This window comes from Haliotis asinina, chromosome 10, assembly GCF_037392515.1.
Source record: "Haliotis asinina isolate JCU_RB_2024 chromosome 10, JCU_Hal_asi_v2, whole genome shotgun sequence".
Taxonomy (NCBI): Eukaryota; Metazoa; Mollusca; class Gastropoda; order Lepetellida; family Haliotidae; genus Haliotis; species Haliotis asinina.
The window spans coordinates 9,467,781-9,611,959 of record NC_090289.1 but is presented as its reverse complement, the minus strand read 5'-3'; the positions used below and the strand labels follow the sequence as shown (position 1 = coordinate 9,611,959).

General features: G+C 39.0%; 1 protein-coding gene across 2 annotated transcripts; it reads left to right on the top strand.

Moving 5' to 3' along the window:
• Window positions 1-41,467: 41,467 nt before the first annotated feature.
• Window positions 41,468-109,862, top strand: LOC137298899 (allatotropin-like). Of its 2 annotated transcripts, XM_067831262.1 has the most exons (5): window positions 41,468-41,706; window positions 63,579-63,672; window positions 100,193-100,384; window positions 107,580-107,671; window positions 108,673-109,862. In XM_067831262.1, exons 3-5 carry the CDS (start codon window positions 100,203-100,205, stop codon window positions 108,720-108,722), a joined length of 324 nt encoding a protein of 107 aa, XP_067687363.1. In that variant the 5' UTR covers window positions 41,468-41,706; window positions 63,579-63,672; window positions 100,193-100,202; the 3' UTR covers window positions 108,723-109,862. The 2 variants fall into 2 exon arrangements, with proteins under 2 accessions (XP_067687363.1, XP_067687364.1); XM_067831263.1 differs by lacking the exons at window positions 41,468-41,706; window positions 63,579-63,672 and adding an exon at window positions 74,978-75,152.
• Window positions 109,863-144,179: the final 34,317 nt, after the last annotated feature.

Sequence of the window (144,179 nt, the reverse complement as noted above, 5' to 3'; positions counted from 1 at the left end):
ATTTTCAGTAGTGTTTCAGCATCATATCAAAGACCGATAGGGACCTGCTCCACCTTCCTGCCAAAGTGAGAGTAAGTGAGTTTAGATTTACGTTTATTTTCAATGTCCCAGCAATATCACGGCGAGGGACCCCAGGCTTCACACAATGTACCTATGTGGGGAATCGAACCCGGATCTTCAACGTTACCCGCGAACGCTTTAACCACTGATCTACCCCATATTAAAGGAGCCTGATTGATACATGTTATTAAAAAGAAGAACGTTTTCCATCTTGTAGGGATAATATTTTGAAACCAATGTGTTTGATTGAATGTGGATTGGGCAAATGGCTATTCCATTCAGAACAGAACATGAAAACGTACAATATACGATTTTCCTGAAAGCGGTTTTCATGATGTGAACATAGTCAAGGAAAATCTCGAAATTTAAAGTGAAATGTGTCAGTGCTGTAGCTATACATTTCAGTGATAAAAAACCAAACTGAACGTTGTTTCTTTGTGACACGTCAGGAACGACTCTGTGCAACTACCATGTAGCAAGTTGGAACAGGACAGGGCATTGTGGCTCGAGCTCTCAACGTACCACAGTCGCCATTTCAAAGAATTTACACCAGTTAGCAGATTACAATGGCGATACAATAATACAACTATATTACACTCGAGCCTATATACATAGTATATTGGGGTTTAGCAGGAGAATATTTTGAGTAATGCTGGGTAAGGTATAACTGGACAGGTTAATTAGTATATGGATTTATTGATGCAAGGTAATATTACACAATTCGCGAGTTTGCGAAATACACTTTTTATTGGCAGATGTATAATGGAGCAGGTTTACAGATGAAACATAGAGGGAACATCTACCCACAGGTCCTCAGGAAGGCCCCCAGGAACCAGTGAGCAGCGTAAATATCTTAACGAAACGAACATCTCAATGTTAATTTTGAACTGTTTGAAGCATTTGTATCGGATCGTGTACATCAGACAACCGGCGTGATTCAAACGAGTCGAATCCTGCATCTTGCTGGTTTTCCAAAGGTATTATCTTAGTAGCGTGTAATTAGTATTCTCAGTGACTACATTTGAAGGTTTGGTCAAAATGTGTTCATTGGGATGCGAAGCAAATGCTTTTGGAGTCATCGCTAGATTTAGCAGTCGACACAAGAAAAGCAGATTTAGAGTTATCTCCCTTCTATCGATTTGCATTCGCAAAACATTGGAAGTTTCCTTGCATCACTCGTGATTCAGTGATATTCGAGATAAAGAAGTACTACCACGAAGTACCGAATGAGTTTCCAGTCAGCATGTACATTGCAATGTAAGCGGGGTACATTGAAAACAAAAGAAGAGCGCTTAGCCACTCAGAAAGTGTCATTTATGTGTGAGGTAAGATAAATGTATATCCACCAATGGGCCCCGAGGGATCTCACGGAACACCTTAACCCCATTAGTAGCCACAGGGATATGTATGTCCTTCCTTCTCAACCCTCACTTTGGAGTCCGATGCAATTTTGAATATATCACGCACATATTAATTACATGACGCACACCAACACACTTAATAGTTTTGAATTCTACATTTCTAAATGTCGCCATTTTGGACACAAGACGAAATCGCGATTCACAGTGTTATTTGCTGCATCGTTTTGTAATAGGAAAATTTGATAGTCATTTGAGTACTGGATTTATTAATGATCTCTAATATCAAGTTTTCATGTAACCGCTCATGAAAACCCTAAAACGTTGCCGATGAACCGTCAGTCAGTTGCGATGTTTTCGAAAATATACTTAAACGAACGCCGAGGTGAGCTTTCAGCCATATTGGATAGCGCTTACAAAATCACGTTTCACGAAGCCCAGTATTGAGACGCCAATTATATCACGTATTTTTCAAAGTCAGCTGCCACACATTCATCACTGAATTCCCCATACATTTTAGAATAAGATTACAAATGGCCTTCGTCACCAATAGCAACTGTCTCGGTAAAACGAAACGAAAGATTTGGGGTGTGAAAACGAACGATGTGCTCGAAAGATTGCGCTTGTTTGAAATGTAAACAAACAAACATTCCATTTACACTACGTAGCATTTTCGGAATTTTCCCGACATCCACTCGTTTAATCATTGCTTACTATGGCCCAATACGTTTAGAATATGCAGGAGAACAGTATTATAGCAAGAAACAGCAAATTACAGTGAATTACCATGCAATGATTTGATAATTCAAAAGAAGTTTGACGTCATGACTGACGAAAAAAATATCACGCTAAACGACAACGGTAATTACCAACATTTCTTTCCTCTTCTCCCATTTACAATAAAAACGATAAAAACATATAACAAAACACAGATAGTAAGAATCATTTTGATTACTCACATAGTATATTTATGTACAAACGATCCCTGAATCAAGGGAAGAGTCCTGGCAAAGCCCTGTGTACCCTGGTCAGCGAAGATGCCATTTTGTAAGAAATCGGTCATCGGTAGTGGTGTCATACGTCATCATCTTTGAGGTGAACAAGGATTAACACAATCGCCCTATTCATCCGTTAACACTTTCACTATTATGATGTATATTGTGTATCATCTGTTTGATTGGCATTTCAGAAGTTGATGGATAATAGAAAAGTGTAATACTATAAGGATAACAACTTCGTTTTTCAGTGACAGAACTGCATATTGTAATAGTATGAAAAGAAACATAGTATCCGTGACTATGCAACCTAATTTTGAGATTGTTGTTATCAGAATCATAACATATTTGTTTTTGAACTTACAATGTAGAAAATAGCATTGACATGCATAATTAGTGTCACTCACTGTCAAACACTCAAGGTCCCAACATATCGCAATACGTATAGCAATACGGGTACCTACATCGCAATATATTGCAATACAATTTTGTTACGAATGCACATCTCTAGTCATGGTGACAACGCAAGAGCTCACATATCCACATCACCATGGCCAGCAGTCAAACTGAGATAACTTTCTCATTTCGCTGTCCACTAGTCATGTCCCTTCCCCCATCATCCTCAGTGACCATGGAGCTGCCCTGCAGATGGAATGGAATAGAATAAACCATACTGACACTTCACTTCTGATGAGGAAAATGCCGGGATTGGCTTGAGAATAGAAGGGGATTTACGCGATATTATCGAGTTTGAGTTTTCATGCTAAATGACGTGATGGACAGTAGGGAACTTTGGCCAATCATCTGACAAATCAGTGGTCATCTGACGGTCAATATCTTAACATTTTTACAGAGACTATCCTGTCAATTTCTCGAGCAAATGTAGTTCGATGGTCTCAGTTTTGTGGCGAGTTGTTTCTACACGCCGTTCAATATCCGCTGGTCAACGTGCCTAGAATCTCTAACTATGGCTTTTGTCCGTCAGAACCATATGCTGAAAAAGCGCGTGAAGACAGTTTCTTAAAATATGTTGCAAACTAACGAAGGCGCTTTTAACGAAACGGTATGTAGTTTTGTCGAAATGCGTATAACGAACTACGCTAAAGACGAACTACAAACAGTTCGAAATAGTCGTACTTGGCACTGTGTATTGTATTGTGTGTTAATTGTGTTCTGTCATTGAATAGGAAGGATTAATTTTGCTTTTTGTGATAGCATTTCTTGTACAATTTGCAATAGCATGGATTTCACTAAAACCCATTTGTCGTAAAATGCTTGTTAACACATGTGTACAACCGATTGTGACATGGAATCAGTGTAAATAGTGATTGTGACCTCACTGACACTGACTATTATGTGCCAGCATCTGGGGATGTTCTGGATGAGGCTCCTGGTTGTCCCCCATCAACATCCGCAGCAGCTCCACTTTACAAAGCTGTAATTGGTTGATCCCGATTGAGCCTCTACAGATCTTTGGCCAGCATCGTTAGGCCGCTGCAACAACACTCATAATGTCCAGTTCTTTAAACATCCATTGAAAAACAGGCCAGTCTCTGTATAATCGCGAAGAAATTCCGATTCGGCAATGAACGTTCTGGACGAAGTCACCTCACTCCTTGACGCTTCCTCGTCTCCGTTTCAGCGAAGCAGACATGTCGATGCCAATCACTGGGCGACAACTTGTTAATCCTGCTGCTTCCATCTCATTGCTCTCGGTTCGATCATTTAATCGCCCACGGGCGATAGCCCTAAATGCAGCGTTTATGATTGCTGATGATCTGAAATTATCCCTTAACGCTAGATTTGAGAGAAGGTTTTCACGGTCTGTCGTCTTGTACCTCTACCAAGACAAGCCCGAATGTTTCACCATTTCAATACCATGCCCTTACCTTGAAACTGTGACTTGCTGTCACACGATGATGGCTACTAACGCCTCAACGGTTTCACTACGTATCTGAGACCTTAATCTCCCTTCCGAACACAATCTTACGTCGAATACCTTCACTTTCTAGATGATTTCTTTGAACTGGACAACTATGTGAACCATTTGAGTTCATTCTTCACCGATGGATCACAATATTCAACGATCTCACAAACGGAAGGAAGGTCAAGGGCGAGGACGTTGCCGCCGCTTTGAAAAACCGGTTTCAGTTTAGTAAACGGCGCGCCTGTCTGATCTGAGAGGAAACTCAAAGTCTTATGTCTTTATTAATTTGGTGATACTGATTGCCAAGTACGTGCCGCTCATTTATATTATGATATGTGTGTTGAATGCATGTTGATGTCTAGTCACATTATATATCTGTTTGCTTTCCAAAGTCATTCAGAGGTGGTATGGAGAGATAACAGAACAGTATTTTCTAAGGTAATTGAAACATAATCATGTTTGACCCATTAACATGCCACTAAACACGTGCTTGAGGGTTTCTTTTCTTTCAATGTGCCTTTTACTGTTTTAAATATATTTTGGTTTCATGATGAATGTTGGACCACCATCGTCATAATCGCATGCATATTATCGTCACCATAACCACCACGCCACCATTACCTTTACGTTCACCTTCACATCACCATCAGCATCACATTACATCACCACCATCACCTCACATACATCACCATCAGCATCACCTTCACCATCAACAGCACCACTACATCACCATGATGGACCCAAACACCATCGCCACAAAATCACCATCATCACCATCAAAATCACCATTATATTAGCATCATCATATCATCATCACCACCATCATATCACCATCACCACAAACACCATCATCATCATCACCATTAAGATCACACCCCCATCCCCACACACATGTACAAGCACACATCACAACGTTGCGCATCATCACGCAATCAGGAAACAAAGACAGTCCTCTATACTACCCCTTACAACGTACATGTGTGTTACACGTCTAAAATTCATACACCCGCACTGGCGATTTTGAAGAAATACGTATTATTGGTTCATATTTTACACGATTGCATGTACCGATGTCATCATTCACAGAGGAACTGAAGTTGTGTTGGACGCTCTGGAAATATAGTTCAGTGTTAACATATGATCAGCTGAAACACTGACAAACAACTAGCAATCGATTCAAGTGACAGTTCCCACCGTCCCAGTAACCCTTGCGTCACCCATCACAGATAAAGAATTACTTTTATCAACAAAAAACCTGTTCAAAATACATCCACGTTTCTCGTAAACTGGTGACAAATGCTCTTCAATCAGACACGGAAATCAGCAGACAAGGTTTTTTTTATGTCACGTGGCCCGGCCCAGTGCTTTAAGTACATTTGTTGAACATGTTTGGATTAAGTCCCCCTTGAACAGGTGATATTAAAAAAGGTCACGGCTTAACAGCTTGACGAGTGAGGAGGACCTCAACTGATGGTTACCATGTAGTGAACATCACGTGTGTACAGATGGGGTTCAAACCCATGCTAATAGGGAACAGAGGAAACATACTGGTGGACCCCTGCTGTGGACTGCTATATTTTTACTTTGTCAGATTGAGACAGAATATTACAGAAAGGTTTTGAAAGGACGAGGATGACCCTGTTCCGGAATCATGAGCCACAGTATAGAATCTTCCATCAAAAAGGCGACAAGTGACGATATACCATCACCACCCACCACTCATATAATGTGTTTAAAGGAACAGTTCGAGTTAATAGCAGATTATCGCTTGAATATATATGCATAACTATGATAGTAACAAATAAAACTATTTTAACTGTTAATACCTACAGTGAGACTTGAGATTCAGTACCCGAGGAAATCTAGACTTGTTTCATTATTGCGTTAGTATGGCAAGGAGAGCAAGGCAGCAGGCAAAGTAATGTGGATCTGGGACTGGGCGAGAGGTTTGTAGTCACATAGCATGAGATGATGTCGGTACACCCTCAACGTGTTCTCTGAAATATATGTTGGTTTATGATCATCTCATTAATATTTGCTTCACGTGCCAGGAACATGTTTAATAAGGCGTTTGTAATCATGATGAGTGTCATATAAAACATGGGAGGTTCATTCTGAATCAGTCTGACGACTAATTATTTCATTTCTGTAAATGTCACGTATGCCCTGTGTTATTTGTTGTAAACAGAAACGTGTTTTAAAAAATCATCAAACTGGTTTGGTTTTCCGGAGCTCATCTCATGATGTGCTTAGAAAATGATACCGCTTCTGCATCTACATACACAGCTTTTAATCCGAGAAAAGGGTAGTGGAACCAGTTGTTTTCCGAACAAGCACGGTTATTTTCTTTTATATATAGCGTCAACTAACTCGTCCAGTCAGTTTCATGATGTTTTGCAGCAAACTCGTGACAATAGGCGACTCACCAAAGCATACGACGACCACATTACATCGCTGAAACAATTCATTTGTGAATTATGACTCAACTTACTAACACGTGTGGGAAGCAATAAACTGAAAGGTAGAAAGACGTCGTCAGCAAAATATTTGCCCTGAATGTCCTCAAATTGTACGGCAAGCTCAAAAAGTAAACCCATATACCATTGTATGTTTGGGGTTGTACTGTGAGCTCAACTCTGATCCAGTCATATGATAAGTGATGTGATTAATCGAGTCTGGACAAGACAGTCCAGGGGTAGCCATTATGAGCATCGATCCATATAATCGATGATACAATTACGTACATCGAAAACGTCAACGATCTTGACCATCCGATCCCGTTAGGTGACCTGAACGTCAATCTTGGGTAGGGTAGGTTCTAGCTCTGAATCACGTGACTCGGCTTGTTACTACTGGAATAAAGTCTGAACGTGAACAAAGTTCTTTGACACTGTAATGTCTAATAAGCAGGGACTATGGTCCTCAGAATTGCATTCTGATGACCACAAGGGAATGAGAAACTATTTCAAAAGGTTATTGTGAATTAATATGTCGCGGATGCCAGCATGATGTTAGTAAATATATTATCGGCCCTGAATACCTTTACAAATGAAACCCCATTGCATGACTTCATCCCGGGGCTTCGATATTTGACAAAGATTTACAATCTGACACTCACAGAGAAGACAATGCAGAAACAAGGCACAAATCACAGAAGAAACACCAATGAATCAGCTAGTGTGATGTTGCCTGTATATGTACGATTAGGTTGGCATTCAACAAATTTTGGCGAGGGATTTCACATATACTGTCAAGTGTAATCACACAACACTCTTGCTATGGTGTAGTTTTGGGTATTTAACACAAAAATACAATTATATCTGCATTATGCTCACATTATCTGAAATCGTAAGAATTTATTTTTAACAATTTAAGTAACAACATATTGCCTGTGTTCTACGAACATGCGAACATTATGTCTTATGGATTTAAGTAAGTACATGCTGACCAAACAAATCAGTGTCCGATGACATGATAAACTATCCAGATAACGATCCACTTGCCACATTACTAGAAGGTCAGGTCGACAACGAATAATGCATTGACTGGGGGTTTTGCCTTGCTCTGGAGGGTATTTATTTATTCATTTTTTAATTTTTATTTTATTTGTTTGTGTAGGTCTTAAATTGTAACTTTTAATATATATTCTATGACTGTTTTGAGAAAAAAGACACAGTTGTACAAGGTGGTTAATTGTGTGACCAGTTATCAACCAGAGACAAACGTCCGAGTGTAGAGAACGTGAACCTGTGTTTCTTTATCTCATAGTTTTTCAAGAAAGGTGTCAGGAATGTTCAAAATGTGCATACTTTTTGTGTGTACCATGGCTAGAATATTACAGACTGGATTGCTTTGAATTTGGAGCATTTCACAGATGCTAGATAGATTTTCAGATTTTCAAACATACCACTGAGTTTGTCATGCTTGCCAAAATTAAGAAGGAGACAGCTTGTTCAGATTGTCATACCTTCTCATGGTTCCAATATCAGAACACAGACAGATAGTTCAGATTCTAATACGTATTCTGTTTGGGCTGATTACCAGTATCAGAACGGAGACAGATTGTTCAGATTGCCAAAGATACCCTTGTGTTTGCCATGGTTAACAATATGAGAACGGAGTCGGATTGTTCAGATTGTCAAGCATACCCTTGTGTTTGCCATGGTTACCAATATCAGAGCAGAGACAAATTGTTCAGATTGACAAACATGTCATGATGTTATGGTTAATAAATTGCCTTGACAAAACGTATAAGAAATCCGCTTTGAACTAGCAAAATATAAGACAGACACGTCTTTGCCCTTAATGTGTCTAATCACAAGTTTTCACCTTTGCAAAATCAAACTCCACCTCTGATTCCTGTTCTTCATTTTATGGACAAAAGTCAAGGGATTGCAATTGGTAAACACTTCAGTTGGCAAGGTAGTGGTACTTAGGTACACCTCAAAATGTTGTAAACCTAGGAAAGGCTTAATGTCTCTTCCTCAATTGTAGAATAATTTCTTTGATGTTTGTCGAACCTCTTGAAAAGAATTACATGCAATAAAAAACTGGGCTTTCAGTCACTGATCTTGAATCAGGACAGCACCTGCACCTACATTACTTTCATCTGTTTATAACTTAAATGCCTTCTCACACGTTGGTGCCCGCAATAGCAATACTGGGGAATTCATGCGTATGGCTTTGACTTTTTCAAATTCAGTCTCACAACTGTTCTCCCATTGGAATTTTACCTTGTTTTGTCCAAAAGGGTGGTAAGTGGTGATACAACATCCGAGAAATTTTGGCAAAACTTTATATAATAGCCTGCCATAACCATGAATCTCATGAGTTCTCTCTTAGACTGAAGTACTGGAAAATGCACAATTGCTTCAACCTTAGCATCAACAGGCTGAACCTGACTGTGTCCTACAACATGTCCCGAAAATTCAACTATTGCCTTCCCAAATTGACACTTGGTGAGATTCAGACTCAATTTTGCTTCGGCTAGCCTTTTGAAGAAACATGAGTTCCTTTCAGATAGTCTTCCCATTCCATGTCGTAACTGATGACATCATCCATGTAATGTGGAGGAATGTGAGTGGAATTTCAGTTGTCTATCCTACTTATGTATCTAACTTGACCAATGGAATCTTGACCAATGCACAACATCACCTACATCTATATCATGGTTAATAACATCAGTTCCACCATGCACAGGAAATACGTGTGAGAGAACTCGTGGATCAAATCTGACATTTGAACTTTCTGCTCAGGGGATAAATGTGATAGTTTCTCATCAAGGTTAGGTAACACATCACAACTTCTCACCTTTGGTGAAACATTACCACTAAGGTCATCAAACTTCACATCAATGGTGTCAACATGTTCATCATCGTCTTTAGTACAATCAGTAACTGGGGAGAGTGTGGCAATACACTTGACCTGTTTGGTTTCTGACCTCTCATGATATTTCTTAATCATGTTTACATGACTCAGCCTCTATTGTTTATGACGACCAGGCGTCAGGACAACATAATCTGGGTCACTAACCTTTAAATTCAACAACATGTGGACCTTGATATCTAGTTCTCAGTGGTTGACCGGGAATGGGAAGTAAAACTAACACTTTCTCACCACAAATGAAATGCCTCTCTTTTGCCTTTCTGTCATTGTGTTTCATGTTTGATTATGAAACTTTCAAGTTTTGTCTGGCCTCAAAAGAAAAGCCTTACTAGCCGATTTCTTCACTTCAACATCCTCACTCTACGAGCTATTAGCTGCTCTCTGGAAAGAGTGTGATCACCACCTGACAAACTATCCCATTTATCAAGAAGACCTGAAAAGTTACTACTCTTTGAATATAAGTAATCAGTCTCTACCTCACAGAAAGAATGATCCTTGGAAATACATGGCAAATCATAAATGGAAGCCGTCGGCAAAGAACTTTGAAGTTCAAGTTTGAAGGAGTCACCATACAAGAAGGAAAAATACCCGGAAATACATTCTCCAACTTTTCTGTATTAACTGAAGTATAAGAAGTTGGATAAGCACCAACTTTGGCCCCATAAGACAGGGAGGAACATGAAACTGGGAGAGAGTCAAGAACACCAACTTCCACCGCACCTGAGATCAGATCTGAAGTCAAATTCTCAAAAAGAAGAGGAACACAAGAATTCCCTCCAATACCCTGAAACAAAACATCTGAGTTCGCTGATGACTCATCAGAAAAAAGGCGAAATCCCCTACACAATCAGTGATTGAAGAGCTCCAGCATCCATCAAGATAATAATGGGCTGTGGGTAGAATTATCTCTCACAAGTGACACAGAACCCTCAGATACAAAAGGCAAAAACTCCTTCTGAACTGCTGAATCTGGGACTTACTCTCACATATATTACTCTCCTCAGAACCACCTGGAAAGAAAGGCTTAGGTGCGATAGATGTTCATCCAAAAAAGTCTTACGATCAGCATGAACACTCATGCATAAAATCTTCCATCAAAACTAACTGTCTCAAACCATCAAAATCTGTGACTTACTAAGATGCACTCCACCTATCAAACAAAATATAACAAGAAGTAATGTCAAAAGTCAATCACTCATTTGTCAATTGATATTCATAAAATTTACAGCATTTGGGATTGACATTAGAAATGCACTGAAGTTTAAATGAAGTAGGTGTGATCAGCAAATTTGCAGTTTGTTATGAGACTTATTGGAGCTTGTTGAAATGATAAGATCAGATCAGAGGAGTCATTATCATACACAATTCAACGTCAGTAACTTGTATGTCCTCCATATGCATCGATGCATGCTTGAACACGACTTCTAACAGAGTTAATCAATCTTCGAATAACGTTGTTTCCGATGGCTTGCCACTCCACTTTCAATGCATTTACAAGTCTTGACGATTTGCAGGTTGTGAGTTACGTGAACGAAATTGTCTGTCTAGGTGATCCCATAAGTATTCAATCGGCGAGAGGTCTGGGAATCGAACTGGCCATGGAAGAACATTCTGGAGAAAGTCATGTACAGTCTTGGCGGTATGGGGCCTGGCGTTATCGTGCTGAAACATGACACACCGAGGTTGCTGTAAGACTGGCAGCACAACCGGACGCAAAACGTGGTCAGTGTAACGCTGAGCTGTTAAGTTTGCATCGAAAACTAGCAGCTGTCTCACAAAAAGTCTGCATATTCCGCCCCAGACCATAGCACTCCCTCCACCAAAGGAAATCGTCTCGTGAATGCAGCGGGGTGCTGTTCCCTCACCTCTACGACGTTAGACTCGAACCCGACCATCTGCACGGAATAACTGATAACGGCTTTCATAAGTAAACAGAATTCATTGCCAGTTCCGGTTCTGCCAATGCTGCACAGTGCGGGCCCACCTCAATCTCAGTCGAATACCACAAATACCATAATGCCTCAGTCGTCTGGTAAATGTTCTTTGACTGACCATACGATGTTGCTGCTGATGACGTCACAGTGATGACGCGAGTACGAAGATGCAATATACGCAGGTACCTATCTTCATTGTCGGTGCTAACTCGAGGTCTGGCGCTTCTTGGCCTGTCAGTAGTGCTACCTGTTTGCCTCAATCTTGTCTACAGATTTGTTATTGTTGTTCGAGTGCAGCCAACATGATTCACGTCGATTGTTCCTCACACACAATGTAGCCGCCTAGATACAAAATGCGTGCAACCCAATTCACTAACATGTGAGTGATATAAGAGTGATTTCACCTATTCATGAACAGTAAAAGCCATCGTCCAATTCTTACCAACGAATGCGGATTTATCCTCTACGAACTATACATCTTGTACAACTAAAACATCAGGTGAATTTGTCACGATACACCCTGTTCCAGTATGTCTCTCTAAAAATGTTTTGCCATATTGCCTAGGCTAAGTTCAGTAACAATACCAACCAATAAATGCACAATGTAGGTAATCCCTGTGTATGATGGAATGACATTTCCACCATAGCTTTCATCAAGCCTTGTTGTAAGCACAATGTCAGTATTGAATGTAACAATTGTAACATTATACTAATTATTGATAAAAAAATGATCATCAAATACTAAACAAATGCATTCAAACTTTTAAAAATTGTTTGTATTTCCTACGCCGTGTAAATATCAGTATCTTTGATACACAATTCATTAATCCACTTTTGTGTAATATTGATCGTAATGATTACAACATATCGTTTCACCCTGAATGTCATAACGATCTCCGTAATCCAAGAATAACATTAATCATTCCTTCGGTTTGAACCTGGAGATGCATGACATAATACCCTCATCAGCCCCTTTATATTGTAGCAACGCATCGTAAACAAGGCTGATCCAGATACGGCTAATATTGCATACTTCAGAGTATGCAAGATTCAAATTGTACATTAATTTCCTGATATGCCTATGATGGTGATGATGTGCTGCATATGCAGATGCTCGGGCAATATCCGGGATGTAATGTACCAAGCTTATGTTAACGTGTGTGGCTGCAGTTTCCCATTGTCGGTACGTTTCCCCATAATTACACTGTTTCCACTACGTTCAAATGTAACCAACAGTTTACGAATGCTGGCTGTCAGTTCCGCCAGGAAGAAAAGAATCTTATTAATATTCTTTGAATAGACGTGCTAGCGTACTTTTGGTGCAGAACATTATTAACATTGGAATAGCTATTGGATTATGAACGTTGTTAAAGCAGTTATTGGATTAAATCTGTAGGATTAAAGGAATTATCGTTCCATGATGATAAGTGGTAACAAAACTCACTGCCACTATCTTAAGCTATACATGTAAGCATCAGAATTGCACCAGCAACGATTAATAAATAGTACTCTTTACAAGCCAGAGATACTCTTACAAAACGCAATATGGTCATTTCATCCCTGTTTGGCACTAACTGAGGTATTAAATCAGTAACATGTTCATCACAATGCGAAGTGTTCTTCCTAATTTACAACTAACCCTGTTTTTCCAAGTTCATTCCGGATCTTCATGCAAAATTTGCAATGACCATTCTATGAACGGCAACAACCGTGATTGCAACATGATTATTTCACTGAAAAAATATATGGCATCATCTCCATTTAAAACGATGGTTTAGATGCAAATAAGTAACTTTCATTGTTACAAACCAAAAGAATAAACTAGAATGTCGGTGATAACCGGCAATGAAAATAGTCAGTTTACCAATATCTTTGTATGTATTTAGTTTACTCTCCATGTGACGTCCAAAATAATATTTGGAGGTATGAAATATGATAAACTGATGCTGCCTCATGAAGCTATAGTCATAATCGGAGAACTGTATATATACATAGATGGAATATTGAACTACAAGCTGGATGAGTGCACATACTTGTTTAACTTAACGTAACATTCTATGGGTACGACCTATACCTTATACAGATTCATATTTACCTGTAAAGAGGTCCAAAGTGGGTAGAAGCCGGATAATCATACATTTGTGACACATTCTCAGACTGGGAATATTGCAATGATAGTGAGCAGGAAGTGTGTATAAAACAAGAAGACGCCCATACCACCCACAGATGACTACATGAAGAAATATCTATGACGTAAGACCGGTTTCTGGATATACCATTGTTATATACATCATCGGCCCACAGCACATAACAAAATAGAATCAGTTATTTTGCAATAAGGTCTCTGGGGCATTCTATAAGCGTGGTGCATGGGTCACTCTGAAATGCCTTAGCTTGAAGTCAATACCAATTAAGAGACTTGGACTTGGACTCCTCTGCCAGAAAATACAGACGCATGTGATATATTGTTTCAAATATATCTAAACAGGTTAGTAAATGTAGATATCGGTACACGGAAAGGTATGATCATACGTTAGATTTTATTTGCTTTACACCACATACGTATACACAGTAAGAGGGAAGGTTCTTCACGGTATTCATAATTTCGGATTAAAATGAAAGTAATAACTGTGAAAATTAACACATTGTGATATATGTTTCTATGTATCTATGGTACATTGCAGGTTTGGCAGAACATACTGATACATTAACATTTGTGATTGTAGGCATGGATTCATTACGTGATCTAGAGATGCCGTGAGTGTAAAAAGTGTATATCCTAAGAGAAAGATACAGAAGTAAAAAAATAATAAAAAATATGAATACAACGCGGGCATATTCTCTGTACTACTACGTTCAAATGACACGTTCTGTGGCATGACATGTCCATATTGTCATTTTCAAGTGTCTTCTCTGGCAGGGCACATTCTAGTTTCTCTATTACATTAGAATATAATGATATATTTCAAGCAAAGGATCACAATCCCTTTACACATTTTTAGAAACCTCCATTGTACGATTAGAATGAGCATGAACTTACAGCACCATCCAACAATGTTACAGTAAAGGTATTCTTTACGGTATATGCCAACAGCGATAGACCAACCCGTTTCCATTGGGCAAATCATCCTTAGTGCCGCGCTACCAAAGGGATCTCTGCACAGTGACACAGTTGCAACAGTCGGTGACATCGATCGGTTACATCTCCGACTATTGTGACAGTGCTGTATGCCTAACTGTCAAAATGAAGAGTATTTGAATCATTGATTAGATTTTAGGACCAGAACCAAATCAATATGCTTGAGGTTGGAATATTCACAGCCACCTGCAACCACTGAACGTCTCCCGCAGTAGCTTTGTGCTGCTACACATGATTGAAGACATCCAAATGGCAATCAACACTGGTTTCGTAGCTTCGCTGGGAGTCATGGTAAGGGACGACCTTCAACAGTCTCTGCTGTTGTTATACACTCTACATATATTTGGCGGAAAGAGATAGACGCAAGGGAACCATTTTCCAGCAAACAACTGGGTAATAGTTCCGGTGATTGAGTAGCTTACTCTCTGGTCTGAGCGTTTGTACTTTGTTTCCTTTTTGAATTCGTTATCGTATGGTACTGAAAACAAGATAAAGAAGACACATGGGATGCTACGTGTTACAATATCCTTGGCGGATTCACTACAGTCATATTCTTTAACTTCTCCCGAGCAGCATATTGTTTGAGGTCATGATGATTGTTCTGTCCGGCGCCTATGTATATGGACATACTCACTGTTTTGCATATAGATCCTTGAAACCAATAACGTCACTGATTGTAACTTTTCAATATCAACATTCAATAGGGTAATGGCTAGACACATTATTCACTAATATTTCCCAAGGGACTCGGCGTAAGTACACATCCGCAGTATCTACTGCGTCTCGTGTACAGGCAACTGAAGAAACGGTCGGACGGCCACTTCTTTGGCTGGTCATCCTGAAGCGTTTTCTTGCTGTTACCTTAGTACTCTGGTGATATCTACTGATGATTTGCTTGAACCGTGAGACCGTTTCATGGCCGCCTAAAATTCAGTGTGTCAAAACCAAGGCTGTTTGAAAAGAAAGAGGAATGGGTTCAACCTCCTTATAGTCAGCGTCCCTTTTATGTCGAGCTACAGTCCAACAGCATCCATTCGTTTGTGTATACATTTTATAATTTTTGAGGTACAATTGAGGTGCAAACGTTTTCATTAATACTGTTGCTCCGAATGTTTCCCATAGCGATTTCAACATTCGGTGCCTCATTAAAGCTTTCAAAAAGTTTTATAGTGGAAATCTGGAGGACATTTCCATATTTAAAAAATCTTATGTCAGGTGCAATAATTTTTCCATATAATATCTTGTACCATATGTTCCCATATGTTTTAAAATGGACGTCTACCCTTTGCACTTACTTATGACTGATGCCGCCGGTAGGACAGTGTGTGCTCGTCACTTTTCGATAGTGATATTATAATAAATTTTGAGCATATCGCATTTTGAACCAGCATTTAGATTTTGTCAGTATACAATCCACCCTTGTTGGAGTGTCACTTCAGGACCCACCTTTGTTTGGGTATCACTTTCCAATCATCTGGGTTTCTTTAGTATTATTTTACAATCCACCCATGTTGGAGGATTACTCTACAATCCACATTTGTGTGGCGTGTCACTTTACAATCCACCCTTGTTTAAGTGTCACTTTGCAACCGATCCTTGTTGGATTGTTTACTTACTTTACAATCCACCCTTGTTTGAGTACAACTTACGATCCATGCTTGTTTGAGTGTCACTTTACAATACACCTTTATTTAGTGTCACTTTACAATCCACCATCATTTGGATAATCCACATTGGGTTGTCTTCAAATCATAATTCATATTAGTCTGACTGTCACTTAACCACACGGTAATTAGTGTTTCTGTAATGAAGTTCCTGAACATTAATGTACTACAAACAAAATTATGGGAACTCTCTAAAATTTGATAGGAATATATCAAATATCGCTCGGTGGGCGAGCTGGCTAAGGCGCCAGGCTAGTGATCCAAGAAGGTTGTGGTGTCAGGATCGAGCCCAAATGTGACCGTGTGTAAAAAACATTGGAGTCAACTTTGTGTGCAGACTCGTTCAGTGTTGTCACAACCCCTAGTGTACAGTACACAACCCAGTGCTGTGAATGGGTACCTCGTTAGGATGAGAGAGCCTCAATAAACTCGGTGCGCCAAGTGGCACCAAGAGTTGCATACTCCCCAGGGAGTTGAGACTGAAATACGATGTGATGTTCAGATTGACATCCAGTGATCGAGGGGAAAATGTCAGGGCCTTGAGCATGCACTAGTTCGTGGATATGTGCGCTATATAAATCTCCTATATCAATTATATCAAACTAGACACGGTGAGGCCCTTTAAACTCTGAGGTAAGTGAAACTTTTGTGTGCTTAATGGGTACTTTAAACTACATGTTGGACAATTGTGAATAAACGACATGTTGGACAGTTGTGAATAAACGACATATTAGACAGTTGTGAATAAACGACATGTTGGACAGTTGTGAATAAACAACATGTTAGACAGTTGTGAATAAACGACATGTTGGACAGTTGTGAATAAACGACATGTTGGACAGTTGTGAATAAACGACATGTTGGACAGTTGTGAATAAACGACATGTTGGACAGTTGTGAATAAACGACATGTTGGACAGTTGTGAATAAACGACATGTTGGACAGTTGTGAATCACTTGATTTACTGCATGTTCTAACATCTCGTTTAAAGCACACAAAAAGTTTAGTCATTAACCGTGGAGTAAAAATGTCTTCATCATTTTAAGTTCATACATGACTGTCAAATTTTAGGGTGTTCCCATACTTTACGTTTATAGTATACATCCTGTGTAAAAGAAGGCAGCTGGAGTTCCATGATGTCTGTCGTTATACGTGTAATGTTTTGTATTTTGAGTTAGACATTTACATTATAAGTTGCTTACTGGTCACGAAGGGCTAGAGGAAGATAAAGAAACATCGATGGTACAGCGACCCATGGTCGCCGAGGGACCAGCGAACTACGTATTTATCTTACCGAACACCCCAAGGTTAATTTTGAACTGTTTGAAGCATGGGTATAGGATCGTACACTTCAGCATCTTGCATCTTGTGCCTTTTTTCCCTGCAGGTATTGTCTGTGTAAAGTTTCTGAGATGTAGTTACCCTTCTTAATATTCACAGGGACTATTTTTCAACGTTTTGTCAAAATTTATTTATTGGAAAGAGCGTCAAATGTTTTCGTAGCCATCGCTAGATGACGACAAAAGAAAATCCCTTCCATCGATTTCCATTCGCAAAACATCAGTAATTTCCGTGCATCATACGTCTTTTAATGTTATTCGAAATAAAAAGAAATAAAGTAGAATTCAAATAATGTTTGTTTGTTTTACTCTCGGAGTATTAAAGATATATGCCGAGTCTGGACAAGACAATCCAGTGATCAACATCATGGGAATCGATCTACGCAAATGGAATACGAACACAAAGCATCGTCAGCGAGACTGACCACCCGGCGTCTTTAGTCACCTATTACAGCAAGCACTGGGTGATGCAGACTCATTTTAACCCGTGTCTTCAACGGTTTCAAGGGTAAGAAATAAAAACACAAAAGCTGCTGTTGTAATGGCGTTCATTCATCACATCCTGCCTATCATCCATTCTCTTCGGTAGAGTTCATTGCTACCTGATTCATTTGTCCAAACATCTTTCAAAATCTGTTGAAACAAATGGAATGATGCGGACCAAGTCTTTTGATAAACTCAATCCACAACCATGAAGTCTATTACCAACCTCAAAGGGGTTTTGCTCTTTGAAGATGTAAATACTAATGTACATGTACTGTAAAACTGGGTTATGGAACAGTTAAACTGCAACCTAGAACCTGCAAACATACAGCCGTTACGAGTTTCTAAAGGGTGCCTCTGACTGAGATTAAACAATTTCATTACTATCCTGATTAGACAACGGAATTACTTTCTTTGAAGGTTGCAATCAGCTTCGGAAATCAGACATACGCACAACGACTGACAGAGGGAAACCCACCTTATTGACAATTACAATGCTTCAAGTACATACTGGAAGGCGCAGATTTGGGTAGGTTGGCCGAAGGTTGAACTGCAGCGCGGTATGCAAAAGCTGATGTACGTTCCGGTTTTTTTGGGGTTTTTTTTTTTAAAAAAAAAAACATCTTCCCAAAATGTGTGTGATGTGATGGTTATTTTGTGATCCATTAATTTAGGTATCATTTTTCAGATAAAATGGAATCTGTTTCGACAGATACTCCAGACTGATTAGTCTCTGGTATTGGAGTGTTATGTCTAATATTTTATATCAATAAATATTTAGTAGTCGACATGAACTTTACACTGTGAACGGCCAGTGTGTTTCAAACTGAAATTGTGTTTTGTCTGGTTAGATGCTTTGCTTTGTTAGGGTTGTTAATGTGCTTGGAACCTTATTCTCAGAGTTCCATCATATGAAGCGATAAAATAGTATAAAGCAGATACTATATATACTGTTCATTTGTGTATGTGTGTGTGTGTGCATGTGTGTGTGTGTGTGTGTGTGTGTGTGTGTGTGTGTTATTGATGTGAGTGTGTGTATTACATATGTGAAATCAATAATTCACAAATAGATATTTGAAATGCAACGGGAAATCGCATTTGCTGAAGTAAAACGTTAAATGACAAAATCCGATATTGGGCCCCATCTCAAAACTGATTAGTGTTCTCCTGATCATTAATGACGAGTGATAGTAGTGTTTGTTATCTTTTAACGAGTCGCTAGCTAGTTTAAATCATTGTGTGATAATTTCCTACTTCTACTGTCGTTCGTTGACAGCATTTTATTACATTATATGTATTACACGTTACAATTCAATTCTGTAATTGCAAAAGTCATAGGCGAGAATGTTTAATTTCGAACAGACATTATGTTTTGGAGGTTGTAAATGAATGAATGTATGTTTATAAGTGTTACGGTTAAAAATTTGCAGTGACAAACAACGTAAGAAATCTCCTGTGAACCAGCAAAACAGAACAAAGACAAGTTTAAATTAATCAGATACTGTATTAAGGCAATGAGAGTAAGTTCTACAAAGTCACAAGTCAATATCACAATACAGATTTCAAATACAATACAACTGCGACAAAATCTAAGGCAATGGGTCACAAAATATAATATAGCAAACTCACCAAAGTACGAGGGAGAAACAGTTATGTAGAATGCAAACACAGCGAGCGGTCTGACAGCAGGTATGAAGCTTTGGCACTGATTGATGATATACTCCAGTCATGTGAATGTGTGAATCTTTATCGCTCACAACACAGCAGCAAGCCTTTATATATACCAGCAGTCGTTTCCCGAAAGCACGAACACTTACTGCCATCGCCAATACTGTAAAATACCCTCGAAACAGTCTCCCGGAAGTAAACAAACAGGAAGTCGAGGGCAGATAATTTCCGGACAAGCCTGCTGCAAAAATCCTAAAAATGCGGATTATCTATTATACGAAATGTGACCCATTATAACCATTATTCAAAACACTAAACATTGTGACCCAATAATAATTATTACTTAATTAACAACAAAATATACAGAAAATACACACTCGTAAGAATAAGTATCGTGACACAGATTTAAAAAAAATTTGACTTGAAAATCTCGCCCATGGGCTAAAGACATATTCTGATTTTTATAAGACTTAGTCAATATATGGCAGAAATAATGGCGATGTTACTTTAGATTTTAATTCACTCACTTAAAGAATAATGAAAATATTTAGTGTTAAAAGAATCAATAGTTTGAGTTTGGGACGTACATTGTGCACACTGGGGGTTTCGGAAATAGTACATCACGCCCACTCCCTGACACAACGCAGATGTGTTGTATCTGTCGTTAATGTACTTTTAACTCAAAATACATTATTGAGGGGTTGTTTTCCTAGTGCACTGGCGGCTGCGGTGGTGTGTGGTGTGTGTGACCTCTGTACAAATGATATCGGGCGCTCGTTTTCTGTCAAAGCAATTCCACAGCCTTTACTTAGCATGAGAATTTTGCCGGAAAGGCTTAGCCACCTAGCTCCTTCCTAAGATCTGCACAGAGTTATCCACCAACGTGTATGTTAGATTTATATATCGCAAGAATGAGATGTACTCACCGTTTAATAGGCTTGTCGGATAAGGCATCGTTCAGAAGAACGACGAGGACCAGTACTAAAGCAGATATGATCATTTTGATGCAACATTTTCCATTCATATCAAAGCTCAGGCAATATCATGCATTACTAAACTATAAAAAATGAAATTGTTAATGCCTTATGAAATTTCATCAGTTAAAAGGATAATAGCATATCGTTTACCCTTAAATGATCCCGGAATAAACTGAGTGACTACTATGACCGAAATCTGTGGCCCACGAAGGAACATATACCCAACATCTGATGTAGTACCAACATGTATAGATAAACGTATAGACTTTACTCTGGCGTTACGCTCTTTCGAACTACTTCCCGTGGACTACAGGCATTTTATTATTTCATTTGAACTACATTGTCAAGCAACATAAATTTGTATGGATGGCATTTCAGAATAAAATGAAACATGGCATGTATTTCTTCCAAACATAGTGGTATCATCTGTGTGTTGAAATGCATACATCTGTCAACAACCATAATCCGAAACAAAGACGATTCAGCGTCTCTATCAATAAGATAGTTATAACTACCATACCTATCAGTAACATTAAGCTATGGTCATTTTACAGGTTTTAGACATAAAATCATTGCAGTTATGACATACAAATTGTTCCCGGATATGCTCGTTGTATGAAGCACTATATTTTGTGACAGTATAGGATCTTTCAGCTTTCAAAGAATTGGCTAGCAAAACACATCGCTATTATTACACCTATCTGGGGGTAAATACCAATAACCTGTTATGAAAGGATAGTGTCTCAATGATTTGAACTGTGTATAAAAGAATATTGTTCTAGATTTAATCACAATTAAATAGTCAGGTTAGTAATAGAAATATGAGTTAGATGTATAATCTCATTGATGACTTGAACCCTGTTGATTAGAAAGCGGGTCTCTCCTAACAATCCAATCAAACGTTATCGCAGTGATTTGCAGAGGAACCAACGACCAATTTCAGTTATCTAGCTATATAGATTGTATCAACTTACTGTCACTGATGGAAATACCTAACGTGGCACAGCAGAATAAGTGCTCAAATGTTTTATGACCCAACCCTACACAATGACGACATAAAGTAGTTACCTTGTGATATTGATGCAATTCTCCAATACAACATTTCTATCTTTGTGGTAAACACATCACTGTCCCATACACTTCGGCTTCTCTACGGAGATCATCAAAGACGTATCACCGAAACAATCTTGCTCATGGAGGTTTACTACCAGAGTTGCTCGTAATTCCCAACTCAATTTCACCATTGTCTGTTTTAAGAGGGCCCAGGCTCGTGACGGTCCCGTCATCCAACTTTATCCTGATCTGGGGATTAGCCAGGCCACTGTTGGGGTGAAGTCTCACGCCTTTCTGGGGACAGATCAGAGGCTAACTCAGTGTTATTGGTTAGAATACAGCATGAGGCCGCATCATAATATGTATCCTGTGGGTAGCTTTATGTACACTGTTGAAAGGTAAGGTAAGGTTACCCAAAGTCAAATTGCTCTGATCAGAGGTGTGTCGTTCAGTAAACGCATATGATGTGTTTCATAAAGCAAGTATGTTCTTAAACCGCATTTAGCAGTATTCCAATGATATTCCAGGTATGAGCTTCACACGGTGGAATTTAACCTGTCCTACAGACCCACGCGAATCATAAAAATGTGGTAAGTTTAGATTTCCACAGCAAACGTCCGAGGACTCCTTTTCATTACATTTTATTAATTTAATATGAACTTTCGTCTGTAAAATTCTCATTTCAGAAACTAGTTGGTAAAATTAGTCTAATGGTAATTCTAACCCGGCGCAAGGGCGTGATGGTCGAACGCTTTAACAACAAGGATGATCTACAATAGAATCAGTTTTAGACAACTGCACAAATCTTGACAAATGACCTTCAAAAGAAGTGAAACACTTTCGACTGACAAAACATACACACCATTTGATAAAATGAATATTCTTATAGTGTATATCAGATAGAGTTGCTTTCATGTTCGTGTGCGTGCGTGCGAGTGTGTGTATGTGTGAAGGAGCAATTGGTTTAGGAACACATTGTTTTGATCTGAGAAAACATGGCACTGAAAGATTCAAACTACATTGCATTTTGATTCTTATCTTCCAAATAACAAAACGTTCTTTGATTGAATCACATACATATGTTCCATCAGGGTATTTTGGTAAAGTGCAAAGACCTAGTCTGACAGTATGCTTTTTCTCTTACCGGTGATCACACAGTCCACATATAACAGTGTAACTGTTTTTCCTGTCACATTTACTTATGTTCTATAGCATCGCGAAGTGACAACAGTGAGGCGAGCCCGGTCAAGTGAGGACTTTGATCTTTCAGATACAGGGCCAATGGTTCTGATATGGCTTCATCGCCCTTGCTGCACGACAGAGAATAGTATAACTTCAACAACTCGCAACTAACATCTCTCGGGGGAACCCGGGGGACGAGTATTAAGACTGGTATGGCCGAATTGCCTTTAGGGCTACAGACAAAGGTTAATTCTAGTGATAAATATCTAATACATTACCAAGCCCGAGTACGTGCTCGGTTATTTGATGTTATTACTGTTATTTGATACCATATTTGTTCCTGTTAGAACGGAGTGTGTTGTGTACAACTCCAAAACAAACTTCTAAGATAAAGCCAAATAAAGCTCGCGGTGAAATACAAAACATTATTGTTTCCATCTTACTTATTGATACCACTTTCAATTAAGTAAAACAACGTTTACGCATGTTTCATAAACACATTTGTATGTCTGTCATAACTACATATCTCCACTGTAGGATTCCAACTGAATTACCAGTATTCTGCTTATGGATCACGATTAAGTAGTAAGGATACCTAGCCTTCGCAATCTACATCTAACTCCACCAGCAGCACAAAAACATGCACATTCAAGTCAATTGTTCAATTGAAAACATGCGAGCTTACATTTTTAGTAAAATAGGAAACTGAAATGATGTCTTCTACTTGTACCGGAACTTGTGTGACGTAAACACTAAGTTTCTGGAATATTCTCAACACATGCAGGCCAAAGGACAAGTACTCCATGTTCACGATGAAGCCATGAAGCCACCACTGAAAGACAGACGAGTGATGTGTTGATCATTTGATATATGGCGGTGAAAACTTTCAGTTGTGGTGATGGCGGGCCAGGGGCCTGCAGTGTGAAATATCTTCATTGTCATCGCCGTTGCTTTAGCTAACTCTCTTGTACATATTTTTTTCCGAAAGTAAAGTGAGACTGTAAAGTGAGATTCGTACGATTCGTTTATGTAGGCATTGTACCTTGCCACCAGTGACATTTTACTGTCGTTCCAATATCCTTAACTTCAAAAACGCTGACACTTGTCACTACAATAATGTATTCCTGGACCATTGCGTTGCTTAAAACAACAAATATTTGACACTTCTACAAGAACAAGTTTACTTGTTGAATTAATTTGGTTACAAAACAATAAATATTTGACACCATTTGCTACACAGTCGTTCTCATGGAACATCAGCTCATGCAGAACATTAAAATGGAAGGGTTTTGGCATCTGTTTATTTTTTATGTTTTTTTCCGAAATCACAAAACCGAACACGTAACATTGTTATTGTAGTAGTGGGCCTGCTTCCCCTGAACGTCAAAACAGTCAATCGTTTACTAGGACGTATTTTCGCCCTCCAAGTAATAACGCCTAATACAAATATCTCAAATAATCAGATAAATTTACCATAAAGAACTAAAACATGGCATGATTGTCTTTCACCATTGATTTTTCTTCCTTCATAGAGACAACATCATTTATCAGCATTTTCCCAAGACATGTTTTGGACATAGTTAATGTCCCTAGTTGGTTCATCGCATCCTCAGTTCTTCCCCTAATGCAGTCTTAACTGCCCTAGGGGAGGACATTTGCCAAAGGGAATTTTTCTTGAATTCCGTATGAGCAGTACTATTACACATCCTCAGAGAAGGACGATATTTCCCGTTGAAAGGAATCTGCAAGTTGCTGACAGGCCAGAACAACGCGTCAAATGTGTTCCTTTTTAAAAAAATGGAGGTGGAGCGATTAGAATCTTCCCGTGGAAGGAAACGCTCCTGTCATTACCGCAACGATAATTAACATTTATTTGATGTCCTGAATAGAACGTAGAAATCTAACTCATCAATGTTTGCCTCGTAGCCCTTTTCTGCCGTATGTGATTCACAGCTCTTCCTTAATAAAGATTTTTTTCGCATGATGCATTATGATATGTGTTTCTGTACCTTTAGTTATTTAATCACACGAACAGGAATTCGAGAGTCTGCCGCGTGAAGAAAATCAATGCCTCATGTCAGCGCATATCAACTGCCTCTTTAGTTGGGTTCAATTTTATAGCTGCATTTCCTGAATAAATACATTGAAATCTCTCCCAAAGAGATGTCTTCATTGACAATACATTTCATAAAAGGAGTTTCTCTTTGTGGTACAATCTGAAAAAAGGGGTACCAACCTTCTGGTAGACACACATTTTCCATGTTCGTCACTAGTCAGACAAATTACGGATGATACTTGACGGATGGTGGTGACATGTCTCACGGGTCCAATGTGTTCGTAGACTGAGGAATCCTACGTATGATATTTAGCCCAACGTCTTGCTCTTCACTTGATAGCCAGAGATGTATTTAAGTGTTGATGTGGACAGAAGCTGTAACTCTTGGCATTCATTAGACTAGGCTTCTGGAGATTAATGGGTGATAGTCATACGATATGTGTGCTAAAAGCTGAGTTCAATGCACGATTCCGACTCTGCCGAAACCGTGTGATCTTTTAATTGCTATGAAATGATGATTATACCAGATGGTAGCTAAAATGTAATCACACGTTACTCTGTCAGTGCCACCCATCAAAAACACATGCAAAGGTAAGTCAATTATTACAGCCGCACATCTGTTCACATTTTTAAAGTGGTTGATGTGCATATGATCCAAGTTACGATTTTCGTACTGATGATTACTTACACCATTATTTAGGTTAAGGTTGTAGTATGTAGTGAGGAAGATAGTGTTTAAATCTGGACGTTAATGCACTATTTGGAGATCGTGAGAATCTGGTATAATGTTTCAGAATGTTATTGGGATTTTTGTTTCGTAGTTCTACGTTCGTAGCTGAATGTTTCCTTTCCCGTTCCAGGCTTACCTTCGTTGTTAGATTAGCGTTATAAATAGCGTGTCTTCGACAGAAGTTAGATGTTATGTGTAATAAGGTAAATTATCTTACATCACACATAAATGTTGCTGTCTGATTGGCTGAGCGCTCTTCTCTTATTTTCAAGCCATCCTGTGTACGGGCGACGTGCATTGCAATACACGCAATAGCAACTCATTCGGTACTTCGTGGTAGTTATTTTTTTATCTCGAATAACATTACATGACGCATGTTGCACGGATATTAACGATGTTTTGCGAATGGAAATCGATGGAAGGGAGATAGCTCTGTATGTTTCGTTTTGTTTTGTTTTGTTGTGTTGTGTTTTTTTGGTGTTTTTTGTTTTTTTGTTTTTTGTTTTGCTTTTTTTTTGCTTTGTTTGTTTTTTTGTTTGTCTTTTTTTTTTTTGGGGGGGGGGGGGGAGGTTGTGTGAATCATCCGCAAAATCTAGGGATGGCTACGAAAGCATTTGACTCGCTTCCAAAAAATTAATTTTGACAAAGCCTTCAAATGTAGTTCCTGTGAATATTAAGAAGGGAATTAACATCGCAGCGACTTAACGAAAACATACTTGGGGGAGGAACAGTAAGATGCAAGATTCGAATCGTTTGATTCACACAGGTACACAGCTGTACGATCCGATACCCATACCCCAAACAGTTAGAAATTGACATTGAGGTCTTCGGTAAGATATATACGTTGTTCACTGGTCCATTGGGCCCATAGGTTGAGGTACCCTCGATGTTTGTCTGTGTTCCCTGTTTATGATATATAGTGCATTTCATAACACGGGGTGCTATTTCGAATAGGTAAACAAATAACTAACTAACTAAATAAATAAATAAACAATAAATAAACTCACAAGTCCACCGTAACATTTCCAGTGTAGTCGGTATGAGCAGAAACTAACATGGTCCTGGAAATCTCGGAATCGTCGGTCAACATTGATTTTATGTGTAAGTGTTCTCGCAGACATGGAGAATATAAAACGCCGGGAAAATAACTACTCTCGATTTTCTATTTAACTGATAAAACAAAAAGAAAAAGGTATAACTGAATGAATGAATCACGTCAGGGATTCGCGAAGGGGTAAAAATATCTTTCCACACACCAGCAGAACCATCCATGGTCTTGATTGGGAGAAAAACGAAAGACTTAGTGTTCCTTGCCAGACACTGTTAAACATGGAATGGTACGACAGCGCATTCAGTGATATTACTGCAGCACTGCTGAGGAATGCTGCTGCTAACAAATAGATTTAACGTTATTCATATTATCACAACAATCCTGGTCAACCAACTTGACTTAGAAGTCAGGATTTGAGGAGGTGTTTACGTTGCTTTTAGCAATGGTCAAGCAATATCACAGCGGGGAGGGCGAGGGGGTTGAGGGAGTGCCCCAGAAACAGACTTCACACATTGTACCCATGAGTGGAACCGACCCCAGGTCTTCAGCACGACGAGCGAACGCTTTAACCATTAAGCTAGCCCGTCGGCCCTTCGTTTAAAAGGCAAATAACGGTAAATATCTTTTGGGTGATAATCCTTTTCGTTTACACTAACTGTTGACAACAGTAGTTGACAAAGAGGAGTACAGGTAGTCATGGAAAATACAGCTGTTCAGTAATTTAGAATGCAGAGGAAGAAGTTCAAAGATTCTGTCGTGTCACCATTGTTTAACAGACGATTGTGAGAAAAACAAGCAATATGCATATATTTGCATTCGTTTGAGATATTTGAATACATGTTTACTGTTTATAGGTTTTATCAAATGTATTTCATACATGCTTTGCTATATGCAAGAAACCTTCGTGGCAACGTCCGATATTGTAACTGGATGTATTTCCTTGATTCAAACACACGGCTGGCCTTGTTAACATTCACACTATAATGCTAAAACAACATAATCATCTGTCTTTATGTGCTGATGAAGTAATCCGAAGAAATTCACTCACTGCTGTAATCTAGAAAGTTCACCATTGTGATCCAAGTCCATAGACATCAAACTAAAGAAAGCAGACTGATTTAATCTAGAGTGTTCATCACTGTAATCCAAGTTCATATACATCAAACTAGAGAAAGCTAAGTGCTTCTTAGGGCAATAAATAAATAGTGTAGATTGATTTGATATCAAATGATATTTCAATATATTTGCATAAGTGGTGAAAGGTTACAGTTGAGTGTTTTCAGAAAAAAAACATAAACTCAAGTGTCAGTTTCGCAATATCGGTTCAGTACCACTGACATTTAAAACACTTGTGCATCAGAAAGGAATTTTTAATCTTTTCTGAATTTAAAAGAACACAACTCCTATATTCAGGTTAATGCCACGAAGGTATTTGTATCATATTTCACTCATTTCTCTTATAATACCAGCTGTTGTAAAATGTTTACATTCACGAGGTTTATTTTCAAAGACATACCAAAGGATAAGCTATTCTATGAACATATTCTTTAAAACCCGGGTTAAATCTAGTACTGACCTTCACTAACCCTTGCTTGTCGTTGAGGCGACTAACGGTATCGGATGGTCAGGCTCACTGACTTGTTTGACACGTCAACGTATCCCAACTGCATAGATCGATGTTCATGCTGTTGATCACTGGATTGCGTGGTTCAGACTCGATTATTTACATACCATAGCTGGAATATTAGTTAGTGTCGCGTAAAACTAAACTCAACCATTCTCCCTATATGCATTGTTTATCAGAGCTATTATTCTATTTGAATGATGAACCACACATTATAAAGACTGTTTAATGTACAATGCCTTTTACAAGGTGGCCAAATGTAACGTGTGTAATATTTGGGATTCCACTTGCTCAGTAAAGAACAGATTATAGCTCTTTTCTGGACTGCATTATGTAATCATAGTTTCAGCCATGGAAGCCATGCCAATTAAACTTGCCAGATGTGAACACAAAAGTACGTAGCCTTGTCAGTCACCATTGCTGGGGACGGTGGGGTAACCTCTTGATTAAGAATTGGCCGAATAACCGGGTTCGATTCCTCACATAAGTACACTGTGTGAATCCCATTTCTGATGTCCTCCTGTCTGATATTGCTGGAATATTGCTTTCACATTCACATTCCATTCTTGTGGATTCTATCGCCGCAAGAGTGTGGTTTCAATCCCGTATGTTACTCCATCCCAATAAGAGCTAAAATACATAAACCGAGTATAGATACAAGAACATCAAACGCTAAAGCATTTGCACATCACGCCAAATACCCGATTGGGATTTCCCACATGGGTATCAATTTTGATGTCCCCCGTCGGTATAATGCTGGAATATTGCTAAAACCAGAGTAAAACTAAACTCACTCACTCAGCATACGTGTGTTCTGATTTCGAACTATGTCCAGATGCTGTGTCAAACTTGCATTTTGACGAAAAGTGTAAAATCTGTCACATTTACGCTTTGCGCGCAGCCTAAATTGCACATACACTTGTTTTGTCTCCAGATATAGTAATCTGCTGTGTCCAGATTTAATAAACTGTTCTATTTGTCGAAAGAATACTCGTTATATTCCTCGCAGGCTTCATGAAACGTCTATCCATTAATAAACGTTTACCATTACATAAATGAGTACTAGGGCAGTTTATGTATTAGACCAAAATACATCACGTGTAATAAAGGTCGCTGACATGTGATGATGTCAGCCATAATGATCACAAGAACATTCGCTTCCCTACAAGCCAAGTGTAGACGGTAAAATGGTTAGAATCTCCCATAAGCTCATAACAGAATCCCCTCAAACGAAAAGTAACAATCTCGTTACCAATATCAATTTTCAAGCAGCCGGAAGTCATATATGCAGATTGCATGCTGGGAGTTGGCCCGAAGCTGTCAAGATGGCGGCCATGTTCAGAAAGAATAGAAAGGTCAATAGGGTGTCTGGTTACACATTCAATTAATGGGGTCTATTGAGACCAACAGAACGGATTGCCCTCGGCGTAACACAAAGGGTTTGACCATTGCTTGTGTTTCTGCACCCCTTTAATACCCACTGGTCATTTCTGATCTATTTCTGCTTCATTAAGCCCAATCCTATAAAATAACGTCACCTTGTGCAAGCGTATAGCAAACGTATGATATTATCACTGCATGCGACGTGCAGTACATCATTTAGCTTTCGGGGCTTACGCTATTCAGAACAAATGTATCCGACTCGTAAATATTGATAAATATGCTCCGTACCGGCAGCTGCGTTAATTCACTGCTGGCGGTAACGAGCTCAGACATGTTGCCAACTCGTATTGTTGTAAATCTGTCTTACTCTGCCTCACGGCAGTCAAGGCAATTACGCGAGTACTGTAAGTAGTGTTTTAATAATTTCCTTTCTGCTTTTATAACATTACGTTTAATGGATGTCCGGATTAGATTGTACCATTGTTCGATGCTACGGATACAGAAAGATGCATACATGGATGCATGGATGGATGGATGGATTTGACAGTGGTACATATACGAACTGTATTTAAGTCAATGAGATGCATATAGACGTGTAGGTAACACATTAACTGACGGTTATCAAATATTTCTTATATAAAAACACTAAACGTCATTGTAACGATGTTAAACGTGAAGAATGAGGACAAATTGTGTGAACATATAAGTTCTTTATTCTGTATGGGCGACATTTCGATTCTAACGTCGTTGTCAAGCTCAAAATGTCTTCTAGAATTCGTATCATAGAAGATGTGAAATATGATGTTTAGTCATCCGACTACGTATTTAGTAAATCAGCTGTGAAGAAGCTGTATGATGGTTTGGTAGGTCGCTTAACGCCACACTCGGCAATATTCAAGCTACATAGCTGAGAAAGCTACATGTGCCATCAAAAGAGGCATACATATCTTATTCCTTCTAGTCTTTCTTCATGTTATTTTATGTTATTGCGCAGATCGATGCTGTTGATCACTGGATTGTCTGGTCCAGACTCGATTAATTACAGACAGCCGTCACACAGATGGAATATTGCTGAGTGCGTCGTAAAACAAAATTCACTCACTGACTCATGTTATTGTCGATTAACAGGAATTTAAATATGGAATTTCGACGTCAGAATCTTATTGGTCACTGTTCAGCCAATGAATCTACTAAATTTTCATTTTCTAAACATATCAAAACATTATCAAAGAAATCCAAGTCTACCTTTTTTTCCCTCCCTCCCTTCACCCAACCATATGTACACCCACTCACCTGCTATCCAAATCGTACAAACACTCCTAATCACCTACCTACTAACTTACCTACCTACCTAATTTATCTTTTCTGTCCGCCCTGTGAAAATATGAATATGTGATTATTGCATTTCTCATGAGGATAAGTGTATGAAAAGCATTACCAAATGTGATCGACTCTATCATCAGTACGTTTGTTTGTCATTTCCGTCCATGTAGGCTGTGTCTGGTGTGTTACTCGAACCATCAATACCTGCAGGTCAGTGGTTTTCACACCTTAGACCACCAGCAGCTAGTGCTGCGCTTTGATTAGTTTCACACTTTACTTCTGTACGGGGAATAAAACCTCACTTCGTGTAGCTGTGACAATCTAACCCATCCCACTGGGCGTCTCATGAGACAATGAAGTGTATGGGCGGTTTGGAGTGCTGGACAGTGATCAATATTTCGTACCGACGACACCTGCAGAGCAAATGAACGCCGGAAGGTCTTCATGCGTATATTCTCTGCAAATAGGTGTTTTCCCCGTATGTAGAATCTGATATGATGAAGAGGATATTTGTTTAAGGATTGTCAACATCTGGAGTGCAATATATTGAACGTTCGGTGACACCAACTGCTTGATAACGGTGTTGGCATCTACACCGAAACGTGGCATTTATTTCAACAAAAAAAGTAGTCTATCCATAAACAAAGTGTTTTAAAAAGACAGGTTTGACGTACATAACGCAGTTCTTGATACTGTTTGACCGCAAAATAATAGCGCCAAGAAACCATTGTCCACATTGTACGATTCCGGCGGTAGAAGGGAGATTTTCTTATGAATATCATATCAAAGTGTGATTAAACCAGGAATCAAATAAACGGTGAACTTATCTTGTTAAAAACACGATAATTGTCAGAAAACCCATGCAACGGCTACTCAAGATCGACGGAAAAGCACGTAAACAATATGTTGGTGTATCGGACATCATGTTCTCACTGCATTGCCAGTGGGGCAACCCAATGGTCAAATGGTCTACTCCTAACGCTGAAGACCTGGTATCAATGTTTGAAGCCAATTCTTGGTGTCCCTCGCCCTGATATTCCTGGGATATTGCTAAACTCATGCTCACTGACTCACTCACTCGCACTGATCCGTCACATTTGGAACCGTCCTCCTCATATTTATCATAAAACCAAGCTTAGGCCATAAGTATTCGTATGACGCTCTTTAAAATCCTGTTAGTGAACATCAAATGGTATTGGCATTACATTTAGACAAATTGTCCTCAACCCACGAAATAATAACTATTACTAGCTTCCAAAGTATAAACAGATATTCCGTCCCTAGTTTCCAAGGGAATATATATTTCAATGCAGTATCACATTCACGCACCATTACCATTGATATTTCGAAGGCCAGCAAACGTGTGTCCTTTTACCCTTGGCTTTTGTCGCAAAGCGCGTTGTGTAAAATAGTCTCCTCAAATCGTCTTATTATATTTTCTGGTTAATATCAAGGAATAAACGCTCAGACAAACTATTCTGGAACTGTCGTCGATGATACTTTATATACTAAATCACAACTCCTTTGAGACCTGGTTATGTTGAAGATGCTGTAGATCGTGGTTATGGTGTAGAAAGCCGGATCACATAGGAGAAATATTTACAGGGTCGATCAGCTTTAACATCTTTGGCAACCTCTGGCAATATTTGGCCAGAACCATCACGGAAAGTAGAACAGTACTTCTTCTAAACGATACCACGTCAGATACTTCTCTGTACACACAAATCAGGATAGGGAAAGGTGATATTGAGATATATTTACAATACACCAAACCGGTTCCCTTGCAGACATCAGAGGTAAGCCTACACTTACATTAAACTAAACCACTGTAAACCAAACCATTGTAAACCAAACCACTGTAACCACTGTAAACCAAACCACTGTAACTAAACAATCCGTGGTCAGATTTGATTGTGTCAGATATGAGTCTAGGCCGCTTTAAACAATAGACATGGGGTTCATACATTGTACCCATGCAGGAAATCGAACCCTAACCTTTGACGTGACGATCAAAGAACTAAGGCTGGAGGCGAAGTTGACGTCATGCAAGAGCCTAAGGCACAGGGAATCCGAACATGTTTTCGAGGATTGTGAAAGCTGAACTGACACGTAGGTTCATCTGAAAGCTCGTTGACATAATGGTGGCACCTGTATAATTCATTGGCAGTATTGTCAAAAGCTTTAAACCAGTTATAATCTCAACTCCGGTATAGGCAAATGTTTCCTCGGGAGTGTTGCCGTTCTGTATTCTCATGTGTTTTGTTTTACTTCTAGAAGATGGTAAGTAACAGGTTGGAAGAATACTCATTCTGTTATGACTGCGATAACGTTGTCTTTAGTGTTTATAATTTCTTTTTCAAATTTCACACAACAAGATTATCACTAAAATGTCTAGGTGTGTTAAACAGACGATTTGTTTAGTACCATGCCAAGTCAGTATCTTCGTTTGCCGATATCGATCTATGTAAAATCAGGCAAGACATATACTTACAGATGCAGAGGATATATTCTTTGTATCTTGGCAAAACTACTTTGACGAAACAAATCACTGATTGATAGAAATCAATGTTAATTGTGACAATTTGGTACGATTGATCATCTTGCTAAATATATTTTCAGGACCTATCGCTGTGTATCAGACATTACGTTTCATACTCCAGGTTCGCTCTCGACAATGATTCCATTGTGTACCTGATGACTTGGCGTCATAGCCATGCATTTTCGCATATCACTGAAAGATCACATCAATCCCACACGTATTGACAGAAACTGTCCCTACTTGAGATGGGATAACCCACATTTTCCAAATATTTCACGAAGTCGAGAAAGCATATTATCACTGTATCTGGTCACAATCTCACAATTAAGATCCGTTCCTTCGATATGATGCAGCCATGCATCTATGGAGGTCGAGCTGCGTGCCTCTGAGCGTAGTTTTACCAGCTTTACTTCACTTTCACGCAAATCAGATGCTAGTTCTTTAATTGCCTCCTGTGTCAGACCGACAGAACTGTTTTTGCTTAACATGTTCACACTTTAGATATGAATCTCCAAGTTAAATTAAACCGTATCTTGGTTTTTAGAGCTCAGTACTATTCGAGCTGTATGACATCGGGCTGCAAAACTAATCGTGACAGGACCAGACAATCCAGTGATCAACAACATGAGCATCGATTTACGCAGTTAGATACGGGATACGGTGACATGTGTCAGCAAAGTCGGCGAATCCCGGTAGTCGTTTCTTTCGAAGAACATGGGCTGCTGAAGACCAACTATAACCCGTACTTAAAATGACTCATGTCATTTATCATTACGTTTCGAGATTCACACTTCAGAAATGGAAAGGGATTTTGTAATTTGTATAAATTTGCTGCTATGGAACTAACCGTCTGATTAAAGACTACCTGCACGTGAAACTACTCATGATTCGTATGCATCACACGAGGACCTATACATACATACCTATTAATGAGAATTCGCCGTGTTATATCAGTCATATGAAACACTTGGAGGCAAGAAGCTATTACACTGTCTGGCTTTCGATTTGACATTTTCGGGCATAATGCACTGCTCACATACTGCAACAATTGAAAAAAGAGTGTTATTACGTCTGGTGTCAGATGCAATTGTAATAATGATGATCCAAGTTAAGCCATGTATGATCACATGGCCTATTACATGTTATGGGTGAAACGAATAATCTCAATGCGAGAAGCTGTTAAAACTCAAATGAGCTGAAGATAAAGACATGCTGAAGTTATTTAGTATCAGGGTCTTAACAGAATCACAATTACATTTACAATTATATTTCATGTTATACATTATACCAGTATTATCGATACGTTATTATTAATATCATAGACATTAGAAAAAGATGCTTTACCTTTCAGAATACCTTCTCATAATAAGCTCCATCTCATTAATATCGACATGTTATGATATTAATGGCGACGAAATACAGTTTCTGATAACATTACATGCTTGTTAATGGTATTGTTTAGTGTACGATACCATCATAAGTGTGGGCGGTAGGGTAGCCATGTTGATCGTCATGTTGAAGACTCGGATTTAATTTCCTCACGTGGGTACATTGTGTGAAGCCCATTTCTGGAGACACCGTAACCGTGATATTGCTGGAATATTGATAAGAGCCACGTAAAACCCAACTTACTAGCATAAATTTCTTAATGCTTATCACACATGTATTATATTCGCGAAACGTGAATGTATAGTTGGTATCTAACCCTTGGTACTCATTTAAAACACACACAAATTTAATACATCGTGACATTATTTAATTGCTCATTTGAATTTGCGTCGCAGTTAGTGTCCACTTATACTTACGTTAAAGTTAACGCATTCATTAATTTCTCAAACTCTTTTAGCTGTCACCTTTGTAATAGTAAAAGTCCGCTTATATGGCGTGTAAATCCAGGCCCATTACCTGCTTACTGTGCTGAGTACATTACTACCCGTTCATAGGATACTAGGGTACTTACCGACACTTTTTCAACTCCTTGGTACATACAGCCATGCTGTCTGATAGGCGCAATCAACTAAACACTCAAAATGCCAACACATCCTCACGGGTACCCATTTTACAGCTGGGTGAAATGAGACAATGTGGTTCTAAGAATACTGACCAAGGACACTACACAAATGTGTCCAACTCGGAACCCGAACCTTGGTGCCTCCATCGGGGATCGACTTCGGGCCTTCAGCTTGATAGGAGGACGTTTTATATCGCCCAACAAAAGCATTAGAGGATTTGGAATCAACTAATTCACGAAAACACGCAAGCCAAGGGCGACAATACTTCTCTACAGAGACATTCAATAATGATAATGAACATTACGACATCGGAGATGGAAATATAAGAGAGTATTGTAAGTTTAAAATGATGTGTGTGTTTTGTTTTGTTTTTTTTCCTTTTCGGAAGCGTTCACGTTGTCGTTTGATTTTGGATTGTAGATTAAAAGAAACTCCTTTTTCTATTCCAGTCCTCTAAGGTCATATCGAAATCTTGGAAATAGAATGTTCTTTACTAACCAGTTTTACTTTAAAGTTATTAAGTTTTAATTTAGATGCTGTTTTGACATTTCCTATGTAGTTTTACGTATGCTACATTGGCGTTGAAATGTTGCATCAAAACGTGGAATGCAAACTCGCAGACAGAACTCAGTTTCGCGTAACAAGATCACAAAATGTTCAAACAAACTGGACCCGAATGGAAATAAATTGCTTAACAAAGGCCTTTTTTGTATTTACAAATTTCGGTGATCAAAACTGTGATCAGGGGTATTTCTAGAATAAGATTCCAAAGTGCGAAGACGTACCTTTCCGATATTGTTTAGTCTATGTTATTCTTTCAAAGTTTGGAAATAAAGTTACCTGTTACAAAGCTGTTACAAAAACATGTCCGTATACCTGCGCCCGAGTACTCATGATTGTCACTACCTACAAACGGCCATTGCTAATAGTTTTCAGTGACCACGTCGTATTTTCATTTCGGTTTAATCATTTTCGTCGGGTTTTTTTGTCCGATGAGGGGCTCCTGACTGTCGACTGCCAGGTAGGATGTTGACGATGTTGACTGATGAAAATTCTATCCAGGAGACAGCACCTGTAACTATATGATCTTTAAACGTATTGACCAGGCTAGGTTAGAACCAAGACCTTGAAATGATTGGTTGGTTGGTTAGTCGTTGAACGCCGTACTCCATATTCCAGCTATATGGGAATGAACAAAACTGTAATGCCCAATAGTTTAATCATTTCTTGCATCATAGCGTTTCAGCATCATATCGTTTCAGAACAGCAATCGGTAATAAGTGACAACGCCGATTCACGTTAAGGACATAAAGACAACTAATACCGGTAGACAAGCGAGTCAGCATTGTTTAAGGTAATTCCTATCCAGATAGATTTGCAGGAAACTCGTGAAGGTCACTACGGACCAGAGACTGGCACAGCCGGGAAACACTGGTTACTACACTGATGTTGCTATTACTTTGCCGTGTCATATGGAATTCCATACCACGGGTAATTAGACCATTATGGTGTCTGTGGGTACATCAGGAAGGTTCTTGGTTTTCCATCTTAACACGTACGGTCGATAGAGAGAATTACTGTGGCATTGAGATGAGGATGGACAGGAGTAGGAGGCGATGGTTGTGAACGAGTGTCATCACAGATCACTTTATTGACATTATTTAGAAAACAGATAATAAATAAAACTGACACAAATCAGATCCCATACACATGAAATCTTTATAGTCGATTGCACGATTCTGACATTACCATGACCCGGTGTCTATGAATCACCATGAAAATAATAGTGATGAGACCAGGTGCACGCAACCCGTGAAGATACGGGTGGGAGTAAGTCTGCAGTAACCCTCATTTGTCAGAAGAGGCGACAAACGGATCGCTCGCTTCATTGATACATGTTGTTGTATCCCAGTTGCGTAGATCAATATTCGTTCAATTTGTTTCTGGGGTGTCTGGTCCAGACGCGATGATTTATTGACCGCAGTCATATGTCTGAAATAATGGTCAATCTGGCGTAAAACGTACATACAAACAAGATATGTACATTCTGCCACACCGAACGTACCCGTTGATTGTCAAGCTGTAATGAGGATTGATTAAAGATAGTATCATTACACAAAACTCATTTGACTAGTTGGATAGTTGTTTGCTCAAATTATGTTTTAGCCATAACAACGGACAGAACAATTGAAGAATATTGAAAGGCCAGTCACATCACTGCCAGAAACAAATACAAGAGTACATTACTCCAGCATTAAATGAAAATGACAAATCGCTGCCATAATCTGCTCTCTGCATAATTATAGAAGGTTGAATTTAGGTGAGGGTGAGATGATGGTGGCCTGTTTTATGTGGGGATGATATAAGGAATAGCAGTTCAAATATGAGCTTGTTTTTATTGTGTACATTGTTGGTGTCAATTTTGGAGATCTAGAGTACCTAAAGAGACAATGCGAAAGAGCCCCAAAATCAGGAGACACCATTCATCCACGAACCATGGAAGTCATCGGCAAGCACTTAGAATTGATTAATTTACCATCTATTACATTAATCACCCATCTGCTACATGTATACAATACCTGAATGGCTTGACAGTTAAACGTTTGTGTCTCGTGGAGATTGGTCCTGTTCATAAAAGCGTATTAACATGAATACGTTAATAATGACTGTGACAGCATGCGATTACAGCAGGTGACCCATCGTAAAAGCAGGTCCCAAGTGACCTTTTGTTGTCATGCCTGTGGCATAAGTTGTCACGCTTGGCTGATCGCGTTTTATCGTACTGCAGGTGATGAATCCCTGCAAATAATTCATACCATTTGACAGTCATGTCATATAGCTGGAAGAATAAGCGCAACAAAACCATCAAACAATCCAACAAACAGCGAGCTGAAATCCTGAACGGACATCTTTCTTCAAGCATCGTAGTATGAAGCACAAGGCCAGTTGCCCTCTGTTTAGTGCAAAGAGTGATTTATTTTCCAATTATTCTAATTCCGAAAGTCTATCGATACTCGTTTTTCCTCATTTAAAAGTGACTGACTGTGTAGCCATCTTTGATATGTTCGTAAACACAGTTGAATTACGTGTTGTTATTGCTCTTAACGGACGAAAACATTGGCTCAGTACTTCGCACGAAAGACACGACTGTATTGGATGTATTTGAGAACTAATTGTCTTCGCACGCTTTACTTTACGTTAGTGAAATACAGGAGGGGAAACGTTGTTGACATAGTGAATCAGTATTAAAAATTAGGGAAAACAGCATGTAGAGTCATCGGGTAATACCTGGTACATATGTAACAGGCAACGGAACGTTTCTCTTCCTCTAAGTATCAACTGTACTTTCATTTAGGCACTAGATTTGATATCACTCTCATCGAACCTTGTGACGGCAATATGAGAGCCTGAAGGTTTGAATCAGATACACTGAGGCTTGTCTTGTCCTCAGTACACTACATGAATTATCGGAGTATTTATCTGTCATGGTTGTTCCTGTACGTCCTACGCCTATCGTTTGGTCCTTAAAAGGCATGAGTGTGGAATATATTAGTTCACATTTCACTATAATGTAGGTGTAAAATCCAATAGGTTCCACGTCTTTGTGGAACCCACGGTAACGGGTATGTGTTGATCAAATACAACATATTATCAGAGGAAATTTGGGCATGGAACCAACGACAATGGCTCTCTGTCACGAGATGGTGAAATGCACTTCCTTTCACATCTAGACCAGACGTACTCGGTACACTGAACCATTTTCCCCTCTTTTGAAATGCAATAGGTATAGAATGAATACTTGTGTCAGAATATCTTCACCCATACCGTGAATTGCAAACGAAAACGTTTAACACCAGCGATGCTTAAATGAACGTGCGATCCTAGATGTGCGTTAACACCTCACATGCATTACCATTGTCTCTGGGATGGGAATCTGTTAAACACTATAGTAGGCGTGCTTTACCAGCACGTGGGCCACTATCTGTAAACTGAAGAGTACGTGTGTTCACAAATAGATCGACGATTGACTGACGTCATGAGTTAAGTGGTTGTGTAATACACTGACGGATGGTCGCAAGGAAATCATCACCATCAGTTTCACGATCACATTACTCACCTTACTAGCATAAACGTATTTGCCAGTGTTAATGAATCTTCTTCTAATCTTCTATACCACTTTGGTAACGGAGAGCTAATTTGAAAGTGTGAGTATTGTATGACGTTTTGTTACCGTCATAACCGTTCTCATTGTTTACTTGCGTAACACATACCTCACTTCTGATTTACTACCCACGTGTAACAACCAAAGGCTGTTATCATGATGTCAAAGCGGTGCCAAACAATATTCTTTCAGTCTGTACAAAACAACTGTGGACAAGGTGATAGTCCTTGAAACAATGCACCCATCGTAATACCTAAAGTTCTTTCGCAAACATCGTTACCATCACTATTTGATAACTGAATGCAGTCGTAATTTCACAATAGACTCTGCTTTCATCTGAGATTTCACTGCCTGGTTGATCATGGAAACCCCTGCCTCTGTTTTGAGTGTTTGCGAAATTCTTAAAGTTGTAGATCCTGAACTTGATAGCTAAGGCACTGATTATAGAATCTAAAAAGAATTCTACTTGTGACCTGTGAGGAGAAATTGCAAAGGTGATAGCATCAAAATGCACAACGTTTCATGTAAAACCGTGGGGAACGGCACTTATATTTTTACTACTAATGTTCCCGAAAGGATAATAAATTGGTTGTATCTTAATGTTGTAAATGCTGAGAAATTTTCAAGCAGATGAATATAGACAGTTTCATTTCCATCAAGTTTCTACAGGGGTTTAATATTTTGGGAACTTACAAGACATGTACACGTGCCACGGAGGATGGGAGGCTTCATGGTAAAAACCTGGTCGACAAACAGACAACGATAATTCCCGGAGCGGTGGCACGAACTGTTTGCTGTCTGAGTTGAGCGTCAGCTTCATAAAAATCGATGGCTGCAGCATGGTTTTTGGAGACTGCCCTCAACATATGTTGATGTTAAGAAGAACATCATTTAATCACGTTGCTAACGTTGGTAATGCCTTTTTAATGTTAGTAAAATGCGATTTAGCTTTTAAATCCAAGTAAATTTACTTCAGTGTTAGATGATGGTACGGACGTTGGAAGCTTGAATTTGCATCCCTATTACTCGCCTGAAGACCTTGCTTCCTTCGGGGTAAAAACTTCAGTCTACAGTACAGCCATCCGTGTTTCTTGACCATGATGGTAACAGGTAGAAGCATAGTGAAATGTCCACGTCGGTTGCTGACGGTATTTTATCCCAATCAATGAAATTCACGCTCACTCAAACAGTCAATACCGAAGGTTTCCTCGATAGTAAGTTACAACGGAATTTCATGGGTGCCACGTAAACGTCAGGGGGATGGCTAAGAGGGGGAGGGATTGGAGAGGGAGGGGGTCCGTAAACTGAATACTCCCACACCAAACCTGACGCGTATTACGTTCAATAACTTGATTGGCTAGGCGGTATTAAAAGACCACGCCCCACTAGAGTTGGAATTAGCCTGAATGTCATGCGAATTGATTGATCCAAGTGGGAAACGCTACTTGCTAGGAGGTCAAAGGTTGTACCATGAATGGGAAGGACTTGTCGGTGGTAGACTTGTGGGCGAGTTGTTAGAACTAAGGCTGAACTGGGATGGTAGGTAGGAACACAAGGCATCAACAATTCGTGGGATAATACACACGTTCTAGGCTCGCAGCGATTTTACTCTACTAGTTTCTTCCCTCTCCAAAGACCGCCGTTGCCTTTACAGACTAACGTAAGTTGCACTCTCTTGTTGCTTAAGATTCATTTTCTCAAATCCTTTTTCTGATTTTGATATTTAAGTTGTCTTATGCTGTGTTGAGAGTGAGGATTTTGTATGTTAGGCATACCATTGTGACTTGTTTGTGATTTGATGATTCAGTCGGACGATGATAGCCTTAAGGTAATGTGAAAACAATTTTGGTATTGTTTTAGCTTTGGAGCAATGCATACCGTCTAAATGTTAACATTCTTTCTTGAAAATATTCATTGTCGGTGAGATCCAAGAATATTCTGTTATTGTGAAACGTTAAACAAATGAAACATGAAATATTTAAGAAAGAAAACAAAGAGTTTTGCAATTATGAATTCTTTTAGAAAATTCAGGCATGTTCAGCTTGTTTATGGTGTTAAGTATTCGTTTTGTTCTAGTCTGTTTAAGCATTTATACGACAGAAAACGATTAAGCTGTCTCAGATGGTAGTGGAGACAGGGTAGTGGAATTTAAAAGTGCTGTACACGCGATGCTCATATATTTTTCCGTGGGACCTTTCGATCGTGGTCAGTAGTTTTTATTAGTTAGTGAAAGCGAGTAAGTGAGTGAGTATTGTTTTACACCGCTTTGTTCTTTCGCCATGAACACAATCACAGCTTTAAGCCTTCCCCAGACTCCAGTATGTTAAACAGCCGAGGAAAATACTGTTGTTCCGTTGTGGAACTTATGGATGACAGGATTTTTATGTAACACGCAGAGAAATGAACACTGATTCAATGCTTGTTGAATGTACCACAAAAAGGCAAAAACAACGACATCACCTACAGCCATACGCACTGGCTAGTTCCTCTTTATGTGGAGACTTTTTTTAATTATATGCATTAGATTCGCCAACCGCCCATTACACGTTCCTTAGCAACGGTGTCAAACAAATCACTGCCAATTCTTACACACATGTAAACACAAAGGCAGAGCGTCCATTTCCTTCTGCCATGCTTCCAGTATAGCAACACGCAACATTAAGTGTCTTTGCTGTGTTTGTGATTTACCTTTTGATGATTTGCACAGTGATACATTGTCACGCATGTAGCTCAGTAAGTCCAAAAGAAACTCTTTAATGAGACAGTGGAACTTCCATTGATCTGTCACTGACGCAGTAGCAAGCAACAACAGTGTAAGTAGTGTCGTCTTTTAAAAACCGATACGATCTTTTTCCTTAATCTTGAAATGAGAAAATAGTCGCTTCAAATCTCAGTGGGTGAGTTCTTGTTGACTTAAGCTGGATGACCTTCCGGCTGTATGCAGTTTTGTTGGTTTTACTGTTGCCATTAAGAAAATAGTGTTTTTTTTCATTTACTAAAAGTACGGTAGACTGATGATTAACATCACACGAGTTTGTCTGTTTGGTTGAACTAATACCCAGTTTCGGACAGTTATCGTCGCGTTACGACTGCAGTACCACCTATACTGTAACACAGTTTACGATTGTCACAGCTCTACGATAGCGTTGTGAAACGGTCCCATTACGCTGAGCAGCTGTGGCGCAAAGACTACCCGTTAACTCGTATCTTGTAACATGGACTTAGGATTTTACTAGTTCAGGGGTGCTACCGACATCGGATGGCATCATCCATTGTTGAAGGAAGGCTGTGAATTACTGGTAAATGTCTTTTTTTCCCTACGTCACATACATCTAAGGTATAAGGCAAGGAGTGGTCGGTATCCAGTTACCTTAAAACAATGTGTTTAGCTCAAACAAAGAGCAATCAGGTTAACATTTATTCCATGCATTATCACAGGCATGAACGTACTGAACAGTCCTCAAGCGTCTCGATTCGCTGGGCTGGGCCATGTCCCTTAGTCGTACCAGGATGTGGTGATCCCTTTGTCCACCCTGATTATAAATCCATATGCTGTCCTGCTTTCTGGTTCCATCAGGGTGATACATATCTGACACATTATCCGTTTGCGGTTTTTTCCCTCATCCGTACCGAAGTCTGAACGAAATACAACTCTGTCATTAACTCATTCAAATTACCATTAGATGATTGAGGAGCACCTACGAGGAGGCGTTTGGTACCTTGGTAACCCGACACTGTCAATGTGAGCTATCAATCAACTGCCTTTTGCATTCATTGAGATGTATTCAGTTACCTGTCACCCTGTATGTCTAGACATATTGCAAGGATGTTTAAGGCGTAAAAGTCGTTCTTATATAGATATAGATTAGAAGCGGTGCTTTGAAAGAAAAGACAATTCCGATTGATGAGTTGTGGAGACAGGAAACAATGGACGCTGAGAGAGAAAAAACAAATTGTACATTTTCTTCGCAGTGTAATATATCACATAATTATTACATGGTTTTACCGATATCCTCCTGAAGTAAATCCACATTCACTCAATATATGTCTGCCTTAGAGCATATGAAATCAGTAGATGCTTCATCACATTGGAGCTTATGTTCTACATAGAATGTCACAAAGGATTATTATTATTGAAACCTCTGCGCGCTGGGAAGTGATAACGCGTATCTTAGCGATAGCGGTGAAAGGCTTTAATCTTTGTTGCATTCAGTTACATTACCGCTAGATCAGCGGTCTGTGATAAAGAGGTCTCAACCAGCAAAGCGCTATCGTAAGCCATGTCCACTCTGACGGGTACCATGACACACAATGAACTAATAGGTCGGGTCTGACAAGTCACTTGGAACCGATTCTCCTCCGAAATCTAAAAGCGAAGAATTGAAACTACGAGCGGAACGAAGTCATAGAGAACTGCATTATCAATCATTTTAGTCTAACAATGACACCATGTGCTTGAATATTTAGTTTCCGCTTTATTCTATTCTTTAAAGAAACCGACGTGAGTGTCATTTTGAATTTTCATTTACAGACAGAATCGATTCTGTTTACTCTATCGATATTCTTTAATGTTGTGAGAATGAAACATTTGCAAGAACACTAAATGTGTCAACCTATAATTGATTGGACAAAGTGAACATTACGTTTCTTTCGTTATGTCGTAATTTTCTGTACTCCTTCCCAAAACGAAGTTATAACGTAAGCGTTCGTCTTTATTCTAAGTTGCAGGATTTCTGTTCTTGTATGCAACGGGCGTAATTCATAATTTACACACAGTTTTAAAGTCTTAACAAAATTAGTAAACACGTCGAGTTATGGAGAGTCTGGTCCACTGTCATTTGAATGTCTGGCCATGGCTTGAGTGTTTGCAGACCGCCTCCGTATTGGGAGTGTATGTCTGTCCGGCGTTCGAGAAAAAACATTTATCATGCAAATTTGGTCCTGCTTCAATAAACAGAGTCATACTTATCCTTTCAGAAGAACACCTGTGTCAACACTGATTTTCAGATATCCACTGAATGTTTAGCCTTCTACCCCCTGTGGAATGTACTTCGCCAGTAAAGGGAGACAGTGTGGTCTGTGGTGTGAAATTGTGTCACTGTGTCATATTGTCTGGACTTCTCAAAACAGTGTGGTCGCATATTAACCTAAACCATTATATATGTGCAACACATATCTTACTTGGGATTACACTTGCTCAGTAAACTGCATTCCTAGAGTAAGGCACTCAGATGCATCCCCGGACCCAAAGAATGTGGTCCTGGGTGAGATTCAGGGAACTAAAAGAACAAAATCATCCGTATTCATATTACACGTATCCAAAGACGCTCTCGTGGCTTACGTATTGCTAGACGTTCAAAAAACGAACATTTACTCTTCCGTTTTTGCTAGTCCTCACGAACACCTGGTGTCACCACTGATGTTCTGTAGTTCAGTTCAACTGAGAGGTTACCCTTTACTGGAATATATTTGAACAGATAATAGGAAATGCTTACAGTCTGGCGTCGACATTAGTATTGGGTGTGTGGATAAAATAACAAAATCGGGAAACCATAGCTCGAGTTCCCTTAATAAATCGAATTATGAGCAATTATGACATCGATTGAGGTAAATGTCGATCGTACCTTTTGAGCATATAGGTCTTTGTATTCGCCAGCAACAGCCAACTTCAATGGCAGACTGACGTACCATTCCGTTTGGTGGCTTCATTCAGTGAAGATGAATACGTCTGTGCTTAATTGAAAGTGAAACGAAACCATGTGCTTCACTGGTTAATAAGCCGGTGGATTAATTCTTACAACTACAGCGCTTGATTGTCTAATGGCGCCGTGGGCTCTGCTCCGTGGTAATATCTAGATCGTGAGCAAACTGGTTTGGTCAGTGTACATCGCTTTCATTTCGACATGTTAAAAACGTCAGACAAAAGCTGAAACAAAAGTTAATAAAAGCGTCTACTGGTACCAGATTGGCTTTGTATTAGTACCGTTGTCTTTGACTTTGGTAAATCTCTTTGACATTGTAAATTGAAATGGGTCTCTTTAAACCAAACTGCTGGTTTGCTTCCCAGGCATTAAACGTGTGAAGGACATCTTCAAATCGCTTCAGATCTGACACCTCAGACCTTCTACAGGATAGATTTGAGACGGCTAATATTTGCTTTGGGAAGGAATGGTTTTATTCAATTCATATGGGTGCATATTTCAGCTTATGTTCTTGTAAGTGGTCTCCGTGATTATGTCAGAAGCAAAGAAACTTCCTACTTTACAGTCATCCTGCCGGGTTTACAAGTCACTTCAAACAAACTCTTTGACGATGATCACGTATGATGAGTTCACAACGTTCCCGAAGTTGAAGTGATCGAGAAAGTGTGCAACTCCATCTCAAGCAAACTGGATATTGATTTAAAGTTTTTAGTTGTTTTCTTACGTAGGATCGATTTGTGCGTTTTAGTTGGACTTTATCATTATTTTGACGCATTTAGAATGCAGGGGGGTATCCCGGATTCGCGATAAGCAGAGGTCATATATTCACAAGGAACTGTACATGGCAGTAAAAGCTTTGGTATCTTACCAGTTGATGTTAACCACTTGTCTTGTCCATAACATCATTGTATAATCTATGTTGATACATGAACATTTAGGTCAAGCATTTTCGGAATGTGACCACTTTTCCGCACCAACAACGCATAACATCTTCCCAAACTCTACTGTTTTACTACGTGTGTGTATGAAGTAGAGCATAGATACATAAATATGCGTTAGATTTAATTATTATAGTGTTCCATGTCATTAATTCATTTATCAAGGTATCGATTTGAAATGCTATCCATGTATCAATTGCAGTTATACCACGGCAGTTAACATGATTACGTGCAAGACCATAGTGAGTAAAATGGGTGTTTGGTTAATCCTATTTCAAGTAGATCATATACTCTTAAAAAAAGTAGGGGAACTTCATTCTTTTTAAATTTACGATTACTAATATTTAGGTGATTCATCGGTGTCAATCAATTTTGATATGATATTTTTGAATGTTTTGTGAGTGCATCGCCATTTGCACTTCCTTAGAACCATAGTTATTTGGAATGAAGTCACTTTTCAAAGATGATTGGTGTATGGCATGTAATTTGCATGTATACGATTTTCATTTTACAACAGTTGACTAGAAACAAACACTAACAAATGCATGACGCAAGGTGGCTGTCAAAAGCAATGTCAAAAACAGTGATTTCTCGACCTCAAGAATCAATCAATCAAGATTCAATCAATCAATCAAGAATCAATCAAGAATGGGACCATGTGCATGTGTATGGGGCTACTGCGTTGTGCACGTGTGTGAAACCACTGTGAGTGGTTGTTTGTTTCAAAGTGTTAGTAAGGAAAAAGAAGTTTCTCAAAGCATTGATCCAATACATGGGATGAAACACTGTATTTCCTCTATGGTCTGACCATCGATAACCAAGGTTATCAGTTTGAATTGCTTTTATGGTACGGTTAACATGTAAATGGGTGATACAGCGCTTCCATCTCTAGTTATATATTGTGGTACGTTTAGTGTATTATGCTATGATTAACATGTAAATGTGTGATACAGCGTTTTCATCTCTAGTTATATATTGTGGTACGTTTAGTGTGTTATGGTATGGTTAACATGTAAATGTGTGATACAGCGTTTTCATGTCTAGTTATATATTGTGGTACGTTTAGTGTGTTATGGTATGGTTAACATGTAAATGTGTGATACAGCGTTTTCATCTCTAGTTATATATTGTGGTACGTTTAGTGTGTTATGGTATGGTTACCATGTAAATGTGTGATACAGCGTTTTCATGTCTAGTTATATATTGTTGTACGTTTAGTGTGTTATGGTATGGTTTCCATGTAAATGGGTGATACAGCGTTTTCATGTCTAGTTATATATTGTTGTACGTTTAGTGTGTTATGGTATGGTTAACATGTAAATGTGTGATACAACGTTTTCATGTCTAGTTATATATTGTTGTACGTTTAGTGTGTTATGGTATGGTTACCATGTAAATGGGTGATACAGCGTTTTCATCTCTAGTTATATATTGTTGTACGTTTAGTGTGTTATGGTATGGTTACCATGTAAATGTGTGATACAGCGTTTTCATCTCTACTTATATATTGTTGTACGTTTAGTGTGTTAGATACATGATGCGAGCACGCGTTTTCCTACATCTGTTTTTTCTTTGTTTGATATTTTGTTACTTGACATCACACTCAGTCACATTACAGGTATATGGAGTCAGCCTGTAGATAATAAAATCTAAACCACACAAACCGGGGAGTGACATCACGAGCATGAATCTGTGCAACTTGGATACATCCGCAAGCATTATCCGAGGTAGCGACGCTGAAATTCAACCCATTGGTCAATCGTTTGCTGACAACCAAAGTCATCCTATTTCCACAAACATTCTAAAAGAGAGACCCGTTTCAAAAGACTCTCGTTGCGCTACGACAATCGTAAGTCAATGTTTCAGTTAAAGAAATACGAATGCTGAGAGAAAAGTTACGAGAGATTTGTGAAACGAAGCCCAGGGCTGATAACCTTGCCTAAGATCTCGTAACTTTTCTCGTATCAATCGTACCTCTTATATTGTAGCATAGGAGATGCGAATGCTGCCAAAAAAGTTACTAGATATTAGGCATACGAGAGTTTCATGACCCTGGTCACTTTTACTTCAGTAAGCGTTTCATGCTGCAAATGTCAAGATAGTTCAGTGGCAATTAAAGCTTGTTAAAATATCCCAATGAATCATAAAGAAGCAGAACCGAAAAACTTAATGTTATGAATGGCTTCCTCTAATCATCGGGACTCGCATTAGTGTCACGTTTCCAGTGTAGTACATGCAGATCGTTAAACATATAGTAATTATTTAACGTAGGGACGCGTGTAGAATTAAAAGTGGCAGCGACTTCAGTGAGTGAATGAGTGGGTGAAATGGCCGCGTTGAACAGAATCGCAGTTGCCCAAAGAGATGCTGTTCTGAGGCGTTTGGCTCTTTAGTAAAACCTATGAGCACGGCTATGGTCCAGACAGACCTAGAAATAATCTACACACATTCGAAATCACGATCACAGGTTACTGGTTTAACCAAGGGAGGCAACTCTACAGTGGCAGCGACTAAAACGACTGCTCAAACAATGGCTTTAGCAACTGCCTTGTGTTGTTTTGTGTGTGTGTGTGTGTGTGTGTGTGTGTGTGTGTGTGTGTGTGTGTGTGTGTGTGTGTGTGTGTGTGTGTGTGTGTGTGTGTGCGTGAAGGGCGGAGTGGAGGGCGGTGGTGTAGCCTAGTGGTTAAAGCGTCCGGGTTCGATTCCCAACATCGGCACCATGTTTGAAGCCCATTTTTGGTGATCATGTCTGTGATATTGCTGGAATATTGCTGAAAACATGAAACTAATTACATTCACTCATTCAAGTAATAGAATTCATCAGCGAATGTGTCCACACGATCCACATTAGTTGTATCATATGCAGACGAGACCATCAAAGTATCCTCGCGGATTGAGTCGGTGTTGATTGAAGCCTCCACACATATACTACTTACGACCCATTAATAGTTTACAATCACTAGTGTATAAGTAGCCACAGTTCTAAACTAGATTTGGCAAAATATTCAGACCTGTTAAAAGGTACTGTTTACTCATGAACTGGTGTGTTGTAAACCAAGTCTATAATGTTTAAAATATTGTCATGAGTTCGAAAAATTATTGAACTCAGTGAAAATGGTCCAGTTCTTAACAAACCTTTACACCAAAATGCAGATGTTCACGTACACGGTATTTTCAGCAATGAAGTTTGCAGGTGGTTCCCCCAAGGTAGTGGAGAATTTCGTCGTCGATGTAACAAAAGATATAAGCATAACATAATGACTACTCTAAGAGAGGCTAAGCTTTTGATAGGTATGTTGTATGTTGTGACTTAATCTGCCTGGTCCGCTGTTGTCTAGTCTACCAATGCGCAGTTGGTACATATTCCGGAACAGAAACTACCCAGTCGAAAATGAGTTCCAGGGAGTGTCAGTGATACTGCGTAATCTTTACACAAACTTTAACTTGTAGATAATGCCAAAATGGAACATATTTAGACACAGAAACTAACCAGCTGAATGTGAGTTCCAGAAGGTTCCAACCAAGCCACTTAAGCTAATACAAGCTCTGATGGCATGAATTGAACGCCGTTGGGGAACAATAACATCCAATCAGCCAGATCACACATTGTAACAACCTGTCCCTCATTAGTAGCTGTCATAAGCACAGCTCCTATAGACCAGTTTGACCCGGAATCTCGGGGGCATTTGGTGAGTGAACGTGCATGTATATATAATATATAGATGTAATAACAAACATATATCACGTTCTCAACAAGGAAGCTCCAAAGTGCAATGAAGGGGTTTTGTTAGATAGTGTGGATTAGAGTTTATTGTTTTGTCTTGCCACCGCAATCAGGCTTGATTCAGAAACCCAAGGATATCATTAATAGCCGTGAACATCCGTATGGCCATTTCTCGTCTAACTAAATCAAACGTTTTATGTCCGGAAGCTATGGCGGAAAATTGGACTAGCCGATTTAACATTATAGGATGACGTCATACGATAGTCAAATAACCATGATTAGTCAAGGTCGGCGTGGGACAGAGCTAGAATTTGAAATAGTTGTGAATTTACTGGACGTCGTACAGAAACATACGTAAAGTCATTTGTCTGCGAGAGAGAGAGAGAGAGAGAGAGAGAGAGAGAGAGAGAGAGAGAGAGAGAGAGAGAGAGAGAGAGAGAGAGAGAGAGAGAGAGAGAGAGACTTTTTATAAACCTGCAAGGATACTTTGTCCTTGGGTTAATCTTTACATTTTGATTTGGTGAGACATTATATGTAACAAAACCCACCAAATGTACCAATGCTAATTCTCCATATCGCCAGTGTCCATGGTGGTATATTAACTTCTTTCGAAACGAACTAAGCTGGCTTTTTAAATATATGGTCGCTTAAACACGGTTGAGTCATGAACCTGGCTTGAAGAAAAAGTAAAAACTGTAATTTGTTCAGTCTCGTAATAAATCTACACGTTGTTCTTGACATATGTAGCACATTGATTGCAGTTGTGATTCCATACGTTTGAACACTGCAACATGGGCTTGTCTTCCGAAGCGACTAAAGCGCTCCATTGATTTCTCCACGGCAACAAGCGCTGTAAACAGAATCAGTAGATCATCTGGTCCGGATTGGATTATTTATTAATCGCTGACAGTTAAAGTGTCTCGTCAAACAACAAACAAAACTTGCCATGATAATTCTGTTTCCCTGCATCCATCTGTTTACTATACTGTGGAATGTACACATTAAGAAAGTACTGAATCAAATAGGAAAAGCAATATTATCAACGCCTTTGTTATATGAGACTCAAGGGTGGCGTGGAAACCTCGTAATTAAAGCGTTTGCTCGCCACCCCGAAGGTCCGGGTTCGATTGCCCGCCTGGATACAGCGTGTGAAGCCCATTACTGGTGTCCTTCCTTGTGGCACTAGAGAAACAGCGGCGTAAAACCATACTCACGCACTCACTTCAGCAGGGGCATAGCCTGGTAGGTGAACTGTTCTTTGGTGACACTAAATGCCTGTTTTCCATCCTCAAATAGGTTGCATGTGTGAAGCCCATTTCTGGGTGACATTTGGTCAATATAGCTAGAATTCCAAATGTTTCATAAAACCGAACAATTTTTCTGATACCGAGCAATACTTCGTAAAACATACAGATGTAGTGTCCAGTATTGTACCAATAATGATATTTTAACATAGTTGTCTTATTCCAAACATGCATAAATCTTACATACCGTGGATATTTGCCGTTACATGTAAATGCTGAAATTTGCGCTAAGATCGATTCCAATAATCTATGTCTGATAATGGAAGCGCCTGATAGCCTTTCCATTAATGTAACAGAGAAAACAGAATAGTAATTACAGGAAAACATCTGGAGTAATGCCTCCGAGCTACAGACGAAAAATCAACAAAATACTAGAAACAAATAAAGAACTTTTTTGATGACGATTACCACATTGCATCCCGATATCAATATTCATCCACCAGACTGTTACTTAAGTTTTCAAAAGACGAACACAGACTAATTTGTAAGTAGTATCTTGAATTAATATTAGATAATGGAAATTCAATGTTTTATGTTGTGACGTTATTAAAGTCGACCCAGAATTTACGTCTGACATTTGGCATTGCAGCTGTTTAGTGTTGGTTTTACAGAGAATGGGTCATATTTAATGCAGGAACACGCACGCATGATTGTTATGACTGTTTGCTTGTTGTTGAACGTCTGTGAATAGCCAAGTCTGAGCTATACAACCCAGTGATAAAAAGTATGAGCATCAATCTACACAACTGGAATACTAAGACATGTTGACAACACTAAACTGTTAGTCGCCTCTTAAGACATGCACCAATTCTGGATCTGTGAGAGTACGTGAGTGAGTCAGTGAATGGGTGTGGTTTAACGGCGCTTTTAACAACGTTCCAGCAATATCACGACAATGACACACCACAAATTGGCTTCGATGTGTGGAATCGAACCCGGGTCTTCGGCGTGACAAGCGAACGCTTTAACCGTAAGGCTACCCCACCGGCCCCTTTTTGGATGAATGCGATGGAACATATATTCACATTGATCTGAATACCTATCACAATTCCTGCCGTTTCCCTCACGTGAGCTGCTTTGACCAATACTGACCAATGTGTGCCATTTATGGTGCATGGCATTAAGCTTCATTATCCTGTAATCCCTGCCGATGATGAAATGTCAACGTCCATTCCAGGATTATAGAGTTATCTGGACAAGCGGCCATTGCTGACAGAAGATTAGTTACGTGTAATGTCCAATAGCACCGCGATGAAGGCATAGTCTAAAGCAGACTGTGCCATCTGATATTCAGAATCAAGTATTGGCCTTGACTGCATTACAAACCAATAACAAGCCAATAACCCGGCACATACGTATGTGTGTGTGTGTGTGTGTGTGTGTGTGTGTGTGTGTGTGTGTGTGTGTGTGTGTGTGTTAGAGAGAGAGGGGGCAGGGAGAGAGAGAGAGGTGAGGGCAGGAATTGAGAGAAAGAGAGAGAGAAGTGCATTACCTTTCGATAAGCTTTCAAGGATGTTTTGTCCTTACCTTCAGATTTGAATTTCGTAACCACAAACTCATCCAGATGAGAAACACACTTAGTCTTTCCAGATAACATTTTCACTTGAAAATTAATCAGAATCCGGGGCAATGCCAACAAAAGACCTGTTCCCACATGTTATAAGCTGTTCACTGGTCATGAGGTGTTTGTTTATATTCCCTGTCCTCGACGGGCGAGTTGAACATAAACACACATCGAGGGTACCTCAACCCATGGTCGCCGAGGGACCAGTGAACAACGTGTTTCTCTTACCAAACACTTCAAGGTTAATTTTGAACTGTTTGAAGCATGGTTATCGGATCGTATACTTCAGCCAACGCGTGAATCAGATGATTCGAATCTTGCATTTTGCTGGTTTTTCCGTAGGTAATATCATAGTAAAGTCGCTGCGATGTTATTCCCCGTCTTAATATCCACAGGGACTACATTTGAACGTTTTGTCAAAATTTATTTATGGGAAAGAGAGTCAAACGTTTTCGTAGCCATCGCTAGATTTTGCGGACGACACAAGAAAAACATATTTAGAGTTATTTCCCTTCCACCGATTTCCATTCGCAAAACATCGGTAATATCCGTGCACCATGCGTCATGTTATTCGAGATAATCGAAGTATCGAATGAGTTGCTATTGGCAGCGAGATGTATTGCCATGCACGGAGTACATTAAAATATGATAGAAGAACACTCAGCCAATCAGTGACATTTATGTTTGAGGTAAGATAAATAACAATATAACGACACCGTCTGTAACTAGAGATAGAGAGTTATCCGTATTAACACGGACGTATTTGAAACTATATCACAACGTTATTAGACTGAATTCCGCCGCTCACCAAACATGGGTGTTAGTTTTAACAGCGAGGGATATTGCTTTTGTGCAATTTGCTCGAAACAGTTGTGAGTTATAAAGAACGTTAAACCCCCTAACTAACAGGAGCCTTCCTTGCTTGATTTGTTGTTTCGAGATACCAGTATTCGGATTCTGATGAAATGTGTTCATGCAAACTGGATTCTTTCACACTGTCACCGCTTTTGGGTCGTAGTGTACAATCACACAAACATAGTCATTATCGTACTGCGTCGCTTAGTGATTACAGCATCCGCGAAGGTTCGATTCCTGTTTGCTCTTATGATGGTTGTGCGAGCCAGTACTACTTCCGTGTTCAGCCCGTGACGACCCGGGTTATAATTCAGCAACCCATCGTGTTCTCGTCTTATTCACTCATTTATTTTTTAAGCACATATTATCTCTTTTATGTTTTTAGTAGTTTCATATTTTATGCTGTTACTCATTTAGGTTTTCAAAGGCTCTGTGATACAAAACGAATTAGGAATTCGCTTGACGTATGACGTCAAAATGGTTCGAAGTTGTAACGTCACAAAGCCGTCGCAATTTCACTAGACCTTGCTTGACTCGTGGAAGTCTGAGAGTCCTCACACCATAGGCAATTTCGCCGCAGTTTCTGTCAGTTAATGTTGGCGAGTAATAAACAGAATACTAAACTCGCTTCCATGAAATACCATTTTAAAAAAACTCGTTAAAGATTAACATTTTTAACTGGTTTAACAAAAATGGTATTACACGGAAGGTCTTTTAGTATGTCTATGTGTATATGTAGTATATATGTCTGTGTAGTATGAAGCGGGTTTGGGTGGTCAGTTTGACTGATTTGGTCGAAATAATGTCATCGCGTCCCAGATACAACGACCAATGGTCATGACGTCAATCACTGAGTTGTCTGGTCCAGACCGATGTCATACTTCTGAATTATACAGAGTGATGCGATAAACAAACAACTAGATTGGTCTTTAGCAACCTATCTGGCAGAAAGAGGCGAGTAATGTATTCGTGTGGTCAGTCGGACTGATTTGGTTAAAATAATGTAATCGTGTCCCAGATACAACGGCCTATAGTCATGACGTCAATCCTTGGGTTGTCGTGTCCAGACCGACGTCATACAGCAGGATATTGCAGGATAAGGCGTTAAACAAACAACTTCCGTGTTCGTGCATCTTGCCATAGTTCTAAACGTCTATGGCTTCTGTTCCTTTGAGGTCTCCTCTCATCACATTGCTGCCTGCCCGTATTATAATTGAAATACTGTTCAAAGTAGCTCTAAACCCATCTAACCTACCCCGCAGACATGGTAATCAGGATCCCAGAGCAAAGTAGAAAGCGCATTATCTTCCTTTTTCACCAGCGGTATTTCTTTCGTCTTTAATCCAAAGGAGGCAAGCTTGGTATTCCCTGTCATTGTCTGACGCTATGAAGAGTTATCTTCCCTTGAGTACCAAACTGCAAAAAATACAAGAGAATTGGTTGGGACGGAAATGTGGAACTTCTTCTTGGTCTAAAGTTCGGCCCGAACACATGAAATACAAGTTCAGGTGGCATGTGTCTTTGTGGATTGTGTTGCTCAAATATATATTTTTCGAATGGTCAGAAAGGAAAACAGAAGGTTGATTTAATATCTTTTGTTACTGGATGTTCATTTTCATCAAGAAAGTGATTTGAAGGGAATCTGAAGCAATTACTACATGAGAGACTGTCAAATGTAACGAAGTGAATATTGTAGAAGGAAATGTGTATTGATATATGCCAGTCCCTTTTAATGGACTGGACTTTTAATCATCTTTTCCATGACATATTGAATGAATGCAACACTTGCCCAAATTTACACAAATTTATCATCCACAAATGGTTTCCAGAGGAGATATAGCTTGTAAAGAATCAAGTGGTACTATATCTAGGTAAGTTTATAGCTAACTGCTGATTGGTCCACTACTTTCGGACTAATTTCATCTCCCTTTGCTATAAACAAAGATGGCCACACCAATCAAGGTATTGCCTATTCGTGATTTGTGCTAACGACATAAATGTTTACTTAAAATGCCACAAAGAAATTGTGAAATATATGTATTGCAGAATTCAAAGTAGTATATATCAGCGCTATTTTGTGTTTGTTTGTATGGCGTAATGGTGCCACTCGTTCCCCCTTCCATCATTCTTGGATATTTTCATCCGCAAGTCTTCACATGAACGTGTTACGGGTGATGTTGCGGTTTTTTATTTCTCTTGAACAACAAGTCTCGGAGTTGTCGCACTTTTATGAACTCATGGTGATGTAGTTGATATCAAAAGACACTCTGATGAGATTCTGTCTGTGCAGCACTACGGTGCTTGTGTTCCTTCCAATGCAAATCCGATTCCGAATGCAACATACTTTTTCCACAGTTATAAAGGTTATATGTGATAAAGGCAGAGCACTTTATACGATTCCCACTCCAACACAAGCATGTGTTTATGAATCGTCATCAATAGTGAGTGAGTTTAGTTTAACTCCGCACTCACCTATATTCCACGTATATGTTGGCGGTCTGTAAATAATCGAGTCTGGACTAGACAATCCAGTGATGAACAGCATGATCATCGATCAACGCTGTTGGGATACGATGGCATGTGTCATGGCATGCGAGTCTGACCACCTAATCCTGTTAGACCTCAGCAATAAGTGACGACACCAAGTGCTCACGAAAAGAGAATAAATGATATAGAGACACTGGCTCCCCAAAACCTCACATTATTTTCAACCGTTGGGGTTATAATAATATAACAATAATTGAAAAGTTAGGTCCCAGTGTACATGTTAGTGAGTGACTTTAGTTTAAGATCATATTTAGCAATTCTCCGATAGATCACGGAGGGGGGCGCCAGAAATGAGCTTCACACATTCTACCCATGTTTGCACTTATCAAGGCAAACCTATACCTAACCCATCATTGTATTCCACCAGTATACATCACGATCTTTCGATGTGCAGGAATCGCACTGCCTTCAACTAACAAGGGGAAACCTTATGGGTGGCGTGAAACGGAAGATAACACGTACCTAATCCTGTGTTAGAGAACATTAATTGATGCTGACAGTCTTTTGTTGGACTAAATGCTATATGACTGCCCATGGCTTAGATGCACAGCTGATAATGAAACGGATAGAACCATTTCCTGAGCGTCCGCTTGTGGCAATAATATTAATAATTTTAGTTAGGTTTATGTGAGACTATACGATTTCAAAGAGTATGTGAAGAAATCTATCCATTACTGGCTAAGGTATGGGCGATGCTGTTATAATTTGTTCTCTGGTCACGACGGGAGCATGATGATGTACCCTCGTGGATACATCAACCCATTGAACCGAGGGACCAGCAAACAACGCATTTATCTTACAAAACACCTCAATTTTAATTATGAATTGTTTGAAGCAGTGGTACAAAAGCTTTTGTAGCCATCGCTAGATTTTGCAGACAAGAAGACCAGATTTATAATTATCTCCCTTCCATCAATTTGCATTCGCAAAACATTGGTAATTTCCGTACATCATGAGTGATTCAATGTTATCCGAGATAAAGAATCACTACCACGAAGTACAAAATGAATCAGGCATTCCCAGGGTGTTACGTAGAACTGTTACTGAAAATAATAGAAAAGCACTCAGCCAATCAGAAAGGGACATGTATGTGTCATTTAAGATAAAATCCATTGTCTCCCGTGACCTTTGTTCATCTGAAATATGTGTTACTGAAAGTAATTTTCATGTTCCGAACATCACACACTAAATATAGAGCAGTAGAAAAAATATATGATGAAGTCAACATCGGCTTCTTAGCGTCGACAAAAATGAATGAACATGATTAACCATGGATATTTCAATATTAAATCCCGTCGTGTTACAAACATCGGAAAACATTTTGTACAGCTTGCATTGGACTGGAACCTATCCTTCAACTATTTCCACCGCGGCCATTTGCCATGTAAATGAAATATTCTCCAGTACCAAATTGCCATGCATGTAATATAACATCTGAAATCATATTTATTTCCCAAATCGAAACTATTCCGAAAATCTGACGAGAAATCATACTCGTTCACTTCAAATGTTCTTGTTGTGAATCACCGCTCTAGTCCTATAAGCTCGGCAGTGTTTGCTGAAGCCTACATGTTGTGACCAAATTGGCCAGTGACATGCTCCCAGGGCAATCAGTATGAGAAAATTGCCTATCCATTAAGCGAAAATATTTTGCTTTCTTCTCTCTAATGCCATTTTGATATTGCATATTATCTCCACGAAGGCCTGTTGTCAGATCAAACTAAAAAGGCTTATAAGTAAGCAGGGTCGTTTGATCGAGCATTCATAGACCTCCTGTACATGTGCTATATGTTATGCTTCCTGAGCGCCTATTTCCTTGAACCCAAAAGCTTGAATAGCGACTGAATTCCGTTGACAATTATGCACCAATGACAAACTCACTTTGCATTAAGGTCACTTTCGTTGCATTTTCCATTCCTTAGTTTCATTAAACCGTTCTTTAACTTAATCCCTGAACAAGGTTTTGCTAAATATATTTGCGATAATTCTACCGATACAGAAGTTGCTATTTTGGTATCACTTGTCGGGCACTGACAGCATATTGATTACAAATGAATTCCTTTATGGTATCTGATTGCAATTATAGGTACAACCAAACCAAGAATACCTGTATCGGTGGATGTTCAAAATGTCACATACAGTGTTAATTCGCACGTCCACTTTCAACTTGTTTTAATTAAAACAGTACATGCTGCATATGTCAAGAACAAAGTGTAGATTTATTTTGAGACTGAACAAATTACAATTTTAATTATTCTTCAATCCAGGTCCATGACTCAACTGTTTCAGCGACCATATGTTATAAAAAGTCAGCTTAGATCGTTACGAAAGTCATGGACTAACACTGGCGATACTGAGTATAAGCGTTGGTACATTTCGAAGGTTTTGTTACAAATAATGTCTCACAAAATCCAAATGTAAAGATTAACCCAAGTATCCTTGCAGATTTATGAAAAGGCATCTCTCTCTCTCTCTCTCTCTCTCTCTCTCTCTCTCTCTCTCTCTCTCTCTCTCTCTCTCTCTCTCTCTCTCTCTCTCTCTCTCTCTCTCTCTCTCTCTGAAACCAACCACCAACCACGTATCAAGATAATTTGTATGATTGTATGAGGGGGCATTTACACAGTCTTGCCATTTCCTCTTCCTAGTATTACTGAAACAAATTCCTACAATAAAATATGCGTTTTAATGTCAGCATATAAACATGATTTAAAGGCTAGCATTTATGAATATCGCCAATGGTTAATATAAAGAATGCTGCTTCGTCAACTTGATGAACTGCCTCATTGGTTCTTTTACAAGCCTTTAAGCCAAGCATCTTAGATTTCCTCTCTGTAGAGAACCTTGCTATTAGAGAGGTTAAACTTCCGATCATTTATGGATCTGAAACTAGAATTACACTGAGTTTCAATTTTTCTTTATTTTCCATGAGCATGTAATGATTACAGCATATTTCCAAAATGAAATGCTAGTAATTACCCTCAAACAACCTGAGGCAATTGTCAATGTGGAAATATCGAACTGCACATTTGATTACGCGTGTGCTTGAATATCCTATTCACAGTCATACAAACTATCGAAAACCATTCAGTTATCTTGTAACAAATCACATGTTAATCACAGGCATTGTAAAGCATTTGCACAAATTCTCACTGGCAGTGTGATATTTCCTCGAACAAGAGTTTGTTCTGGCAATGACTATAAGATAACTGTATGCCACTGGAAAATTCGTCGTTCCATTGGAGTTGAAAATGAAATCTACAACAGAAATGCACAATCAGGGCCATGTATATGCATCTGTCATCGAACGTTTTTGGAACATTCTGTGCGTTTTAAAGTACAATCTTGCACTACTCTTTTCAGTAGTCTATTGACATGATGAATATTTTTATCGCACAAATGCCTTCCTCATAAAAGAGTCGACAGAAATCGGCCGCCTATTCCTCGATGAATATGTTTAGGGCATATGACAAAAGAAAGGCATGCATTGCAGGAACCTTATGATGATCAACAATTTCTGTTCCATTGCATCCGAGTATGGCATTTGTGTTTTGTTTGCATATCAAGCCAAGTTGTTCTCTGGCACTGCTTAACGTGTTATTGTGCAAACCTTGACTCAAAATCGCGAACGCATTGTCAAGCTTGTATAGAGTTCTTACTTTGAAGGTGTGAAAAACAAATCGAAGCCCATGTGCTCGCTTCGTTGCCGATATGTTTTCATCTCACGTATAAGGTACTTCCAGTTCCCATTGATCTGTGACGCCTAAGAATAGGTGAAATCTTTGAATTTTCCGGATCAGAAGTTATGCCAAGTTTAGATACACTGACGGGGGTATGGATTATGTTTCCGGAAAGTGTTTCTTTCCACGGATCCTTGCTTCCTGGGTCTATAATCGAAGAACTTGGAGAACCTAAAGCGTCAAACAGTTCTTAAGAATGTAAATGCCAACCCTTTGAGTGTTTCTTATTTTGCTTTCTCTTGTTGTAATAATTGAACAGTACTCTAAATCTTTGCAAACAAAATATTCAAAGCCGTGGCTGGTGTCGGAAGCTCGCTTGTGTTGTTCCTTTGTTCTCGTTGTTATGACAATATCGAGATTGTCTTGAAACAGTTGTGTGTTAAGAGATGAGAGACTCACGATTCAATAAGTTACTTCCATAATATTATTATCGACTTAGAGAATGTCCACATGTCACAGATTCTGTTCTAAATCGAATGTCTATTGGGGGACCTTCGTGTTCGGGATTTTCACCCATGTTTTTCTAGTAACTTTCTGATGACGTTGGTTCCACATGAAGTTAAAGGCAAGAACATTCAAAAGCATGGTTCAAATAAACCACCTCTCAGCACCGGAAATTCGACAAAACTTTAACATTTGTTTAGCTCAACTTAAATAATCAAGCATTACTAGTTTGTCGATGGATCCCCCGGGCGATTGACGGAATGGTAAATTAGGATAAAATATTGGCAGATAAATGCCAAGTAAATAGCCAACAGGACGGAAATCTAAAAAAAACTTCATTTAGATGATATATTTTCATCGATTTCTAAAGAACAGTAAACCCCCTCTGTGCTTAGAAGCAGGATCAAACTACAACAAAATAGGATTACCACCCTCTACAATTGGCAACGTGTTAGTGGAAAGCTTATCATAGGAATACTGTTAGAGTGTCTTGGGGATAAGGTGAATATGCCCCCAACTGGCACGACTCTCCATCCCTCCATGGCCACAGAACAGAGATCAGCAAGGAATGGCAATTTGTATCACTAGTTTCACTGAGCCACAGAGGCGAAAGGTCTCAAAGGAAACCATCAATCAACCGTATCAACAATATTTCATGCTCAATTGTTTGCGAAACTCTCCAAAATATGAATTAAATGTCTGTGCGGACCAAGCGTGCCTCACCACTGAGGACCCAGAGGTTTCGGGAATAAATCTCTCTGACCAATTGATACAGATTAATGCATTGGGCTTGTTATTTAAGACCCCGCGCTTGTCTGTAGTAATGGCCTGTGGTTCAGAACCCTGTCAAAGATGAACAATAGAGAAATTAGCGTGAGAAAAATGTATACAAACCAGCTCTCGCATGGGGAGTTGGGGCGAGGGTTCGTATATCGTTAATTTCGACCGTTGGACATTTTCCAGGATTAAAGCAGATCAGACATATGATACAGGCTTTGGCGCCAAGATGACACCATGATGTATTGTGGATTGAAAAGGGGATGTCATGATGTCGTTCATGTCGTAAACATTGTATACAGTTTGTGTACACGCTCAGCACTTGAAATAAAAATGAATGTTAACATGGATTCTTTTGAGATTGCATAGAAGTACAGAGCCAAACTTTATGTTGTTGATATAGTTGATTACGGGCAAGCAATCGTGTATAAATGTACTTTTCAACATTTAAGATTCATGAAGTCTATGGGAAAGCAATAAATATTGATAAAGGGCGATGATGTTCAGTAGGCTTTCTGAAGGATGGTTACGGTTACCATAGAGACCTGTGGTCGCATGACCACCTTGAAAGCGTTTTAAAAGTTTGATGGTCTTTAAGCTAAAATCGATTTGTGAAACCCATGTCAGCAACAGTTACAAAATTGTGTTAAAAATATATTGTAACCTGCATTACGGTTACCAGAACCGAACTTTTATCGATAATCGCCTAGAACGATTTTCTTTAAACGATTTTCTTCATGTCGGGCAGAAAGAGGAATATAAGAAAAAGACACATGTCCATTTACTTGCATCTATGTGTATGAGTTGCTGTCGTATCTTCATAGTTTGCGGGATCAAAGATGGAGGTATTTGAGAAGACCTTACTTCTGCAATATATAAAACAAATTAATTCTGGGTTTGCATGAGTATGTAATCAGGCCAACGACACTGCACATTTTAAGATCAACAATCTTGAATGGCATCAGGCAACATCAGTTCGGGTTCCCCTTGATTAATTGTTGATATATGAAGAAAAATCAAAAGACGACGAATCAAAAGATGCATCTTTTCAATAGCATCCAAATAACACGGAGTTATGTGTCAGTATCTAACTGGATATCATAAATGTTATATAATCAGTATTTGTAATTATTGTTGAAAACTGATATCAATGTAATCCACACAAACAGTAATTACCCACCTTCATGTATATTTCTCATTCTTTCTTTAGCAATACGTCTATTAACGATTTGACTGAAGCATATACTTTTAGGACAGGCAGACTGTTTAGTTAGATAATACATTGTCATCTTCCCTATTAGCGAGGATTTTTATCGCCAAGGTTTTCTGTTGCCTAAGGATGACCAAAGCGCTTGATCAACGCTTCCAAGATAGCGTTACGAGCTATCATAACTATATAATGTAGGATTGACTTACGAAGACCGTTGCGATACAACGCAATTAACATGTCTTCGACGATGTTGTACTGAAAATGCTTAAATATTTCTAGAACAAACTGAAGGACTTAGTTCACTCATGTCAACGTATCCCAGGTGCATCGATTGATGTTCACGCTGTTAGTCACTGGACTGACCGGTGTCCAGTCACCGCTTTAGCCACGTCGAAGCTAAGCAGTGGATGCAACAAGAAACGGCGACCGCCAATCCTTTATGGGGGTGGAATGTAATATCCTGTACAACCATTCACTATTTACCAGTTCATAGTTACTTCACCCGCAATTGCTTCACTTCACGTTTGTTAAAACGGCCGGAAATCCTGTTAAACCAATTCTCAAACAACCGCTCTTTGCTGGAGATTGCAGATGGATGTTAAGCTCTGTTAATTCACGCTTTTTTGATAACAAAGCAAAGTATAAAAATGTCACTGCATATCACTTTTGCATCACCATTGATTCTAGTTTGAGATGGAGTTAAATATTAATGCTTTTGTTTAAATTTCAGGAGCCTGCTGAGCCGTAAAACAAACAGAACGACGCACGAGGGAACACAAACGAGATATTACCAGTGACATCCGTCAAGTATTATTATACATACGGTGAGTTGGCTGTTTCTTAATCCCACGTTATAGGATCCTACAGCCGATTACAAAGGACATCACAGCGAAAAGAGTGGATATCAAGGGGAAAATAAATACACCAAACCCACAAAAGTAAAGCATATTTTACTGACATTACACGTAATCTGTCAAACAAAACTAATTCCGGTTTACACATGCTGCGCTCAATGATTCTCAATAAAGAATGGACATACTGGACAAGTCTGTGGGGATTCTAGTAAGTCAGCTGCTAAAGGAATGAAACAGTGTCTTCTCCGATCACCGTTACGGGTTCATGATAGGTAAGCTCAGACAAAGAACAGTATAGAATTACAAATTTTGAAACGATGCATTAAGGAGGATCTGCGATTGTAACAAACGTTCTCGCTGATCAAGCCAAGGACATTGTACTGACTAAATGTGCACAATGTGACTTAGCCTTCCTTTGGGGTGTAGCATCATTGCTAAACTCTCCGAAACGAAATGGACTCTCCATTTACCAAAAGTTGGGTAATATCTTGAACGGTTCTGGTTGTGATAGTTAATCATAACACATGGGAATCGTACAATGGACTCTCAGCCAAGAATGATCATGATTATGAGAAGTGTTTTGTGATCATATTTATATTTAGCATCAATACGTCATTAAAATCATTTTAAAGTAGGGGATAATTCGCGTGCATACCACTGGATGATGCCAATGGATATGAGAAACAGTAATATACATCCATATATACGAAACATTTCCACAGGAATGAAATGAATTGTCACATTTTCCCTTAATTTCTCTTCATCATCATCACCCTTGACTTCATCATTTGCATCCAGTGTCCCCTACCTTTCTTGAAAGGTACCTCTGTACCGTGTGGCGGAGACATCTATTGTCCAACACACACCTTGCATTCGTTTAACGTCTTTTGATTCTATGGCCTTTTCTGATAATCGTTGGTGGAACACACAGTTCTCATACAAAAGTGTACATTGAAACATACGACAATAGCAGGACGGCCTAAAACTGCTTCCATGGTGACAACCGTTATTGATTTGGAAGGTCCTGACCCGTCAATACTTATCACAACCTAGTGTTGCGTTAAAACGACAAAGGGTATTCTTAGACAAGATCTGAGACTCATCCCGAGGATCTCTCCCAAGAGGCTTTTGCGTGTCAGAAGAGGCTCACCAAAAATCGAGCTTCTATGAATGATATTCATTTATAGAAAGTGAATTAAGAGAGAAGTGACTTTTATCTTTATGAATTGAAAGCACCCACGCGAAATGCACGAAACCATGAAATACACGTGTTTCACAAAGCTGTAATGTGATAAAATGCTTAAATGCTTGTCGGGATTTGAACGTGAGTATGTATGATTTTACGCTACTTTTAATCGGTTAGTTCATAAACGCTCCAGTCAGCAAAGTAAATCGAGGCTGGTCAGACAATCCAGTGATCAAAATCATGAGTACCGATTTACACAACTGGGATTCGATGACATGAATGAACCAAGGATGCGATTCTGACCACTCGATCCCAATACGGTATGAAGTGGCGTGGTGGAGTATCACCATGCTGACTCGCTTGTGTTGAGGTTGTCATATTTCACACTGGTGGGGTATGTGCGTGTCATTATTTTTATATGTTTTTTTCTGTAATGTTAAAATAGTCTCACTCATAGACCTCTGCTCACGCAATTATGTACCTGATATTCCTAATGCCTTCACTCCTAGCGACGAGTGAACCTCACCGAAGTCTCAGTGCGAGAGAGAAACAGTCATGCAGAAGGTAACACAGCGAATGGTCTGACAGCAGTTTCAGGCGTTGACGGATATGTTGACAATGATGTAAACTCCAGTAATGAGAATGTATGTCCGAGTCAACATGGCATCTAGCCTTTATGAAATATATATTCAGTCATTTTCAGAAAGTTCGGGCACATACGACCATCGCCAACACTGTAGAATGCTCTAGCAGACTCCCGGGGTAACATATAGAAAACCAAGGGCAGATAATTTCCTGGAAACCTGCTGCCAGAATTCTAAAAGTGTTGACCATCTATTATACGAAAATGTGCCCATCATAATTATTATTCAAAACACTAAACGTTGTGACCCAATAATAATTATTACTTAATAAAGTTATTTGTTCCTGAATAAGTGCTGCTTCAGTCTATGCTTGTGGTGGGGTTCGACTCATCTGATCATGTAAGTGGTTAAACTAAGTTCATTACGTTTTACCCGTGAAGATACTGTTTAGAACTGGTCTTCAGGATCCGATGCTTATCGTATAGGATAAATAGTGGGGTCGGGGTGAAAGGCTCGCTGATTAGACTGACGTCATTATACATCCATGATCATGCTGTTGGTCACGTGAGTACTAAAAGACAGCTGAACCCATTAAACAAACACCTCCATATAGCTGAGATATTGCTGAGTGCTTAAACAACACATGAACAAGTGAACGCATCACTGCTTGCCATCTTAAAGCGACAACATGGAACGTTGCCCATGACATAAACCACTTTCGATCGCGTGAATCGCTGTACGTATAGGCCAAGAACTTCACACGTTTTGTCTTTCAGCCACTACCTCCCCTTCGACGTCTCATTTTTCTGATGTCGATACAGTTGCTTTCTATGAGTGTGGACATTCTAGTTCTTCAAGAATGTTATGTGTTTTTGTCAAGTATCCTTGGTGTATTTCAAGTAAACAATGCTCTGGTGTCATTTTCTCAGGGATGAAATTAATCTCAAAACCATAAACTGGATACAAGCGAGATTAAACCATCATTTTTACTTTTTTAAGCAAACAAGGACATCGTCATTTGAGCCGAAATATTTAAAATTCTGTCTAGACATTATTCCCCATTTGCAATGAAAAACATTTTGTTTGTGTGAGTCATAATGATTGTTGTCGATATAAGATCAACTTTAAGTATTTCACCTTATTTGTAGACATAATGTCATCACATCAGGTGACAACTTGCGCGTTATGCTACATCGAGCTAATTCCAAATGACTTTTTTCTCGATTTGATAGATTCCGAATTAGTTTTACAAATATCAACGTTATTCCCAGACTGGATTAAAATAACCCAGTGCAATAATGTAATTTTGAATTATTTTTGCTAGCTTCTCAACCGGTTGGCTGCATATCATTTGAAGGGTTCGATGTGCAAAATACAATATCATTAATACAATGCACAGATTGTTTCATCAGCGATTGTTGTCTTGGTTTGTGAGTTGATGCAGCTGTATTCAAAACCGGGTTTAATAGATCACAGGTTTCCTGGTCGCTAAAGTGTCAAGTTGGTGTCAGCTCCCTTGGGTACGCAAGAAATTTGTTTGAGATTCCAAACCCGATTGGCTATGACTAAACTTCTACGTTTGCTCATGTTTTTTTTATGTAAACCCACAACAAGCTAACTTGCAGTGACAGTCTAAGTAAACTTATCCTCAGTACTTTTCGTTACACTCCACTACTGAATCTAACAAAACCTTATAGGAGATCACGTCAGGTAACCTTTGAGATTGACCAGTCAGAACACAGCTTACCAAATCGCGAAAGTGGACATACCTTTTGAACTTTGTATCTCGAAAATGTTCGTACCCGAACGATTCCGAAAGCTATTTAGCGTACGCTCGCTTCCGGGTGATGCACACGGCGTACGTACAACCATGACAACGGTGAGTAAACAGTCGCTGAAAATAGTGTTTTTGGCAATATTCAAGGATGTTATCTTGCGGAAATATTAGCGTAACCTAGTGGTTAAAGCGTTCGCTCGCTACGCCGAAGACCTGGGTTCGATTTTCGACATGGGTATAATGTGTGAAGCTCATTTCTGGTGTCCCCCGCCGTGAAATTGTTGGAACATTGATAAAATTGGCGTAAAACTAAACTCACTCGTTCACTCACTCACTAAATGATATATAACTCCCCTGTGTGATCACTATCGGGTTTGATATGATCACTAGTAGGTTTGATATGATCACAAGTGACTTTGAATTCTATCTGCAGGTCCCTCCGCTCTGGTTTGTGACATCTGCGAAACTCCGAATTTTGGTGCTCCAATTTTTTTCAGATTTGACACCGTGAAAGAGGTCACCATCTAAGACCCTCCTGCATATCACGTTGACAAGAGAAATATTACTCACACCGGTGCTCCTAAAAAATGCTTTAATCACTCCCCTGAGCCATTCAGTTTACATCAGGGAGGTGGCATGGACTTGTGGTTAGAGCGTTCACTCGTGGTGCGAGGTTCGATTCCCTACATGGATATAATGTGTGACGCTCCTTTCTCATATTGCTGCAGTGTTGCTAACACGGCGAAAAAATACACCAGCTCACTAGCTTAAAAAGTATCAAGGAATATGTAAATCGGAAGCAGTGATAACCGAAATTGCCTTACGCCATTAAGAGTGGTATCAACTGGCGACTCATCATAATTATATAAGCGTACCACGAGGGCGCGAATCTTTGCTCATTAAGTGACACAGAGTCGAGTCCGGTCTTGAGTCAGTTATCTTTCAGGCTGCCTTAATATTGCTGGAATACTGTTGAGACGGCCAAATAACCTTCACTCACCAGAGATAAAGAAGAATGACGCTGAAAGCTGGCATCCTGCTATACAATAATGAACGCGTTTTTAACGCAAGAAAGGCAATGATGGAAGTTTATCATACATTTGTCCATAGGTACGTGTGAATTTAAATGCATGCTGACGCTAAACACTTCTTGTCTAGTGATTATTTGTGACATATGCTCCAACGAAACTGGAACAAATAAATATACGTTAAAACATTTCGTAATATTAATCTACTTATAGATATGTTTTCATGTAAAGCAGTCTTGATATAGTTTTCAACCATACATCGTTCCTTGTAAATGATTTGTGAAATCCCATGTAGGCGGGATAATTAGCTTACAACGTCAGTATCATATTATCTTCATGATTAGAAGCTTAATGCACTCGTTACATGCCCAGACCCATACATTCACAAACAAGACTACAATCTCCTACGTAGGTCAAAAGAAGGAAGTCGGATATAAATAACGACTGAAGATGGTCCTTGAGATTAATTATATTGTCGCTGTGGACACAATTAGCTATAAACATCGTACTTAATCCTTCAATAGGAAGGTTATCACATAATCTGCAGATGAAGAATTTCCCATGTACAGCATGGTGTTCTGTGAGTTATCGGTCTTAATGGGTGTCACCGTTTGATAAAGTATTTGCTATGGACAAACGTCCACTAAATAGTATAATCACTTCGCCATAAAGCAGCGAGCAATCCATATATAGTCCCAGACGTTTATATCAAGATGAGAGACACTTGTTGCTAGAGACGCCCGTCCCTATGTAATTTAACGATTATTGTTACAGGCGTGATCACGCACCTATTTAACATAGCATTCTCATAGCCTGACATAGTGAGAACCTCAACGTCCACGTCAACGTATGTATACTGACGTTATCACGTTAAATATTTTTAAGACACCATCATTGTGCACACTTCCTGGAGTGGAAAATGTCCAATATTTTAATACATGAGGTTCTTAACAGGCATCTAAATATATATATACATATTCCTATATATTGTTACAGTTCACCTGACGTAGGGTTTAAGACACAGCCCAGAAACTTTGCAACATACAATTAAAAGTTATCATCCATTATATTTCAAAATGCCTTTTCATTCTTTGCGCCACTTTCAGCAATAGTCCAGCAATCACGGCGGGGGACACCAGACTCAAGCTTCACTCATTGTTCCCAAGCGGGGAATCGAACCCGAGACTTCAGCGTGACGAGCGAACGCTTTAACCACTAGGCTACCCTGACTGTCCGATGCATTTCAGTGTGTATCGTCTGTTACAGCGGAGTTCACTTTATCACTTAATGTGCCTTTGCGTGTGTTTATGACAATGCCAATATTTCATGAAATATTGATATTGATTTGATTGATTAAGATGGTGTATTCGGCACCGTATAAGGCTGAACATTAACCAACATTGAAATTTGATGACCAGAAGAAACTGTTTATGAATGGAATTAATGTCATTGCCGGTGAAGTTAATGTCATGCTTATCTAACTGTCAGTCTTCAGTGTTCGAGAGCTTCTGCTTTCAAGCATACTAATATTCAATTTACATCACGACGTGATCCCATCACAATTTAACCTGGATGCCCTCAAATGGACGGGCTTCAGCTACTACCATCCTACCACCAGCGTTCCAACCAGCCCATCCCTCCTTTAGTATGTGAATTGCTTTTTGACATATATAGAAAGACTGAATACGTCTCATTATATTGTAACATACATACGTATGTGTAAACTACACAAATAAAAAATGTAAAACATAATATTTGTAAATGCTACTTTTTTCAAACAAAACGATTTTGTGAGAAAACTCATCTATCAATGGGTCTTTATTTATCAGACATCCATGAACCGAGGCTTAAAAAAACCCCTTTCTTGTCGCACCTTTCTGTCGTGATAACACGCGGGCGAGAGTGTGATGAATTCCTGCACGTAAATGTCGAGGCTCAAATGGATATTATCTTAAGTTGCATTCTTCTGTTAAGTCAAGACTTGTTCTTCTGCATTTCTCATAATAGCATGGTATCCAAGCGATAGGAACCTTCTAGTGGTGTTATGTCTTGATGCTTGTTGTACGCAGTTTTACATCCTGGACCATTCCCAGCTAACACGCAACGTTCTGACAACGTTATTTTACGTCTTAATGTTTGGTTTGATTACGTCCGAAAATGGCGTAACTAGGACGTTATTAGAACGTCCAAGGATAACGTCATACCACTACCTTGTCACAACGTTGCCAATTACGTTATCACCTCGCCCTAGCAACGTATTTTTCATAAATTGGTGTAACGTTCTCTTAACGTTGTGAGGACGTTCGTGTTATATATTTTGTTTACTTGACATATTAGAAAATGTTTGTATTTACCGTTGACCATCTAACTAGTTATCAAAACATATTGAATCTAGAGCGACTCTTGAATAGATCTGTCTTGTTTGTTTTGCTAAATTCGTTCTATTGAAAAACATATATAAAAGTTTGGAGGTTATGAGGTTACGTTGTTACTACGATACACATCACGTAACTAGGGTGCCCAGGAAACGTGTATTTCTGCCAAAGGTGCAACGTTCGTATTATGTTGTGTTCTACCTACTGCTTAAATGTCCCAAGCTCATACAGCAATCTTCTTTGAAATGCAATGCTCTGAGGTACTTTTTTGCGAAGAGGGGAACATTGCTGTTCAGTGTCTGGTGTTTTGTTGGTTATGAACTTTGAGGAACGGTTGATGTTACTAGCAATGTCCCAATCATTACAGCCTGCCTCACAGTACCTGATCGTTTTGTTTATTTGTATTATTCCCTTTCGCAAAGCCATTTCTGTACTGTAAAAGGCTGCATGAAGCAGGTCTAGATATTACCCATGGGCAGATAGCACATCCTACTTCACTTGGGCTCTTACAGGTTTTTTTCTCTTCAATCAAAAATAGATATATTCAGAGACAAGGAGTCAGTTCACATTTATCCATTATTTATTTATTTACAGGTTCCGTAAAAGAGATATGGTCGTTATTGTGTGTGACTTTCATCTGTATCGCTCTCAGGTGTATTTCCGTTATATTTTGGTCTGTATGTATGATGTGGAGGAAAAGACGTACTTAACCCTTTTATGCATAGGGTTCTTTTGGCAAACAGTGGAAGGGGTGAGGTGTCATTATTCCAGTCCATAAAATCTTCGATGCTTTTTTACGTTGCAAAAGTGCGTCCCCAAAATGGGACGATGTGCAGATGAGTGTACTTGCATTAAGTTGTAGTAGGCATAGGTGGTTGGAATTCAATCTCTTAAATCTTATAAATGACACTTTTATTTTAAAAGCTTTCATGGAATAGAACCAAACTGACTTTTATATTAATCAATGTGTATTAACAAATTGAAACCTTAACATTTTATGGGCATTCTTGATTCAGTAAAATGATTTCTGATGCTAAACACCATGTTTATATCTTCAACAATAGGAGAGAAATGCTTTTTGATGTACCCCTCCCAACAATGGGACGATATGCACACATGGATTAATAAATGTGTTATGATTACCATGGAGTGCCATATAGCTGGAATATTGCTGAGTGCGGTGTAAAACTATATCCATAAGCATAGAAATGGTCCTGGCCAGCAAAAAAACATGCAGTGAGTGAGTGAGGGACTTGGACTGGTTGTTGTTTAACGCCCCTCTCAGCACTATTCCAGCTGCATGAAGGCGATGTGTAATTAATCGAGTCTAGAACAATCTAGTGATCAACAGCATGAGCATTGATCTGCACAATTGGGATACGATGACATGTGTCAAGTAAGTCATCGAGTCTCACCACCCGATCCCGTTAGTCGCCTCTTACAAACGTGGGTTGCTGGAGACCAACACAGGTCTTCACGGGTGTGAGTGAGTCAGTGAGTCAGTGCCGAAAGAAAGACCAATGTTGATCACTCGCTGACGACGCTTACATACCGTGTCGTTTCATATTGGTGAAAGAGTGAGTTAAAATCCAATGTCACCTCGGCAATATTTCACCCATATTTTATGTTGGCGCTTCAAGCCTTTAAATGTACACCGTACGTAGACATTCCAAATGGAAGATATGTAATGCACTCTAAGGTAATGTCGCAAGGTGATATATCATACATGATAAGCATACTTCTTGTCTTTTTTCCATTAACACGCTATGAAAATAGTCATGTAACCAGCACGATCCCATCTCATATTAGGGGGATTCGCTGCACATATGATATAAGTCTTTAGGCCAATAAGCGGATTCGGCAAGTAATGTCAAGCGTCTCTAGAGTCTCATCAATCAGGGGCATCGTTTTGAACTGGGAACAATTATTGATAACGGTCGACTGTCATAAAATGAGGCAGGGTTCAGAGGCAACCTATACGTCATTCAGTAACCACGTGCTTATACAACCCACTGAAAAATCTGCAGTTGCGTGTCTGCTTTCTGTAAGACATCGGCGTCTATTGTAAGTCACTACCGTAGTTAAGCAACGAGTTGGATTAACCCTTTGAACAATATGCCACCGCGTCCAGAGGTAGCAAGATGGCGTCCATCTCCAACGCTTCTGCATCCTAATGTATGGGATTGATTGTGACATGTGTGCGATTTTGTCCTCTTCAATACATCCTTCCACGCAGTTGTGATTTTTGTTCTCCGTTGTGACGTAATGAGTCACATGTTACATTGAGTCGTGTAGTCTTTGGATAACGCTTAATGGTTATCTTATAAAATTTGAAAAGTTTACGAGTGAGTCAGTGAGTCAGTGAGTTTAGTTTTACGCCGCACTCAGCAATATTCCAGCTATATGGCGACGGTCTGTAAATAATCGAGTCTGGAGCAGACAATCCAGTGATCTTCGACATGAGAATCGATCTGCACCTTTGGGAAATGATGACATGTGTCAACCAAGTCGGCGAGCCTGACCACCCGATCCCGTCAGTCGCCTCTTACGACAAGCATAGTCGCCTTTTTTGGCAAGCATGGGTTGCTGAATGCCTATTCTACCCCAGGACCTTCAGGGATCGAAAAGTTTAAGAAACCCTGAAACACAGATAGTAATAGTAATAGTAATAGTAATAGTAATAGTAATAGTAATAGGCGGTTATTTGGCGCTCATATCCAGGCAACTTGCCTCCTTATGGCGCTAAGTACATTGCAATCTCCATTGGGATCATACAGCCACGCTGCAGCGCATTAAACTAACTTAACACTAACATTGCCAGTACATCCTAACGGGTACCCATTTTACAGCTGGGTGAACTGAGACAATGTAGATCTAATTATCTTGTCCAAGGATACTACTTTAATGTGCCCTCGGAACCCGAACCTTAGTGCCTTGACTGGGGATCGAACCTAGACCTTCGGCGTGATAAGCAGACGCCTTACCACTGCATTGTTGCTCTCCACAGATAGGAAATGATTGATCGCAGTGGATCTTACCTTAAACTGCGGATGCAGCGGTAGGGATAATCTCTGTTTAAAGGTTACCTTCAGCATACCGAAATGGTAGAAGATGTATGTGAAAGCGGATACATGAACGAAATTAAGGCAAAAATCCTAATGGACCGATGCACTATTGCCAATGGAACACTTCTCGTCCAGCGTCTACTATAAACCAAATTGTGTGAACGAAACGTAGGGAAATACATAGATCAGCAGTTTTTTCTTCAAGCATCTAACATCTCCTTTCCATATCATTTTAGTTTGAGATGGACGAGACAATATATAACAAAGAAACGTCAAAATATGAGAATCAACGAGTTCGTGATTCAATCATTTCATTTTGCGGATGATCGAACATTGAAACGCTTCCAAGGCGATATCTGATTACAAAAGATTTCTGTGTGATGCTTTTCTGAAGGTTAATATGGTCTTGAACTATTCGCTGAAGTATGTCGCGTAGATGCCATTTATCTACAAGCTCCGTGTTATCTGAAACTTTCTCCAGTTCTATGTTCTTTTAACAGCACGGTAAGATTATTCTGGTATCTCCACAAATTTGTAATGGTTCATAAACAGTTGCTTAGTTTTATTTGTAAACAGTATTTCCATCAAATGTAGCTTTTAAACTTTTCCAAACGAGTGAGTGAGTGAGTGGGTGGGTGGGTCGGTGGTTGGGTGAGTGAATGAGTGAGTGAGTGGGTGGGTGGGTGGGTCGGTGGTTGGGTGAGTGAATGAGTGAGTGAGTGAGTGAGAAAGTGAGAGTTAAATCTAAAATCACATCGGCAGTATTTCAGCCATATGGTGACTAATAAAGTTGTAAATATATAAAGTAACACCTATAAATTAAATACGATGCCTCCCTGTTTGCATAAGACAAAATACAAGATTATCACAGGTATTAATTTAAAACTAGTAATTAGATGTCACATATTTAACTATAAAGGACAACACAGTATAAAAAATGCTATATATTGCCAGCAAGTGACGTTAGATCACCATGCTGGGGGAGGGGGGGGGGCATGGGGACTATGAACAAAAGAACTAAAGCAAGTTAAGTTATGAGCTGGCAACCTTGTGTATTAGAACATATTTTCGAAATGTTTTGTCATGCCTAATAGCATATTCTTCCACAGGGATGTTTACTCAAACACACCTTTTAACCGCAAAAAAAGACTAGTGGCTTCCTGTTTGAAGTGTGCTGCTCAATTGCAAACATTCCCTGCTGTTTTAGACCTGCTCATTCAGTAAATTTTCAAACAAGGAGGGCTGGGGCTCACAGCTGCTATGACAATAGCGCGCTTATCTAGGTGAAAGGTTAAGACGGTGAGTTTTGCGTGGGGAATGATATACCCTCGTGTGAATATTCGCTGTGCAGAGTATCTGGGATTATTCATTGATCAGTGTGTTTAGGCGTGGGACAAGACAATCCTCTGTCGGAGAGACACTGAGTTTTGTACAGGTAAGGTCGATGCAACCTGTTTTGTTCTTTTGTTCAGATGGATACTTGATGTGCCTTTGCGTGTGTTTATGATGAGACAATGCATACAACCACATTTAAATAGCACCCTGTGTTATGACTATTTAAGTGTGCTCCATAAGTATGAAACGTCAATGCAAAGGAATAGCTTGTCTTAATTATACCGTAACACATGCTTATAATATACATGTAGCCTGCTTTCACTACAGGCATCTTTGGCTATCGATAAGGTTGCGTTGCTTGTATTGCAATTGGATTGTTATCAAAATCCATTGTCTATTTCATATTTTTATATAATAAGTCTGATGAATTAATTGTGAACATTTAACAGAAAAAGCTGAACTTGTACCCAGACGGTGTTTGTCATTCTATGGGGTAATCGTGTCACTGTTGGCTGCACTGTGTCTCACAACATCGTACGTTAATTTAATACCGCTGTTACTGTATTAGGTGATCGATTACGTCTATACTGTGACTAGACACACGGTAACGTCATGCATGTTAATCATGTATGTTGAAATCTTGTTAAGCCAGTACGTGCTACCTACCTCGCCAGTTGGCAGTGTACTGGCTACAGTGTTCGCTCGACACACCAAAAATCCGGGTTCGATTTTGCACATTAGTGATGAGTGAAGCTATATTTTTGTACTTCGCTCCATTATCTGGTTTGAATATTGCTAAAATATTACTGAAACTATACAAACGTGGTTTGCACGTATTTTTGGAAAGAAAATACGTTGCCAATGGACACCAGAACTATGTGTGTGTGGCGATTCTAGTATAATGCCGTTAATCAGTAATGTACGCTTGCAAAATAATGCCCACGTGGTAAAGCCCTTTGTAGGGAAACTTGACTACCGGGTATTAACCAGTTTGTTTCGTTCTAGTGATGGGGTATGAATACACATTTATGTGGACATGGTAACCAAACTATTGAACTGTTGTGCTAATCATGTGGGGCTGTCAGAAATTAGTGCTATTTTGACACCAATTACTTCGGGGATTCTTGATGACAAACATGCGTCCTTCAATTCCATTCATTGTTATCATGATAAAGGAACACATATGAATGAATATAGACACCTTTCAAATGCGGATGGTTAATGTATAACTTTTTAAATCACAATATGGCTGAAGTATTGTAGATGTGAGTTAAAATTTTACCTCACTGAGTCTAACGCCGATGCAACACACACATTGTACAACTGTGTCTGTGTCGTACAGACCTGTAGCAATGCTAATTAACCGTTGTAGCAAGAAGGCCACATTGTGTCGCAATGTACTGGTATTTGTGTAACACTTGGAGGCCTCCACGACGCAAGACGGATCATGAAATCATTTATCTCCAACAGATAGCTAGTTAATAGTGAAGCAATAGCGCTGTTGTACAGACAGCACGATGAAGATAGCTTCAAGTGTAAGCTCATCTCCTGCCATAACTTGCCTCTCATGTAGAGTTAAAGGTCACGATATCACCATATGAGTCTTGCCGCTATCATTCGGTAATGTTTGCACAACTAATGTCAGGGACTGATAGCCTGACTGAATATGTTACGTGTCTCACGGTGTAACGGGTAGGTTGAAGCAATCGCACCCCGTAGTTATTCGGCCCGCTTTCAACCGATTGCATCTGTAACAGGAGCGAGGGCTTAATCGTAGACCCCAGTTCGATTCCACGATACAATACAGTCAGTATTGATCTTTTTTGTGGTAAACATCAGGCGATATGTTTTGTTTTCTTTTCGTATAAGCAAAACAAATCAATATGAGGAAAAGATATAAAAAACTTATGTGAGCGTCTTATCATCGCAGAAGCTGATGGCATTTGAAGATAGTCATTTACGAGTAATCACGTATAATCAAGCCCGTTCACCTAGAATAAACTATCGCTATTACCTCACTAAAAATCTTTAAAAACCAATTTGTTATTCATTGCATACAGTCATTGTGTTTTGAACCTATTTTTGTGTTGTGTAATGACCATATGACATTTCTCAAATGTAATGTTTTGTTTTCTCAATAGATAACCTATATAAAACAAGGACTTGCATCATCTTCGTTGACTTTACTCTCTAAACCAAGAACCAGTGAGTGAGTGAATGAGGTAACATTTAACGTCACATTGGCAATATTTCAGCCATGTCGTGACGAGAATATTTAACAATGAAAATGGCTCTATGCATATCGTAAAACCTGTCGATGTAGGACAGTAAAACAACTAGAATATCACAATGAGAATTACAACTAGCATGGTAAGTTAAAACTAATATCACTATCTGGACAAAACAATATAAAAACAGGCTATAGATCTCCAACAACCGAAGGTAGATCACCATACTAGGGACCATGGGGGCAAGGGATCACAAGGGATACAAAATGGAGGATCCTCACCTTTTAAAATGTATGCATGAATATATCTAGTATGGCCAATACGACATCGTCGTAAAATAACCTCTTCAAATCTGGACTGACAGCCCATGAAGGTGTAACCAATATACGGTTTTATTTCATGTAATATATTTATACCTACTTGGGTGTCCCACTTCTTCTGCATCAGATCACGGATGTAAGATCTAATGGCAGCTGTATAATCTGTGTAGGGAATAAGAAGTGGTGTTACACATTTGTTGAGTGCTGCTTTAGCAGCAAGGTCAGCCAATGTGTTCCCAGAAATGCCCACATGGCTGGGTAACCAACAAAAGACGATGTCGTATTGGCCAGTAGCAACATCATTATACAATTCGATAATTTCGATTAAAAGTGGATGTTTACATGAGAAGTTTTTAATAGTCTGAAGACAAGAAAGAGAGTCCGAATAGATTATGTATTCTTTATGTTTAGGAGGTTTCAGAATAAACTTAAGAGCACTTAATATGGCGTTAGCTTCAGCAGTGAAAGTAGAACTATTATCCGGTAATCTAGAAGATATTGTTCTGGATCCAATGACAGTGGCACAAGATACTGCGCCATCGTCCTTGGACCCATCTGTAAATAAGGATTTATAATTGCTATATTTATGTTTTAATGGATTATATTCTTGTTTATATTGTAATTCATTAGTTTCTGATTTTCTAAATGATGTTAATGTTAAGTCAACGTATGGTCTTACCAATTGCCAAGGAGAAAAATCCTCAGGATTGAAGACACAGTTATATGCAGAGTTAGATTCGTAAGAGTATAGTTTTGTGATATATTGTAAAGATAATTGAATACGGCGTTGTGTAAGAGATGGTTCATCAGCCACAACTTAGAGACTGTCAACAGGAGATGTTTTAAAGGACCCAAGACAAAGTCTTAGACCTTGGTGATGGACAGAATCTAATAGATTGAAGCTGCTTTTACAAGCTCCACCATAAACGATCGGACAAGTGATCTGTATGGGTGTAGGAGAGTAGCTTGATCTCCTCCCCACCTTGAATTAGACACAACTTTCAATAAATCAAGTGCCTTCAGGCATTTAGATTTTAGGGATTTGATATGGGGGCGAAAAGTTAAATGTGAGTCGACAACTTTGATGGTTAATCCAAGAACCAACCATGATCTTAAGTTGATGCCATTTTTACAGTCATGTGTCCAAAAGTGTGTAAAAGATTGACGACATTCTGAATGGGGTCCAAAAATTACTTATGTTCATGAAGGTACAACGGTTGTTTGATTGATAAACAACCAATGGATCTTCAATGAATTTGTAAATTTGGTTCCAAGCCATGGTATTCCTTCCCCATTCTTTCACCACAGAACAATACAATTGTGTTCTCGAAGAACAGCCTCCTCTAGTATCCAAATCGAATATTTGTTCCATGAAAAGAGGGACGATGGGTAAACCTAATGATCAAAGTGTTCGCTCGTCACGAGTTCAACTCCCACATGAACACAATGCGTCAAGTCCATTTCTGGTGTGCACCGTTGTGATAATGTAGGATATAGCTAAAAGCGTCGCAAAACTATCCTTACTCACTCACTCACTCACCCCATGAAAAGAAGCCCAAACAAATCTTTGCGGACAGATTCTAGAATATACGAATCGTAAATGGATTTGATGACTCTCGAGGTTTACAATTATGCTTTTTGTGTATGTCGTCACCGTAACAGTCTCACCGTAACAGTCTCGTTGCGGTAAACGCATTATTCTACTGAATTGTTGTTCAGACAAACCCTACACTCACTCCTTTAGCCGTGAGACACGAGAGCTTTTGGCCTTTAATGTTACAACAACTGTTGTCGTCGCAAATGCCGATACTTCTATGACACAAATCTGAAAGTGGATTAGGCATTGAAGACATAAATTCCTTTTATTAATATTCAGCCCTACAACAGCGGAACATTAGTAACCTCAAGATACCATTATCAAAGGATCTGGTGGATCCTGACCCTTAACCTAAACCAACACACTCACAAATCGCATTAGGGTTTCATGTCCAACGGACCAAACCGCGCGTTTGCCATCGGTATACGCTAGAATATGAATCCAGGGTAACTATCTTTAATTTGATTAGGTCAGAAATTTACGTTCCACTTCCAAGCAAAACCTGAACATGACTCCTGAGTTATGATTGGGGACTTAATTGGATTCTGATGTTAGCTATTTTATATCGGAATTAAGATAGGTAGAAGTACACACTAGAGTTGTGTGATGCTGTAGATGCTGCAGTTTTGGGTGTACTTTACTAGATGTTGATGTGATCGACATCTCTTTCATAAGCTTGATAGAAAAAACTCTATCACAAGCAATCCTGGATCTAAATGCTCAGTTTCATTACAGCCATAAGAACTGTACTTTAGAGATACGCGGTAACTGTTTCTCGGTTTTACGAGGTGGTGTTGGCCATTAACCTCCAAACGATATATGTGCGGCTTGTTTGAATTGTAGCGTTCACAACAAAGGTCCTCTACACGAGATCTCTCTAAGTGTGTATATGGCGATTTCCAGGTAGTTGCACCTGAACAGGTTTCGTGTTACCGTGTTGACAGCTGAGTGTATGCTATAACGAAAAGGTCGTAGTTACTAACGGGTGGTTTTTATTGGAAGTAAATGTCGATGTTAGACGTCTTAATGTTTCAACACGTGCTACAGTACAAGTTTATGTTCAGTAGTACACAATTTATTTTTATTATTTATCTAACAAACCCAGAAAAAATATCAGATTCCGTTTGTTTATTTGTACGTACTTCCGTACTACGTATTTGTACGTATTTGACTTTTGTTTCTAATGTCTGTTACTTCTGGTTCACAAAGTGACATACCAGCGTTGAAATTGTAAAATCCAAATCGATTATTTGATCATCTGTAACTGCTCAGTGCCATTACGTATCCTTACTATTTCAGTGCCTTCCTCCGACTCCTGCCATTATATACTGAACAGCAAAAGAAACGCAAGTTTCGAAAAATGGGGTCTCATAAACGTCAGAAACATAAGTTTTCATATATATGTCTTCTATTTAAAACATGACAAAACAGAGTTTCCTTTGCAGGTCAGTATGCAATGCAACCGTTCCTGTTATTCCTGCACCTAAAGATATGTGAGAGATCTGACACTGAAGCAGAGAAAATGCAATATATTTTCTGGTATATATTTATTCATAGTGTAACAGTGCATGTGACAAAACTCTTACAAACGATCATAGATTCAAATCGGTATTGGTTTACATTGCAAGGGGGTAAGCGTAGTAGTTGGAACAGTGAAACAAATGCACATACGGCACGTGATGAGCGTTAACTAAGACCAACCCAACGTGTTCTCCGTGTTTCATTTAATATGCTTACCCCCTTGTAATGCAAACAAATAAAGCGATTTCAAACTATAAGCTTTCATTAAACAACCTATCCAAGTTGAATAAAATTCTGTAATTTAAATATTCAGTTAGCAAAATAATATTATGAGGACTCGCAATATCAATTTCACTATATTCGATTTACTGTTTTGTTTTCACTGCAAACAGACTATACAGCCGGATAGAAAAGGCAGTAGGGGTTTAAAATGGCAATGTGTGGCGGATTTGCATTTTCCAATTCAAGTGTGGTACGGAGAGACCGGAATCCTGTGCAAAAGCTGCGTTAAATCCAATTCACCCACTTATCGATAGGTAAGGGTGATTGTAAAGGTATAATTTTTCATCAGCTCACTTAGAAGGCTTAGTGTAGAAAGCACCACTACTTGTGATCATTAACAATGGTAATCAAGTTGCCCATTGCGTCAGTGTAAAGGTTACTGTCGCTCATATAGCAAATTAAAGGGTGATAGAAGAGACCAACTTCTTGTCTATTTAAATTGTGCTAATTTGATGTATTCCTACGGGGGTTCAAGTGAATAAACCTTAATAGATAAAATATGAGCCTATTTCATGAAATGTGTTCGTTGCAATTATTACTTTAATATTGCAATTTGTTCTCCTTTGGAAAAATTATCATAGTTATCCATAACTGTGGGTTCAGTAATTTGAATGATGAGTCCGAGATGTTTTTGTTCACAATTTAATGTCCAGATAAAATTAACAAGCAATCAATATTCCATGGCCCAACTTTTCGCAACATGTACAAAGGCTGTTCTTTTTCAGATACTTTGGTGAAGATTTTCAAGCAGGGAAAATAATGAAGTTCGGTTGTTTTATCAAGCAACATTCTCGCTATTCTTTCATTTGTCAGTGTGAACGTCCAGAGTCTCAGAAAAACAAACACTATCCAAATTAGATCAGCTAGAATCCAAGCTTACAATTTGATTTATGTAGGAATCTAATTTACTTTGCAGGAATAGTTTCAGTGCCATGCATCGGCTCACCGGGAGCATTTGTTTTCCATCCAGAATGAACAAAGTGAGATGGTGTCAAAAAGAATTCCTTTGCCCACATTAGGCCAATAGGTGAACACTGTTCGGCTTGAAATTACTCTGATCTGCAACATTCTGTCACAGCAGTGTTAGTGGGTCTGAGACAATATTGATTATGGACAGCTAATCTGACAAACAAGATTCCTCACTGTCAAATTATTATGCTTAGTGTGGGAAAGTTTGTCTTCCTGTTCTTATCACTAAAGGAATGGCTCATAGATGTAGACGTGTATGTGCTTACGACGGGCTTTGGTATGAGGAATATGACGAACAGATAGTTTTGCATTCTGATTCCCATTTAAAAACAGTTGCGCGTTTTATCAGTGAGGTTTGGCAATCTCTTGTAGGTGGGTATACGTGTTCAGACACCAAGTCTGCAGTGTTCATCAGAGATGGAAATTATCCTCGACATGGGATGCATCTGAGAGAATAAATTGCTGGCTGCAAACAAGCAGCTGATCGTCTGAACGTTACTTGGTCAATTCATAGGCATTATTGTCTATGCTGGATATTTGGTAGCTTGTAAGGCATTGTTAAATCGTTAGACTTGTGAATTTACCCCTTCCTCTGTATTAGTGTCATTTTCCCTTCTTTAACATACATGTTCAGCATGTCAGTAAAAGAGTCGTTCGTGATCAGTATTCATAAAGAAATTGTGGCGATATATATGAAGACCAATGCATGGTATTACAGTCGCGAACATGTAAAGTCATCACTATTTGGTTATGTGACTTACACCGATAGTTGGTTAGTTGTTTAACGACGAGCTCGGCTATATGACGTCGATTTATAAATGGACCAAATATTCCAGTGATCAACAGCATGAGCATCAATCTACGCAATTGGAATACGAGTGAGAGCGTGAGCTAATATTTAACGTCACAACGACAATATTTCAGCCAACATTCAATAATGAAAAACACCGTATACACATTATAAAACCTGTCGACGAAGGACAGTAAAAGAACTAGAATATCACAATGAGAATTACAACTAGCGTGAAAAGGTAAAATCAATACCACTATCTCGACAAAACAATGTAAAAACAGGCTATAGATCTGCAACAACCGAAGGTAGATCACCGTACTAGGGACCACGGGGACTTACAGTACCTTTGCTACCTGCATGGACCCTAGTTGGATTTACATCATCCGTTCAGCCGCTGGAGAGTGTATGAAATGCTAGCCAAAATTAAAATAACACGAAGACTACGATTAAAAATCTGGTAGACTTACATTTACATCAAATGTTTTGGGACCTACGTGCCCTCTCAGGAGGACAAAAATTTTATAATACTTCAACCCTCTTTGATGGTACAGCCACTAACAATTTCAGTTACTAATCTAAACTACCAATCATTAAAATACATCTATTCATAAAACATATTACTCATAATTGAACCCCAAAAAATCAATTTCCTTTAAAAAACCAATGATTATATGAGAACTAACAGTGGCAAAAGATCCTTGACAGTTCTATATTGAAATATTTATCCCTTGTGATGGAGAATTCAAAACAGTCAAGCAGGATATACTTGACCGTGACTCTCTCATCACAAGGGATGCAAACCTTTTAACAGGTATGCATGTGTATATCTTATATGGCCTATACGACATCGTCGCATGATGACCTCTTCAAATCTGGACTGACAGCCCAAGAAGGTGTAACCAATATACGGTTTTATTTCATATAATTTATTTATACCTACTTGGGTGTTCCACTTCTTCCGCATCAGATCACGGATGTAAGATCTAATGGCAGCTGTATAATTAGTGTAGGGAATAATAAGTGGTGTCACAGATTTGTTGCGTGCTGCTTTAGCAGCAAGGTCATCAGCCAGTGTGTTCCCAGAAATGCCCACGTGGCTGGGTAACCAACAAAAGAAGATGTCGTATTGGCCAGTAGCAACATCATTATACAATTCGATAATTTCGATTAAAAGTGGATGTTTACATGAGAAGTTTTTAATAGTCTGATGACAAGAAAGAGAGTCCAAATAGATTATGTATTCTTTATGTTTAGGAGGTTTCTGTTAATATGACATTAGCAGTGAAAATAGAGCTATTATCCGGTAATCTAGAAGATATTGTTCTCGATCCAATGACAGTGGCACAAGCCATTGCGCCACCGTCCTTGGACCCACCTGTGTATATAAATTCATATTTGCTACATTTAGTTCTAAATTGATTATATTATTGTTTAAGTTGTAATTCATTAGGTTCTGTTTTTTTAAATGAAGTTAATGTTAGGTCCACTTGTGGTCTAACCAATTGCCAAGGAGGAGAAGAAAGTAGACAGGAAGGAGCTATATTTTCCAGCTCAATGCCGGCCGAAGAAAGAAAGGGTTTAATTCTATGTCCTAGAGGCGGAACAAGAGAAGATTTCCCGTTATATAAATCCTCATAAAGGGGATTGAAAACACAGTTATAGCTAGGGTTAGATTCATTAGAGTATAATTTAGTAATGTATTGTAAAGACAATTTTATACGACGTTGTGTAAGAGATGGTTCATCAGCCTCAACGTAAAGACTGTCAATAAGTGAAGTTCTAAAAGACCCAAGACAAAGTCTTTAACCTTGGTGATGGACAGAATCGAGAAGTTTAAGGTTGCTGTCGGAGGCTTCACTATATACGATGGAGCCATAATCAAGTTTTGAACGGACCAGTGATCGGTATAGGTGTAAGAGGGTCGCTTGATCACCTCCCCACTTTGAGTTGGAAACAACTTTCAACAAGTGAAGAACCTTCAGGCATTTAGTTTTAAGGGATTTAATATGAGGCAGAAATGTTAAGTGTGAGTCAAAGATCAGGCCCAAAAACTTGGCCTCCTTTACCGCTTTGATGGGAGTGCCATCTAGAGATAGTTCCGGGTCCTTATGTGGCTTATATTTTCTGCAGAAATGTATACACTTAGTTTTGGATTTAGGAAATTTAAAGCCGTTTTCAAGACACCATTTATCTATTTTGTTTAAACACAACTGCAGTTACCGTTCAGTGGTATGCATATTTTTACCACGACAAGAAATATTAAAATCATCCATAAACACCGATCCATCATTTGAATCGTTTAAAACTTTTGATAACCTATTTACCTTTACACTAAAAAAGTATGACAGACAAAATACAACCTTGTGGAACACCCTTATCCTGATTGTAATGATCAGACAGGGTAGGACCCACGCGGACCTGAAATTGTCTGTTATTTAAAAAGTTGGCTATGAATTCAGGCAAACGACCTCGCAAACCGAAATCATGTAAATCTCTTAAAATGGCATATGTCCAGGTTGTGTCATATACATTTTTGAGATAAAAAAAGATAGACACAGCGTGTTGTTTATTAATCACCGCGTTTTCCAAGCTCACTAAGTGACTGACAGTACTTGTGTTCTTTTTACGGAAACCACACTGTATATCCGTTATAAGGTTATTTGTGTCCAAGTACCAAACATGTCGATTACTTATCATGGGTTTCATGGTCTTGCAAACACAGCTAGTTAGTGAAATTGGTCGATAATTTGACGGATCCGTATGATCACGTCCAGGTTTAGGTATTAGTACTACTATAGCGTCACGCCATGAGGGAGGAAAGTTACCCGATATCCAAATATCATCAAAATTATTTAACAGGGTTTGAAGACAGGATTCTGGTGAGTGTTTCAGGGGTTGATAATGTATGTTATCAGCTCCTGTGGGAGTATCGTGGGCATGGTCAAGAACGGTAGAGAGTGAGTGAATAGAAAATAGTTCATTATAGACTTCCCCATTATCAGACCTGAAGTTAATAGTTTTCTGTTCCTGTTGTTTTTTGGTATTGTTGGAATTTATACACATAAATAGAAGAGGAAGATTGTTTGGCAAGAGTTTCGCCCAGTTTATTTGCAATATCTGATTTATCAGTAAGCAATTGATCTCCATGTTTCAGATTATGGACACTAGATTTAGTATCTTTACCTTTAATTTTCTGGACCATGTTCCATACCTTGGACATGGGTGTTTAGTATAGTAGGGGAAATGGTCACTTCCACAGAGGTCATCGTGTACTGACCATTCGAATTCGTTTAGTAGTTCTGAATTTGTGAGTGATAGGTTGAGAGCAGAATAGGTCCCTGTACCACGAACCGTCCCTGTGTTGGAACCGTCCTTATAAATGCATAAATCATTGCCAAAAGTCCTCCAACAATTTACCTTTATCGTTTGTAGTTACACTACCCCAGAGTGGGTTGTGCCCATTTAAATCTCCCATTATGATACGTTTTGTCTGACTAAAATGGATGATCCTCCAGTGCCCCTATAAGTCTCTTGCAGTCTCTTGGAGGTGTAAAATCTTGGACTAATAGCTGTAATTCGTGTAAATAAGTCCTCAGTCCTCTCCAGTTCCACTGTACAATATTGTTGGAATCTTTTGGGGGGATTTATAGGGGATCTACACCGCACCTTTTTGGAGGGCGACAAGCTATGTGCCCTAGTGTGGACGTTTTCAAATACGTCCATATCTTCAAGAGATCTATTTTGTGACCCTTTGTGGGCTCTGTCACTTTGTTGTTTTGAAGCATTAGGCTAGGTTTGGATTTAGTTTTAGCAATTTGTGGTCTATCAGCTGTCGATTGAGATTCTGAGCTTGAATGAGAAGATGATTTATGATCAGAAGAAAACTTGGATGTACTAGGAAGTGATTCCTCAGTCTATGATGATATTGACCCTATATACTGGGTCGCAATTGACCCAAGTCAAGGTAGTTCGGCAGCTTGTCGATGATTTTATTTTTATTTTAGAGCTGTACACAGATGATGTGCTTGCTACTGTAGCATAACTTTCTGTAAGGTCATATCTTTTCACAATGTTTTGCCTCGGAAAAAGAGGTATTTTGGGTAAACTTTATTCTGTTGATTGCCATTTGAGCTTTCCAAATTGGACACTGTTTCGAAGAAGACAAATGGTCGTATGAGCAGTTGGTGCATTTTTTTAAAATAACTTTCACAATCTTCTGTTGGGTGTGTCTTCTCACCACAGTGAGCACACACAACAGACAATGTACAGGTAGATACACTGTGTCCATATTTCTGGCATTTAAAACACCTGAATGGGTTGGGGATGTATGTCTCAACTTGGATGTTACAGTAACCTGCCATCACTGACTTAGGAGCATTTGGAGAAGAAAAGGAAAACAGATAGGTATTTGTTTGGATAGTTTTATTATTTTTCCGGGTTGAAAAACGCTTTATATAAAGCACACCTTGATCTTTCATTTCGGATGCTATGTCGAGTTCTGACATATCAGCAAACTGTCGATCACGATCTCTGACGATACCGTTACTCGTGTTCAGGGTTTTGTGAGCAGAAACCGTGACCGGAATGCCCACGAAAGATGAAATACTCATCAGATTGTTTCCTTGCTGTTTTCCGCAGTGCACCCGAACGTAAGCGTCTAATGTTCTTAACATCCCCAGCAATACCTTCAGTACCCTTGGATACAGCAAAGGGGTTCAGCTTTAACGGTGTCTTGTCAGGAGTTTCAGTCACAAGGAAACGCAGCCAATACTCAATTGATGCAGACGGTCTGTGGTCAGTATCAATAGGGTCAATATCAAGTGGACGTTTTGTGCTTTTCTCGGTGGAATTTCATAAGCCATGGTTAGTGTAATATGGTTCATCATCCGAGCTCCCCACCCACCACGGCGTATCACAAGGACAATGTTAAAAGCAGGCGGGTTTCCAGCCTGCAGCACCAAGGATACCCGGATGATATACTCAAGCGGAATAATACAAAAGTAATTATTCCACCTGATTGGCCCATGAGCCATGAGCAACTGCCTTCTGGACATAGGACTCTAGGCAAGTTACGAAATTGGAATTGTACCATCGAAATACAAATGAATCATCATGAAGCCAAGACAAATATTGGGATATTGGAACAATGGTCCTGCTCCCATGCCCTCAACCACCAGGATCCCTTCCTCCACCGACACAGGGCCGCAACCCACGGCAAACGGGTTGGTGGACCAAATATTCCCCCGGGTCCACAACGGGGGTGAACGGCTCTTAGCGCTACGCAGCACCCACGACGAGGAGGCGGCCGTTCACGATGACGTGTCGCAGCCAAGTCAGCGAGTCTGACCATCCGATCCCATTAGTCGTATCTTACAGCAAACTCGGGTCGCTGACGACCAATTCTAACCCCAATCTCCACTGGCCCAAAACGTCAGGCTTAGGATAAAGTTGTAATCATAAAATGAATTCTACTTATATTCGTGATTGTTCGTGGGAAATGGTATTGCAGCTTTTTACGGAATTGATATTTTCAGAATGCAATTCACAATTTCATGTAGATGTTCATTCATGACTCCCCCGTGCTGCTTAAACCGTTATCCATCAAGATTCCTTGTTTATGGTCTACCGTGAGACTTATCCAACCCATGTCTCGCTTTGCTCATTTGAACTCCGTTGATCTCAATTAAAATCAACAGTTTGATTCTAAACCAAGTTCATCATCATTCCATTCGGGGACATTTCTATTTGCCATTCAGGCTTTATTTAAAATCGATCACAGACTGCTGTCATCGTTAATAACATTACTTTGATATTCTATTTCAGGACTTTTCAACGGAGTTAATTTAAACGAGCACATTTCTTTTCAGGTGCAGACAGGTCTTCGTAAGGTTTTGTTATATTGTTATCTGCGTACTAAACCTGCCTGTTAGACAATGGATCAATATCATTTTATTCGTGTTTATACTGCAACCTTTCACACCTAAACTCTGTTTCCCCAACTGTATTGTCAGTGTATGCAGAACAAGGCCAATAATTAGGTGTCATTTAACCTTCTATCGTTTCCATTAACGACAGTCAACACACCGTCAGAGGAAGAATGTAATTTAGCCTCGGCGGACGAATTGGCTCAATAACGGAGAATGTAACACTTAAATCCACGACCGTCTAGCTACAGCTAACGTAGAATGGAGGAACCAGCGTACGGGTTGTTAACTTGCCACTCTATACCATATAACACAGCTTTCACTGTCCTGTTTATGAGCCTATGGAGCTCTGTTGTACCAAATCCACAATTCATCAGACACGTTGCTTATTTTCTCAAAGTGCGTCAGAAGGACATGAAGAAAAACTCATGTTTTTGAATGTGTTACCAGGAAACTGGATTATAAAACGCCTTACAATACTCTCGATTGAATTTCATTTATATGTGAAATGATGTGAACGTCCATGAACTGTCAGATGTCACGTTCCGTTTGCGTCGTCTTGTCAACGATGCCATTTGCATTTGCAGTGTCACTTAAAGGGACTTACTGTAGAAAGTATCGGTGAGGCTATTACAGCAAGTCGTATGTCTGTCGCCTTCTGATAATCCTCGACGTCTCACGGGGTCGAGTCGTGAGCTGAAGCCTCCCATGTAATGACAATCGACGCCTTTGATTTCATTTTCTGGAAGCAAAGCGGAAAGGGTCTAATTCGGTGAGACTTGTCGCCCCTGTGGGATCCCAATAACCCCATCACTATACCACAGGGGGCATCCGCAGAGCGTATTTATAATAGATTGTGCAGAGGACAGTCTCACGGGACTTTCTCGCTGTATTGCTTAACAGCTAATAGTATCATGCATGTTTAAGCGATAAACGATTTGTGGTACTTCACTGGCCTTCGCAATTTATTTAACACTGACATTTGGTATGTTCTTATGATGTTCAGAACAATAGTTACACGGTAAGTTACAAAACATCCTTCTTGAATATCATAAAACGATATACATTGCATATTTTGCACATGCTGCTTGCGACTGTTATTCACTGATAGGTAATTTAAATAGCTAAATCACTTTTTTGCTCTATTTAGATTGAATGCTATCATTAAATAAAGCATGTGGATTTTAAAGTTGTGTATTTTCTTTAACCAACTGTTAACAAAATCATCAATACATCAGCGTGATATTTCGAATACTGGCATTAAAATACAATCATGGCATGTTTTTTCAACAGATATGTTAAAGTTAATCATACGAATTTGGGATGATGAGCGACGAATTGGGTGATGAGCGTTACCATACGGAATGATTTCAAGAGGGTTTGAAGAAGACAAGGAAGTGTATCTAGACTTTTACCATATGTTTCCGTGTTCGTTCAGAGTAACACGTGAAATGGATTTAATAATTTAGCATTTGTTTGTACCTGGTACTGACTGGTGAGCGGGATACACCTGTGGTATTACCAGGAACTGGTGTAATGACCATTATTTGCGTCTTTTACCACAACGACGAAGCATCACATTATTTGAAATGCAAACCTACGATTATACATATTAGGAAACATGGGGCTCAAGCAATTGTCCTTGTGGATTAGGAAAGTCAAGGATAGCTACAAGCCGTGGGGCTTTAACCATCCGCGTTTTATCACAGCCAGTGATACAGTTAATGTTCAGAACACTGTCTCTCATTTACAATTATCGGTTACTCACTTCTATGTTAATGTTGCATTTTCTGATCTTTAAGGAATTAGAAGAAGCTATCGATTCGCTTCATTTTCTGTAAAAATACCCGTTGAAGAGCAAACATTCCATGGGATTGATCTTGTTCAACGTTGAACATGATTGTACTGCCGTTGCATGTAAGGGACGGGTAAAGAGCAATCATTTAGTAGCCAAACATGCTCAGCAATCATGAAATTCCTTCGGTTTTTCTGGAGACCAGTTTTGTATTCCCACGTGTTGTATGCGCGTATTTCATATCATATTTGAAATATATATTTCGCTCTGTGAAAAGACTCATATAGAGACGAAAGGAATAATGGCTGATTTCTTTTGAGTAGGTATCATGGGTAGAAACGTGACACATCTTGACTATATTTGACGCATCGCTTAGCTTGCATTGTATTGTTGAAAGTCATTTTTCATAATTCTTTCATTTTTCTTCAGATTGATGATGTGAAAAGATTTTCTCAACCGTAATAGCTTTGAAATGAATTAATGGACAATGGACACGCAAATTCGTTGAATGATTTCTATAACAAAATCGTTGCTTCTTTTTAACACGAGCATGAACGCTTCTATTTGATTACAATCACATCACACACGTTGATCATTTTCGGAGACTTGAGAAACGTATCAAAATGTACTCTGTGGTATCTCATCCATGTTTGTTAAAACAAATGCTTTTCATAACACAGATAAATATATCACTATACACTTGTCAAGAGGTTGTATATGTTAATCACTTAAAATGTCTACTTTCGGACTGGTTTGGCGATTACATAAATCTGACAAATGGCACTAGGAAAAGGGTGTCTAAATTGAATTGAAATCATCCCTACAATCGGAATACGTAAAGGTCGCGGTACCTACACCACGTAGAAAATAGCTTAAGCTTTAGATCATATGAGTAATGAAAAAGCACAGCAGCAAAGGCACATCTCCATCTGAATAATCTGTTTGTGTGGCGATGCATTCTTGGCATCAATGAATAGCCTCAAGTTGTTTATCGATTCTGCTGACTGTATTCGTGTTCTCTTGATTAGGTATGAAATATCGTTCATTTTTCATATTTCGGCTTTTTACGCTTATCACTTTATCTCCCTTGGGAGCGAGACGGTCAGTCGGCACTTATTCACAAACCTCATCTGAATAAGAGATAGCAACATGGCCAAATTCGTTATTGTTAATAGGACTATCGATTGGGATCATCTGAATGTCATTTTTGTTTTCTCTTCTGATAATAGGTTGATGCATTACAAATAAGTGTTTCAAACTGACAGCATTTTGTTGCAAGTGAGACAACACGAATTGGGCACCTAATGTCATGTACAGTCAAGATGAGACAGTTTGTCTGTAGTAACTGTTAAATGACACACTTTACAAGCAATGTGCTTACTGTCTCGTCTCATGGTACCATGCTCCAGTGATATCAAAAGTACACGATTCAGGTTTAACATGGCACTTTTAGATAGGACCAGTAGAATTTGAGACAGCTTCGAGCATTTCTTCGTTGGTTATTGGAGTAAAACAACTTTAAGTATACGTTGGCAGTTGCAGCTTCAGATCATACTAGTGAAATAATATGACAATCTCTAGAATCTCACAGTTTATAATACTTTAGTTTATTCTGCACGTAAATGACAAGTGAATACTGCTTGGCTGAATTAAGTATCAGAAAGTGTTTTGAGGGAAGAAAAGCTTTCAGAGGTCATCAGTTGAAACATTGTGCAGTCATCAATGACTGGATTCATTCTACTGACTCATGGCTGGAGTTGGTGAATGCTTGCTTCTACTTTCAACCATCCTCATCATGCACCAGAACAGGAAATCCATCATGAGCCTATTTTCCAAAGCGTTAGAATACATCAAAACGATAATTCCTATTCCTGAACTAATATGTAATGCACTTATTCATTTAGAAGAATCGAATGGCTTCTCATACGTTCGAATATAAAGTAACGCTTTAATGAAATAAATGATGCTGTGACTTAGTGCTCCAAGTGCAACGAATGTTGGTGGACGCTCAAGTTCCACTGAGACTTATCTAAGTGCTTATTAAAGACCTTTCGTGCGGCGTGAAATAGTGGATTGAGGAAGCCGGGGATGCTGGAATGCCAAAATATGACGTTGAACATACATATTTGTGACCAGGCTGCAATTTAATTGGGATTTACTTTTGTTATGTTTTATATTTGTTCCTTTTATCAAATCAGGACCCGGCTTTAAGCATCCGGTATACATCACAGTTGCATGTGAAAAACAGTTTCCATCATCGTGTTCTCCATATTCGCAAATTCTACAAAGTATGAGAACGTCTTCATCTGTTGTAGCAACATAATTTTGGTATAAAAATATAACAATACACCGAGACGAAGTTATTAATGATATGAATTCTTAGCAAATATGAAATTGACATGATACATTCTAGTCCACGGATTTAATACTTAAATTGCCGACCCCTTGCAGCAGTTTGAAATTTACATTCTACAGACGCAGGAACTAACCTTATTATTGTCAGAGAAATTCAATAAAGGTCTGCTTCCACCTTTATGTCATATTTACATTGCCAAGTTCGAGACATTTTCTTTGTCCTTCAACGGACGGAGTGAGAGGGTATGGCTGAAGACACGCGGATCAGCTAATGGAGTTTTGGAGCTCCTGTGTTTACACTGCAATGCGGACATGTTGTGGGATCTATGGCTCCTCTATATCACAGTTCCTGACAATACAAGCATACACACACGTAAATACGGTTGCTTCATTAGTGACAGAAAATGAGAATAATAACTAATAATTACAATACACCACCTCCCATCTAGAGTTATTTGAAGAATCGTGGATATCGATATTCTTGTAGGTGCCTTACACAGCTGCTTGTACTGACTTGTGGGTTAATTTACACAACTTGTTTTCCATTAAGGGGTGATTGATGGTTCTTTATGAGAGACACGCCTTTTTCAAAGCTGCATCGAGTATACAATATTATCATTGCTTATTATGTGAAATATGAATGTGTCACTTTAATTTGTCATATCGCAGCGTCGTTTGTTTTGTTCTTTTAAAAAACTGGTGCAATATTGTGGAATGACTAGCCGTGTTTTTATCAATTTCGTCGAAAATGTATTCCTATACATGTACACACGTCGGTATTCGTCATGCAGTTTTGGTCTCTTTCACCTGTCCCTTTGAAACCTTCACATCACCATTGTTCTTTCAGGCAGCAGAATGCAGGCGAGAAACATTACATCAAACAGCTGCATTACCGAGTGATGCGCTAGGACCCTATTACCTTCGCCATGAAATAATAATTCCACCGGTCAATATCCATCAGCAATATAAACAAAGTTCAGATCGTTACTGTAACAAACTGTAAGATTTGTTGATACAAAACTTACCAACTCTTCCGAAAAGACAACATCTCTTTCTGACTGTTTGGTTTTTGTGTAGAAATCACAAGAAATATTGGACGCTGCAGGAAACAAAAGCAATACATTCAAGCTAGAAAAAACATGTTTCCGTTCATTTGACCGGATATGGGATTTTTACACGATGTATAAATCGATGTGTCATGAGACTAAAGACACTTCGACTCTTCCGTCAAAAGAGTGCCTGTCATGAAATTGGCTTACAGACGACGAACCTATGGATAATAAAATAAATTTTGTAATTGCAAAATGCAGACAACATTAATGAAAATGTTTCTCAACACAAACCATGGTGAAAAGCATTACTTTTCTCTATATATGAATGCTACTGTAACACCCGTCGAAAGCAACTGGTTATGTGTGAATACTAAATTGTAACAAATATACACTGTCAGTATAACTGTAGACTTAGTTTATAGGATAATGGACTTTTAAAAACTTTTTCAGAGATTTCTTATGATTATGGGTTAATACGATGTATTTATGTTAATGTCTCAAATCGACAATATCGTGTTTCTAAAACATTATTTTTAAAATCATGTATGGTTCACGTTTTGTTGACCTCATACTAGTTTCTGATGAAATTAAAGCAAAACAATTTACAGAACAGCCACGACGTACAGCATGATAACGATGTAAGAATCTACATCGAAACATCGATCAATGTAATAAACGAGAAGTTGTAATCCAGAAAGCAGTTTCTTGCATTTTTAACTCATCAACTTCTAGAATGCCCATTAAACATGTAAGCATGTAATTAGGGATGATGGAGTATTTCAGTTGCGATATGAATGTTGTGCTCGACGTATATGTTGATTTATGCATTTCATTTGGTAATATATCATAAACATAGTATTTTGGGGCGTTTAGACACATTAAACTGTGATTACATTTTTATACAGTAAAAGGCAGTTATAAAGTTATAAAATGAAATCCGGTATCCGTCAGTTCGATAAATCAGGTATCCGTCATTTCGTTATATCCGTTTTTCACCAAGCGAGTTAATCTAGTTTATTGCACATGGAACCAGAACTAATTGTTCTTCGAGCAGGATTACATCTGTCAGTGACGGTATAAAATCTCTGGCAGCAATGAATATACAAGTGATTTATTGATTTTAATCATCGAATTCTTTAATGTCATATAGTATGGTGATCTACCGTCAGTTGTTGTTGACTGATAGCCTATTATTATATCATGTATCGTGCAAAATGTGCTATTAGTTTAAACTTCAAATGCTAGTTTTAATTCTAATTGTGATAGTCTAGTTGTTTTATTGTCTTTTGACGACAGATTTCTAATTTATACATATTCTTTAAAATCGGTTCAAATAGTATCGATGTGACGTTAAGTATTAACTCATTTTAATTGTAATTTTAATTTTTAACCGTTCAGGTACCGTGCTTAACCTGATAAAGGCATACCGAAGCGTTGCATTGAAAAAAAGAGGGTAAACCCACTCGCTTACGCTGTCGCATAAATGTGAACTGTGAGAATCACTAAAGAGATTTCCTGTGCATTTTAGATAGGTTGCGGCGTGCAGATATCTGTGTGTATGTGTGCGTGCGTGTGTGCGCGCGCGCGCGTGTGTGTGTGCATGCGTGCGTGCGTGCGTGTGTGTGTGTGTGTGTTACACATACCATATATACCAGTCTACAGTTAAAGGTGTTTTATATAATCCCAAACCCTTGGATACGGCAATGCATAACATTCATTTCCCCACCCCCATCCAAAGGATGCTATATATTCGATATTTAGTATCTCATCCGGAACTAAATTAGTTCGTAAAACATAATAAAAATGCGTATACGTATGTAGGTTCTATTTTAAAACATTGTGTTGTCCTCATAAATAATTGTCTAGACATGGTTAGGCGTATATGTTACACTCTAGAACAAGGTATGTGACCCAAGCTGGATTTGTCTGAAGCCATGCACACCACATTAACTGTGATAATCTAAAACCTTCATTTGGAAACGTCTGGGGATCTCAATAGACACTAGACAAATACGCCGTTTGATGATGGCGTTATTTTACACTTCATTCCCAAAAACACTGGTTAGACAGGCACTAATATGATCCTTCAATTCTGTGAAAAGTCGTTGACACCCCCAGGCGAGGCTATGGTATGATTCCTAATAGAGGGAGAGAAGTTTCTCTGCTAACGAAACGCGTAGTCTCATCATTGTGCCGTTAAAAATACCATCACTCTATGGAAGAGATATGACTGGTCATTCAACGCTCGGATATATGGATAAGTGTCCATGCAGATATATCTCTGTTGCAACCTCTACGATACGCTCCCACTACAATGTGCAAATATGAAGCATAGCTTCACATATTACATACTAAACGTTTGACTATTTTTTATTGAAGTGATTCCTTGAGTAAATGAGCATCATACAGATAAAGTGTAATTAACTGTGCAGTATTTCTGTCCTTTTTCTATTGTGATACAAACGTAACGATACTTTCATTTAAAAATGCGCATCAAAAGAGCATGAATATTTGTACTTTCCTCTGAATCAAAATCGTGTATGATTTTATACGCCAGATACAATATTTACATATTATTTTGCGTTCGTTCTTTCGTTTCTTGTGTTCCCGTTAGCTTTTTCGGTGACGTATTTTCATGTGGAGTTGTTCCGTTTATCTCATAGTTACCACACGATGACAAAAATGCGTCTTCCGTCATCTTAAGATGACATATATACTTTTAATCACAATGTTTTTCACCGAGAAACGATTCACTTCGCATGCTAAATATTTTCCTTCGTCTCTCTACATCCACATCTAAACAACATTCCCGTAGGGCAGAGGTCAGATACACAGTGCATGAAGTGGGTGGTTGTATTTAGAATGTGTTTGTGCAAAGACAACTCTGTGTTTGTGAGCCGCGCAAGTCAAATGTAAGGTCAATCTCTTGGAGGCTTCATGAAGCCATAGCAACCTGCCAGTTCCAGTAACCTCTGACCCCAGACCATTGGCCTTGTCTGTGCCCAGAGGCGCTGGTCATCATTTGCACATTTCATAAACACACCGGTTCTGATCATGGCGCATCTCAGTATACAACCCTGTTCCGTTAAATGATGGTAGTCAAGTTAAACACAGACGGTTATGTCTGGAGTCTGCGTAGATGGATGCAGTCACTATCAAAGGTAGTGAAGATTAAATGGGCAAGCACGTTAGTGATAATTATCACCCCCTAGACGTGATAGGACAAGCTGGTTATTGTGATGTTATATTTGCCAAAGGGGACGAATAAAACAGTCATGTGTCTTGTCCGCATTAGCAAAGCGCAAGTAAATTACTTCAACGTTGGGTTTGTATGTGCCCCTACCAGACAAACACAATGGCGTACTATAGTGTGAACATCATGATTAAAATGGGAATTAGCGAATCTCGTTCTTGGTGGTGCCAATGCTTGCACGAGTAAGTACTGTCTCACGTCACATTTAACAATATATACATATGGAAATTAATTAAGCAACACCAAATTCAAAGACACATAAAAACTTAACAAAGTTTAACGAAGTAATTTTGATGATTGATTATTCAATTTTGATGTATTGACATACAGCATGAGCTTTTCATGGGTTGATATGACGCGCGTGAAGCTTGCACAGCGCACGTGCATTGCTTTAACCTCAACTTTCGAAAAATGCACTTTTTCCCTGGGGTGTTTACAAGCGCAGGTTGTCGATTGCATTCGGTTTTTCATTCATTTCAATGTCATGGCACGTAGGAAATTATCAGAGGCCACTCGTTGGCAAATAATCGGCATGAGGAATGCTGGTATGTCTCTAAGACAAATCGGGACTCAAATCGGACGACATCATTCCATAATTTCAAAACTTTTGAAAAAATACCGGGCCACTAATGAAGTTAAAGACCTGCCTAGACCAGGAAGACCCAGGAAGACCACAGTCCGGGAGGACAGAGCTTTACTGAGACTTGTACGGCGCAGGTCCTTCGACTCGAGCTCTCGGTTGAGACAGGAGTGGCTTCCAGGGAGACCCATCTCGAACAGGACTGTTCGGAATCGTCTGAAAGCTGCAGGATACCGGGCAAGGAGGCCAATCAAGCGACCCAGACTGTCTCCAGCCCATAAGGCAGCCCGACTGGCCTGGTGTAATGACCGTTTGCACTGGAACATTGCCTCTTGGAGGAAGGTCCATTTCTCAGATGAGAGCCGGTTCTTGCTGCACATGGTGGACGGTCGTACTCGGGTCTGGAGGCAGAGGAACACAGCAATGGCTCCACGGAACATCCAGGAGACTGTGGCCTTTGGGGGAGGTTCCGTTATGGTATGGGGGTGCATTTCCATGAACTGCAAGTTGGATATCATTACCATCCGTGGCAACCTTAACGGTGTTCGTTACCAACAGGAGGTTCTTGACAGGGCTGTGGTACCTCATTTTGAGAACCATCCTCTGGCAACGAGACCCATATTTATGGACGACAATGCTAGACCTCACAGGGCGCATGCTGTAAATGATTTTTTGCGGCAAAATGCAATTGACAGAATTCCATGGCCTGCCATGAGCCCTGACCTCAACCCCATTGAACATTTGTGGGACTTTATTGGCCGTCGTGTGAGGCAGAGAGACCCACCAGTCCATAATCTCAACGAATTGACGGCTGCCCTGCATGAGGAGTGGAACAGGATCCCCCAGAATCAGATCCGGAGACTCATCCAAGGAATGAGGAGGCGTCTGGAATCGGTGGTGCGTGCGCAGGCAGGACACACTAGATATTGATGAAAGTCGGTGTGCAGACTCTCAGATGACTGTTCTTTCTTTCCATGTGACATTTGTGTTAATACACCTGACAACAACGTCTGTGGATGAATAGTAAATTGTGTCCATTTTTTCATGAATTTAAGACAGTTTTAAGAATTTGGATTTCGTTGCAATAAAGCAAAGTCTTGATACTTTTTCCCTTTAAGTTGTTTGTCAGAGATCGTCTGTTGAATAAAAAAGTGTCAAACTATATCAACCCGGCATATTTTGATTGTCAGAACACTTCAAAGTTGCTCCAATAGAAAAAATTGGGGTGTTGCTTGATTAATTTCCAGGTGTATAGAATCAATAACCTTTACGATGGAGCACCATAATTTGGTCAAACCCTTTGTTCTTCCTATTATGTGTGTATGTCCGTCATGGCCACACTAATGCTTTATTATAAAACCTATGTGAACCACGTTCGAAGCCGTGTCATTTCGAGCGTACCGTCCAATTAACTATACCACAATATAACTGGATTGCAGCTCAAAATGGTGTGAATTCATTACACTAGCACACACCCTGTCCTTAGGGAACAGAAGTCAAGTCTGTGGCACCAGGAGTAAACGTGTTAACTGTTCATTACGTGTGTCACGTTTTTGGTTGAATATAGATTTGTTTTGAATTCAAATAACAGTTTTGCTCAAATAAAAGCTAATTACGATGAAGTACAATATAGATGTCAGGCTTTACTTTTGATTGTGCTATCTGTACGTCATGAATGCCACTGGTCCTGGGTTCGAATCTAGATTATCAAAACTTCCTACCCTCACCCAGATAGTACAATAGGTCACCTGGTGGGGTTCACAAAACAGTATACGTCTGCGAACTGTATCACTTGCTCTTTCGTGCCACATTTAATTGGCACACAGTTGAGTCAGCGAACTGTTATTCAAAACGTTGTGATATAGAAACCTTCAACAAGATGTCAGGCTCAACAATCATGACTGAGGTCTTTCTTCGTGTGATAACTCAGATTTCATACTGTAATCAGAATTGCAGTAAATACACCCACAAAACTTTTTCCATATCAACGTGAATCGCCGTGATATTGATGGGATGATACATGCAGCGTAAATCTAAACTCGCTAACTCAGAAATATATGTACAAGGTGCTGTTGTGTAACTCACATAGACGTAAGGTAGTCTAAGCTCAAAGGATGTTTCGCACAACGGCACCCTGATCAGTGTCGATTGTACGACTTCCATCACATAAGCATGTGTTTATATATCACTTTAACGTAGTAATGATACCAGGTGTTCCCGAAAAGATTAACGTATCCCGTCCCACCTTTGGCATACTACATAAAACGTCAATGTCAAAAATGTCAATAAAATCAAAGAAGCATTGTTTCACACAAAACATTTACAAGAACGCCTTGTCTGCGATAGAGTTTATTCCTTATGGAAGCAAAAGTAATCATTTCGTTTAGTTCAGTTGTTTACTTTGATTTAAGGGGGTCAACAACTCCCCATTCCCATGTAAGACATTCAAAGTGATGCCGTCTTTGTTTCAGATTTTCCACAATGATGAGAACGACGTTATTAATGCTAGGATTGCTGCTGGTTGCCGTTGTCGCCTCTCTTCCTCACAACACCCACAGCCGGCAGAAACGAGGGTTCCGAGCCAACTCAGCAGACAGAGTGGCACACGGATATGGCAAGAGAACATACTCATCCTGGGAAAACAGTTTTAACACAGATTCAAAGTAGGTGTTTTCCGGGGATGTAGTTGTGAAGTTTCCATAATCCGAAGATTAAAGTTGGTGTTTTCACTTATGATCTTTATGCAACTATGAAACAAAGAAGATATCATTGGTAACGTTTATTTCATGGGTCTGGCGCGCGGTTGAAGGAATTGGCTGGTTAGCCATCAATGAACGATATAATAAGGCTACTCCTGAACCTAACCCTCCCTTTCAAAATCTTTTGCATTGAGTTTAATTGAGGTGGGATTGCTATTGGTATTGCACAGAGACGTGCATCAACAAAGAGGGAAACACAACTAGTGACTGGGTACCAAAGACGTGCTCACATATGTTCTCCCCGAAGTTTGCATTGATGGTTGATTGATGAAGAAGTTCAAAATTTCGTATTGTCTTCCCTCAAATTCTGATGACATTTGTTGAAAGTCAACATGATATTGTATGGTCGTTTCACACAGGTACCTATCTGGGTCAGCGAGTAAGGTTTGCATAATCAAGCTATAAAAGACAGGATTAAGAACTAAACCATGCCTGGCAGGTGTATTTACAACATACATACGTTTCGGGAAAATAAACGTTTCGTATCTTTTGAAAATTTTGTTGGCCTTTACGAGACTGTAACACAGGGAAGTGTCAAACTGTTTGTGAAGCAAGTTGCTTGTTTTGTCCGGAGAGTTCAGTGAGCTTCTCCTTTCATTTAGAGGCAACAAGAAGCTATTTGTCTCCCAGACATCCTTGTATGGTTTAGTCGATGTGTCTTATGTTTACATATAAAGTGCACGGATATGGCAATGCAGTGTGGCAATATATTAATGCCTTCCAGGGCTATTCCATCACAATGGATTTTTTGGAGCTGAATCCGGTTCTCGCTAGCGTCCCTAAAGCTTACAAATGCCTGTTTCTTTATGGAAAGATGTAGAGGGCGGCTGGTGAGTCTAATGATACTAGTAATAATAAGTCATCTTTTATAGCGTACAGGTTCCAAACACCGAGTGATTACACAATCTGACAGTTAAAATCCCGGATAACCAACGTGGTCTGTTAGGGGATAGAAGTTTAGAGTCTTATGATTTTATCCAACCGGGTACAAATTTTCTGTTGGCTGAGTAGAGGCAGGTTTGAACAAACTTACTTGCCTAGGGGCCGACCACATGCATCATATGTGCTTGGTTGTGAGGTAGGGCCGAGGCCTTGCCTTTAAAGCGCTTCCTCGTCACACTGAAGACCTGGGTTCGATTTGCCCACGTGGGTACAATGTGTGAAGCCCATTTCTGGTGTCCCCCGCCATGATATTGCAGATATATGGCTAAAAGCAGCGTTAAACCACTCACTCGTCTTACTCGGACGTATACTGTAATACCTTACAGCCACGATTTAACTCTTCAAGTTCTAAGGCAACTTTCTGGGTAGATATTGTACATATTTCTTGATATTTCTTTCAGTATGCACATCAAATTCACTGAGTTATTATTATCTAAGTGACACTTTCGTGTATTTCTCACTTCGTAGCAGACAGAAGTAATCCAAAATTTCACTTTGCGTTATTCACGATATTTACATTTAGACCCGTTTAATCATGCTGTCGTGTCAACATAGGATGAATGTTGCTACAATCAATATTCGTTTTGGCGAGTTGATATAATTGTTCACTATATATGCAGCATATATATGTTCGAAGTTTCTCACACTATAATTGCATTACAAGCCTCAAATCAAGACAATTCCGGAGACATATTTCCAGCTATTTGCTATATTAAATAAAGTGGTAAACTTCTGATGGGACCTCCATCACTTCGAGTGAGTGAGTGAGTGAATGGATATTGTTTCACCAACGCTGCAGCTACTCGCTGCGGGAAAAGGTATTTCGTTTCATAGTACATTGAAACATCACTTCCAGAGGTTGCAACGTCACTATTCCATACAGATTCAAGAGCATTTGCTGATGACCCATGTGACATCATACAGAGGAATCTGCTTTGAAATTCTGAGTAGAGCGATTAAGGTGAAAACATGATCGGCGTTTGTTTGGGTTTTTTTTTTGTCGTTTCGCTTTTTTTGTGTTTTTTTCGGTCTAGCAATATTCCGTCAGCTGCATCTTTTGATATTTCACACCTGATGATGTCCTTTCCACAAAAACAATGATGTCCGCACCATTTGTTCTCATGAGTTTTGCTGGTGAAGAATTCACTTGTCAGCAATATTGCTCCAAACGGATAATGCCAGACAAACGGATAACAACATTGCAACATTTGATGTATCTGTGAAAAAAATAAGCATGTAAGACGCATATTCCTATTTTGACTTGTATTATAACTTACCTTCCAAATATTGTAAGATAATCTATTGACTAGCTTTTGCGTGTGTTTATGACGTTATGCTTTTGTGTGGCAAGATACGTTCACCTATAAGCAATGTATCAATAATATCTCAGTCACTTATGAAGACATGCTCATAATATAGCTGAATTAGTCCAATCGGCGATTTCTTCTTATTATTATTCAAATATTGAATAGCTTTGGACATAACTTCGGTCTTAATACTCGTGCTTATTGTACATTGATGTTAGTTGTAAGGAATCTCGTGTTTGACAATTTTTGCATGTCATCAATCTCGACGAGGGCACACGTCCGAGAATTGTTAAATATCGCGTTTTCGCATTCTTGCTTGTTCACGTTATAGAAGGACGAAATGATCATTACAAATTCTTCAGTAAGTAGCATTATGGAAACACCTCCAAGCGTATCAGTTTAGGTTTGTTATCAGTATGTCGTCACTGCTGTATGCTGCGAAAAATATCAGAATATGTTGCTGCAATGGAAGTCTTGGAAAATCAGCTACAACTTTTGAGTTTCAGAAGTGTAGAAAGAAGAACTATAGCAATCATTCGTTTTTGATCGCACGCTTCGATACCACCAGGATCCATATTAGGATTTCTCTTTTCTCATAGTCATTTTCATTGTAAATAAGCCGTCATTGCAAGGTATGCTACATTTGCAGGCAAATCAGGCGGCACAGTTTGCAAACTTTACATTGATTTTCCGTAAAATGAACATATGTAACCCCATCAAGGAAAATTTACAACCCTTTTATGACGCCCTGACGTCAGAAAAGTCGCTAAAACAACCCATATTTTCCCTTTCGTAAATTCATTGAGTTGCATCTTGTCACAGGTTGCACGTTTTCAGAATAGAAGGAGTCGTTGGTGTTTTGTCTGTTCATATAAAGGGATTAAGTCATTGGCAGCTCTCACGTTTTGCAAGTTCCGATTTAAATTGGGTGGCAGTTTAATTGGGAAGCAGAAAACCCTAGGCGGTAATCTAATACACGTCAAGCGAGGAGTTTCAACCCAGCAGAAATGAATGTAGTTTTCGTAGGAAAGACTGAATTTTGACGAGTATTGGAACATCAATCAGATCTTTAGAATTGGTAGGGGCTCCTAGCGTAGTAAGAAAAGGGTCAATTTGCCAATCCATGAGCCTAGGGCTTCGGCAAGTGGGCTAGCAACCCTGAGTCATTCATCAAAGTAATACGGGAGGTGTGCTAAGCAATTTACACATTCATCAACTGCTGATTGCTGAATATGCGCTTTTTCACCCCGCAAATACTAACTCTGCAAAGGTCACGTTTATAACTGGCCATTATGTGCTGACGGCAATTGAAAAGTCCTTATCTAATGGACGCTCCCTTGTTAAATGAGTATACTTTACAGAGGAACAGTCATGCACTTAGTTAAATGATTCCCTGTAGTACAAGATTGATTTACGTCAAGACTTGTTCCAGATATTTCCTATTAGCCCTCGAGCAAATGATGCCTTCCATTGAGTCAACAAAATCTAAATGAACTCAGATGTGCTTTAAAACTTTAACGGACTAATAATAAACCTGAGAATATTTTTTTGTTATTTAAAGTAAAAGTCAGATGTCCAAGTGAAAGAGCTCGTCATTTTTCTGTCTATACATGGCCGGTCATAGTGGATTGTGTCTGTACTCCTGCTGTTTATGACATTGGAATAAGGACGTGATGTCAATAACATTTGTGATCATAGATGCGATTGCTGCCAATTGTGTCATTAGTGTTCGTGGAGTAAGGAATCATTGGCGTTCAGTGGAGGTAGGCATGATTTATAGTCAGTCATACAGTTGGGTACTTTTTGAAAAACACACGCTATTTTATATTGATGTCTAAATGAGACGGCTGGTATAATTCACTTCACGATTCCGTGTGTATGTCATGAAGCTGGGCATATTACTAAACATGGAAAGAATTCACATTCACTCTCACTTTGTAAATGCAAAGGTTTTTGGAGCAACCTCCAGGTGCATTTCTGGAGTTATTGTACTAGCTGCATCTTCAATAAATATGTTGTTTTGTAAACCTTTGTGTCCTGAACGGATTTTCTACACCACACCAGGCCACATCACACCACACCATGTCCCACTACCCTACCCTACCCTACGTATACCCTACACGCACCACACCACACCACACCACACAAGCACTACACAAGCACTTACACTACGCTACCATACGCAACATCACGCCACGCCAGTCTGTACTGTCCCATGCGATATATGTTCGTCGTATACCCAGGTGGATTGAAAGTAAGAACGAATAATGGAACATCCGTATCCCTATACAGAGAGTACTTTCCTCGTTAACCTACAAAATAGTTTGAAAACAGTGACATGAAATACTCCGAGAGACAGTTAAACTCACTCACTCACACCCTATAACCCTTGTCCGATGTTTGAGTAAGACGTGACATGGACCGAAAAGAAGTTCGTTTTGAATGAATGAATGAATGAAAACTGCACTATGAGTTGTTTAACATGTCAAGGAGTACCACGGATAACATCCTCAATGTCGTACATATGCAACATGAAAGGGCTACTATTTCTTCCCCGTTCAATGGGCAAAGTACCATCAATATAAGATCATTCAGGTCGCTTTGCATCTGGTTGCTCAACACCGCACGCGACAACAGCTGCCAGCTGTATGAAGGTGGTGTGCAGTTAATCGTTAATCTTCACCTTAATCCAATGACTGATTTCATGAGCATAGTCTACATGAAGACACATGTGATACGATAACACGCATCAATTAAGTCAATTAACCAATACATTTAGCTTCCTCTTGCAAGCTTGGCTATTGGAAACAGCATATCTAGAAGAGACATTTACATTTCCGTCTACTTATGGAATCATTAAGTCATGGTATGTGTCACTTACTTGCAAGCACAACAATAAGCCATGAAACGTATGTGTAAGGAAGTATCAATTTTTTATCCATAATAATCCGTGTCGTGAATAAATCCAATTATTAGCACGGATAGAGATTTAAAGGGTTTTCTTATCTTATCAGTTCATGGCATATGAAGGAAGACATTAAACTCTTCAGAAAGTATACAATGACCTGTGTAAACCTTCCTTACTAAGTTCTGAAAAGAAGTATGTAATGCTATGTCTTACATTATTTTGTTTTTAAAAACCCTCTTTTCTAGGAATGTAGTTGATTATCTCTATATGTAAAGGTTATGCTAAGTGAAACGGTTTACTGGATTTCTTGGCAAATTCATATGGTAGCGATAACACTACTGAGAGTACTTCACTTGGACCGATAAAAGTGTTTATCTTCTTTATTTTCATACTGACAATTTAGCCAGTGTATCTGCCTACACATGCGCATGTTGTACAATATATAAACGTCTGTTTCATACTAATGTATGAACACGGCTCCCAGATCTACATATCTTCTGGCTAGAACAAGCGAGATGACTTCAACTAAGTGTCGCCTATGATTACACGATGCCATTTAGAAAGTGGTCAAATGCAACAATATGTCATATTTACTAAGAAAGCGAAATCCCAAATATGACATATGTTGCATTTGACCACTTTCTAAATGGCATCGTGTAATCATAGCTTTCGGCCGTGGGAGCCGTGCCAATTTACACTTATCAGAGGGGTACACAAAGTACGCAGTCTAGACTACCAGTTGTCCGACTTTCATTTTTGTGGAAGTCGCGGTGGCTGAGCGGGCTAGGCGGCTGACTTTGTGTGCTGGCGATTAGGTGCCTGACTCTGAGGGTGCGGGTTCGAATCCCGGATGGGACTCAACCGAAAAAAGTACTAGAATTTGTACTTTACTAAGAAAGTGAAATCCCAAATATGACATATGTTGCATTTGACCACTTTCTAAATGGCATCGTGTAATCATAGCTTTCGGCCGTGGGAGCCGTGCCAATTTACACTTATCAGAGGGGTACACAAAGTACGCAACTACCAGTTGTCCGACTTTCATTTTTGTGGAAGTCGCGGTGGCTGAGCGGGCTAGGCGGCTGACTTTGTGTGCTGGCGATTAGGTGCCTGACTCTGAGGGTGCGGGTTCGAATCCCGGATGGGACTCAACCGAAAAAAGTACTAGAATTTGTACTTTACTAAGAAAGTGAAATCCCAAATATGACATATGTTGTAAGTGTCGCCTATTATTTCAGCACATTGCCTATAATGTCTGCATTTCAAAGCTCTTGGACGATCAACGAGCATGTGTTTTGTGTGTAAAAGATCCAAGGCGTGCCGTAGTAATCACAAACGTTGTTTGGTCATGGTTACAACTTTGAAGGCTTTAGAAAAGCCGAAGAACAATTATGATTAACAGGTGGAACATATGTACAAATTTCAAGAACCAGTGATAAATACTAATGTCCCATGCCATACCGTGCAATTTAAGATATTTCAACGAATAACCATTTTGTCTTGTACCATTTATTCCAATGTTTGTTTATGAACAACTGACTAGCCCATGCATGTATTTTTCAAAAGTACCCAACAGTTGGTCATGATACGTTCTTCACGTGAATACCTGGAATAAGTGTTTTTGAATAATTGTGTAGGTACATGGTTAAGATAAAATTTGTGTCATATATTTGACTGTGTTGTAGACAATAATGACAAGAAAAACTTCCAATATATTTTAGATGTTATATTTATAATGCAGAAAATCGATGGACGCCAACTATTGTATTATGAAGAAGATAGTTGAGTGCAGTGTTACTCCTCCATCACCAGTTCACCTACAGAAGAAGTCCTGAAAATGATAGCCTTTCACCGTCTCTAGGGTTCATTGTATTTATGTCACCGTTTATAGACTGGTAATATGTATATTATTTTCTGTATAGTATTTATTATTTTCTTTCAGACATTTGTTGTCGGTAGAAGATTTGGCAAACCTGGTCGCGAACAACCCAACGTTAGCAGAAGCCTTGATACGCAAATTCGTTGATGTCGATGGTGAGTTGTCTTACACTTAGAACCTAGGAGCAAACTACTAAACTATTAAAGCAGTGTAGGTGGTAGTTCTATCAAAGTAAGGAAGGTGGTGGCTGGGAGGAACCGTTAAAAGTAGTACGGGTGGGAGGAACTATTAAAGTAGTGGAATTGGTATCTGGGAAGAACTATTAAAGTAGTGCAGGTGGTAGCTGGGAAGAACAATGAAAGTAGTGCAGGTGGTAGCCCGGAGGATCTACTGAAGTAGTGCAGGTCGTACCTAGGAGGAACTATTAAACTAATGCAGATGGTAGGTGGGAGCAACTATTCAAGCAGTGCAGGTGGTGGATGGGTGGAACTATTAAAGTGGTGCAGGTTGTAGCTAGGAGGAACGATTAAAATAGCGCAGGTGGTGGCTGGGCCGAACTATTATAGTAGTGCAGGTGGTAGATGGGAAAAACTACCAACAGGACTCATTCAGTGGTCTGTATCGACAATGGCTGTCACGAACGCAGAGTATTTCGATGGCCAGTCGGACTTGTGTTTACGAGTGAGTTAAAATTTATCGTCATATCGGCAATATTTCAGCCATATCGTGACGAGAACAATTTTATACACACTAACTAATCGTAAAAACCTGTCAACGAAGGACAGCAAAATAACTAGACTGTCACAGATGATATGTAAAATTAGTAATTAGATCTAAAACAGCTTATATACAGATGGCAATATATGGTAAAAAGGCTATATATTGCCAACAACTGACGGTAGGTGTCCATACTATGAACCATATGGGCTTACGGTACATTGGCTCCCTGCATAGACCCTTGGTGTTAATGAATTTTCCCTTGATATACACGAATGATCAAGGTACAACGTAAAATATACATCTGAACATTGTGATATGATGGGAGGTATCTACTTTGTAAAATGTACAATACTTTCTGATGGTGTTTAAGTGTTTATATCATAATACAATTTATGTACAAAGTTGCTAACGACTAACTTTTATTTCTTTTCTGTAGATGATGGTTTTGTTGGCAACAACGAACTGTTCGAGAGGTCCAATGAATAAAAGAGATTTTTCTCTAGGAGATCATGTGACAAAAATCTATTTTTGGAAGAGCAAATCTCCGAAAAGTGGAATAAATCTTCAAATGAATGACGTCATCGACAGTGAGTGTTCTTTCAAGAGCAATCAAGAGCCTGGAGTGTTTTCGATGTTTGACATTTCATGGACTAAGAATTTGGATAAATCTATATATAAGATAGTACATGATATTTTCATATTCATTCCAAAGATGGATATTTCGACAAATGTCACCCAGCGGTTGTCTATACCACTTGTGTGTGCACCGTCAGTGTCGCAACAGTACTCGCGTAGTGTCTACATCTGAACTTGAATCAATGAGAATTAAGTAATTCAGAAGGCAACACCATGACCCCTGTGAAGAAAATAGCTGGAATCCAAATTTGTCAACAAATGTGTCGTAGATCAAAAACTAGAAAACTGATTTTGACAAGTTTGTAATTTTTGACAGAAATATACAAAACAGACACATGTCCACTGGGAGTGCCAATAAAGTGAATGGATGACGAATCTTGAAATGTGTCCCATGTCTATTCATGTTTTCATCATTGAGAAAGGACATTTATCACGCTTGGGTTCAACTATCTGCAATTGTAAATAAACATAGTGTTTCACATAACAAAGTAGAGAGTCGTAATGTTTACTTCGTCCTACAATTATTAAGAACAAAAGAAATACTGAGGAATGGTACCATACAACATGACACATGCCAGAACGTAGAGGATGGAACTCACTGATGAAGTAATGTTCATAGTTTCAGTAACAAACTGTTCATATAAACCGTCATTTTATGCATAGTGTATAGTGTTCTCCATTGTCGATATGCTTGTGAGATATTTCTACATTGAAACTCTTGTAGTGGCTCGTGCCAAGACCATTGAGTTTGAAGTAATCTTTAACCATCTTGAGTACCTGCAAACGGAACAGGTTTTGAGATCAAACGGATATGGCGATGATGATAATTACGATTTATGCATTTCTGTACAAATATTATCTCGTATGGCCTGCCCTTCTCCGGTGCTTTAGATGACTTGAGGTCCAATGTGCAGCTACTGTAATAATATACTTCTGTGATCACCAGCATCTTGTCTTGTAGAACAATAAAAGCTTATTGTCTACTTACAAGCTTAAAGTGTGTTCTTCACCAATGAAACTCGCTAAAACGCTACGACTTAAGCGCTAAAACTGTCGATGATACGATTGTCTTCAAAATCATTAAACACAATTGCTATGATATGAAAGGTACGACAGCTCATGTTGTTACTACAAATATCGAATATTTATTTTACATTACATGTTAGGACGACGTGTGATCCCAAAGGCATTAGTTAATACCAGCTCAAAAGAATTCACCATGGAGAGGTCGATGCTACTGTTAATATTCCGTGTGGTAAATTACTGCATTAAGCGAACACATTCCATTTAAAGCAAAATACATGAAATAAAATAGGTCTCAGACAGAAAATCCCAAAAGCCAACTCAGAGAATAACGAGTCTCCGTTATCCGACGAAACAAATGCTAATGAACCTAAAATTCAAAAGAGCAATGAAACCTGTAGAATGAAACAGTGAAACGCAGTGATGGCATCAAGAGAAAAGGGTTAACCATGATCTGTAAAATGGGACGCAGCCATCACTCACAGAACTAGCATTAAAAAGTGTATCTTTGACACTACACGGCAGTATTCCTGTCATGCAACGACTGCAGGCCACAACCGAGACAATCGGGTGATTCTCCTTATCGTTTAGTACAACAAGGTTATGATTTTGACGGAAACATGTTATTGTGGGAAGAAAGGCCACATATATATGTCGCTGACGTTTACCTCTTTATGTCTCTTTCCAATCTACAAACATGGAAATGGCACTATGGGCGTAAATATATATATATATATAGTCTCAGTTATCCAACCAAACAAATGCTAAAGGGCTTAAAATGCCAAGGAGCGATGAAGGCTGTACAATGCATCACTGAAAAGCATTGCTGGCATCAAGAGATAAGGGTTAGCCATGTCCTGCCCAACGGGAAGCAGCCATCACACACAGAACTAGCATTGAAAGGTGTGTCATTGACACTGCACAGCAGTATTCCTGTCATGCAACGGCAGCAGGCCACAAGTCAGACAATCGGGTGATTGTCCTTATCACATGGTACAACAATGATGCCATTGTGGCGGAAACATGCAATCCTTTATGTTTTGGAAATAGGATGAAAGTTTAGTTTTACCAGCGCTGGTGCGATTGAAGAGACGTTATTTGGAACAGTGACACGTATGCATGCAACCAATGTAGACAATGTGCTGCGAATTCATTTTAGGATGCACCGATGATTCACAGGTCATTGATCGTTTTGAATTCAGTTTGTTTTTCTAATGTCAAATGATAACACAAAAATAATTACCTGGAACATACGATAGCACACGCTGTGGACATTTGACTCATAGAACATAACTGCTTTCTTCTTTTCCCAGAGAAATATAAATACCCCCACCTACGTATTTAAAGCATTCAAAGCAGCAGCACACAGACATGATTCCTTGAGAGTGGGCTTTCACATGCATTAATGTATGCGCTGCTATGTATGTACTCATAACAGTAGTAATTCTTCACGAGATTAAACTGCTCAAGCCGAACACAAAAATTAATGGCATGTATTGAAAATGTGCTCAAATCGCTTATACAAGACTAATCATGACTGCCACCCACACTGGAAGTTGTTACTACTCGAGTTATTGTATTGTCTGTTTTAAAAAATGCAAGATCGTGAAGGAAAAAAAAGTTCTTTTTGGGGTATGCACATTCCATATGCACATCTAGAAGAAAAACCAACAAAGTCCAAACATTATGGAAGCATTAAATTAAACGGACTGCATTCAGAAATCACTGAATACAAGATGTTCAATAAAATGGTGAGCATGAACATTTTTACGAATACACCATCCAAAAATATGCATGTTATATTAAGCAAGGCAAAACATGATACACTTGTTTTCATTCCCTTTATTTTGTTGCGCCTTTCTGTATTTTGTATGTTTTATTCAAGTCACCAATTGACTAACAGTTGTATTAGTTTATGGTACAACCAGCTCAGCAGGATACTCTCACTGGTGTGATCACTATTGAATAGTAATTCACGATTACATTCTTGTCATACAGTCGTAATTGTACAAACTCCTATGCTTTAGGATACATTTCTTGCAGATGAGGAAACGACAAATATCAAGTCCGAACTGGATTGAGTATTGCTTCGTCCAGTGCTGTCCTTATGGAATTAACCGACTACCTACCAGTGAATGCATTTATGCCTGTAAAGTATACTGGTCTTGCATCTGACGGAAAAAAATACCCCTTTGGGTTTTTGTTCATTTTAATGACACAGTTACATAATATCTGTCACAAGTTTGCCATTCACAACCTTAGGGATGTTTGTCACCAGATATTTCATATGTTCATTCGTTGGCGTTGGGCTTTTAAATCAACTATTACGGTATATAATAGTTTAATATTATTCCCTATGGGTGGACAGAAGGTAATAGGAATTGATTTAAACAATAATTTATCAAATAATACATCAAATATCGATTTCATGCTCACTTGAGATGTTATTCCCAACAACTCACCACATGAAGCCCCAATGATTCTCAAGACAATGTAATATGCTTAAATTACGATCGATAACGTTCTAAGACATATACCATCTTCAAGGATATGCAGCGACACACAGAGAGCAAGAACCGGTTTTATAACCGAGGAATTAGTTCTTTTATGGAACGTGTAATAAGTAAACTTTAGGAAATGGTGCATACCACCCTTCGATGGACCTAATGTAATTCTTCAGAGCAAAAGACTATCGATTTTGCCTTTGATCTTGGGTAATCGTGGTGAATAACAGCTGCAACTGCTGTGTGGATCGATGAAAACAAGGATGGACGATGATACGCTTGATAACTTGGTATCATCTTCTTCATCTCCATGATGAAGGGAGGTAGTATCAGGCTCCTGGAATAGAGGTCGTCCTTACGACTTCTTCTCACGCTGCTGACACAGACCAACCTTCTCAGAAGTTGTGATTGAGAGGAAACAGATGCTGCTTTATACAGTACAAAATGTCATGGTTTTGCTGCACACACAATGTGACTGGAATGTAATGTTATGTTGTCAGTGTCAAAGAATTGGCATACGTGAAGTAATTCTGAAAAATGGTTGGACAACTACGGAACGCATGGCAAAGATACTGTCTTTAAAATGATCTTTTGGAACTTAATGTGCAGTGCCTAACACGTGAAAAAGATACCCAACATGCGTAAGGCAGTGTGGAAAAATACTGAACCCTGAATAAAGTAAACTGTTACATAATGCAACATATGTCATATTTGGGATTTCATAATGTTACATAATATTTCGAGGAAAATAACTATTAAACAACCATAGGGTCACATACCCACTTGATACCACCTGTACATCTAGTCATCGAATGCGCCATTTAACGTTACTTTTCATGCCATGATTCTACCTGCAACATCGCTAGATATATTCTACTAAGACAAATTAGAGATCTCGTTAAGGGATCCATCTAACTGATTTTTAAAACATCTTATACATTTGCACTTTCAGATGGACATAGACACTAGTTCAGTTATCTGATTTGAAGTAGTACCATTCACCAGCCTCCATTTTCTCCAGCTAGTTTTATTGTGTAGTGTGAACTGTTGTGAGGACTATAGATTTAAAGAATACGTCAAACATACATTTTCAAAGTCAACAACAGACGAGGGTGTCGTCGAGCATTATTTAGAAATGAACCAAGTATAGCAACAGACAATATAGCCGAACATCGATCAAAGAAAACTTCACACACAATTGCCAAAATATGTTTCACCGATATCAGCATGTATGACATTCCCAAGATCATAAACTATTTCTCAATAATATATCTGTGCATACACAACTGATATTTCACTCGTGGAATTTCTAATCCAAGTATCGTAGCAAACGGTTTTTCATGTTAATCAACATGCAAGACATTACAATATTTTGAACACTAAAATACTTCTGTACACACAAGTGGTTTTTCATATACTGAGATCAATGTTTAAAACCAAGTCAGAGACATTCAGGTTTCACGCGGAAATCAGATGAAGGCTAAACAACTCACCGCGAGCAACATGATGGCAGTGGTTGAGAATGTAACTTCTGCAACAGGTTGTTACTCTGCCACACGAAAATGCCACCCAGCTCGTATTTTTCTAACGGGCAGAAAAATATATCACTCCCAGCTAACATTGACTGATTGTGTGCATTAGACACCCACCATGATTTACTCGTCCACAGGTCATTTTCATATGACTGCTGCTTTGTGAATAAATACGTTGTGTGATCTGTATTTTCAATGTGATTCAGTATGGAGATATTCGTTGTGAAACACTGCTTATGTTTTGTAAAAGTCAGTTCCACAATGGGATCGCAGCTGCAACACTAACTTACGATCATCGTAGCGTTATGATTACTTTATAGAAGAGATCCGTGATCTTGCTGGAAGGTGATGTCATATGATACAGGCATGTTCACCAACTTCAGTTCTACTGTCACATAAGAAACATGCTTTTAATGCAATGTCACCTAAAACGAGCGTCCTCGGGAATACATGACAGATATACATGCATTAGTAGCACTTGGACTAGAACCGTCTTCAGTCTGACTTAATGGGGTTTTTCATTAGCCACAGTTTTATGTTTCAGGACATTGACTTTACAGAACGGAGACCAGGGTAGCATGGAAGAATATCATCGCTCTAATAACTCCCTACCTTGGAAATATTACAGTAGGAAAATGGACAGTGTATCCAATGTGAGGAAATAAGCATGCTTTGAGTGCAAGGAATCGACGATTTCGAAAATAGGACACACAGTCGCGCACTCATCATGTAACCTACGGCGCTGCATCTTTATCATTTATGTAAATACCCAGACAACTCCGGCCAGTGACCGACGTTTTTGAACAAACACAATCATGGGAGTGATATCTTGAACATCGATTCACGAAGTCATAGTGTGTCGATGTACACCTGAGCTCCCTTTCCCTCAACGTAAAACCAGGAAATAAGGAAAAATGAAACTTCCATAATGTATTTCCTTCCTTCCTGCGTTTTTGCAGCATCGTCGGGCTGAGCTACCACCGTCTTCAAACGCTAGTAAACCACGAGTTATCCTGGTAGTTTTGCTCGCATTTACAATTTTCCATCACTTGCAATACGTCTCTGCATATATCAATATTTTAATCCAAACCAGAAGGCAACTTACACCTAATAGCCCAAGGAACCATAATTAGATAGTCAGTTCACTTGACTTTCGGTGATAAGCAGGTAAGATAAATGAATGATTTAACCAAAACCAGTCGATACTGCAGAGACAGCCTGCATCTCACTGGCTAATGAAGTATGCAGACTTGCCCACTGAATTCAGAGCTGGTTCTGGTGGGGACCTTATCTGATGTCATTGAATCTCAGAACATCTGCCCCAATATCACCTGCAACAATAATAGGTTGCCAGAAATGATCTTAGTATGTTTCGTGTTCAGAAACAACTTGAAGCCAAAAACATGCTCGTTGTACCAACTTTGGATGAGCTCCTCATTCTCTGTGTATGTTTGTCTTGACTACTTTTAATACTATTTTAATACAGCTGGCCGTATCTTAACCCAGATCATGTTCATTGGCTGAAATTAGTACTCTTGCTGACAATGGTTTTGCTTCGTTTCATCCTATTATTGCAATAACTGTGTCAGGCAAGATAACTTTGCACTAATTTACAGAAACATCAAGAACATTAGCATTCATTTCGAATGACTACAAATCAGGAAGGACGGTGAATATGGTTCCCTGGTTATACTTTTGTCTGGCCTGAAACAAATACCCACTGTCACTATAAGACGTGTTTTCCGTCAGAGATTAAGCCTTCATGTCTACCAAGTATATGCTGTAAGACTTGCACCTAGCACAAACACCACTTGATGGTGTTATCACAAAATGAAGTGATCCATCCATGCATGTCTACCATGGCTTTAATCTTGTCTTCTCTGGCTTTGACCTTGACAAGAAACATTTTCACATGTTCCCTTAGAACACGGTGTATCAGAAGAATAGCTTTTCAAGAACTAATATCTAAACGACTTAAAACAAGCAGAGTCAAGCCTTTTTGAAACTGTATTTAGAACATTGGATAACATGTACTTAAAACAAGCAGAGTCAAGCCTTTTTGAAACTGTATTTAGAACATTGGATAACATGTACTGCTACATGGTTCACAAGAAAATGTAGCGTAATGAAATCGATCGATGATGTCTTCAGACATATAATATTGTCTTGAAGGACAACTGTCCATAACACATAAACAGCAACAGCTGAAGAATGCGATCTTTTGTGGACCACATAATGAGCATAACACCCTTGCATTGCCTTGATGTAATTATTGAGAGCGACGGTTATCGATTTAGCCCTTGATCTTTGGTAATCGAGGAATGAGGCTGTCACAACTGTCGTGTGGATCGATGCAGACATACTCGAGATGATATTCTTAATAACTTTGCATCTTTTTTCATCTTCGTGATAAAGCGAGATGATATCAGGCACCATGAATGGCAGTCGTACTTGCTTCTTCGTACACTACTGGAATAGGACTTCTCATTCACTGAAATAGATTGTTACACACGAAATGCTTCAGGAAATAACTGTTTTAATTCTCCACGAACTACAGTTATGGAAATAACAGTGGCAAATAGACGGGCAACATTACACTGGAATAAGGCACTGTGGATGATCCGTTTACAGCATGCTTAAATTTGGTACTGTTCACGCATGACATCTACTTTTGAAGGAATCCTCAACATTTGCACTTCAACTGGTTTCACATTCACATATTATTCAAATATTGTTCAGGATAATTTATAAACATATACTAAGATATAAGATAGAAATATACTGATACAAATTAGGTAAATTTGACCTGAGCTACAAATTGATAACAGCCATGCAATACTTGAATGAGCTTCCCATGAACTGAAACATTACCGTAATTACGTTGTAGTGGCCCTAAACAAACTTGAGAATTGTATAATGTAATCATTATCCCAAATGTATAAAGATAGATACACAGGGAGGTGATCATGTAAATGGTAGATATCCTGCATTAAGAATGAACATTGTGTTCTAATTTGTCGTAGCTGAGACATGACAATCATGGATCTGTCCCAGAGAGTAATCACAACACTACGACGACTCCATCGTGGACTTCTATCTTACAGAATGCAAGTACATTTTACAGGAAAGATCTCGATACTGTTACTGTGAAAAATACAGTGACAAAGGTATACAAAGTCCCCTCAGAACCAGCAAACCACAATACAGACAAGTCTAAAATATTCAACATCATGTATTGAGCAAACAAAAGCAAGATACACAGATTCACAATAGAAGTTTCCTGCCCAATGCAACAGAGTCAAATCTGAAGTAACAGGTCACAAATATAATATCATATCAACTCACCAAGTGATCTGAGATTTAGAAACAGTTATACTGAATGTTACACGACAATGTTGGATGTAGGTCAATGTTGACAATCAGACGAAGTGGTAGACAGATGTAGATGTAGACCGAATGATGACAACTCCAGTAATATAAATTTCGAACTAAACTGATTTCATGCCTCACTTGATAATCGATGCACAGGTGTTGCACATACTTAATCCACATCCTTTGTACTTAATCACATAATACATGTTAAATATGTATTTGTTGTTGATTGTCTTTTATGGGGCATCCATTTAATTACACTACTCAAAAGAACTTAAACATACGCGTGAAGCATCACATTGAGCAATCTCCCACCTTTGTCTGTGTCAAACAAGCATTTCCAGAGTCAGCTTAAATAAACATTGAACCTCTACTTAGAATAGTGGGTTTACCCACATATACTATCGACTTAATATCGCCGACAGCTCTCTCTCTGTATGATCGACTCTGGAACAACAAGTTTGAGTGAGAGTGAGAATTTAGCTTTAAGCCACTTTTAAAAATATTCGTGCAAAAACACGACCGGGGCCACCACAAATGGGATTTGCATGTTTTACTCATTTGAGAGAGTCGAACAGGGTTTTCGGCATGATGGACCAACAAGAACAGTTTATTGGTATTTCAAGCTAGGTTCCCTATGCCAACAGGTTATGACACGCTGACTGAGCAGCTTCTACGTAGCGGAAGCTGCCCATCACTTCCCAAACGCGAAGCCTCCACTGTCACGAATCGGAAGCATGATGTACGTAAATCGTAATAATAATGACAGCACTCAGTAGTCCATAGTAGTTACTTTTCCAATATAACACTGTCTGGGGAATATACGCAGCCTGCATGTTATTGTGGGAAGAAAGGCCACAGATGTATGTCGCAGACGTTTACCTCTTTATGTCTTTTTATAATCCACAAACAAGGAAATGGCACTATGAGTGTAATAATATATGTATCATTGCCATGAAAACTAAATTAAATGGAATAGGCCTCAGACAGAAAATGTAAAATGTCAACTAAGAGAATAACGAGTCTCGATTATCCGACGAAACAGATTCTAATGGGTTTAAATTCAAAAGAGCGATGGAAACTGTGCGAATGAATCGGTGATAAGCAGTGCTGGCACCAGGACAAAATGGGGAACCATGTCCTGCCCCAATGGAACCAACAATGACTCACTGAACTAGCATTAACATATGTTTGTTTGACAATTGCACAACAATATTCCTGCCATGAAATGGCTGCAAACCACAAGTCAGACAATCGGGTGATGGTCCTTATCACATGGTACAACAGTATAGACTATGCACTGAGAATTCATTTAAAGATGCACGGGTGATTCATACATCATTGTTCTTTTTTATTTCAGTTTTATTTTAAGTAAATTCAAATCACGCCACGCCAATAATCATCTGTGTCTGGAACAGAAAACATCACACACTGTGGAGATACTTACTCATGGCAAATAGCTTCTTCCTTCCTTTCCCAGAGAAATATAAATACCCCCACCTACGTATTTAAGGCATTCAAAGCAGCAACACACAAACAGACATGATTCCTTGTGAGTGGGCTTTCACATGCATTAATGTATGCGCTGTTTTGTACGTACAAATAACCGTAGTAATTCCTCAAAAGATTATTCTGCTCAGGCCGAATATAAAAGAAGTAATGGCATTTATAGGACCTTTGCTCAACATCGCTTATACAAGACTAATCATGACTGCCACCCACACTGGCAGTTCCTGTTGCTACCCGAGTGATACGGGTAGTCTACATGTATATATTTCAAACAATATAGGTTTGGGAAGGAATAAAAAAGTTCCTTTGGGGTCAGAATATTCTTTGGAGGAAAACCAACAATGTACAACAGTATGATAGCATAAACGCCTTTCAGAAATCACTGAATACAAGATGTTCGCTAAAATGGCGAGCATGTACATATTTACGAATACATCATCCGATAATATGCATGATTTATTGCCTACAAGGGTGAACATACCAGGGTTCATATTTTTCATACGATGTCCTAGGGCTAAATATCACTTTGTCATGGTGACGTGATGTCACGAACAATGCCATGAAGTCACGGTTCTTTTGTGACGTTGCGTTGGACGGCGGGTAGCCAGCCCATGTTTCAAAGTAGACTTCCTAAACTGAAATACTGCGGGCCTAACTATCAGTCTATCCCTCGCTCTCGCCCGGGAAATACCAACACTCGTTTGGGCACTCCTGTAGTGAACATAATATGACACGGGCATTAATATAATAACCTGTATATATCAAACACCGCAAAAGGTTAAACACTTGTTTTTTTCCGTTTATTACGTATCGATATCGTTTGTATGTTTTATTCAGGTCACTGATTCACTAACCTTTGCATTAGTTTATGACGAATGCAACCTGTTGAGCAGGATACTCTCACTATTGAATAGAGATTCATGATTACATGCTTCTCATATAGTCGGAATGGTATAAACGCATACGCTTTTAGCAAACATTCTTTTGGAATTGGAGAGGGTTTTCTAATCTCAGTTCAACTGCAACAAATATCCGAAGTAATTATCCGAACTCTATAGAGTAGTGTTCTGTCCAGAGCTGTCCTTTATACCATTAAATGCATCTGGTTTTGCATCTGACAGAAAAACTAATACATGGTGTAATTGTTCATTTCAATGACACAGTCACATAATATTCACAACCTTAGGGATATTTTTTGTACCAAATATTTGATGTTTTGGTCTTTTAAATATACCATAACATCAGCTAATGAAATAATACTATTCCCTGTTGTTGGACAGACGATTATAGGATATTCAAAACAAAAAAATATAAAATAATAAATCAATATCGATTTCATGTTCACTTGAAATGTTACTTTCAACACCACGTCGCATATAATGAATAAATATACAGAGAGACACAGAAAGCAATGATTGCTTTTTTAAACCGAGGAACAGGTTCTTTTATTGGAACGTGTAATAAGTAAAGTTTGGGAAATGGTGCCAACAGCCTGCTGTGTGGATCGATAGACACAAGGACACACGATGATACGCTTGATAACTTGGTATCATCTTCTTCATCTCCATGATGAAGGGAGGTAGTATCAGGCTCCTGGAATAGAGGTCGTCCTTACGACTTCTTCTCACGCTGCTGACACAGACCAACCTTCTCAGAAGTTGTGATTGAGAGGAAACAGATGCTGCTTTATACAGTAAAAATGTCATGGTTTTGCTGCACACACAATGTGACTGGAATGTAATGTTATGTTGTCATTGTCAAAGAATTAGCTTCAGTGAAGTGATTCTGAAAAAATGGTTGGACAACTATGGAACGCATGGCAAAGATACTATTATTAGAACTGATATTTTCGATCATTACACACATTGTCTAGCATGTGAAAAAGATACCCAACATGCGTAAAGCAGTGTGGAAGAATACAGAATCCTGAATATAATTACCTTTTACATAACATTTCGAGGAAGTGAATTATTCAACAACCGTGGGTTCACATACCCACGTCATGTCAACTCTGTATCTATTCACACAGGCACAAATTCACTTCAGTTTTCATGCTGTGATTGCACCCGCAACATCACTAGATACATTTACCAAGATAAAATAAAGATCTCGTTGAGGGATTCATGAATCTTTATCTCATTTCTTAAAATATGTTATACATTTGCACTTTTAGATTTAGCTAGAGACGCACAGTTCAATTGTCTGTTGCGGTGTATTAACATTCACCAGCCTCCAGTTTCTCCACCTGGTTTAGCCTTTTTGTCTACAGTGAACTGCGAGGGCGTTTAGATAGATATCTTGTTATGGCCCCAACTATAGGGTTAAATAACACGCCAAATGAATGTACATTTTCACGCTATTAAGAGACCAGGGTGTCCACCAGCATTATTAAAGAATTACCCAACAGCAGACTATGTTGCCCAATATCAAACAAAGTGGAGACACAAAAAGTCGTATAAAAATCAACATGCAAGATTTTATACCATTTTGTACAATAAAATACTTCTGTACCTACAAGTGGCTTTTCACATGTTGACATCAATGATTATAACCAAGTCACAGACACTCAGGTTTCACAGCGGAAGTCAGATGAAGGCTAAATCACTCACCGTGGGCAACACGATGGTAGTGCTTGAGAATGTAAATTCTGCAACAGGTTCTTACTCCGACAGGGCAAATGAAACACGTGTCTGCTACACGACAATGTCACCCAGCTCGCATTTTTCTAAAGGACAGCAAAATACATCACTCCAAGCTAACACTGATTCATTGTGTGCATTAGACATCCACCATGATTAACTCGTCCAAAAGTCATTTTTGTATGGCTGCTTCTTTATGAATAAATACGGCGTGTGGTTTGCATTTTAGTGCGATTAAGTATGGAGATTTTCATTGTGAAACACTGCTTACGTTTTGTAAAAGTCAGTTCCACAATGACATCATGGCTCCAGCATCGACTTACGATCATCATAGCGTTATGATTACTTTATGGAATAGATCCGTGATCTTGCTGGAAGGTGATGTAAAATGATACAGGCATGTTTACCAACTTCAGTCCTACTGTGACCTAAAAATAGCATGCTTTTAATGCAATGTCATCTAAAACGGACTAGCATCGTATTCGTACTGACTGACTTAAATGGGCCTTTTCAAGCAATACCAAATTAGCCACAGTTTTATGTCTCAGGACATTGAGTTCACAGAACAGACATCAAGGTAGCATGGAAGAACATCATCGCACTAGTTACTCTCTAGTTGAGGAACCCGTTTCTTTGCTAGGAAATATAACAGGAAAATGGACAGAGTATCCAATGTGAGGAAATATGCATGCTTTGAGTGCAAGGAATCGACAGGTCCATAAATAGGACACACAATCACGTACTCATGTACATTTATCCACAATCTAAAACCCGATAAATGGTTAACCTGTTACGGAATCTGGCTCTGCATGCTGGCCATTTCTATAAATGTCCACTCAACTCCTTTTGGAAACTTTTGGAAACAAATGATGGCGGTTAATGTGGAATATCTGGGGCATGGATATGGACTATCACAATCATGTGAGTGATATCCTGAACATCGCTACACGAAGTCATAATGTGTCGACGTACATCCAGGCCACCAAACCTGAGCTCCCTATCCATCAACGTAGAACCAGGAAAAATAAAACTTCCATAATGTATTTCCTTCCTTCCTGCCTTTTTACTGACTCGTCCCGCTGAGCTACCACAATGGAGTAAAAAAGCAACCCGCTGGTAAACAACGGATTATGTGACATTTCGTTTTGCAGTGACAATTATCAACCATTTGCAATACGTCTCTGCATATATCAATATTTCAATCCTAACCAGAAGGCAGCATACAGCTTATAGCCCAAGGAACCATAATTAGATAGTCAGTTCACTTGACTTTCGGTGATAAACAGGGAAGATAAATGAATGATTTAACCAAAACCAGTCGATACTGCAGAGGCAGTCTGCATCTCACTGGCTAATGGAGGATGCAGACTTGTCCGCTGGTTCTGGAGGAGACCTTATCTGATGTCACTGAATCTCATCTGCCCCAATATCACCTTCAACACTAACAGGTAGCCAGAAATGTTAGTATGTTTTGTGTTCAGTGACAACTTGACGCCAAAAACACGCTCAGATGTACCCACTTTGGATGAGTTCCTCATTCTCTGTGTTTGTTTGTCTTGACTATTTTTAATATTATTTTGATACAGCTGGCCGTATCTTAACCCAGACCATGTTCATTGGCTGAACTTAGTACTCTTGTTGACAATGGTTTTGCTTCGTTTCATCCTATTATTACAATAACTGTGTCAGGCAAGATAATACAACTTTGTGTTAATTTACAGAAACATCAAGAACATTAGCATTCATTTCGAATGGCCATAAATCAGGAAGGACAGTGAATATGGTTCCCTGGTTATACTTTTGTCTGACCTGAAACAAATACCCACTGTCACTATAAGACGTGTTTTCCGTCTGAGATTAAGCAACTGTCTACAAAACAACGCCTTCATGTCTACCAAGTATATGCTGTAAGACTTGCACCTGGCAGAAACGCCACTTGGTGATGTTATCACAAAATGAAGTGATCCATCCATAAAACCTTTAGTCTCACTGGATTTTCTTCTCTGGCTTTGACCTTAACAATAAACATTTTCACATGATGTATTATATGCCCAATGGAACACAGTATATCAGAAGAATATCTTTTCAAGAACTAATATCTAAAATACTTTAAAAAGGAGTGTCAAGCCCTTTTGAAATTGTTTTTTAAGCATTAGCATGTACTCCTACATGGTTCACAAGAAACTATAATGTGATAAAATCGATCGATGATGTCGTAAGAAATATAATATTACCTTGAAGGACAACTGTCCATAACACATAAACAGCAACAGCTGAAGAATACGTTCTTTTGTGGACCACATAATGAGCATAACACCCTTGCATTGCCCTGATGTAATTATTGAGAGCGACGGTTATCGATTTAGCCTTTGATCTTTGGTAATCGAGGAGGGAAGCTGTCACAACTGTCGTGTGGATCGATGCAGACACATTCGAGATTGTATTTTTAATAACTTTGCATCTTTATTTCATCTTCATGATAAAGCGAGATGATATCAGGCACCATGAATGGCAGTCGTACTTGCTTCTTCGTACACTACTGGAATAGGGCGTCTCATTCACTGAAATAGATTGTTGCACACGGAATGCTGCAAGAAGTTACTGTTACTTTTGATTCTTAAAGCAGCGCAGTTATGGAAATAACAGTAACACATAGACGGGCAACATTAGACTGGAATAAGGCACTGTGGGTGATCCGTTTATAAAATGGCTAAATTTGGTATTGTTCACGCATGGCATCTATTTGTTAAGGAATCCTCAACATTTGCACTTTAATTGGTTTTGCAGGTATATATTATGCCAATATTGTTGAGGATAATTGATAAACATACACTTGGACTAAGACAGAAAAATGCTGATACAAAATCCTTGGGTAACCGTTTTGGACCTATGGACAGAGGAATGTGGCCCTGGACATGATGTCCGTGAGGTGCATGAAGACGTGGATTAGCATGTATCGTGACGAGAGCGTTTCACATCCTTCTCATAGAGCATGTCAAAATATTTCTCACAGTTATCTTTAGAGTTACATGAGAGTGATCGGCCTCAGCTTCCAAACAAACAATTAGGTAAATTTGGCCTCGGGTATAAATTGAGAACAGCTATTTGGACCAGCGACCCTGCAGGTGTTTGGGTACATTCCGAGCAACTGTGAAAGCATGTGTATGTCTTTATTGCGGCTTGGCACCAGTTACAGTTTCTACTCAGCCTGTCCTTAATAATCTCCAATAGACTGTTCTGTAGTCATTGAGAGTATGCACTTGGACCACGTCCACTTGACATAAGAAGCAGGCAGGCATTGGGTGAACAACACATCAGCAGACCTTAAGTATATGTGGAACGAAGAGCAAATTGACCTTTGAAGACGTTCTGTAAGTGTGGAAACTGGGCAAGACTCTTACTGAAGAGTGGAGATGTATTTCCTTGCCAACCATATTTACACGTTAATCATCATTAAATATGACGCCATGCAGCGCGTCAATGAGCTGCCCGTGAACTGAAGCATTACTGTAATTACGTTGTAGTGGCCCTAAACAAACTTGAGAAAAACTTGTGTTATGTAATCAATGTTCTAAATGTATAAAGATAGTCAGATTGGTGATTCATGTGAATGCTAAATACCCTGCACTGAGAATGAACATTGTTGTCTAATTCACTAATTCGAATTCTAATTTAGCTGAGAAATGACGATCACGGATCTGTTCCAAACAGCAAATATAACACAACGACGATCCCTTTGTGGAACTGTATCTTACAGGCCGCAAACCGTTATTATAAACCCATGTAATCATATCATACCAAGCGTTTATTCATAAAACAAAAGTTACATAACGAATAGCATTTGGACGAGTTAATCACACTGTATGCCTAATGTACATCGATCGCTTGGAATGAAATATTTTACTGTCCGTGAACTAATGTGAGCTTGGTGCCATTGTAGTGGAGCAGACATGTGGATCATTTGCTCTGTCTGAGTAACAACCTGTTAATGAATTTACATTCCAAATCACTGTTATCATCCTGCTCGCGTTGAGTAGTAAGACAGCATCTGACCTCCATGTGAGACTCTAATGTCTGTAATTTGGTTGTAGACATTTCTCTCAAGAAAGAAAACGGATACGACGTTTACACATGTTACCACGCTTGGAATACTTTAAGTGTTGAGTTGCGTGAAACAAGTAAATATACGGTAATTGAGCAATGTGTTTATCTCAGAGAGTTATCCTGTTGTAATGGATGCCAATAGGCAATATACTTTGTCAGGGCGCACTCAAGTAAAGCAAGATGGTGTTCCTGTTCTCTTGATAATTGGTACAAATGTGTCTGGTCTTTTCCTTAATGTTCATACGGGGTTAATGACGTCATTTTACTGAATTCGCATATGATAGTATATTAGAGACACAGTATTATATTTAATACTTCATAACTCATTTCTAACGCATGATTGATGTATCTCTCTGCAAGTACCACATAAAGTCCAAATGGAGAGGGAGTTTATAAAATTCGAATAAAACTGATATCATGCTTCACTTGATATTCGATGACAAGCGAGGGAGCATCATCGTTTGAAGAGTACAACACGTACCTATGGATATTTGTTGCACATATTTAATGCACGTCCTTTGTACTTAATCACTCCCATAATTCATGATTAATTACTATTTGCTATTGGTTCCGGTTTATCTGAGACATACATACATATATACGTTGGGTCATGTGTACTCACTTTAGCTTCCTATTGATACAATAAGAGAATTATTATCCTTTACGACACGCTTGAAATCGATGTTGAAACTTCGAGAAGAACAGCTTCCGAACAGACAGGGAGGGGGAGTATGTGTGTGTGTGTGTGTGTGTGTGTGTGTGTGTGTGTGTTTGTGTGTGTGTGTGTGTGTAGTGGAGGGGGGGAGGGGAGGGGGGAACCGAACTGGATCTCTAGCGTGAAGGTCCAGCAAGGACCGGTGTTTGATACATATCGAGCTAAGCCTTCAGAGCCAGCAGGTTATGACACGCTGACAGAACATCCTCCGTGGGTTGAGTTTCCCATCACTTCCCAAACGCGAAGCCACCACTGTAGAGGAAGCATGATACAAATAATATTAATGACAGTAATCAGTAGCCCATAGTAGTTAGTCTCCCTACATACCGCTGTCTTGGGATTATGTCAGTAAGAACACAGTCTGCGTTTTACTTATGTCTCTTTATAGTCCACAAACAAGAAAATGGTACAATGAGTGTAATGGTATACGTATGGCAACGTATCTAGCATACACTTGCAGTTCATCTTGTTTTGTACAGTAGAGATAACACATATAACAATATTTGTGGCAGCCATGTATTGAACGTCTTACTAACACGTGTATATGGGTGTAATGTCATCCATCATTAAGAGATACTGCTCAATTGCCACAGCCATTGTTCCCATAACGTCTGACAGTAAAGGTGTATTAGCGTTTGGAAATAGAAAGAGACATGCTAACCAAAGGCTATTTGTTGCTTGAGTTCAACGTAAAGACATGGAGGATGTTACAATCGTATCAAAGTCAGATTATGAAGCATGTCTCTATACAATACAAACAACCAATCGTATTTCAACAGGTGAAAATGAGGCGACTTAGTTTTGTTTGGTTGTTGCTGAACGCCGCACCCACCAATGGGTCGTTTCCGAGTTTTAGTGTGAATACGAAGTCTTAGGTATAATCGCAGTGCAGCTTCTCTGTCTGGATTGTGACGACGTGTGCCTGGAGACATCTTCTCCTTTGTCTCTCTTCGCAGGTAGTTGAATATCAGCAGGTGAGAAATGGAGAATGCGGCTTCTGAGATACCTGTTATACTATCCTTTTCTACAACCAAGTATCAGTTGTATGCTTCTGTAGTGTCAGTGGTCCCTGATCAGATTTCATTTCAATGGATTTTCTGATTTATTTGACTCTGAATCCATTGTGAAAATGTCTCTTCTAATAAATTTAGACGCCCGCATGATAGTCACAGCCTCGCTATCTGAACTTACATCTAATAACAAGGTATTACCAATATTAAAGGATAACAGTATGCTTTTTAGATGTGAGTGCTTCTGTGCCAAGTATTTCAGCAAGCAAAAATTTTAACTGTTCTGTTGTCACCAAGTTGGTGATATCTTCTTGTACACAATTTCACAATGTCTGCCAACTTCAAAACTGCATTTGCCGTATATCTGTGTTCTTCTGCAGATGTGAGATATGTTCCTTTACAGATAACAACTTTTCCGGTTTCAATGACGATAGTTTCTTACACAACTTTTTGGTGGAGTCCGGAAAATTTTCAAAAATCAGAAAGCTGTTGGGTATTAGTAAATGAGAAACATGTGTACTATTTATATTTTTGTGGCCGTTTTGAACAATGATTACATTTGCAATTCATCGACTACATTCTGTCGTTGATACACATCATCAAGTGCAATTACATCACCTGCACTGCCTCACTGTCATTGTTTGAGCCACGGGTCAATACTATCTGTTGGTAAATCACAAAAAAAACACGGAGATTTGTTTGATCTGTGGATTGTTTAGTGGATAATTCATGTCTATATTCAGAATTATGTCAACAGATTCGCCGTTTCAGTTTCACAAGTGTTGTTGGTAGATGGTCTTTTTCCACTAATTTATGTGCTCTTTTCATAGCTCTCTCACCTCTTCTACCCCCAAACTTGTGAGGTAGCTTGATTTTCTTTAAGAGTATTCTGGATTCCATTCCTGTCATTTAATCTTGACAGTTAAATATTCAGCGGTAATGAATGCAGCTCAAAACGTTTGGTCAAATTAAATTCCAGTTTTCTTAAGCCAGCACTTTTCATGTTTTGTCTTGTGACACTGGATGGATCAACTCATTTGCTGTCATCTTCTCTCTGACATAATGCACAAATTGACCAATTTGTTTGCAACTTCCTAGCATCTGAAGAACTAATGGTTGATAAGCCGGCATTACAAGCCATTAATTAAAATATTTCACAAGATAAGTAACCAACATTACTCCCTAAAATATTAGAAACCTTTATTGAAATTCCAAGCAGAAACCACACAAGGGAGGTCACTCTTATGTTAAAGCTCAAGAAGGGAGGCAATTTGCATGCAAAGGGGGGAAACTTTCATATAAGGGAGGTAAGTGTGACACAAATTGTGATTTTATGATGCTTCGGTAACTGGTGTTTCAAGTTTATAAATTTAATTAGTCAATAAAATTGAAACTGGAGTAAATATGGCCTGCCTCCTGATCATTTTATGTTTACAATACTATTGACCACCTATGTGCTGGCACCAAGTATCATTTTGTCAAATATGTGTTTCCAAGCCACTCCACTATTAGCCAGAGAGGTACACACTGTCTCTGCAGTGTCGACCTGATTGTAAAATCATGCATGTACGTTTCCTGCTAGTCACCATAAGTTTTACTCATAATAACATTACTGTGTCTGGGGCTAATAGACGTTAGAATACTTCCTGGTTAACATTCAGCTCCACACATATGATCAAATATGGCATTTCTTATACACATTTACTCAACTCATACACACACATACACAAAGACTATATGTGACATGTTGAGACATAATATTATGTGTCAGTGATAAGAGAAAGCATGTGGAAACAAAGGGTTGGGATGTAGGACACCTTATTCAAAACCATCCAATGACTGAAATATCCAAGCTTACAGTTTGATTGCTAGCTGTACTACCCGACACTGAAATGGACTGGCCCAATGAAATAACTTAACAAAAGAAATGAGCGTTAATGATATTGCTTTACTTACAACTGCTTAAATATCTTACGCAGCCTGAAATGAGAGATTTGATTATTATAAATCAGTAATGCTGACTGGTTCATATACCTGAAATTGATACAACATTTTTTTATTAATTACTGTATTGCCTGAAATATACAAATGACATTATTTTGAACATGCTAAAGTAAAACAGCTGAATGATAAAACATAATCACTATGTACACAACTCTACCACATACAGACACGCAATGCTAACGCAACACGCAGGAAACGCAGCATAAACGTATCATCTGCAAGGATAATCTTAGTTGACTTTGAGACACGGCTTTTACGAATTGTTTTTCAAGAACGAACGTTACACTCACGATCCCAATCACGATAGCAGTCGTTTTCTATGAAGTATATTATCTTCAAATTAATTACACACACATTTAAAGAGCAATAACCAGTTTGTAACTGGCGGAAATTGTATTTTATGGAACATTTGGAAGCAGTGCATATTACCCTTGTATGGACCTTAAAAGTTCTTCAGAGTTAAAAACTATTTATTGTGCCTTTGATATTTGTTCCTAAGGACGGAACAAACTGAAACTGTTATGACGGCTGACAGACTAGACTTTAGATAATACCCTTGATAACTTCGTATCATCTTTCTAGGGTCTCATGGAAATGAGCTCGTACTTCTTCGAATGTTGTTCTCACGGGGTATTTCTTCTCCCATGGTAAGAGTATGAAACTGGAGGATTCTTTCAGCCATACTGTTACAAATATAGGAAACATACACAATTTCGCCACAAATGCAATTGAAAATAAATGTTACGATTTCATTCTCAAAGAATCAACATTAAGGAAGATGAAATGGGTTAAAGTCACAGCGGAAGGACAGTGCCATTAATATGGCATTTTCCTAATGTCATGCTGAACTTCAAAGAAGGAACTGATATTTTCTAATGACAATGCTGATCGACGAAACAGGAGTCGAGTTAACACAAAGAACACTGGGTCGGTATACAAGCAAACAATTCGTACAAATATGATATTTCCCAACAAAGGACATTATATTGAAATGGTTAATGACATACAGGAAACGCGATTTACCGCCCGGTGACATTTACGGAAAATGTTAACAATGCTGTAAGTTTTCAGTCTATATTTCAAGATAGTTTTCACGTAGTAGATATTCCTTCGTACGTTTACGATAAAAAATTATTTACTGGTCTAAACTGGTGAGCCATGACGTCAATATTTGTGTACCGATTCTGTAGAATTCCTAAACCATTGCACACAAACTAGTACTTGCAGACACATATCACTTTTGAAAAAGGGTTAAAATGTGTAAAATGTTTTTACGCTGTTTTCAACCAGACATATGCGTGGCATTTCTCGGGAATATACCATGATAGGAGCGTGTTCATATAAGTTCCTGTAAAAATCGCCGTTATTAATCCTCCAGGGAATACGTCATCTAATCAAGCAACGCTCTCGTTTACGGGAATAGATTTCTGAACGAACACTACCCCAGATTAATTCTCTACCATATGAAATAAAACATAACAGAACATATTAGAGCTTTAAAACTTTCTAATCAACAATAATCCTGCGTACACACAATACATTTTTCATTAACAGACATAAATGATTATTAATAAATAACAGATATTTATGTTTCGCACGGAATTCTGATGAAGTCTAAACCACTCAGTGCAAGGAACACACGTGGTTGGGTGTGGTCAGTTCAGTAGCAGGATGCTACTCAGACAGAGCACATGTTAAATACGTCTGCTAGACAATGTCATCCAACTCACATTCCTTTCTGTCGGAAGTAAAATATCTAATTCCCATTTATCACTGATTCATTTCACATCCATATTATTAACTTCAATTGTCAACATGGAAATTATATGTCTCTATTGTTCATGTCATGTGAATTAAATTGCGATTTAGTATTGAGATCTCAGCTCGGAAATGAATGCTCCAATAGAGATTTACGATCATCGCCGAATCTGATAGCGTTATTTACAGAACGCGTAAAGTTGTTGGGCGTCTATATTGTTTCATTCACGACGAGTTATGTAAACATTCCCATATATTGCAAAACGTAGGCTGTTGTTTAATAGACTGTCTGGCCCAGATTCTTTTTTCACAGATAACTGACATATAGCTTCGATATTCTTCAACATCGCGTAACTCAAACACGATATGAACTTTCAGGATGTAGTGTAACGGTTGATTCTAAGGATACCGATATCATCCAGGTGATGGGATTCTCTTATCTATCTGTGGTAACGTTAGATGTTTCCACTGATTAGAATGTTGTTTAGATCCAAGCCAAGATTCATACCAATCACCTAAGAAAACCCGCAAATGCTTCAAAACGTCAGAAATCCTTACCTACGTTGGGTTATTCCAAGGAATATATAATGTGGCCCATTCATATATTGGCCATTATCAAAACTCGACATAGGAAGGACTGGTTTAGGGCAATGATGAGGCATCATGAGAATCTGTCCGTGAGAACCCAATACCTATGGGTTAAACTGGCGATTATTTCGTGACCCACCAAGACATTTCAAAGCGATTGAGGGGTAAAGTTCTAGCAGAGACAGGAGTCTGAAGAGGAGAAAGAATGCCCGTTTGAAAGTGTCCCATGCCATTCTTGCGATGCATCTGTGACTACATTTCACCAGTGCTTCTGTACTTAACAGGTGTCACTACAACCAGTTTTGGTCAAATTTAGCTCGGAATGAGCTAAAATGGCTGGATGAATTCTGAAATATCTGTTTCTTGGCTGCTAAAATTCGATGTCATTTGTCTACCAAGTCAGGGAGCCAAATTATCCAATAACATTAATCGCCTCTTGCGAGATGCAAGATCCTCATAGGTTTTTTGATGACCATTCCAGCAATACTTTATTTGAAGACATGAAAGCATGTAAAGCTTCAAACTTGAAACCTTCCTCGGATGCAGCGAAACAGTCCTTTACCCAAACCCTCACCAGAAACCTCACCATCACCCCAATCTCTTGTCGCCTGTGGAGACTACAGAATCTCTTGGAAGGAAACATTTTATAAACTGATAGTTTCTTCGCATTAAAGTGGATAAAATACATCTTGCTTGGACACCCAAATCAAAAGGACAAAGAAGCACAATAAGAAGTAATCGCAAGCAAAAAGCAAACGAGAATTAAATCCACTGAAGCATTTGCGAGAACAATAAAAAGCGAGAAGTACTGGAAAGGAATGTCACACATGAAGGTAGGATAATACATTGCATACACTCAAATGTTCTTTCTCTTACTTCCCAGAAGGATATTGATGCATGGTACTTATATTTTTGTAGCGTCATAATTACACTGATTTATAATAATAATATATAATAATAAATGCATACTAATGCATTCCACACCCTGAGGCATGCTCAAAGCGCTACAAAATATATACAATGGAATATTTACAGCTGAAATAATTAGTAGTATGCTGTGAAAAAGTGAGTTTTAAGTCTGGACTTAAAAATGTCAATCGTGTTTGAGCTTTTAATGGCCCAAGGGAGAGAGTTCCAAAGCACAGCTGTAGAGTACGAGAATGACCGGTAGCCAAAGGATTTCAGTTTGTAGGGTGGGATGACCAGTAGATCTTGAGTGTTTGAGCGCAAGTTGCGTGCGGGGACATACGGATGTAGCAGTTCAGACAGGTAGGAGGGAGCCAATCCATGGAGGTACTTGTATGTCAAACAGAGGATCTTGAAGTCAATTCTGGCCTTAACTGGTAGCCAATGCAAATCTTTCAGCACAGGTGTTATACGGGAACGTTTAGAAGTCTTGCTGATGATGCGGGCAGACGTGTTTTGTATCTTCTGAAGTTTCTCGAGGAGTGTAGAACTGAGGCCTGAAAGGATGCTATTGCAGGAATCAAGCCTTGATGTAACAAGAGCTCGAACAAGGGCTTCAGTTGCAGCAGTTGTTAGGTATTGCCGGATGTTACAATGGATTTCAGGTGAAAGTAGCAGATCTTGCTCAAATGATTAACATGAGAATCCAGAGTCAAAGAAGAGTCAATGTAGACACCCAAGTCCTTAACAACATCAAAGAACTTGATGTCTGCATCTGCAACTTTGAGGAAATCGGTTTTGACTTTGTTGAGTTGTTGCTTTGTACCAACGAGAACTGCTTCTGTTTTAGTGTCATTGAGTTTATTAGTTTATTATAAAATAAAACATATTTGTAGTCATCCAGCACTTGATGTCCTGTGTACATTTAGCTAAGCAGTGAAGAGATGTGGAGAGATCTGACAGATGGAAGGCTTTCAGGAGTTGAGTGTCATCAGCATAAGTGTGGTGAGAAACTGTGTGGCTTTTAGTAATCATTCCGACATATCCAGTATACAATACAAACATGACCGGACCAAGGACTGACCACTGTGGCACACCACATGTGATTGCAGCTCCTTTAGATCTCTCATTACCAATGACAACAGATTGCTGTCGATCGGACAGATAAGATGATACCCATTGAAGGGCATGACCTTCAAGTCCGTACTGTTTTTTAAGCCTAGACAGGAGTCTATGGTGGTCAATTGTGTCGAAGGCCGCAGACAGGACTAACAACACTAGAACAGCAATCTTACCGTCGTCGACAGCACGACGGAGCTCATGTGTCACCTGCAGTAGTGCAGTCTCTGTACTATAGTATTGCCGATACGCCGATTGGAATTCATCCAACAGAAGATGTTTGGAGAGATGGTCTTTAAGCCTCACATGTACAGCCTTCTCGATTATCTTGGAAACGAAGGATAAATTTGAGATTTGTTGCAATGTGCATCTTACTGTAAGGTTTGTCCTGCAAACAATTAATAATGTCAATAGGTCAAACAATTAATAATGTCAATATGTCAAACAATTAATAATGTCAATATGTCTCACTCAGTAAGGTAGTAAACGTTGTGTTACGAGTGTTTATTCTCTGTTTATTTTGTTATTAATTAACTAATAATTATTATTGGGTTACAACATTTAGTGCATTGAATAATAATTATGATGGGTCATATTTGTTATAATAGATGGTCAACATTTTAGGATTTTGCCAGCAGGTTTTCCGACAATTATCTGCCCTTAGATTTCTGTTTGCTGACTTCCGGGACACTGTTCGAGGGCATTCCACGTGAGTGGCGATGATCGCATGTGCTCGAACTTTCGAGAAATGACTGAGTGTATATATAAAGGCACGTTGTCGTGTGGGGACACACGTTTTAATTCACTGGAGTATACATCATCGCCAACATATCCTTCAACGCCTGAATCTGCAAAGCCGCCGTGAGACCGCTCGCTGCGTTACATTCTGCATGACTGTTTCCCTCTGGCACATAGACTTTGGTGAGTTTGCTATATTATATTTTGTGACCCATTGCCTTAGATTTTGTCTCATTTGTATTGTATTTGAAATCACTATTGTGAAAATGACCCGTGACTTTCTATAACATGCTCTCTTGCTTAGATCTAATAATACAGTATTTGAATGTTTTAGACTTGTCTTTGCTCTGTTTTGCTGGTTCACAGGGGGTTTCGTACATCTTTTGTCATGGCAAATTCTTAACCGTAACGGTTGTATGTTAACAATGTGATATGATATGTGAAAAATATGTAAAGTGTGAAAATTGAGAGCCAACACTATTAATTCATAGGCACTTAACCTTGCATTTATTACTGGTAAACTGTAATGTCTCGTATGTGCTTATATAAAGTTTGGAAAATGAAAGCCAACGCTACTAATCTATAACCAGTTAATCTATAACCCCCTTGCAGTTATTACTGGTGCATGTCTCCTGCAGAGGAAATGTCAGCATTACATTAAGTATGGGAAGTGTGACCCTACACCACTGTCCCAAAGCACTTACATCTTCAGTTACCACTGGCACATGGTAAGGCTCATCATTTACAGTCAACAATTTATAAATGCATTTTGTTGTCTATATAATATTAACTACCCCTTTTTACACCTGTGCCTATTCAACAGGTACATTCTCATTCATGTATTATATGATATTACCAAGAAAGTATGTACCTTCCTGGTGATATCACATAATACACCAAGGCCTCTTTATTGAATGAATCTGTCTGTCTGTCTGTTTGAATATCTCGTTGATAATTACAGAATAATTGTCGATGAAACCAAATCCGCGCATTAAGGTTTTCCCAATGAATGAGGACGATGCCCAAGCGATTGCCGTGATGAGGCGAGGGACAGTTCAGGTTGATATCTTACAGACAGATGGCTCCCCAGCCACAATCGCTCAAGCGATTACGTCTGCGATGAAGTTGCTAATTGTTTTTTACACAATTTACTTGATTACATTTGCAGTAGGGATGATACTTAGTTCTAATGACTGACACATTAAGCGTGATATCTAATCATCGTGATATCTATCAGCTGGCGTGATAAAGTATTCACAACAGGTAGGGCGGTTAAGCGTATAATGCTACATGTGAACAGAGTTTCCCCGGATCACTGTCATTGACATGATGGAAGAAGCGACGAAAAACAAAAAAAGTAGGTCGTGTGACAATTCATGTAAAAGGTATTTGAAAATTGTATATCGCACTCACCAATATTCCAGCTGTATGAAGTTGGCCTGTAAATTATCGAATCTGCACATTTTGCACAATTGGGACATTGACTTTCCTGAAACATGTCCGGAAGATAGACCTTCCGATCCCGTTAGTCTCCTTCTTGCAAAAGCTTCAGCTGCTGCAGTTATCTAAAGTTTTCCATCTAAAGTAAATATACGGTTACTGAGAACTGCTCTTTTACATTTGTTCCCTGGTAAATAATTGTTTCCTTATTAAATGACGATTCTAGTAATCAGATTTTTTTTTCTGCTAAAATTTACTACACGTTTCCACATAGCTGCAGTTGATATACTAGTGAATGTTTAGACCCGCGAAGGTTCGGGGTAGAATAGGCCTTCAGCAACCCAGGATTGCCATGAAAGGCGACTATGCTTGTCGTAAATGGCGACTAACGAGATCGGGTGGTCACGCTCTCTGACTTGGTTGACACGTCATCAGTTCCTTGTTGCGCAGATCGATGATCATGCTGTTGATCATTGGGTTGACGGCTCTATACTCGATTATTTACACACAACCGCTGGAATATTACTGAGTGCGTCGTAATACTAAACTCACTCACTCACTAATGACTGTTTATCCTCTTGATATTCCAGTAAGGCACAACTTTGCAAATCCTAACTCAGTTCCACAGTACAGTAAACTTTGGTTATAACAAACGCAAAGGGTGAACTTAGGTTTCATAATCACAGTTCGTAACACGCATTTTGACTTAAATAAGCAACATTTTGCCGAGGTAAAAAAAACCCAATTCGATACATCTGTCAATTCGTTAAAGGCATGTTCGTTACAAACGTACTTTACTCTGTTTCTTTCTGTTTATGAAGGAATAACTGTTGTTCCGATACACCGCTCATACTGTGAAAATTATCGCACTGACAATTCTCCAAGTGTACTAAATATAATTCTATACGGTAGAAGCCTCAGCCACGCCGCAACCACCCTGCTTGTTCTCCACATTCGTCTGAGTGTCAAATGAGAGGTGCGCCCGCGTTTAATTTTCCATAACTTTGTGCTGAAATAGCAATAAAAAAAAGCGTTCATTTTTTATATAAATCAAACGTTAAATGACTGAGTCCTTCACTCACCAAACCTTTCCTTAAATTAATCTCATCCGATAATTTAGGTCTAGTTTTAAAAACATTTGTTTTCGTTTTTGATGTGGGAGAATTCTGAATTTAGCAATTGTCTGAAATGGTCTGAAATTCATTAACGATGTTCATTTATAAAATACACCCAAGGTGTGTGTTTGTAACGAAAATGTAATGGCACGTTAAAGAAATTTAATTGCAGCGTAGAGCAAAGACCCTTCTTTGAATAGTTCGATTTTCCATTATCTTATGGGCGTAATTACCCTGTAGCACCGAAGGGACGACGAATACTAATCTGAAAATAAATAACGCTGAATAATAATGACACATTTCTCCGCATCGGCAGGAACTCAAGACCTCCTGTGAGCTCGGCATGTGAACAAAAGCGATGGACGTAGCAAGACTGAAATGACAAGGAACTGGAATCCCTGGGAAACCCAGTCATCCGTTCCATTTACACTCACTGATTATTGGTAAGTTTTCGAAGCAGATAGTGTTGAAACTGACAACATTCCTTTCGCCTTAATTTCTAGCTCCTATTAGTTTAAATGTCCATTCATCATCATATGTAGAAAACGATTTTCAAAATACACAGTGCGTGTCAGTGTTGCATGGCGGTCACGTCTGAACATGCCTGTGGTTAGATAAAGTTCATATTTGTATTGCGTCTAAATCCAAAATGTGCTCAAAGGCGCAAGTCACTGACTCCTTTGAACATGAGGGTCTTCAGTTCAGTTTGAAATATATTACAATCATTGATTTTCAGGATATTTGGAGGGAGTTCATTCCAGAGTGCAGGTCCTGCTTTGTCAAAACTTGTCATCACAGAGTGCTGTTCCTGTTTTGGAAACATACACTTGTTGAAAAGAAGCTGATCCATGAGGATGGTATCTGGTTAAAAGCTGTTCCAGATACGAAGAGGCTAGAGTTTTAAACACGAACATCAGTAGCTTGAAAACAATCCGATAGCGAATTTGAAGCCAGGGTAGATCGTATGATCGTATTAGATTGGCGTAATGTTCCGTGTTTGCATGCTCCACTGATTAATCTTACCGCTGCGTTCTGTACCCTCTGAAGATGGCTCAGGTATGGTTGGTTTCATCCATACAGCAGTGATTCACACTAATCCAGTCGAAATATCATATTGCAGCAATGCCTACATATCGCTTGATTTGACTAATCTTTTGTAGGTGGTAGTAAGCAGCCTTGCATACTGCAATCGTATGATGTTCAGCTCCTAGTATTGACTGAAAGACACAAAGATGAAAGGTTGAAGGTGTTTGAAAATATAAAAACATCGCCATTAGACGAAAGTTAACGTTGAGGACTGAAAGTAAAAAGCCTCGCAAAGACAAGTTTATTATTAATGTCGAAATAATACAATGCTCTTCAAAATACTACTGCGTCTTCAGAAAAGTTCTTCATGTATATCTATGACGGGTTCTGATCATTATATTACCCTATCAATGTCTCCACTTCTTCAGTATTAAACGCCATATATCTTTTGTGAAGAATGGCTGAACTGAACATATTCGACAACTTAGATAGCTGTGATGTTTGGAAAACAGTTTGTTCGGGGACGGAACTTGAGAAACATAATAAATAATAATAATAAACAAACATATGTCGTCTGCTTCTTATACCAGTGTGGTATATTTCTCTACGGACTTTCTGAAGTAATAGTTTATCATCTGAATACTTTCTTCATTATCACTCTTTGTCATGTTTGCAATTTACACACACACACAACGACATAAAAATATATGATTAAATCTTAATTTATTCACAGGCGCATCCGAACGAAGAAGACTGTGGTAAAAATAAGTATATGATTTGTTTCAAAATGTGTGAAATTGATATCATTTGAACTGAACACTTCAGACTGAAAATAACTACAAATGGCCCTGACCATTTGATATATTTGGTTTGTACCAGGACACACCTTGATTTATGCTTTGACCTCGTCTTTTACAAATTACCATAGTCGATCTCCTTTCAACAATGTTTTTTTTTTTGCTGCAATCTAAATTTAATTGACAGATATTGTTTCTCATATGAAGTAATTACAGTTTTTATTAATTACCATGCAACGACAATTTGTTTGTATTCATATGTTTGAGTTCGAAAAATGCATTGGAAAAGCAACTTTTAAATATTTTTGTTCTTACGGTAACGCTAGTCATACCTTAGATGGCTTGTGCTATTATATGAAACCTTCTTACAAAACATTATTGTCGATTGCACTTTTCTTAATTAGAGTCACTGAGTGAATGAGTGAGTTAGTTAATATTTAACGTCACATAGGTAATGTATCAGCCATATCGTGACGAGAACATTTAACACTGAAATGGATCATGTGTATGTAAGAGAAACTGTCGACAGAGGACAGTAAAACAACTAGAATATCACAATTTAGCGTGGAGAGTTAAAACCAATATTACTACATGGACAATACAATATGAAAAAACAGGCTATATATCGCCAGCAATAGAAGGTAGATCACCAGACTAGGGGCCATGGGGGACGTACAGTACCTTTGCTTCCAACGTTTACATGGACCCTAGTTGTAATTACACCATACCTTCAGCTGCAGGCGATTTTTGGAACTTTTAGTCAAAATTAAATTAACAAGAAAAGTTTAAATTTACGTCAAACGTTTTGGGACTTACATACACTCTCAGGAGGACAATAACTTTACAGTACTTCAGCCCCCTTTGAGGGTACATCCGCTTACAATATCAGTTATTACTCTAAACTACCAGTAATAAATAATTCAATTATTTACAATTCATTTAACAAATCTTATTCTTTAAATACGCAATAATTAAATGATAACTGGCATTATTAAAAGGATCCTTCATAGTTCGTGATTTAAAATAGTTATCCCTTGTGATGGAATATTCAACACAGTCATTCAAGACGTGCTTGACTGTTATTCGTTCATCACAAGAGATGCAGAACGGATGATCCTCCCCTTTCAATACGTATTCATGTGTATATCTCTTATGACTAATACATCGTCGCATGATGACCTCTTCAAATCTGGACTGACAACCCAGGTATAACCAATGTAAGGTGTTACTGGATGTAATATATTTACACTTACTTGGGTATCCCACTTCTTTTGCATCAGATCACGGATATAAGATCTAATGTATGGAACAAGCAGTGGTACCGTAGATTTGTTGAGTGCTACCTTGGCAGCAAGATCGGCCATTGTGTTCCCACAAATGTAACCAACAAACGTTTTTGATTAGACTTTGTCCTCGGTTAATGCACGTAGTATACTTATTTTTTTCCCTCAAAGAATGTGTGTGTAAAAGAGGTAATTTGCAAACTAGGTCTCTTTGATGCAGCACTTGTCTCTATGCAGGATACTCGGCTAACTTGTTCCTACAATCGCCAGCAGTGGAAGGGATGGTGTAATTCCAACTGGGGTCCATACAGGTAGTTCCCACGGTCCCTAGTATGATGATCCACCTTTAGTTGCTGGTGATCTATAGTCCCTTATTATTTTCCCCTGTTCTTTTATAATAATATAGTTTCTATTCTTATCTGCTAGTTTTACCTTCTCGGTGATACTGTAGCATTTTTACTGTTCTTCGTCGACAGGTTTTTAAATTTGTACACTTATGGGTTATAGCTAGTGCCTTTTGATAGTTTTGGAAATCTGAATTAAAAGAATTGGCCTTTCCATAGCAACAAGTATGACTACAACTGAAATTGGTGGTAGTGGTCTCCGTGTATAACGCTAATACCATTCCTTGTTTCTTCACCAAACTAGACACATAGATTAATCTAGTGATGTACTGGAACCTTCTGAAGTTCATAGTCCAAATGGGCTAGTCAAGTGTGTTAAGCGTCGGCTCGCCAAACACATAGTGCACTTTCTGAAGTGAGTGAGTTTTGTTTTACGTCGCACTCAGCAGTATAATCGAGTCTAGACCAGACAATTCAGTGTTCAACAGCGTGAGCATCGATCTGCGCAACTGGGAACAGAGGACATGTCATCGGTGCCATCCAAATCAGCTCCCCTGACCATCCGATTCCGTTAGCTGCCTCTCACGACAAGCACAGTCGCCTTTTGTGGCAAGCCTGGATTGCTGAAGACATATTCTACCCCAAATCCTTACAGGTCGCATCTGCAGAAGTCCATTCCTGATGGCCCCTGAAGTGGCATTTCTGGTACAAGGCTGATATGTCAAGACAAATAACTCACCTACACCATCAGAAAGAAGGATGCAAATGCTCTCATACATTTGTGATCACCGAAGTATAAACCTAAGTAGAAGCTCTCACACACACACGATGAACGTAACGTATCGCATAAATACGATACATCACATAAGTATCACACGTTAGGGAGAGATCTTCAACATATACACGTGATTGTCATCAAAAGGTTATTCCCATAAACGTTTCGAAAACCTGCCTCTCCATGAAACATATCCGAACTAATACATAATAACTTATTTCAAGATGTAAACTAACTTAATAATATACATAGCAAGAATTCTCAAACATGTTTCTCTGCGTTGCAATTTAAATGAAGTGCAAATTTTGGAATTCGATATTGAACGACGTTACATCCGACATTAGCTGGTTTTCGGGTATCTCGTCCTGTGGGTGGAGATAGACACCGTAATCATGCAAGAATTATCAATTCAGCTATATAAATCTCACGAGCCACATCTAATCTATTTGAAACAATAACGCATGTGAGTCTGACGCTGCTCCCATTTCTCAAATATCCCCTCAGGTCAACTGGTAAATCTATGTTTATAAAGACATAACTGTAAGGGTCTATAAAATAAATGAAGTACGGAAGATCCGTGTCTAGATCGCTGTACTAACGCAAAGTTTCCCAGACAAATCATTCTGTGCATCCACGATGATAAAGTTGTTTTCCTAGACTATGATATTTTCCTGGCAGGGGATCCTAACCAACTCTCAAAATAAATTCCATTCACTGCCATCTGCAAGATCCTATCAATGATGTGACGTTGGAATGCCAAGAAATCATTCTCCCCATTGATTAGCGTATCTCAGGTTCTGTCAGAATGAACTGCCTTGCTATCTCTGGCAGAATCACAACAGAGAAAGGGTCCAAGTGATGGTTTAATCTGAAAGAATGTTTATTCTTGACTGTCGGCTGATGCTGTGGGCGTGACTGAGGCGATGCGTCTTACCCAGATCAACACAAGGATGCAGAGAAGATATTCACCAGTTCCACTGAGAGATGAAGGTCTATATCATTCCCACAATTACCTCTTCTTTTGTTTATTGAGCTTTAGTGACATTTGGAATGCAGAATATGTGTAATTTGGGAATACCGATTGGTCTGAGAAACACCCGTCTCAGATAATATATGAAGGACGCGAGTAAAAAGCCTTGTCGCAGATTTGATTAACTCCTGAGCCAGCATTGTGTCCTAAACCCAGGACGAAAATGAGAATGATTCCTTGAGAAACTACAGGGGGCGGGTGGGAATGAGAGAAGTGGGGGATAAGGCCATCGCCGTTTCCCTGTTCATATGAATTCCTATGTGCTAAATATCAAATATATCATCTGACGACTCGTTTAAAACAGTCGCTAGGGATGATATAAATCCAGGTAGGGTTCATCCCGGTAGCAAAAAATAATGAGTGAGGGAGTTGAGATTTAAGTCACATCGGCAATATTTCAGCCATACCGCAGATTATCACAAAATAAGTTAATACTACTAGAAAACTTTGTACAATGCAATGTAAATATGGACTTATGATATTAAAATGCACTCCGTCCGTCCGTTCGTGCGTACGTCCGTGCACATTTATCTTTTCCGGGCCAGAACTGTACAACCACAAAACTTGGCATACAGATAGCTCTGCTGGTGAAGTGGTGACTTTTGGTAATTTTCAAATTCTGAATGAAATATTTTTTGCTTTTTCATGGCAACACATGAGACTGCCACTGAGATTGGTGGTAGTGGTCATCTTTGGAGAAGAACTCTAATACTGTTCCCTGTTTCTACACCAGATTCGACACATAGATTATTCTAGTGGTGTTCTAGTGCAGTTTGGCAGTTTTAGAATTCTGAAGTTACGTTTGGCGTTTCCATGTCAACAAGTGCTTCACTGCTCTCCTGTAACTTTTCTACACGCACCAAAACATTTGGCATATTCATAACTTAGAGACATGTATATACCTGAAGGATATTTTGCCGTGGCGGGGGATATAGGTGACTTTGTCTTCTTGGTAAGTGTTCTTTTTCATAAGCTTGATGTATGACCCTTGTTAGTTGTTTAATTTGAACCCAAAACACTGATGTCCGAAAGGTTCCTGGAAATATTAATAGGATGACAGTGACGTTAACGCTGTACACAGATCTATGCAAAACACCATTGTACGTGGCGGGATCAAAAAAATGGGCAGACGTCTGTTACTCCTATGTATAATAAACGTCAGTACTTTTGTGCAACGTGTGAACTGTTCAACCAGCAAAGTATTGACTGTGATAATATGAATACCATACGAACTTCTTGCTTGCCGGATCCATTAGCCCATTAACGTACTATATATCCATACAAGAAAATAACTCTATTATATAATACACATTATTTCATTATACATAACCGTATTTTTCAACTTATTTCAGCCTGATTCACAAATACCAATTTGTAAATTAAATAATATGTCCAGGAGTTGAATAAAGTGCGTTTTGATCGACATGTTTGTGGGGACAATACTGGTGATCTACGTCTCGTACGTCTACCAGAAACGTGTTCCACACTTTCAAACACACTCATCCCCGTCCTATGAAGGGAATGAGATATAAGTATCAGAATGAGGATGTTTTATTACACAAGACACGTTCCTGTGCAGGCTGGTTTTGAAATACATATATAACAGTAGACATAAAGATTGGCCATGATTAATAATGATCGTTTGTACCGAGCACACACAGAAAGGGTTGGACACCGTAAGCTCACTTGAGTGTCATCGGTGAAAGTTTAATACTCCGTGGCTAAGAGATTTTCAGACCTTTCAGACTCGTGTTGACATCTTTGATATCAAAGAACAGTTGGATTAGAGGTGCGCATCAGTTACTGCATCTGTCCATGTTTATATATCAGATGCTGGCATACTAAACAAACCATAAGTATATTTCAAAATCATTTCAAATATTAACAAGTCTTCATACTTAAACCTTGTCCTGTCATTGTGAGTTTATTAATCGGTATGTTCTCTTCCTTGTCACTTCCCATCTTGTCTAAGCTTT

Bases quoted from the DNA above. Each gene is read 5' to 3' on its own strand.
- LOC137298899 (XM_067831262.1), top strand. From the start codon at position 100,203: ATGATGAGAACGACGTTATTAATGCTAGGATTGCTGCTGGTTGCCGTT. The intron at 100,385-107,579 runs GTAGGTGTTTTC...ATTTTCTTTCAG, and splicing joins AGTTTTAACACAGATTCAAA to ACATTTGTTGTCGGTAGAAG. The intron at 107,672-108,672 runs GTGAGTTGTCTT...TCTTTTCTGTAG, and splicing joins CAAATTCGTTGATGTCGATG to ATGATGGTTTTGTTGGCAAC.